At 40.0% G+C, this 144179-nt stretch overlaps 1 protein-coding gene across 1 annotated transcript; it reads right to left on the bottom strand.

The window, feature by feature from the left end:
* Positions 1–24210: 24210 nt before the first annotated feature.
* On the bottom strand, positions 24211–143546 carry si:dkey-11f4.7 (piezo-type mechanosensitive ion channel component 2). Its single transcript, XM_037536046.1, has 54 exons — positions 143434–143546; positions 142531–142626; positions 123304–123409; positions 122959–123000; positions 122126–122282; positions 118801–119005; positions 116445–116658; positions 112970–113135; positions 109463–109564; positions 106144–106273; positions 105832–106010; positions 103735–103998; positions 101444–101549; positions 99498–99679; positions 98641–98789; positions 88601–88768; positions 87942–87983; positions 85610–85642; positions 85423–85508; positions 84667–84830; positions 83665–83841; positions 83270–83416; positions 82361–82561; positions 79941–80145; positions 68884–68985; positions 68606–68771; positions 67663–67906; positions 65072–65168; positions 64583–64742; positions 62701–62790; positions 62347–62423; positions 62148–62198; positions 60292–60404; positions 60086–60206; positions 54381–54452; positions 52686–52852; positions 52367–52560; positions 51500–51688; positions 49963–50220; positions 49006–49264; positions 48664–48852; positions 46439–46643; positions 44405–44537; positions 43394–43541; positions 40709–40923; positions 33596–33754; positions 33186–33333; positions 31060–31248; positions 30826–30918; positions 30523–30692; positions 26464–26580; positions 25165–25244; positions 24858–25077; positions 24211–24589 (listed from the first exon to the last, which is right to left on the bottom strand). Exons 1-54 carry the CDS (start codon positions 143495–143497, stop codon positions 24334–24336), a joined length of 8067 nt encoding a protein of 2688 aa, XP_037391943.1. The 5' UTR covers positions 143498–143546; the 3' UTR covers positions 24211–24333.
* Between the last annotated feature and the right edge of the window lie 633 nt (positions 143547–144179).

The following is a 144179-nucleotide window of genomic DNA, read 5'->3' as shown; positions in this document are numbered from 1 at the left end:
AGGGATATGGTTGCTAGGCAGGGATAGGTCTGCTGGAAAGTCCGATGGGTCAACCAGCTGGAAGGTGCATATTTTTGATTTTATTTTCTGAGGTTTCAAATGTATTTGCTAATTACATTTTAAGTGATTCGTTATCATCCTTTTAAGATTGACATGGAGTACAATAGGTGGTTGCTCAGGGCAGGAGGACCGCGAGAGACTTTTTCCTGTCTAGATTGTTTGATGGACATTTAAGAAAGAAAGCTGCCTGACAGGTTTTTTCGTTCTCGCACTCCATGTACTTAAAGTATGCAAGTAAGAGCCCTTCCTTGTTTTTTTTGAGACGTAAATGTCCCAAAAAAGGGGGGAACTGTGGTGAATTTGACCTTATTAATTCTATAGTCGTAACATTAATTTCTATCATATTGGTTATTAGACTGTGTAGATTCTGGTTGAGTTTATCCTGTGGGCCTCTGACTGAAATAGTAGTGGAGCTGATTCAGGAGGCAGCTGAACAGGATAGGGGCCCCCCTGAACATCAACAAATGCTATATATGGGGGTTAGGCGACTGGGGCCATTTTGGAGAAGAACGTATGTTTATACCAAATTTGGCTAAAGAAGATCCATACATCGAAATTGAGGACAGAAACCAGATGTCCACACCAGTATAAAACCTGGAGTGGTAAACCTATGTGTCAGAGAAACAATTGGCTCTTCTCTCCAAGCTGGTTCGCGAAGGCTTGTCTGTGACATCGACCTCTCAATGCTAATAAACATTTTTATATGCAAGAGACGAGTGTCACCGAAGAGTTTGTTCCTACACCTTTACAGCATCGCAACTAAAGAAACCACACCAGCTTCCTCCTTCACTGGACCCACTGCAATTTGCATATCGTCCCAACTGCTCAACAGACGATGCCATCTCCACCACCGTCTACCTGGCTCTCTCCCACCTAGACAATAAAGACACCTACGTCAGACGTCAGCCTACGTTCATAGACTTCAGTTCAGCATTCAACACCATCATCAGCAGCTTATTGGAAAAATGAGCCTGCTGGGCCTGAACACTTCCCTCTATAACTGGATCCTGGATTTCCTATCTGAGAGACCTTAGTTAGTCAGGATAGGAAATAACATCTCCAGCACCACCACACTGAGGACTGGTGCCCCTCAGGGCTGTGTGCTCAGTCCACTGCTGTTCACTCAACTGACTCATGACTGTACTGCAAAATACAGCTAAAATCACATCATCAAGTTTGCTGATGACACAACTATGGTGGGTCTGATCAGCAAGAACGATGACTCAGCATACAGAGAGGAGGTGCAGTGGCTAATGGACTGGTATTAGCCACAGTTTTGTCTCTGAATGTAGACAAAACTAAAGAGATGGTTGTTGAGTTCTGAAGGGTGCGAGGTGACCACCCACCAACTGAACATCACTGGCTCTGCTGTTGAAATCGTCAGGAGCACCAAGTTCCTCTGTGTCCACATCACAGATAACCGCACCCTGTCTCTCAACACCAACTCCATAGCCAAGAGAGCCCAGCAGCACCTCTACATCTCCCCCCTACCATCCTCACCATGTTCTACAGGGCGACTGTGGAGAGCATCCTCAGCGGCTGCATCATCGCTTCGTTTGGGAATTGTGCCGCCTCAGACCGCAAGACCCTACAGTGTATAGTGAGGACAGCTGAGAAGAACATCGGGGTCTCTCTCCCCTCCATCATGGACATCTACACCACACGTTGTATCCGGAAAGCCACTAGCATTGTGGACGACCCCATCCATCAAAGTCACACAGACTTTTTTACTGCTGCCATCTGGCAGAAGGCACTGGAGCATCCGTGCCACCACTGCCAGACTCTGCAACTGCTTTATTCCTCAAGCAATCAGGTTTTTAAACTCACAAGGACTGAGCTAATGCCCACCACCCCAACCCCCCACACACACATACTCCACACACATACTCCACACACACAACTCTTTTGATGCTCTACTTGTACTATCTGGAACATTGCTGCTACACTGTGTTTTCACTGTTTTACTCTGGTTTTTCTTTATCATCAATTTATCATATTTATTGTTTCTAGCTTAATTTTTTGTTTGCAAACGATGTCTGCCCATTTGCACTTTGTACATTTTGTTCCTTGTTGCACCGTGTTGTTTCTGGAAGAACATAATTTCACTCGACTGTGTACTTGTACATAGGTGGAATGACAATAAAAGCCTCTTCACCTGACTTGACTTGACGTATTAAAATGTAAATTATTTTAATTTGCCTCTTAACAGCTGGCCTTGGACTACAATTGAAAACTAGCATTTTGAAATATCTCTGTCTGTTGTAATAATGAGCACTGTTCCTGAGAAATACATTAGCAAAGGAAAGCCTAAATAAATAAAAACTGTCAATGATCATATATATTAATTCTGCTCTAATACTTAATAACATGTTAACTTTGTTGCATCTTCTTTTTATTGTAAGGTTAATTTATGCAGTCATTTTTTATGATTTTCTTCCCTTTTTTTTTACAGTTTTATCTACAAACTGTAGATATGTTCAGCAATCATACCACATCACTGATGAGATCCGTGCAAAGGTATGTAACGTTTGGTTCTAAAAGAAAATGTGCTATATATATATATATATATATATATATATATATATATATCTTCTTCTTCTTTCGGCTGCTCCCTTTAGGGGTTGCCACAGCAGATCATCTGCCTCCATCTTGCCCATCCATTACTTTCACACCAACCATCTCCATGTCCACCTTCACTACATCCATAAACCTTCTCTGAGGTCTACCTCTTCTCCTTCTACCCAGCAGCTCCATCTCCAACATTCTTTGCCCAATATATCCACTATTCTTCCTCAACACATGTCCAAACCATCACAACCTGGCCTCTCTGGCTTTATCTCCAAACTGCTCCACCTTCACTGTCCCTCTGATCTGCTCATTTCTAATCTTGTCCAGCCTTGTCACTCCCAATGAAAATCTCAGCATCTTCATCTCCGCCATCTCCTGCTCAGCCTCCTGTCTTTTAGACAGAGCCACAGTCTCCAAACCATACATCATAGCAGGACGCACTACTGTCTTGTAAACCTTCCCTTTCACTCTTGCTGCTATCCTTCTGTCACACATCAGCCCTGACATCCGTCTCCACCCACTCTATCCTGCCTGCACCCTCTTCTTCACCTCTTTTCTACACTGTCCATTGTTCTGGATGGTTGACCCAAGATATTTGAAGTCATACACCTTTACGACCTCTACTCCTTGCATCTTCACCTTTCCACCTGTCTCCCTCTAATTCACACACATGTATTCCGTCTTATCTCTACTGACCTTCATTCCTCTCCTCTCCAGTGCAAACCTCCACCTCTCCAGATTTTCTTCCACCTGCTCTCTACTCTCACCACAGATTACAATGTCATGTGCAAACATCATGGTCCATGGAGCCTCCTGCCTGACCTCATCTGTCAACCTGTCCATCACCATTGCAAACAAGAAGGGGCTCAAAGCTGATCCCTGATGTAACCCTACCTTCACCTTGAAACCATTTGTCACTCCAACTGCACACCTCACCACTGTCTCACTATCCTCATACATGTCCTGCACCACCCTAACATACTTTTCAGCTACACCTGACTTCCTCATACAGTACCACAGTTCCTGTCTTGGCACCCTATCATATGCCTTCTCTAGATCCACAAAGACACATTGCCAGAATGACAGAAGCTCCTTCTGACCTTCTCTGTACTTCTCTACCAACACTCTCAATGCAAAAATTGCATCTGTGGTACTCTTTCTAGGCATGAAACCACACTGCTGCCCACTGATCTGGACCTCTCGCCTTAGCCTTGCTTCAACAACTCTTTCCCATACCTTCATGGTGTGGCTCATCAACTTTATACCTCTGTAGTTACTGCAGCTCTGCACATCACCCTTGTTCTTACAAATGGGGACCAATACACTGCTTCTCCACTCACCAGGCATCCTCTCACTCTCCAGGATTTTGTTAAACAACCTGGTTAAAAAGTCCACTGCCTTCTTTCGTAAACATCTCCCATACCTCCACAGATATGTCATCTGGACCAACTGCCTTTCCATTCTTCATCCTTTTTAAAGCTGCCCTCACTTCCAACTTACTAATTCTCTGCACTTCCTGATCCACTATCTCTCCCCCCATTGTCCTCCTCTCTCTTTCGTTTTCCTCATTCATTAGTATTTAGCCAGTTTTCATTTTATTTTACTCATTAAGTAAAGCGGCCAGTGTTTAATTTCCAGGCCCCAATGCACCCAAGCGACGACAAGGCAAAGACAATTTTTAGTTTAGATTTAATGCCGGCATAGCTTAGGATATTTACTAGTGACTTTGGTATTGAACTGAAGTGTTGTTGAGTATTTCATTCGGGTAGAGACTTCAATGGACACTGAAGTGTGATTATATTTTGAACTTTAAAGGGTATCTTTTTCAGTTTAAAGGGAAACTTTAGAAATTTAAAGGAGAACTTTGGATTTAAGGTTCGTGTGCTAAGGCACATTCATTCTGATTGTGCATTGCTATAAGAGCCATTTGAGTTTATTTTAAGCTCTGGGCCCACTCTAAGGAGTGTGGTACGGTGCATTTATCTTGTTTAAAAGGAACACTACAATGGTATTTCATTTCGGTTTATTTAATTCATTGTAATTTCATTTAAAGACACTTTTAAGAAAAAAGTAAAAAAACATTTCATTCGTAATTTATCATTCCATTGTGATCTTACTACTTAGTTAAAAAGATTCAAAAGGTGTGGTTACAAGACATTTACAAGGTAGTAGTACTCATAACCAATCCGATCAAAACTACTGCTGTTATATCACCACAATTGATAAGAACTCAGGGCGCCCCATAGTTATTTAGTTGATTTACCTGTTTCTAGAGGTCTTGCCAGTAATGTAGGCAAGGGGGCGCTACATACATATGTAAATGTAAAACCACAATTGATAAAAACAAGAAAAAAACATTGTAAAAAGCATTACTTTGTAACATTAATGGAATGTCAAAGTATCAGGTCCAGATAACTGACCCCACAGAAATTATTCTGGTCAGCCAGCCAGGAACTGAACCCAGACCTTTTGTGATGTGAAACAACAGTGCTACCCACTCCACCAACATGCCACCCAGAAAAAAAACAGCAAACATAAAAACCCCAAATGCCAAGCATTCTAGTTAAAGCATACCACCACAGAGGGCCTGGAATTGTTTTTCTTACAAGTCCTTCCTTTAACTCACAAGCTTCAGATTAGAAGTGTACTAACAGGAACACTAGCTCACTGATGGTTCAGCTTGACCATGGTAATGGTGGTGTAGTAATTGCTGCTTAGTTAATATATTAGTTAAATTAAGTGATACTTTATTAATCCCACAAACGGGGAAATTCCACCTCCGCATTTAACCCATCCATGCAGTGAAACACCACATACACACTAGTGAATAAACACATACACTAGGGGTAGTGAGCACACTTGCCCGGAGCGGTGGGCAGCCCAATCCACGGTGCCAGGAGAGCAATTGGGGGTTAGGTGTCTTGCTCAAGGACACCTCAGTAATGTGCTGTTGGCCCTGGGGATTGAACTGGCAACCTTCCGGTCACAGGGCCAGTTCCCTGACCTCCAGCCCTCGACTGCCCCAAAGCAGGAGAAAACGAAGTGGACATTTGAGAAAAATGTGGAGAACCTAAGAATGGTCAGATGTACCACAATGACAATTTTTTTCTACTGCAAAACTAGTAAAGCTCCCACCGCAACTGGTACAAGTGAAAGCAGTGTAGATTTTCTCTTAATTGCTAGTATCACCTCACCCTCAGAAACATAATTTTTCCCCAGATATTTTGAGGTACCCCTCTCCATGGATCACCACCTTATCGTGGTGGAGGGGTTTGTGTGCTTGAATGATCCTAGGAGCTTTGTTGACTGGAGCAAAAGCTACTGGTAGGGTCTCCCATGGCAAACTCGTCCTAGGTGACAGGTCAGACAAAGTGTGATCCATAATAACGCCTATGAAAAGACGAAAACAGGACTTGTGTACCCTGCCCGGATCAGGGTTACCGGGGCCCCACCCTGGAGCCAGGCCTGGGGGAGGGGCTCGCCAGCGAGCGTCTGGTGACCGGGCATTTACTCATGGTGCCCGGCCGGGCCCAGCACGAAGGAGTTACATGAGTCCCCCCTCCCATCGACCCACCACCAATGGGAGGGGCAGTAGTAGGGGTTCGGTGCTTTGTGGATCAGGCAGTGTCCTTGGCGTTCTGATCCTCGGTTGCTGAAACTGGCTTTTGGAACTTGGAACGTTACCTCACTGGCAGGGAAGGAGCCTGAGTTGGTGCACGAGGTTGAGAGATACCGGCTAGATATAGTCGGGTTCACCTCAACACACAGCTTGGGCTCTGGGTCCAATCTCCTTGAGAGGGGCTGGACTTTATTCTTTTCTGGAGTTGCCCATGGTGAGAGGCTGGTGGGCAGGTGTGGTCTTTCTCATAGCCCCTCGACTCGGTACCTGTATGTTGGGGTTTTCTCCGGTGGAGGATAGGGTAGCTTCCCTACGCCTTCAGGTTGGGGAACGGGTCCTGACTGCTGTCTGTGCTTATGCACCGAACAGCAGTTCAGAGTACCCAACCTTCTTAGAGTCCTTGGGAAGGGTGCTTCCTCTTGGAGACTCTATTGTCCTACTGGGGTACTTCAACGCTCACGTGGGCAATGACAGTGAGACCTTGATGGGTGTGATTGGGAGGAATGGCCTCTCTGATCTGAACCCGAATGGTGTTCAGTTTTTGGACTTCTGTGCAAAGCACAGTTTGTCCAGCACAAACACCATGTTTGAACACAAGCATGTCCATAAGTGCACATGGCACCAGGACACCCTAGGCCGCAGTTCAATGATTGACTTTGTAGTCGTGTCATCGGACTTGCGGCCATGTGTATTGGACACTCGGGTAAAGAGAGGAGCTGAGCTGTCAACTCATCACCACCTGGTGGTGAGTTGGATCAGGTGGTGGGGGAAGATGCCAGTCAGACCAGGCAAGCCCAAACGTATAGTGAGGGTTTGCTGGGGACGTCTGGCAGAAGAACCTGTCAGATTGATCTTCAATTCACACCTCCGTCAGAACTTTGACCAGATATCGCGGGAGGTGGGGGACATTGACTCAGAATGGGCCATGTTCCGTTCCTCCATTGTTGTGAAACGGCTGACTGTAGTAATCCTCAAACCCGGTGGTGGACAGCCCAGGTGAGAGATGCCGTCAAGCTGAAGAAGGAGTCCTACCGGGCATGGTTGGCCTGTGGGACACCAGAGGCAGCTGGCAGGTATCGACAGGCAGTTCAGAGTACCCAGCCTTCCTAGAGTCCTTGGGAGGGGTGCTTGAAAGTGCTCCTCCTGGAGACTTGAGTGTCCTACTGGGGGACTTCAACGCTCACGTGGGCAACGACAGTAAGACCTGGAGGGGTGATTGGGAGGAATGGCCTCTCTGATCTGAACCCGAGTGGTGTTCAGTTTTTGGACTTTTGTGCAAACCACAGTTTGTCCATAATGAACACCATGTTTGAACACAAGGATAAGTGCACATGGCACCAGGACACCCTAGGCCGCAGTTCAATGATTGACTTTGTAGTCGTGTCAGCGGACTTGCGGCCATGTGTATTGGACACTAAAGAGAGGAGCTGAGCTGTCAACTGATCACCACCTGGTGATGAGTTGGATCAGGTGGTGGGGGAAGATGCCGGTCAGACCAGGCAAACCCAAACGTATAGTGAGTTGCTGGGAACGTCTGGCAGAAGAACCTGTCAGATTGATCTTCAACTCACACCTCCGTCAGAACTTTGACCAGATATTTTTAGAGGGACATTGGTGAGGGACATTGACTCAGAATGGGCCATGTTCCGCTCCTCCACTGTTGAAGCGGCTGACTGTAGCTGTTGTCGCAAGGTAGTTGGTGCCTGCCGGGGTGGTAATCCTCGAACCCGGTGGTGGACACCCCAGGTGAGAGATGCCGTCAAGCTGAAGAAGGAGTCCTACCGGGCATGGTTGGCCTGTAGGACACCAGAGGCAGCTGGCAGGTATCGACAGGCCAAGCAATCTGCGGCTTCAGTCGTTGCCAAGGCAAAAATCCGGGTGTGGAAAGAGTTCGGTGAGGCCTTGGAAAGTGACTTTAAGTCAGCTCCAAAAAGATTCTGGCAAACCGTCAGGCGACTCAGAAGGGGAAAGCAGTGTGCCACTAGCACTGTATATAGTAGAGATGGTGTGCTGCTGACTTCGACTGAAGACATCATTGGGCGGTGGAAGGAATACTTTGAGGACCTTCTCAATCCCACCAACACATTCTCCAGTGAGGAGGCAGAGTCTGGGGACACGGGAATAGGCTTGTCCATTACTGAGGCCGAAGTTGCTAAGGTAGTTAAGAAGCTCCTTGGCGGCAGGGCTCCAGGGGTGGATGAGATCCGTCCCAAGTTCCTCAAGGCTCTGGATGTTGTGGGGCTGTCTTGGCTGACACACCTTTTCAACATTGCGTGGACATCGGGGGTGGTGCCACTGGATTGGCAGACTGGGGTGGTGGTGCCTCTTTTTAAAAAGGGGGACCGGAGGGTGTGTTCCAACTACAGGGGAAACACACTCCTCAGCCTCCGTGGTAAGGTCTATGCAGGGGTACTGGAGAAGAGAGTCTGGCTTATAGTAGAACCTCGGATTCAGGAGGATCGCTGGACCAGCTCTTTACCCTCTCCAGGATTCTGGAGGGTTCATGGGAGTTTGCCCAACCAGTCCACATGTGCTTTGTGGATTTGGAGAAGGCATTCAACTGTGTTCCCTGGGGTATTCTGTGGGAGGTGCTTTGGGAGTACAGGGTACATGGCTCTTTGCCACGAGCCATTCAGGCCCTGTACAAACAAAGCAGGAGTTTGGTTCGCATGGCCGGCAGTAAGTCAGACTCGTTCCCAGTGAGAGTTGGACTCCGTCAGGGCTGCCCTTTGTCACCGATTCTATTCATAATTTTTATGGATAGAATTTCTAGGCGCAGTCAGGGGATGGAGGGTGTCCGGTTTGGTGACCTCAGGGTCATATCGCTGCTGTTTGCAGATGATGTGGTCCTATTGGGGACATCAGGCCGTGAACTTCAGCTTTCACTGGATCGGTTTGCAGCCGAGTGTGAAGCGGCCGGGATGAGGATCAGTACCTCCAAATCCGAGGCCATGGTTCTCATGCGGGAAAGGGTGGAGTGCCCTCTCTGGGTCGGGGATGAGCTCTTGCCTCAAGTGGAGGAGTTTAAGTATCTCGGGGTCTTGTTCACGAATGATGGTACAAGGGAGCGGGAGATTGACAGGCGGATTGGTGCTGGGTCAGCAGTGATGCGGGCTCTTTACCGGTCTGTTGTGGTAAAGAAAGAGCTGAGCCATAAGGCAAGGCTCTCGATTTACTGGTCGATCTACGTTCCCACCCTCACCTATGGTCATGAGCTTTGGGTAATGACCGAAAGAACGAGATTGCGAATACAAGCGGCCGAAATGAGTTTCCTCCGCAGGGTGGCTGGACTCTCCCTTAGAGATAGGGTGAGAAGTTTGGTCATCCGGGAGGGACACGGAGTAGAGCCGCTGCTTCTTCACGTCGAGAGGAGCCAGTTGAGGTGGTTCGGCATCTTGTTAGGATGCCTCCTGGACGCCTCCCTTGGGAGGTGTCACAGGCAATCCCAGGGGGGAGGACACCCGGGGAAGACCCAGGACATGCTGGCGTGACTATATCGCCCAGCTGGCCTGGGAGCGCCTCGGAATCCCTCCCAGGGAGCTAGTGGAAGTGGCTGGGGAAAGGGAGGTCTGGGCCTCATTGCTCAGGATGCTGCCCCCGCGACCCGAACCCCGGAAAAGCGGAAGATGATGGATGGATGGATGGATGGATGGATGGATGGATGGATAGATGGATATTTGATTGACTAAAGGGGTGCACAAACATTTGCAGTTCAAACATTCACAGTTTTTTTAAATATTAAATTTAGAAATAGTAATTGTGCTTCATAATTGTTCATATTTGAATATATTCCATGTAATGTTGTATTAACTTTTGCATTTAGAAAAACAACAAAATGTAATTTGACCTAGAGTGTTCAAACTGTAGCATGCGACTCTAGTTGTATACGTAAAACTTTGTCTAGAAAGTCCAGTTTCTTTTTCTTTTTTCCCATTAACATTCTCAGTATGCTTAATAGAGGTTTGCGCCCAGATTCCAACAAAGCAGCTTTATGATAACAGTGACTGTAAAATGTGCTATATAAACCAAAAAGGATGTTTTCTTACCAGTGGTGGACAGTAACAAAGTAAATGTAATTTGTTACTGTACTTAAGTAGTTTTTTCGTGTATCTGCACTTTACTTAAGTATTTCCATTTTGGGTGACTTTTTACTTTCACTCCACTACATTTCAAAGTCAAATATTTAACTTTTCGCTTTTCGCTTTTTTCGTTTTTTGTGTGTATAAAAATGTAACATGTCAAAACAAAAAAAATGCAAAGCAAGAACACCAATCAGGACACAGTGGTCACTTTGTTCTGAACTTGTTTTGACCTGTTGGACATACCAACCCATTGCAGCAGCACACGGTTCAACATCAGTGCAGCAGCATAAAAATTTGGGAGCACATACATCTACCTAAATGATGAACTAACCTAACTTTGTGTAAATAGACCACAATATAGAAATATGTAGATAATCAAATCAAATCAAATTTATTTGTATAGCGCTTTTTACAATGGATGTTGTCACAAAGCAGCTTTACAGAATTTTGGAAAAGTCAAAGTTTCAACAGGATGTCAGAATGTACAGAAACCCCCCGGTGGGCAAGGCAGGGGCAACAGTGGCAAGGAAAAACTCCCTCAGAACTGAGGAAGAAACCTTGGGAGGAACCAGGCTCACCAGGGGGGACCCATCCTCCTCTGGTCAAACCACCTACAAGTGATTATATTACTAATATTAATAGCAGTAATATTGGTATTAGGAATAACTAGGAGTCTATGAGAACATCAGTGTAGGTTGGGCAGCTCGTCCAAGGCAGGTGGTGGCAGCTGGGGCATGGGCAGCTGGTCTGAAGTGGGTAGCAGGAGGGCTCAGCAGTCGGTCGTCCTTCAGTGTCCAGCCGGACATATGGGTGATTGTATACTCGGAAAGAAATCAGGTAGATGGAATTAGTTTTATTCTATCCATTTGTACATAAACAGGGAATGTAAACATTTACAGAGTGTGGCTAATGACTCCGGCAGATCTGACTATGACAGCTTAACTAAAAGGAGAGAACCAGAAGGAGACACAGACACGGCAGCACTCTGAAACAATTTGGCATCCCTCCGCTCCACCGTCCACAAGCCTGAGTGACCGTGTGCGAGCAGCGGGACGACAGCACCAGCGTCTCAGTTTACTATAATTCCCTGTGTCCATGGACCCCTGGATCTGCTGCCTTTATCTAAGGGGGAACATTAGCTACCAAAAGCTAAACTGAACAAGTGAGTTTTCAGCCTAGTCTTAAAGATTGAGACTGTGTCTGAGTCCCAAACAGTTTCTGGAAGATCATTCCAGAGTTTGGGGGCTTTATAAGAAAAAGCTCTTCCCCCTGCTGAAACCTTCTGAATTCTGGGGACTATTAATAAGCCAGCACTCTGTGATCTGAGTGGTCGTGATGGCTCATAATGAGAAACAAGGTCTTGTAAGTACTCAGGAGCAAGACCATGTAGGGCTTTATAAGTCAATAAAAGGATTTTATAATCAATATGGAATTTAATAGGCAGCCAACGAAGTGATGATAGCACTGGACTAATATGATCAAATCTTCTAGTTTTAGTGAGGATCCTGGCTGTGGCGTTTTGGACTAGTTGGAGTTTGTATAAATTCTTGCTCGTGCATCCTGACAGTAGCACGTTACTGTAGTCTAGCCTAGAAGTAATAAAAGCGTGTACTAGTGTTTCTGCATCATGCAGGGACAGGGCATTTCTGATCTTGGCAATGTTGCGAAGATGTAGAAAAGCTGTCCTAGTGATGCTGCCTATGTGTTGATCGAATGATAAATCTGAATCTATTATAACGCCAAGATTTTTTTGCTGCTGAGCCAGGTGTGGCTGAAAAGTCGGCGAGATTTAAGATTAAATCTGGTAATTTACTTCTTGCTAATTTTGGACCCAGAAGGAGAACCTCTGTTTTGTTACTGTTTAATAGGAGGAAGTTACATGACATCCAGCCTTTCATGTCTTTTAAACAATCCTCCATTTTCTTTAACCTGTATTTGTCATCAGGCTTGGCTGATATGTACAGTTGAGTATCGTCTGCATTACAATGAAAGTTTACGCCATGGTTACTTGTAACTGTGCCTAACGGTAACATGTATAGTGTAAATAATAATGGTCCTAATATAGACCCCTGTGGAATTCCAAATCTCACTTTTGAATAATTGGAAGATAAATTGTTTACCCTAACAAACTGATAACGTTCTGATAGGTAAGATCTGAACCATGATAGGGCCGTCCCTGTGATTCCAACCATGTTTTCTAACCTTTCTAAGACAATATTGTGGTCTATTGTATCGAAAGCAGCGCTAAGGTCAAGTAGCACTAAGAGAGATATGTAGCCTTGATCAGAGGCAAGAAGAAGATCATTAGTTATCTTAACTAGAGCCGTCTCAGTGCTGTGGTGTGGCCTGAATCCAGATTGAAAATTTTCATATATATTGTTCTTGTGTAGATATGAACTAAGTTGTTGGGCCACAGCTTTTTCTAAGATCTTTGATATATAAACTGTAAGTTAGAAACAGGCCTGTAATTAGACAAAACGGTGACATCAAGATTTGGTTTCTTGATCAGGGGTTTAATAACTGCTAGTTTAAAAGCTTTGGGTACATGGCCCAGACTAAGGGACGAGTTTACAATAGTTAAAATAGGGTTTATAATGACTGGCAGTACTTCTTTGAGTAATTTTGATGGAATTGCATCGAGTATGCAGGTTGTGCAATTTGCAGAGGACATAATTTTCTCTAGCTCTAGCTGTGGGAGTGGGTAAAAGGTTTCCAGGCTCTTTTCTACAGCTGTGTTTTGTTCTATATCAGCCAAGTCAGATGACAGCCAAGCTGGATTTGAATTTTATATGGTGGGTTGAATTTGTTGTCCAATATTTTCAATTTTATTATTAAAGAAGTCCATAAAACTTCACTAGTGAGAGTTGCTGGAATTTCTGGTTCAGTACCTGCCTGATTTTTTTGTGATTTGGGAAATCACATTAAACAGTATTCTAGGATTATACTTATTTTTCTCGATCAGCGAGGCCAGATATGCTGAACGCACTTTAGTGTGAGCATTTCTTTACTCTATAAGGCTGTCCTTCCAGGCAGTGTGGAACACTTCCAGTTTGGTTTGACGCCATTTCCACTCTAATTTCCAAGCTGTTTGTTTGTTGACATATATGTAGACATATGCAATTGTGACTGGCATGTTTCTTTTTTTCTGAATTCATTCAAACACTTTCATTTTATAGTAAATTAGTTTTATATTTTACCTTGGGTATCTCTACTGTAACTCAAGTACATGATTTGTGTACTTCGTCCACCTCTATCTCTTACTCATCTCAAATGTAACTGGTAGATCCCCAAGGCCTCTCCCATCCACCTGAACACAAGCCAGTTTGGAATCCTGATTTCTCAGGTTTGTATTTATATCTATTGTTATTTATTGAGAATGGTTCATAGAATGTGGGTCCAGTAGAATTTTTGAGAAGACAGTAGAACTTTTTAGGACCAATGATCATAAGTTAAATCATCTAGAGTGGCCTATAGAATGTGTGGATTGTATATGACACACTGATTTACTGCTAGTTAAATTATCCAAAGTTAAATTAACTTTTTATTATATTGAGTGCAAATGTCATTTAGGTGAGATTTGATTATTCAGTCAACAAGTAGCCTTGTTTTTCTTCCGCAGTTCCCCAAGAAGTATCCAGACCTGCCAATGCAAGTGCAGCTGTATGCCAGTGAGACTCCTCTGTTTTCTTTTAGTGAAACACTGACAAATGTTGAGCTTGTTAGCTTCAGCCAAAGCCTTTGCCATGGGGCCAGACTCTGCTGCAATACCTCTCTTCCGACTACTGTGGTGAGTGATAGTACCTCACTTTCACTTCTGGGCCCTGGATTGTAGATGTTTGTGTTTGTATGTTTCTCATCATAAACTCGTGCTGTAGTCAGGAGCACTAGAGGTGAGTCAAGACTGATACAAGTTTTTTTCAAAATATAAAAACAATAAATAAAAATGAGAACTTGTTTATAGTTCATTGCACATTCATAGACATTTATTATGCATGATAGATATAAGACACACACACATGTTTGTTTATTTATTTATTTATTATAGTTTTGCTTCAAATTCAGTTTGTAACTTTTGGAGGCAAGGTTATTCTCCGTTTCTAAAACTTCTTCAGAATCATAACCTAAAGTCATGCTTATTGTAGAGTGCAAGGCTAGGAAAAAAGCTCAGTCTGTGTGCATATGAGTGAGACATAAGTGAAGTCACAGAGTGAACTGTTAAAGAGAGACTTTGCATATGTACAATGTAGCTAAAAATCCATTTAATTGCAAGGAGTCAGAATTGACTTTATGGCATGTTATATCAGCATCAGCATTGAATCCTATGTCAATTGTACATTATGTTGTGCATGACTCATAGCATTACCTATAGTGTGTCTTAGAATTATTAGCACGAAAGCATCAGTTAACAAAATAAAAGTTGTGTGGCCCTCATTTTCCTAAATGTAGCTATAAGAGAATATTCAGTTATGCTGAATGTAGGTTGACCATGTAAAGCACTTATATTAACTTTCATAGTCTCTAATTTCCTTTCTCCTCTTGAAGGAAAGCTCAATTAGTGCCAAAGCCTTCACTGACAAACAGCTGCTGAAGGGAGTTTTGGAAATGAAAAATAGGTGGACAAGGCTACTGTCTGTATTTTGTCTGTATTGTCTTTTGCAATATTTTTTATTGAAACTGCAAAGAAATGTCCTCATATTTCCTGAATGGCTGAAGTTTCACTATGACACTTGGATCAAATGAGATTGGTGTTTTCCCAGTAAGCATTCAGGAAAACAATAAATAATTAAATATTATAATAAACTGATTGTGCAACTTGTCTTATGATTATAAATGGTCATGATTTTTTATTTGTAAGAAGTTCCACATTCAGTTGCTTAAATGGGCCAAATTAATATTTGATTGGGGCAGTCTTACTAGGAAACGTCTTACTTAAAATTGGTAGCAATCTGATTATTATAACCAATTTTTTTCTTTTAGCACTATGGAAGGATGGCATTATGGTGTCCTTTGTGATGCTTTTCAACAATTTTCAGCAATTTGGTAATGACCATAGAAAATGTAAGTGAAATATTTTGTTCATCTTTGAAAAATATTTATAAAATGTATTTTCTCATTATGTGTAAATACAGATTATTTGTGTGGGGTTGGAACAGGGAATTTACTGGTATTTTCTAAATTTCTAAAGTTTTAGTGTGCTACAAAAAGCATAGAAGTGGCCATGTTATATCTTTAAAACATTTCTTTATGAAAATCTGTTGCTCTAAATAAATCCATTTTATGCTCTCTGCCACTTTGTCATCTGTACATCATCAGAATGACGGTACACTGTCAGAAAAAAGTCACTGTCCAAGTAGATTATACTCCAAATAATGTAAATGTACCCTGAAACATGGCCCATTCACTCTCCCAGGAGAAAAGGCCGGGTTTTAAGTAGAAAGGTCAGGGCCAATGTGTCTTCAGAAATCTAACTTAAATGGAATGTGGTATAATTAAGTTATAATTAAGATATGTTTTAAGTGAAAAACTTGTCATAAACCTACCGTGTCAGACAAAAGGCTGAGTATTCATAATCTATTTTATGTTATAACATTCTGTGAGAAAACTGTTAAAAGCTTTAAACACTTCAGATGCCTTGTTCCTATCACCACCACTATGAACAATTCTGACTCTGCAAGTTTCTCTGGAACAAAACATTGTAAACCAAACCACTTTTAATAATTTTATTAAAGACTTCCTGACCAACAGGCTGCAGTCTGTGAGGATTCACAACATCTCCTCCCCCACCATAATCCTCAGCACTGGCTCCCCTGAGGGCTGTGTGTTGAGCCACCCCTCCTGTTTACACTGCTTACATATGACTGCTCACCTATCCATCCAGGCTGTCATATTGTGAAGTTTGTGGACGACACAGCAGTGGTTGTATGCATCACAAACAGGGATGAGTCCAACTACAGGCAGGAGGTGGAACACCTGGAGGGTTGGTGCAGAGAGAACAACCTCTGCATCAACGTAAAGAAGACGAAGGAGATGATTGTGGACTTCAGAAGGGGCCATCATGACCACCTCCCTCTGCACATTGGAGGTTCTGAGGTGGAAGTGGTCGACAGCTACAGGTACTTGGGTGTGCACCTGAGCAGCAACCTCACCTGGAGCAACAACACTTCCACTCTGCTCAGGAAGGCACATCAGCGGCTCTACTTCCTCAGGAGGCTGAGACGAGCTGGACTCGGGAGGGCAGTCCTCACCTCCTTCTACAGATGTGTGGTGGAGAGCGTCGTGTGCTCCAGCATCAACGTGTGGCATGGAAGCTGCTCTGCTGCAGATAGGAAAGCTCTGCAGAGGGTGGTGAAGGCTGCACAGAGGATTGTTGGAGTCAGCCTCCCCAGCACCACATACATTTATACCTCCAGATGCAGGAAAAGGGATACCTGCATCAGGAAGGATCCCACCCACCCAGCACACGCACTTTTTGTCCCGCTCCCCTCAGGCAGGAGGCTGCGGAGCATCAAGTGCAAAACAACCAGACTCAGAAACAGCTTCATACCAGAAGCTGTAAGGCTCTTAAATTACAACTAAACACACTGCACTGACACTTACAAGAACAATTACTGTTACAAACACTGTCACTTTAAACCGCACTGAGACACTTTATCTAGACACTTTATCTACTGCTCTAATTCAATATCATGCTGCTATAGCAAACTTGCACTCTGGACTTCATATTGCTGCTAACTGCCTACTCTCCTACTCTCCCTCTCTTGTGTATTTACCTTATCTATTTTGTCTAGTCTTTATCTATTCTGCTCTATTCTATTTTGTGTTTTTTTTGTATCTATTTTGCTTATATTTATCTATTTTAATAACAGCTCTTGGGTGTAAACTGGACCATGAGATCTTAATTTCGTTCCACCTCATGTACCATATGATGCGAATGACAATAAAATCTCCTTGAATCCTTGACCACACAAACTGTGCAGCAGCAGATGAGCTCTGACTTTACATCTACAAGGTGGACTGATAAGGTAGGAGTGTCTAATAGAATGGACAATGAGTGGACACAGTGTTTAAAGACTCCAGCAGCACAGCTGTATCTGATCCACTCATACCAGCACAACACACACTAGCACACCACCACATCAGAGTTACTGCAGTGCTAAGAATGATCCACCACCCAAATAGTACCTGCTCTGTGAGGGTCCATGGGGTTCCTGATCACTGAAGAACAGTGTAAAAGGGGGCTAACAAAGTATCAGAGAAACAGATGGACTACTGTCTGTAATTGTAGAACTACAAATTGCACCTCTATAGTAAGTGGAGCTGATAAATCGAACAATGTGCGTAGAAGCAAGGATGTAATGTTGTGCGTAATGGTCATAATGATGTGCTTGATCGGTGTATATGATAAAAGTACAGCAATATATTATTATTGCTTCAGAGGAGACAGAGCCATTTTAATACAGCTTTTTGTGTGTGGTCTGTTTAATAGCTATTAATAGCTCTGTTTAATAGCTATGTGTGGTCTATTTAAAAGCAATAAATTTAAAATATGTTAATAATCGTGAATACCATGGCTAGCAGTCAGTTTTCCACAGGGTGGTTATGCAGTGGGTAGTAACTAGTTACATCTGCAAGTGTACATGTATTTAAAAACAATGCTGACAGATTTGTACTCTTAAGTACTTCCAAATCATAATACTTTCACTTCTACTCAAGTATAGTAGTGAATAAAGAAATCTACTTTTTACTTAGCTACATGCTAGCATTATATTTTGTTGCACTGATGTAACTGCGAAAACAATACATTTTTTATCACATCCTACAATTTTCCCATCCACCTGAACACAAGCCAGTTTGGAATCCTGATTTCTCAGGTTTGTATTTATATCTATTGTTATTTATTGAGAATGGTTCATAGAATGTGGGTCCAGTAGAATTTTTGAGAAGACAGTAGAACTTTTTAGGACCAATGATCATAAGTTAAATCATCTAGAGTGGCCTATAGAATGTGTGGATTGTATATGACACACTGATTTACTGCTAGTTAAATTATCCAAAGTTAAATTAACTTTTTATTATATTGAGTGCAAATGTCATTTAGGTGAGATTTGATTATTCAGTCAACAAGTAGCCTTGTTTTTCTTCCGCAGTTCCCCAAGAAGTATCCAGACCTGCCAATGCAAGTGCAGCTGTATGCCAGTGAGACTCCTCTGTTTTCTTTTAGTGAAACACTGACAAATGTTGAGCTTGTTAGCTTCAGCCAAAGCCTTTGCCATGGGGCCAGACTCTGCTGCAATACCTCTCTTCCGACTACTGTGGTGAGTGATAGTACCTCACTTTCACTTCTGGGCCCTGGATTGTAGATGTTTGTGTTTGTATGTTTCTCATCATAAACTCGTGCTGTAGTCAGGAGCACTAGAGGTGAGTCAAGACTGATACAAGTTTTTTTCAAAATATAAAAACAATAAATAAAAATGAGAACTTGTTTATAGTTCATTGCACATTCATAGACATTTATTATGCATGATAGATATAAGACACACACACATGTTTGTTTATTTATTTATTTATTATAGTTTTGCTTCAAATTCAGTTTGTAACTTTTGGAGGCAAGGTTATTCTCCGTTTCTAAAACTTCTTCAGAATCATAACCTAAAGTCATGCTTATTGTAGAGTGCAAGGCTAGGAAAAAAGCTCAGTCTGTGTGCATATGAGTGAGACATAAGTGAAGTCACAGAGTGAACTGTTAAAGAGAGACTTTGCATATGTACAATGTAGCTAAAAATCCATTTAATTGCAAGGAGTCAGAATTGACTTTATGGCATGTTATATCAGCATCAGCATTGAATCCTATGTCAATTGTACATTATGTTGTGCATGACTCATAGCATTACCTATAGTGTGTCTTAGAATTATTAGCACGAAAGCATCAGTTAACAAAATAAAAGTTGTGTGGCCCTCATTTTCCTAAATGTAGCTATAAGAGAATATTCAGTTATGCTGAATGTAGGTTGACCATGTAAAGCACTTATATTAACTTTCATAGTCTCTAATTTCCTTTCTCCTCTTGAAGGAAAGCTCAATTAGTGCCAAAGCCTTCACTGACAAACAGCTGCTGAAGGGAGTTTTGGAAATGAAAAATAGGTGGACAAGGCTACTGTCTGTATTTTGTCTGTATTGTCTTTTGCAATATTTTTTATTGAAACTGCAAAGAAATGTCCTCATATTTCCTGAATGGCTGAAGTTTCACTATGACACTTGGATCAAATGAGATTGGTGTTTTCCCAGTAAGCATTCAGGAAAACAATAAATAATTAAATATTATAATAAACTGATTGTGCAACTTGTCTTATGATTATAAATGGTCATGATTTTTTATTTGTAAGAAGTTCCACATTCAGTTGCTTAAATGGGCCAAATTAATATTTGATTGGGGCAGTCTTACTAGGAAACGTCTTACTTAAAATTGGTAGCAATCTGATTATTATAACCAATTTTTTTCTTTTAGCACTATGGAAGGATGGCATTATGGTGTCCTTTGTGATGCTTTTCAACAATTTTCAGCAATTTGGTAATGACCATAGAAAATGTAAGTGAAATATTTTGTTCATCTTTGAAAAATATTTATAAAATGTATTTTCTCATTATGTGTAAATACAGATTATTTGTGTGGGGTTGGAACAGGGAATTTACTGGTATTTTCTAAATTTCTAAAGTTTTAGTGTGCTACAAAAAGCATAGAAGTGGCCATGTTATATCTTTAAAACATTTCTTTATGAAAATCTGTTGCTCTAAATAAATCCATTTTATGCTCTCTGCCACTTTGTCATCTGTACATCATCAGAATGACGGTACACTGTCAGAAAAAAGTCACTGTCCAAGTAGATTATACTCCAAATAATGTAAATGTACCCTGAAACATGGCCCATTCACTCTCCCAGGAGAAAAGGCCGGGTTTTAAGTAGAAAGGTCAGGGCCAATGTGTCTTCAGAAATCTAACTTAAATGGAATGTGGTATAATTAAGTTATAATTAAGATATGTTTTAAGTGAAAAACTTGTCATAAACCTACCGTGTCAGACAAAAGGCTGAGTATTCATAATCTATTTTATGTTATAACATTCTGTGAGAAAACTGTTAAAAGCTTTAAACACTTCAGATGCCTTGTTCCTATCACCACCACTATGAACAATTCTGACTCTGCAAGTTTCTCTGGAACAAAACATTGTAAACCAAACCACTTTTAATAATTTTATTAAAGACTTCCTGACCAACAGGCTGCAGTCTGTGAGGATTCACAACATCTCCTCCCCCACCATAATCCTCAGCACTGGCTCCCCTGAGGGCTGTGTGTTGAGCCCCCTCCTGTTTACACTGCTTACATATGACTGCTCACCTATCCATCCAGGCTGTCATATTGTGAAGTTTGTGGACGACACAGCAGTGGTTGTATGCATCACAAACAGGGATGAGTCCAACTACAGGCAGGAGGTGGAACACCTGGAGGGTTGGTGCAGAGAGAACAACCTCTGCATCAACGTAAAGAAGACGAAGGAGATGATTGTGGACTTCAGAAGGGGCCATCATGACCACCTCCCTCTGCACATTGGAGGTTCTGAGGTGGAAGTGGTCGACAGCTACAGGTACTTGGGTGTGCACCTGAGCAGCAACCTCACCTGGAGCAACAACACTTCCACTCTGCTCAGGAAGGCACATCAGCGGCTCTACTTCCTCAGGAGGCTGAGACGAGCTGGACTCGGGAGGGCAGTCCTCACCTCCTTCTACAGATGTGTGGTGGAGAGCGTCGTGTGCTCCAGCATCAACGTGTGGCATGGAAGCTGCTCTGCTGCAGATAGGAAAGCTCTGCAGAGGGTGGTGAAGGCTGCACAGAGGATTGTTGGAGTCAGCCTCCCCAGCACCACATACATTTATACCTCCAGATGCAGGAAAAGGGATACCTGCATCAGGAAGGATCCCACCCACCCAGCACACGCACTTTTTGTCCCGCTCCCCTCAGGCAGGAGGCTGCGGAGCATCAAGTGCAAAACAACCAGACTCAGAAACAGCTTCATACCAGAAGCTGTAAGGCTCTTAAATTACAACTAAACACACTGCACTGACACTTACAAGAACAATTACTGTTACAAACACTGTCACTTTAAACCGCACTGAGACACTTTATCTAGACACTTTATCTACTGCTCTAATTCAATATCATGCTGCTATAGCAAACTTGCACTCTGGACTTCATATTGCTGCTAACTGCCTACTCTCCTACTCTCCCTCTCTTGTGTATTTACCTTATCTATTTTGTCTAGTCTTTATCTATTCTGCTCTATTCTATTTTGTGTTTTTTTTGTATCTATTTTGCTTATATTTATCTATTTTAATAACAGCTCTTGGGTGTAAACTGGACCATGAGATCTTAATTTCGTTCCACCTCATGTACCATATGATGCGAATGACAATAAAATCTCCTTGAATCCTTGACCACACAAACTGTGCAGCAGCAGATGAGCTCTGACTTTACATCTACAAGGTGGACTGATAAGGTAGGAGTGTCTAATAGAATGGACAATGAGTGGACACAGTGTTTAAAGACTCCAGCAGCACAGCTGTATCTGATCCACTCATACCAGCACAACACACACTAGCACACCACCACATCAGAGTTACTGCAGTGCTAAGAATGATCCACCACCCAAATAGTACCTGCTCTGTGAGGGTCCATGGGGTTCCTGATCACTGAAGAACAGTGTAAAAGGGGGCTAACAAAGTATCAGAGAAACAGATGGACTACTGTCTGTAATTGTAGAACTACAAATTGCACCTCTATAGTAAGTGGAGCTGATAAATCGAACAATGTGCGTAGAAGCAAGGATGTAATGTTGTGCGTAATGGTCATAATGATGTGCTTGATCGGTGTATATGATAAAAGTACAGCAATATATTATTATTGCTTCAGAGGAGACAGAGCCATTTTAATACAGCTTTTTGTGTGTGGTCTGTTTAATAGCTATTAATAGCTCTGTTTAATAGCTATGTGTGGTCTATTTAAAAGCAATAAATTTAAAATATGTTAATAATCGTGAATACCATGGCTAGCAGTCAGTTTTCCACAGGGTGGTTATGCAGTGGGTAGTAACTAGTTACATCTGCAAGTGTACATGTATTTAAAAACAATGCTGACAGATTTGTACTCTTAAGTACTTCCAAATCATAATACTTTCACTTCTACTCAAGTATAGTAGTGAATAAAGAAATCTACTTTTTACTTAGCTACATGCTAGCATTATATTTTGTTGCACTGATGTAACTGCGAAAACAATACATTTTTTATCACATCCTACAATTTTTCCAGATTATTTGTACTCATATGAAAAGAAAAAACAAATCCCAAAATGCACCTTTACATCAACAACCAGACAATAAAGCAAAAGGAGAGTATAATTTACATAATGAACTTTGGCTGCAAGAAAGCACTTAAAACTTCACATCTCACTTTGCGTGATACAAACAAAACTAAACTGGACCCCCCTTTGTGCTTTTATGCACACACAATAAGCAAAGCAAAATTAAAAAAATAAAACTGGGAATGAAAATGTAGAAAATACAGAAAAACAGAATGCAACAAACTTTAGATGAAATGCTTATAGTTGGTGGATTTACTCAGTACTTGGGGAGTTTTTTGAACCAATAATTTTGCAGTTCTGCTCAGGTTTTTTTAGGAAGGTATTTTCTTTTACTCATCATTAATTTACTCATGTATTAATACTTTTACTTGAGTATGGTTTTTGGCTACTATACCCACCATGTTTCTTAATGTCTGTTGAATCAATCATTCAGTCACATCACTGACCACCGTAAAAATCAAACATTCGGAAATATAACAGGGGCTTTGATCACTTCGGAGCTTGACTTGAAGACTACAGATTGACATTGTTTTCCCTCTAAAACTAGATCATCTGGATCGTCAGGTGATTCCAGTAGCTGGAATTCGTGGCTTAGAATATCGCTCCAGATTTATCAGAAGGAGCAAATCAGGGGTAAAACTTTGCTAAACATTAGGTAGTGTAGGCCTAGCTTAAATGCCTATTCACACCAAGCCCAATAGTTACAGAAGTATAAATAAAAGGCAAGTTAAGTTTTGAAAATGAACACATGCATAATAATGCTGCCTGACTCTTAAAACTTTGAATTGGAACCAGCTTAATTTTGTGCATTGCATGGATGCATTAAAAATGACCAGTCAGAGCTCCAATGTCATAGCTTCAGTCCAAACACATAGCAGCAAAACTGCTCATCTTGCTGACAGCAGAGCACAAAAATTTATACAAGCATCAAGCTGACTATGAAAATGCAGAGAATACAGAAAATATATCACACAAAGAAAAAAAGAACTTCACAGAGTAAGAATGCTGATCTGTGTCACTTTACAGCCTGACATTAGATCAGTGTTCTTACTTTAAAATGTTTGAGTATTTATGGGCTATTGTAGCTATAACTTCAAACCATTTTTATTGCTCCGTCATCTCTTTTCCACCTTCTCAGTATTAAAAACAAAACCCCCATATTTGGTGTGATGGTCTTGAGGCCTTGATGGGTCTTAAGGGATCCTAAGGGTCTGTGCCACCTATTTTTATCCTGTATTTAGAATTAAATAGTGAGATTAGAAATTAGTATAGACACATGCACTGTATAGACAGTTAGCATATACACCATTATATGTCCATATGGTAAAACAGTGTGATGAGTTTCATGCTCAGGCCAAGTTGAGAACACTCAGCATTTAGGTCATCTAATAACTAACTGTAAAATCTCATCTGTAGTAATACTACAGTATACTATGTGAAGGCACAAGATATATTTGTATTTTGCCTTATAATCTATAATCAGCTTCACCAATTACTTGTCAAGAAATGGTCAGATAAGCTCTGAGAAGGGACAGTCAATTGCTGAGATGTTTCAGATGGGAAGGCTGTAAATTAGAAAAATTGTGGTAAAGTGTTCAGTCATTTTTCTTCTCCCGTGTCATTTTGATCATAGTTTCAGGCGAGCGGTATAAGAAGATGAGTTTCTCAAACAGCTGTTCCTCCAACTCCATCTCACCAGCTTCCCGGACGACAAAGATGTCAGTGCACAGTTTCAGCACCCGGTCCACATTCGGCAGCTCCTCAAACATGATGGAGCGGGATATTCCATTAAAGAATTCTCGCACAAACTTACCAATCACCAGCACCACTGACATGTACAGCCCCATGATACTGTACAAAACACATAGTTAGAGATAGAATGCAAATTGTCAGCTCAAACATTCAGCATTTTCACTGTATCAGCTCATACATTGTAATTTGTAGGAATTTGTAGGAGTCTATAGAATATAAATATAAATATATAATATATAGATTAGTACAGTAAGTGTTTAAGTCAACCTGAAATCAAAACAGACCTTTTCAAACTGTTCATGTCTCTGGTCCTAATAAGCACAACTTAACTCTAATGAGGTGAAGAGAAACCATAAAGCCTCCTCACCCATATCCAGCTAAGAAGCCCAGGCTGGATGGACTGACTTTGTCATTAAAGACGACAATCTCAATGTTCTGGCACCTCACTGGTGGAGGTCCTGGAGTGCACTCCTCCACCACCCACCACTGAGGCCCTCTGCCCACTACACTCCCACTGGCTTGTTGCAGTTTGATGGACAGTGGACGGAAGAAAGCTAAATGAAGATCCTCTGGTCGACTGAAATGTTCTGTCAATCAATGCATTAAAACATGATAAAACCAAGTACTACTGTTACATCATTATTGTTCATTACATTAAAACATCAAAGACTTGCCAATAATAAGTCGATGTGCCATTTTAGCCTCTGGCCCAGAAGGTCCTCTGATATATTTAGGCAGCAGTTTGTCAATGATCCTGCAAGAAATAACAAGAAACATGAGAAAAATATATCACATATGTGTATTCAGCTTACAGTAAAACAAAATGACCTGCTTTATTTGGTCAAGTACAATTAATTTATGCATACATTATTTTTAACTCTCATTTTAAAGATCCATAATCTTAGATTGTAGGATGATGAAAAAACATTTATACTTGTTCTCTGACAACTTTATTACTGTAATATAAATTAGTATATTTAGGTACTTAACTTTTTTTAAATGTATTGATTTTTTTTTTTACATTTTTACATAAATTGTGCACATGTAAACAATTTCATTCAGAATGGTTTGATAGGAAATGCCTACTGAGAATTGCTTACAGTTGTGGTGATAGGAACCATGACATAAGAACAGTTTAATATATTTAAGAGCTAACTTACAGAAAGTTCTATTACATTAAATGATTAAAACACATTACTGGATTCCTGAAACATTGATTTAAGAGAGTAATTAAGTAATGTAATGTAATGTTGGTTCACTGGTGGATTTGGATAAATAAAATATCTATACACACACACTCCTGATTGCCATCACTACCACTATAAAGAAAGTCAAGTTTCTCTACAATTAACCATTTTATATTAAACCACTTTGAATGATTTGTTTACATCTTAATTACTTCTATGAATGTATTCTAACAAATTCCATATTGGAAAAAAAATTTTAATTATTTTTATTAATAAACAGCTACATACAGGTTCACTGAAGCAAAACATCACTTTTTCCTGTGGTCATTTCCATGATGTAAATTTTGACTTTAGCCAAGAAAATGAGATGCCCACCTAAAAGTATAAAATGGTTTAACCCGTTAAATGGCCAGGGCTCACTGGCTGGGCCAAAATTTTATTCCACACTTCTATAACCCCTTCCTGGATCGGGGCCTTGTAAAGGCAGAAGGGCTTGTGTGGTCTAGGGATCTTCAGAGCAATATTATCGGGAGTAATACGCTCCTGGTTGGGTCTCCCAGGGCGAACAGGTCTGGAGTGAAGACCCAGACTAACATGATCCAAAAAAACTGTGCAATAAGTTAACATTAACAAAGTGTGTAATAAGTTAACATTAATTTATTGATACCTTGTTTGAAAATACAAAATAGCAAACTAATGTTATGATGAGCTCAGATATGCATATATTCAGTGACCTGTTCTTCTTTTTTCAAAAAGAGAAAAAAACTTATGTGTGTAGACGCTTACACTGACTCGCTACGTGTTCCTTGGAGCATCCGTACCAGACTGTCTTTCAGCTCTTTGTCCTCATACTTTACTGTGCGTTCACCAGCTGTCTCTGGATTCATCACCAGGGATGTATTTCTGTCGCAAATCATTAAAATTGTCACAAAAAGCCATCTTCTCGAAAAGCATTATTGCAAAAGTGAATGTCTAAAGACATACACACTGCTATACATGCCATACCAATTAATGATATTCATCATACTTTTGGAAAAAAAAAACAAGATTTATTTTGTTACAAATTGAAAGATGTAGCATTACTGAGTCATGAGAAAAAACATGAATAAACATGGAGTGTGTCGCTTTGTATAGCCTGAAATAGTAATTTAATAGTCAGAGAGAGTGGGAGTTGGACTTTTCGGCAGTTTCTTGGACCAAATCATATATCTTTATGTATTTTTGTCACAGACACAGCCTCAGAAAGAAAGTCAGACTCAATGTTTAGGTCTCACATGAAAAATCAACATTATACTAATTACGAGATAAGTAGAACAGTCAGTAATTCACTTCCAATCTTAGAAGATACGTCCAAGTTTAGATTTGGAATGATTTGAGTTCTATTACTCTTTCCACCTGGGGGAGGGGCTCGCCAGCGAGCGTCTGGTGGCCGGGCATTTACTCATGGTGCCCGGCCGGGCCCAGCCCGAAGGAGTTACATGAGTCCCCCCTCCCATCGACCCACCACCAATGGGAGGGGCAGTAGTAGGGGTTCGGTGCGTTGTGGATCGGGCAGTGTCCAAAGGCGTGGGCCTTGGCGTTCTGATCCTCGGTTGCTGAAATTGGCTTTTGGAACTTGGAACGTTACCTCACTGGCGGGGAAAGAGCCTGAGTTGGTGCGCGAGGTTGAGAGATACCGGCTAGATATAGTCGGGCTCACCTCAACACACAGCTTGGGATCTGGGTCCAATCTCCTTGAGAGGGGCTGGACTTTATTCTTTTCTGGAGTTGCCCATGGTGAGAAGCGGCGGGCAGGTGTGGGCTTTCTCATAGCCCCTCGACTCGGTGCCTGTATGTTGGGGTTTTCTCCGGTGGACGAGAGGGTAGCTTCCCTACGCCTTCGGGTTGGGGAACGGGTCCTGACTGTTGTCTGTGCTTATGCACCGAACAGCAGTTCAGAGTACCCAGCCTTCTTAGAGTCCTTGGGAAGGGTGCTTGAAGGTGCTCCTCCTGGAGACTCTATTGTCCTACTGGGGGACTTCAATGCTCACGTGGGCAATGACAGTGAGACCTGGAGGGGTGTGATTGGGAGGAATGGCCTCTCTGATCTGAACCCGAGTGGTGTTCAGTTTTTGGACTTCTGCGCAAACCACAGTTTGTCCATCACGAACACCATGTTTGAACACAAGGATGTCCATAAGTGCACATGGCACCAGGACACCCTAGGCCGCAGTTCAATGATTGACTTTGTAGTCGTGTCATCGGACTTGCGGCCATGTGTTTTGGACACTCGGGTAAAGAGAGGAGCTGAGCTGTCAACTGATCACCACCTGGTGGTGAGTTGGATCAGGTGGTGGGGGAAGATGCCGGTCAGACCAGGCAAGCCCAAACGTATAGTGAGGGTTTGCTGGGAACGTCTAGCAGAAGAACCTGTCAGATTGATTTTCAACTCACACCTCCGTCAGAACTTTGACCAGATATCGGGGGAGGTGGGGGACATTGACTCAGAATGGGCCATGTTCCGTTCCTCCATTGCTGAAGCGGCTGACTGTAGCTGTGGCCGTAAGGTAGTTGGTGCCTGTCGGGGCGGTAATCCTCGAACCCGGTGGTGGACACCCCAGGTGAGAGATGCCATCAAGCTGAAGAAGGAGTCCTACCGGGCATGGTTGGCCTGTGGGACACCAGAGGCAGCTGGCAGGTATCGACAGGCCAAGCGATCTGCGGCTTCAGTTGTCGCCAAGGCAAAAACCCGTGTATGGGAGGAGTTTGGTGAGGCCTTGGAAAGTGACTTTAAGTCGGCTCCGAAAAGATTCTGGCAAACCGTCAGGCAACTCAGAAGGGGAAAGCAGTGTGCCACTAGCACTGTATATAGTGGAGATGGTGTGCTGCTGACTTCGACTGAAGACGTCATTAGGCGGTGGAAGGAGTACTTTGAGGACCTTCTCAATCCCACCGACACGTTCTCCAGTGAGGAGGCTGAGTCTGGGGACATGGGAATAGGCTTGTCCTTTACTGAGGCCGAAGTCGCTAAGGTAGTTAAGAAGCTCCTTGGTGGCAAGGCTCCAGGGGTGGATGAGATCCGCCCTGAGTTCCTCAAGGCTCTGGATGTTGTGGGGCTGTCTTGGCTGACACGCCTTTTCAACATTGCGTGGACATCGGGGGCAGTGCCACTGGATTGGCAGACTGGGGTGGTGGTGCCTCTTTTTAAAAAAGGGGACCGGAGGGTGTGTTCCAACTACAGGGGAATCACACTCCTCAGCCTCCCTGGCAAGGTCTATGCAGGGGTACTGGAGAAGAGAGTCTGGCTTATAGTCGAACCTCGGATCCAGGAGGAACAGTGCGGGTTCCGCCCTGGTCGTGGAACACTGGACCAACTCTTCACCCTCTCCAGGATTCTGGAGGGTTCATGGGAGTTTGCCCAACCAGTCCACATGTGCTTTGTGGATCTGGAGAAGGCATTCGACTGTGTTCCCCGAGGTATTCTGTGGGAGGTGCTTCGGGAGTACGGGGTACATGGCTCTTTGCTACGAGCCATTCAGGCCCTGTACAAACAAAGCAGGAGTTTGGTTCGCATGGCCGGCAGTAAGTCAGACTCGTTCCCAGTGAGAGTTGGACTCTGTCAGGGCTGCCCTTTGTCACCGATTCTATTCATAATTTTTATGGATAGAATTTCTAGGCGCAGTCAAGGGATGGAGGGTGTCCGGTTTGGTGACCTCAGGGTCACATCGCTGCTGTTTGCAGATGATGTGGTCCTATTGGGGACATCAGGCCGCGAACTTCAGCTTTCGCTGGATCGGTTTGCAGCCGAGTGTGAAGCGGCTGGGATGAGAATCAGTACCTCTAAATCCGAGACCATGGTTCTCAAGCGGAAAAGGGTGGAGAGCCCTCTCTGGGTCGGGGATAGGCTCTTGCCTCAAGTGGAGGAGTTTAAGTATCTCGGGGTCTTGTTCACGAGTGATGGTACAAGGGAGCGGGAGATTGACAGGCGGATTGGTGCTGGGTCAGCAGTGATGCGGGCTCTTTACTGGTCTGTTGTGGTAAAGAAAGAGCTGAGCCATAAGGCAAGGCTCTCGATTTACCGGTCGATCTACGTTCCCACCCTCACCTATGGTCATGAGCTTTGGGTAATGACCGAAAGAATAATATCGCGAATACAAGCGGCCGAAATGAGTTTCCTCCGCAGGGTGTCTGGACTCTCCCTTAGAGATAGGGTGAGAAGTTCAGTCATCCGGGAGGGACTCGGAGTAGAGCCGCTGCTTCTTCACGTCGAGAGGAGGCAGCTGAGGTGGTTCGGGCATCTGGTTAGGATGCCTCCTGGACGCCTCCCTCGGGAGGTGTCACAGGCGAGTCCACCTGGGAGGAGACCCCGGGGAAGACCCAGGACACGCTGGCGCGACTATATCGCCCAGCTGGCCTGGGAGCGCCTCGGAATCCCCCTTGGAGAGCTTGTGGAAGTGGCTGGGGAAAGGGAGGTCTGGGCTTCATTGCTTAGGATGCTGCCCCCGCGACCCGAACCCCGGAGAAGCGGAAGATAATGGATGGATGGATGGATGGATACTCTTTCCACATTCTTATAACCATCATATTCATCTGCTTTGGGAAAGGGGTCTGAAGCACGTCTGATGTATAAAATATTTTTCCACATGCTGCATGCAATTACACATTTCCATCAGAGATGTCTCCAACTCCCCAAAACTTACATGGTGCACCTTTAAACTGAAATTGAAATGTAATACATAAATCTGTGAATAAAAGCACATTTCTCAAATTTTTTTTTGAATACCTTTAGAGGGGTCTGTTCATTGTGATTAATATATTTGTATTTGGTTACATTCCTAGCAAGTGTGTGTGTGTTGGTGTATGTACCTCAGTAAGGTCCAGCGTAGTGTGACATAAATATGTGAGGAATTGCTGAGTTCCTGAATCATGGCTTCTCGGCTGGCAGGGCTAATGCTCCACAGCAAACTAGCATCACTTTTAACCTTCGCTATCACTATGTCCTCTGCCATGTAGTTTACTATGAATTGCATTGCAGACTAGTGGAAGTTAGAAAGAACAGATATGAGAGAGGTCAAATAAATAGATCAATTTGTAACACTTGAAATGCATTTATCTCTAGAAATTTTGTTTGTATTTTCAGTGTTTCTTGTTCTAAAGGTGATAGTTTACCGGGTGGGTGGCATAAACGTTAGTCAATTTATGGTATGCAGATTGGGAATAAGGGACCAGATTTTGTTCTTGGGCACTCATGGTGAACAAAGGCTGAAAAACATGAAAACACACAGAAAAAGAGAAAGAGGGGAAGGTGAGAAAGAAAAAGAGAAAAATAAAACAAATCAGTTACACAAGAGTTTCAGTAGTTCATTTCCATAATACACCACTGAAAAATGCTCAGTTACAAACCTCGTATCCTGCTATGCTAAGCTGGATGGAAACATCTAATGGCTGGTTGGTTACTCCAGCAACTGACTTGACCAATGACATGAAGAGCAGCGGAAACCACACAATGCAGATGAGGGCAAAAATGATAAAACCACCCATGCCATACTTCACCACCTTCTTCTTTTTCTGTCCTGGAGTATGAGGATATTTCTACACACAGTAATAGAGAAAGGGGAAATTACTGTATGACATCTGCTTTAATCTAATGATAAACTGAAGGATACACATGAAACTATGAAATAATTGTCCATTTGCAAAATTACTATTGACACGTCTCTCAGCCAATCATAATCAACTCCAAGCATTCTTTCCTCTGTCAGGTGAAAGAAGAACAAGACTACAGTGAGAATCTTGGTGGCAGTAAATCTGACTGAATTATTAGACTAATAAATGGTGGAAATGTGTTACTGATGAACATATTCAACTGTTCTTTTAACATATATAACAATTGGAATTTTTTTCAGCGTTTAGACATGTTTACAGACTTAAACACCGACTGGCCACTTCATCATGTACACCTCTTGTGCTTCCTGTATCTGCACATGCAGTCCATTTTATCAGCTGCACTTACCACATAGGTGCACTTTGTTGTTCAGCAATTACAGACTGTACAGTTCAAATACAGATCAGATACAGCAGGCCTGCTAGAGTTGAAAAAGACTGTGTCCACCCACTGTCCATTCTATTAGGCACTCCTACATTGTTGGTTCCACTTTGTAGATGTAAAGTCAGAGACAATAGCTCATTTGTTGTGTTTTTCATTCTCTAGTCCTCAAGTAGTGGTCATGCTGTTGGCTGGATATTTTTAGGTTGGTGGAATATTTTCAGTCCAACAGTGACACTGAGGCGTCTGATCCATTCACACCAGTGCAATACACACCACGACCACATCAGTGTCACTGCAGTACTAATACCAAAAAACATTTGCTTTGTGGTGGTTCTGTGGGGGGACCATTGAAAAACAAGGTAAAAGGGGGCTAACAAAGTATGCAGATGGACTACAGTCTGTAATTGTGGGATCACACTAAAGTATTAAACCCAACATGTGACGCTGGCTTACATAGCTTATATAGGATCACAGTAAAGCATTTCATTTAATTTTTCTGATGGTTGTTCTCACAAACACCACACAAGACAGATCAAGTTTTGGACTCAGCTATATGGAGTATTATACTCACAGCTATGTTGCAAAACTAAAAACAGACTTATGCTTTCTCTTGTCTGGGGCATTATTTTAATATGATGCCTAATCATAAATAGCATTACAGAAAAATGTTAAGATCAGTTAGCTAACTTGTTAACTTTACTGCTAAAAGTTATCTTGATAAACAGAGATGTACATCACTCACATTTGTGATTGAAACATTTTGGAATTCTTTCTATTGTGTAATTGAAGTTTGCTGAAAGACCTTATGCAAAACACAGCTAGTCAGTTCTCAAACACATATGTCTGCAGTAAACATCTTGTAAATTCAGTTTATCCTTAAATATAAATGTTTCAAACTTCTCTGTGTTCCTATAGGTTTAAACTGAGTCTTTTGATCTGTTTGCACATTTTACAAGTGCTAACAGATGATTATCAGAGGAAAGCTTTAGCAATGTTGATTTCTCATTTAAGATAAAAAAGGCAGAAGGATGCTCTGTGCTCTTTTATTTATTTATTTATTTTTCTATGATACAATTCTGGACTTCAACAATGAGAGATTCAGCATTCATAGCTCCTAGAAAGAAATCTGGCATATTTCATCACTGTGGTAGACAGAAAAAGATCATTCTGTGGTCAGTGGAATGTTGTCACTGGTGGTGGCAGAATTTTCCACTGTGAGCTACTGAATATCCAGCTTGTCATCAACCGTCTACCACCAGCATGTATATGCAGAAAGTTTGACGGATGTAGCAGCAATAGCTAAGGAAATCAAGATTTTTTCTGAATTTTGCAAATGGTCAAAGCGATGTACTTGTAAACTTAGACAGACACGCTACCTCACAAGACTGATCACTATATTACTCAAATCTACTGACTATTATGCATTTGTGGACTTCAGCATGGTGACAAAGTTATCGCTTATAAATGCTTTGCATTTTACCTTTTCAGACTCTCTCCAACACTTGAGAATGAAGATGTTGGCATAGATGTCCTCCACACAGATCCAGCTAGACAGACTGAGGGTAGTATCTGTCCACACCCAGTCCATCACCGCCCGCAGCTCGGTCAGAAACGGGACTAACCGAAACCTGAGACAAAGGGTCAGGCACCAAGCCAGAAAATGACAGTGAAAATTATACATGGAAAAAAACTGGCATTATTATTATTATTGTTGTTGTTGTTGTTATTATTATTGTTATTATTATTAACAATGGGTATTCTGATAGCTGTGCATGGTACTTCCTATAGCTTTTAGTCCTACATCTTCTGGTATGGGTGTTTTTTTTCTAATAATCCCATATTCATATTCATATCCATACATGTGGTATAAATGGTGTGGAAACCACTTACCCCTGGAAGAGAAAGAGGTTGAGGTAGTTGTAGTTCTTTGTAAGAAAGTTGCCAAGGACTCGGTTGGGGTAGCCACATTTGATTTGGTAAGCCGACAGACCAAAATAGATGCACTTCACGAAGTACCATATCTGTGCAACTTGGTTTCTGTTGAACCTCCTGCAAAAGAGAAATGTGACGAGAGAAGTCACTTTAGCAAGCTAAACAAGCTATTAGAGGGAAGTGAGTGTTCTTAACGTTGCAATCACAAATCACAGAAGCTTCATAACACTCTTCTACCAGAAAACTGTTTAAAATTTTTCTAATATGTGCATATGTATATAAACAAGACAGAAGATCTTCAAAATTAATATTAAATCTTTAAATTAATTATTTACTTTATTTAATATTTAAAAATTAATATTATATCTTTAAACATTAAATTGCTTTTTACAACCTCATTTAAAAATGCAATGATGTAAAAATGCTAACAAAATACAATGATGTGCAAATCATTTAAATCCTATGCTTTAAAGGCAACATATCAAATGTTGTAACTGAGAAATTTTATTGTTTTTTTGAAAAATATATGCCCATTTTGAATTTGATTCCAGCAATACATTCCAAAAAAGTTCACCTCTCAGTGAAGGACTGCATGAGCAGATTTTTAATCCAGTGCATCAATTCAAGAATAAAGTATCTCAACTTAACATAGCAAAGAACTTTTGCTTTTCATCATCTACAGTACATGATAACATAAAAGATGCAGAGAATTTTATTGATAACATAAAAGATGGAGAAATCTCTGTATGCAAGGGACAAAAAAAATTAAAACCAGTATTTGCTGGCCGTGATCTTTGGGCCCACTGCATTAAAAACAGACATGATTCTGTAGCAGAAATCACTGCATGGGCTCAGAAAATTAGATCTCTTAAATGCAAAAAAAAAAACACACACAAAAAGGACCCAGAAACACTGCCACCTTTTCTGGGCCTCAGCTCATTTAAAATGGACTGAGACGAAGTGGAAAAGAGTCGTGCGGGCCGACAAATCAATATTTGAAATTCTTTATAGAAATCATGGACGACGTGTCCTCTGGGCTAAAGACCACAAAGCTTGTTATCAGTGCACAGCTCAAAAGCCAGTATTCATGATGGTACAGGGGTGCATTAGTTTCATGGTGTTACATGGTTGCATTAGTGCACATGACATGGGTGACTGGCACATTTGTGAAGGCACTATGAATGCTGTATGATATATACATGTTTCGGCAACATGTGTTGTCATCCAGATGATGTCTTTCTCAGGGAAGGCCTTGCTTATTTCAGCAAGACAATATCAAACCACATTCTTCATTACACCAGCATTGCTCCGTATTAAAAGAGTCTGTGGACTGTCCTGCCTGCAGTTCAGCCCTGACACCACCAAAAACATTTGGCACATTATAAAATGAAAAATACGACAAAGGATACCCTGAACTGTTGAGCAGCTGAAATCCTTTCTTAACCAAAAATGGGAAGACATTTCACTTTCAAAACAACCCCTCTCACTCCTCTCACCCCGGACACCACCTGTTCCAGCTCCTTCCCTCAGGCTGGCGCCTCAGCCAGATGAGGATCAGGACATCCAGGCTACAAAGGAGCTTCTTCCCACAAGCCATCACTCTCTTGAACAGTTCCAGCTTCAAAGTGCAAACTACCTATACTCGTATATAGTATCAAGTTCAACTCCATCCTCTGGAACTGCTGCTCAAACCAGTGTTTGTTCTAGTATCTTACTCACCTACCATATTACCCCAGCTATCTGACTGTCACCTCATTCATCCCTTTCCCTGCCACTATACACCCTTTAACTGCTGCTGGACTCAGCACTTTAACTTTAGACTTTGCACAACATAAGGTTTACAGGTATGACTGTGTCACGGTTGGCTCCTCCCACTACTCCATGTGCTCCTTTGTTTTGATCTTCCATGTGCGTTTGTTTTGGTTTTCAAGTCCTGTCCCTTGTTTGGTTACTCCTCCCCTGATTGTCTACACCTGTTTTCCGCCTGTCCCTCGTTACCCCTGTTGTATTTAAGCCCTGTGTTTGTACTTGGTCTTGGCTGGTCTTTATTGTTTGAACCTCTGTTTGCAGTATTGGTCTTTGTTTGATGTGTTTGCTGCTGTTTGAACCTCTGTTTGATGTATTGGTCTGTGTTTGCTGTTTGACGTTTGCTTTGTTTGAATCTCTGTGTTGTTGGTTTGATTCTGGTATTTGTCATGTCTGCCCCCCGATCTATCCGTGTTGGCTCTATGACCCTGGACCGTTATGACCCTGATTTTGGATTTGCCCTTAATAAATCTCACTTATCTCAGCATATGCGTCCGCCTCCTCGCTCCACGTTACAGACTGTGTGTGTGTGTGTGAGTGTGTGTGTGTGAGAGAGTGAGTGAGTGAGGTAGGAATGCAGTTATTTTATTTTATTTTGTTATTCTGGATTTATTTATTTTATCTTATTCCCTATATGTGAATGTCTGTCTGATACTGTACCAAAACCAAATTCCTGGCCAATAAAGCTTGATTCTAACTTCCAAATTCTAACTAATTCTACTGCAGTCAGTCTCCACAGTTCCCAAACGCTTATAGAGTATTGTTAAAAGAAGGGCTGATGACACACTGTGGTAAACATGCCCCGTCCCAACTTTTTTGGAATGTGTTATTGGCATCAAATTGAACAAGGGCATATATTTTTCAAAAAACAATATAATGTCTCAGTTTCAGCATTTGATTTGTTGTCTTTGTACTACTTTCAATAAAATAGATAATGACTTGCGCATCACTGAAACTAGTCTGTATTCACATTTAGCACAGGATCCCAACATGTGTGTGGGCAATGGGGTTGTATTCAAAGATTAGAGGAGCAGAGGACGCCATAGTCACTTTGCTTATCTACTTGTAAAACATTTGGAGAGGAATAAGGCCCACGCTAGACTTATATTTGTTGATTTTTCTTAGTTTTTTGACACAGTTCAACCTTTGAACAGTAAGCTTTTGGAACAATTTGATCTGAGTAATAATCTGGTAGGATGGATTCTTGATTTTTTTAAGCAATAGGACACAAAGAGTGAAGGCAAATGACCCTGACGGAGAAGCGGCTTAGAAAATGGATGGATGGAGTAAAGGCAAATGGAATTCTGTCAGACCAAGTTTGCTCCTTTACTGGCTCCCCATAACAATGTGTGCTTTCACCCCTATTATTTATCCCTATTATGTATCAGAGTAGGTGTGAAAATTGGACCATCCTAAAATATATAGATGAGTTATTCTTAGTCAGGTCCAAGACATCGAGACCAGTCATGGCCTGGTCATTGACAACTTTGTAAAATCTCCAATTAAATATATTAAGACTAAAGACATTATTTCAGAAGACATGCCCACACACATGAAATTATGTCTCTTAAAGGTCAGATAGTGGAATGTGTACAATCTTAGAAATATCTTGGGACAGTTCTTGACTCAAAACTTTCAAGCAAATTGTGAAGCTGTGTGCAAAAAGGCGCATTAGCGTTTGCACTGTTTGAGGAGACTGTCCTGATTTCAAGGATTCAAGGAGATTTTATTGTCATTCGCATCACATGGTACATGAGGTGGAACGAAATTAAGATCTCATGGTCCAGTTTACACCCAAGAGCTGTTATTAAAATAGATAAATATAAGGTAAATAACACAAGAGAGGGAGAGTAGGAGAGTAGGCAGTTAGCAGCAATATGAGGTCCAGAGTGCAAGTTTGCTATAGCAGCATGATATTGAATTGAGCAGTAGATAAAGTGTCTAGATAAAGTGTCTCAGTGCGGTTTAAAGTGACAGTGTTTCTAACAGTAATTGTTCTTGTAAGTGTCAGTGCAGTGTGTTTAGTTGTAATTTAAGAGCCTTACAGCTTCTGGTATGAAGCTGTTACTGAGTCTGGTTGTTTTGCACTTGATGCTCTGCAGCCTCCTGCCTGAGGGGAGTGGGACAAAAAGTGCGTGTGCTGGGTGGGTGGGATCCTTCCCGATGCACGTAGCCCTTTTCCTGCATCTGGAGGTGTAAATGTCTGTGGTGCTGGGGAGGCTGACTCCAACAATCCTCTGTGCAGCCTTCACCACCCTCTGCAGAGCTTTCCTATCTGCAGCAGAGCAGCCTCCATGCCACATGTTGATGCTGGAGCACACGACGCTCTCCACCACACATCTATAGAAGGAGGTGAGGACTGCCCTCCCGAGTCCAGCTCGTCTCAGCCTCCTGAGGAAGTAGAGCCGCTGATGTGCCTTCCTGAGCAGAGTGGAAGTGTTGTTGCTCCAGGTGAGGTTGCTGCTCAGGTGCACACCCAAGTACCTGTAGCTGTCGACCACTTCCACCTCAGAACCTCCAATGTGCAGAGGGAGGTGGTCATGATGGCCCCTTCTGAAGTCCACAATCATCTCCTTCGTCTTCTTTACGTTGATGCAGAGGTTGTTCTCTCTGCACCAACCCTCCAGGTGTTCCACCTCCTGCCTGTAGTTGGACTCATCCCTGTTTGTGATGCATACAACCACTGCTGTGTCGTCTGCAAACTTCACAATATGACAGCCTGGATGGATAGGTGAGCAGTCATATGTAAGCAGTGTAAACAGGAGGGGGCTCAACACACAGCCCTGAGGGGAGCCAGTGCTGAGGATTATGGTGGGGGAGGAGATGTTGTGAATCCTCACAGACTGCGGCCTGTTAGTCAGGAAGTCTAGGACCCAGTTGCACATGGAAAAGCTCAGTCCAAGTGAGGAGAGTTTTGTTACCAGGGTCTGAGGAATCATGGTGTTGAAAGCAGATGTGAAGTCCACAAAGAGCATACGAACATAGGAATCCTTCTGCTCCAGGTGGGTGAGGGCAGTGTGGACCACAGAGGAGATGGCATCCTCTGTGGATCGATTCCTCCTGTACGCATACTGGTGTGGATCCACAGTGACGTTGATGGTGGCTTTGATGTGGGTCTGAACCAGTCTGAACCAGCACTTTGTTACTATCGGCGTGAGGGCTACTGGCAGGTAGTCATTCAGACCCGTCACTGCAGAGCTCTTGGCGACCGGGATGATGGTGGCAGTCTTCATGCAAGTGGGGACTGCTGCCTGGATGAGGGAGGCGTTAAAGATGTCCGCCAGGACGTCCGAGAGCTGGTCGGCGCAGTCTCTTAGCACCCGTCCGGGGATGTTGTCCGGGCCAGCAGCTTTCCGGGGGTTGATCCTCCTCAGCGTCCTCCTTACTTCTGCTGGTGTCATGCTGAGGGGCTCCTCTCCTGGTGAGTGTGTGAGTCTGGTGCTGGGGGGGGTGTCAGGATTCTCAAAGCGGGCGTAGAACTTGTCTGTGTAGCCGAAGCAGTCCTGCAGCACAGCGTCGCCGTCACTGGGCCACACAGTGATGGTCTTCTGTGTGGGTTTGGAGCGACGCAGTGGGGGGTGGTATGCAGGGACCAGCATGATGGAAATGTGGTCGGAGAGCCCGAGGTGGGGGCGGGGGGAAGGCTCTGTACGCGTCCCTCACGTTGGTGTAAACACGGTCCAGCGTGTTATTACCTCGCGTTGGGATGTTGACGTGTTGGTAAAAACTCAGCAGGGTGTTCTTCAGTTCTACGTGGTTAAAATCCCCCGCTACCACATAGAACGCCTCCGGATGCTTGTTCTGAAGCGAGCTGATGTTGTCATAAAGCTCCTTCAGCGCGTTGTTAGCATTAGCATCCAGTGGTATGTAAATAGCGATCACAAACACCGCCGAAAACTCACGAGGCATATAGTGAGGACGACACTTCACAGTCAGCTGTTCTGTCGCCTCGGAGCAGTGGCTGTTTACCAACACGCAGTTTGTGCACCAACCTTAGACGCACAAGCCGCCCCCCGGGCTTTCCTGGATAGCCGGTTGCGGTCCGCTTGGAAGAGCTGCCGGCCGGCGAGCTGGAAGGCTGAGTCTGGCATGGTGTGGTTCAGCCAGGTTTCCGTGAGACAAATCACAGCGCAGTTCCTCATCTCCTCAGAAACACTCATCCTCAGCCGCAGCAGGTCCAGCTTGTTATCCAGAGAGCGGACGTTAGACAGGAAAAGCGACGGAATTGGGGGTCAGTTAGCGTTAGCCTTTAGCCTAGCTAGCACGCCAGCGTGTTTCCCCCTCTTCTGCCGTCTGCTGCACCGCCTCCTCCTGCTCTTTGTCTGCGGCGCTCTGCTCCCCCACACCGGCACTCGTAGGAGCTTCAGCCTGCCCAGCGTAGCTCTGATATTATTGTCCATTTTTGCTGTTTTTCTGGCCAAACTGTCCTTAATCCTCAAAAGTTCGGTTCTGCTATAACTCACACGCGTGGGGCGTGTGAAGTTGGGTTCAGAACCGACGTAAAAACAGCTCAAAACAGGGTGTACGCTCGGAGCGTGAGAAGCCGCTACGCTACTGCGCGCCGCCATCTTGCATCACACACAAAACCATGATTACCTTGTTTTCTTTTGGCGGTGTGCTTTAGAAACCTATCTTTAAAGAACAGAAATTCTCTGAGTCAAATTGTTAAATAGTCTAGTAGGGTGACCAGTGAGTCACACCTTAACCTAGAGTCTCTGAACAGCAGACCTTGAAAGCAGATAAATGCTTAAATTTTCAATGATGACTCACACCCTTTGAACACTTCATTTCAGCTTCTTCCATCTAGACATACTTATATCCAAAGTGCAGAACAAAGCGGTAAAAATATATAGCAGTCATTACTCAGGTTATAGTAACATTACATAGAGAACTGGAACCTTGAGTATTTTTGTGTTTGTTGATTGCTAAATGTCTGTGTTGTTAAATCAGTGTCAAGATGCAGACTCGTCTATTTCAAACCACATTTCCCTACAGGTACAAAATGTAACCTTACCCTGAATGCTAGCAGTACCACCATATACTTTAAAAGAATTAAATAATTACTGATTTTAAGATTATTTACAGTGCAAGATCTTTATTTCTTATTTGAAGAAATATTTTTAAATAATTATCTTCATATCGATGTAATTTTCTTAATTAAAGTACACTTTTTCTTGATCTGAGTTATATTGCTCTTTTTATGACACTATTTTTTTGCTTGTTGTAATGTCATGTTATAATCTCTTTATAAACGTTTTTGCTGACCTTTCCGTGACTCCAGGTAGAATGAAGAACATCCAGAAGTGTATGCCAAACACCAGAACCACCTGGAACACACACTTCCCCAGCAGGGTTTTGCGTAGATAGAGTGCACGGTCCACAACCATGGTGCCAAACTGGATGAGGAGCATGACCAGAAAGGCCTCAGGAACTTGGTCCTCTGATAAGGATTCAGTGATGTCAGCTGCAGCACTGTGCTTCTGTATACATGAACAGAATGAACTTGCACTATGTTGTAAACAGGGGTTAAAATCACACAGAGCAAAATTAATAGATTAATGTTATAGGGCAGATTAACTAATGTGTAAACCCTACTTTGACATTAAAAAGTGGCTCGACCCAAAACAAAACAAAACAAAAAAGGTGTTGGAACATTGTTGTGAGTATTTGATCATTTTCAGCCACAAGAGCATTGGTGAGGTCAGGTACTGAGGTTGGATGAATAGTTCTAGACCACAAACACCACTCCAGTTCATTCCACTGGTTGGTGCTCCATCACACCAGTGAAAGCAATCCTCCACAGCCCAGTGGTAGGGTGTGCCCATTTAACAGTGGCAACGGTGACATTAGTATAGCGTGCAAAATAGCCCCTGGTATTCAGGGGTACCATGTTGGCTGGCTACTTCTGGATTTGCTGGCTGCTAACTCACTTGCATAGTGGTGCTTCAATGGCAACAAAATAGTTGGTTTAACAGGCTCTTTTTTGGAAATGCTCTTCTCAAGTTTGGTAATGTGGTCTTCCACACATTAATTAAGATCTCCTTTTGTGTCTTCAGTTTGAGGAATGAGTAACAGTTCACTGTTTCCAAATTTTTTGCTAAATTACACAAATTTTCATATTTACTAATATGCTACAGCATATTGTAAAGATTTTCAGAGGTATCTTGGGCAAAATTAAAATTGCCAGGCTATGACAGACCAACGAGCTGAACCAATTTACAGCACCACCCTGAAGCAGACCAGAACTGCATCTTTAGTTAGTAAGGAACACCAAAGACAGAAGCTCCCTAAATTTGGGAGAAACAGGCTAAAAAGGACTTTTCCCTAAATTTTTAATAGGGGCTGTCACAAATGGCCTCTCCACCATGTGCTTCCCTGATTTGTTTCTTCCCTGTTCTGCCCCCTTGTTTCTAGACTCCACCCTTGATTGTTCTCACCTGTATTATCCCTGTGTTTTCCCATTAGGCTGCTGCTCTTTGTATTCTTTGTATTATATTATATTGTATGTGTATTGTGTATTGTTGGGTGTTTGTTCTGCTGGCCTCCATTATGTGTTTAGACTGTGTTTCTTTTTGTCTTGTCATTTCCCTGATCTATCAGTGTTGGCTCTCTGACCCTGAACCATTTTGACCATGAGTATGGATTTGCCCCTAATAAATCTCGCTAATGAAAATACAGCAAACCCCTGGTGCTGAGGGTACACGGGCATCTCTTCGTTCCAGTAGAACTGGGAAAAAAGATCCCACCTTGCGTTATAGCGATGAGATCCAAGGTAAATGCTGTAGCGCAAGACGAGGTTAGATGGAAGGAACATTTAGGAAACTCTTTCTATGACACTTGGCTTGTTCTCAAGCGCTACTGCAAGCTTCCCATAGCTCAGGTGAGCCTTTGGAGCGGCAGAGAGGGTTCTGTTTCTGTGTGTTCCTCCAGGTTGTCACAGCATTTCATTCCTGGCATTGTGGATGCCGCCAGAGTTCCTGATACTGTGGCATGCCTGTTCCTGTGGCCGCAAACCGCAGCATGCCTGTTCCTGTGGCCGCAACCCACGGCACGCCTGTTCTTGTTCGTCCGCGCCTCCAGACCCTCCATTACCAGTAGCGGAACCCACCACTACCAGTAGCTGCCGCACCTTCTGACCTGCCGCTACCAGTAGCTGCTGCACCTCCGGACCTGCCCGTCTCCGAGGACGTCGCAGCCCCTTTTTTCCCGCCCGTCCTGCTCTCGCCTGTGTCTCCTGCTCCCTGTGGGCCTCCTGTTCTGCCTGTTGTAATTGGCCCCTCCCAGTCCTCTTTCCTGTTCTGCCCCCTTGTTTCTAGACTCCATCCTTGATTGTTCTCACCTGTGTTATCCACCTGTGTATTGTTACCTGTTCCTGTATTTAAGTCCTGTGTTTTCCCCTGTTAGGTTGCTGGTCTTTGTATTCTTTGTATTGTATTATATTGTATTGTGTATTGTTGGGTGCTTCTGCTGGCCTCCATTGTGTGTTTAGTATGTGTTTATTTTGTCATGTCTGTTCCCCAATCTATCCGTGTTGGCTCTGTGACCCTGGACCGTTTTGACCAGGAGTATGGATTTTCCCCTAATAAATCTCTTCACATATGTGTCGCTCCCTGGCATTACAGGAGCATCTATTTTTCCCTAACAGAATAATGCCATACTAAGTTTCAAGCATCCCCAGAATTTCGATTTTGAGACATTCAGGGGGTCCAAAACATTAATTAGCAGATCCCAAACTCCCCAGGACCCCCTGTATTTCTTACTTTGCCTCAGAATCATGTGCCGCTGCTCCAGAGCATCTCATTCTATAGGTAATGCTTTTCTGTGGAACATAACTGAACACAATGTGCCACAATTGTGTCAGCAATAAGAAGCTAAATTCAGTAATTAGAAGTGGCATCTGGATACTTTTGAACATACTGTATATATATCAGATAGAATAGATATCCTTACCCCAAAAGCCCAGTATCCGAAGATAATGATAATGAAGTTTACAACATCTATCAAGAACATCAGAGCATACACATCGCACACAGGGCTGTACTCAGGGTGGATGATGTCGTAGAAGAACTGCCTGATGGGTAAGTATATGTGTAGAGCACTAAAAGAGGAAAAAGAGGGAAGTAATTAAAACTGCTTATCCAAGCAAACTGTGGTCTTTGCGAGAAAGTTATGTAACAGAAGTGAACATGGTTCAAAACAGTGGAAAACACCACAGCCCTAATCCTCACTGGTGTGCTGTTACTCAAAGGTTTTAACAGGGATCTGAAGTTTCCAAAGCCCTGCACATTTTATTAACTTGATTTATTATAAGTGCACTTTTTAAAAGAAGCATTCTAAATGCTTCTAAATGGGATTAGATTTTGACCAGACAGTAAAGTAGATCATTAAAAATATCTGACATAGCTTTATATTCAGAGCCATGTCTTTTTTGTTACATGTAGTGGCAGCTGGTGGTTTGGGTTTTAAGCACTATGACACGGACAAAATACATTAAGTGGGTGGGAGGGTGTTTAGGGCATCACATTATTCATACAATTAAATGGGTGGTTTTAACACATCACATATGAAATATTTGTGACTTTTGTCTGGTAAAAAGACAAAGAAAACATTATGAAAAAGTTATGATATATATAGTTATAGTATAGCCTAGATTTGTTTTTTTTCCATGTTATTTTCATGAGGCAAAGCACAATAACATACATGGATGAGCGGGCCCTGGTTAGGTACAATTATACATGTACAATTACATGACCATGACTGATATCATTTTCATCTTCTAGCAATGCTCTTTTCCCCTCTCATTCTGGGTCTGCTGCTTTTCTTCGATTTTGTTTTGTGAAAAAGAACATATTTATAAATACTGTTAATATGCAGAAATGTTGCTGATTAAGCAGGATCTGTGCATCTTTAAAGAAAATAAATAATGTTTTAAGCAATAAAATCTGCATGCAGTTTTCTCACACTTCTATAATGGCAGCCTTAGCTTCCAGTAGCCTCTCTCTGATGCTCTGTCTGATCTGCTCTTTCCTGGATAAAGGCACTTTGTGTTGCTGTTTCTTCTTCTTTGAGTGATTCTTCTTCACCTGCTCAATATCTGTTGAAAAAACATAAAACACACAAATACACAAATCTAAGTGTACAACGTCATTATTGCATATTATTATTACAATTTAGAAGCATACATGTTGAATTACTTACAGCTGCATACTGAATGCATTATGCAGAATGCACTTTCCAAGCTCAAACCCCACTAACATGGCATCTCACATCAAAAACTCATGGTACAACAGAAGCAGCAAAAGAAGCACAAACTAAACAAAACTTTGATCAACTTTCTGGCATCATCAAACTCAATGAGAACACTCTGCCAATCCACTCAAATCCACGAAAAGGAAATGTGCTTCTATTCAAAAGTCATAGAGGGCAAATCGAATTAAGATTTGCAAACTTATAACAATTACAAAAATTGGACATTTGCTGTAACACTTTGCATTAGGAGACTGAATAAATCAAAAAACAATAATAAAGTGGTTTGTGACTCTATTAAACTCTGTTCTACTGATATTCTTCATGAAGCATCACTGATCACAAACAGAGGGAGCTGTTAGCACACAGACAGAAGCAGCTGGAGCTGTAAGTGAAACTACACTGAAAGTTTCAACCTTCACTTAAAACAAGTAATAACAAAGGAAGCTTTGTTTATTTTATCACCTGTTCTGCATTTGTTTGTTTTAACTTTCAATTTTTATAACTGTTCATTTAGCATGAAAATTATTTATATAATTTATCTTAACATTTGGCTGTATTAGTCAGTGGTGTTTCCGAGAGCTGAAGTTTACTATTCATACTACACTGTTTATAAATTTATTGACAGAACATAAATTGGAAATTAACCTAAATTATTTTGTGCTGTATTTAAGCTATTTTTCCATAATTTTATCAATGTGGGTGTAATACATTTTAACCTTGTTCTCTAATGGTCATTATTACTACCACCTGTCCGGCCAGACACTGAAGGACAACTGACTGTCGAGCTCTCCTGCTACCTGCTTCAGACCAGCTGCCCATGCCCCAACTACCATCAACTGCCTTGGACTAGCTGCCCACCCTACATTGAAGTTTTCATGGACTCCTAGCTATTACTACTACTAATACTACTACTATTAATATTAGTAGTATAATAACTTTATAGGTAGTTTGACCAGAGGAGGATGAGTCCCCCCTTGTGAGCCTTGGTTCCTCCCAAGGTTTCTTCCTCAGCTCTGAGGGAGATTTTCCTTGCCCATGTCGCCCCAGGCTTGCTCACCATTCTTGTTAAAACTTTGTCTTTACTGGAATTCTGTGAAGCTGCTTTGTGACAACATCAGTTGTAAAATAAACTATACAAATACTATACAAATAAAATACTATACAAAATACTATACAAAAAAAAACTATACAAATAAATTTGACTTGACTACTATGTCACAAATTGACAAGCAACATGTTAATAAACTTCTTTAGAATGTTTGGCTGTGCAATGTCCCATAGTACAACATGCAATTAGTTTACTAATTCTATTACATTTTATTTATTTTTCATTACAGATAATAAAAACGTACTGTAGGACAATACAATTTTTTTCAGCCTTATAATTCAATAAACTGCAATCAGTTCTGCCAACTGTCTTTGCTTTAATCTCTTCTGGAACAAATGATTTAAAGGGCAATTCCATCGATTTTTCAAACTTTTACTAGAGAGACTTTCACAGAGAAAGTTGAACAGGGAACTTATAACCTAGTGCTGTGATGAACCAGATATCTGTTACATGTCTCTAAAAGCTCCTGCACAGAAAGTCATTATATAAATGCACTAGCTGACGCATAGGACAATGTTTCACTATAGTTTTGACATAAGTGTTTGCCATAAAACGTGCTGTAAGGCAAAGCAGTTCCCAAAGAATTTAATCTTTCAGATTTACCAGATTTATTCATTTTACATCACACACAAACACACCATGGCTATCTGAACTCTTGCCACCCCTCTGCTTGCAAAAGAGAGAAGCAGTGGAGGTCTGGAGCGAAAGGAAGAGGAATCGTCTTCTTGTCACTCCATGCTCTCTTCTTGTCACTCCGCTCTGCCTCTTCTTCTCTGTTTTCTTCTTTAGCTTCTTAAAGAAATCAGGCATCTCCACCTCTTTGTTGTCCCAGAGTCCATGACACTGCAAATCCAGCAACAAACACATGCACATCTTTCGTCACAAATGTAGAATGTGCTGAAGGAACTAATGCGATCATTCAAATGTAGCCGATGGCTAGACTGGGCTAATGACAAATAGAGCAAATCAGCTTGCGCAACTTCATTCAATGAGTTAACAGCTATGTTCAAATGTTGTCTATATAAACAAGATGACATACATGTGCAAACACATGTTTATGCCAGATACTCATTATCCACTGCGATAAAACCCAGAAAGTGAACTACTGGGACTCATCAATTTGACTCGTTTGCCATTCAAGCCACTGAGCTCTGGTTTAAAAACACTGCCAAGAGTGCTCACTAGTTTTTAGGATTAAGCTCAAGTGCATTTTTTAGGTTATTGGAGAGCATGCAAATGACTGGGAAAGCCTTATCTCATCATGTGAAAGCACAATGTAGGTGTTATGCAACACTGTAACCAATATATGACTGGAAATTTGGACCAATTTTTTCTAATCCTGGACATCGTGACTAGCCTCAAAAATGTTCTGCAAAAATATCCTTAAACACACCCTGACTGGTCAAGTGACATGTTTTCTAAATGAATATAAGTTAACACATCCTCTAAAGAGAACAAGTTACTACTCATTTTAATGCTCAATTACTGTTTTTACTGGTCTTTATTGAGGATGGGTTAACTTATTTTCACTTAGAAAATCAAAAAAACATTTGACTGGGGTGTTCTGTCACAATGGATTCCTCCCACTCTTCCATGTGCTATTTGTTTTGATTCCTTCCCAGTCCGGCCCCCTTGTTTTCTTACTCCACCCCTGATTGTTCCCACCTGTGTTTTCCACTTGTGTCCTATTATCCCTTGTTAGCCCTCTTGTATTTAAGCCATGTGTTTTCCTTAGTCTAGTGTTGGTGTTTGTTTGATATGTATATATGTTTGATATGTTTCATGTTTGAGGTTTGATGTGTTGTATGTTGTTTGATCTTCTGGCCCTGTTTGTTTAACTTGTTCATTTTCATTATGTCTGTCTCTGCTCTCCGTGGTGGCTCTCTGACCCTGGACCGTTTTGACCCTGATTATGGATTTGCCCTCAATAAATCTTGCTTTTCTCCACACATGCGTCCATCTCCTCATCACTCCATGTTACATGTTCAACCTTTTGCATACAGTTATATATCTAATAGACACAAAATTCAAAAGTCACACTTGTTTTAGCTAAAGAGTCTACTTCTTACATTTTGGGGGGATGTGCATCTGCAATTTTTCTGCCAAATCAGAATAAAAAAAAAAACTAACAGTGACAAATGGAATTCCTAAAGGTCTCTGCACATTAAGTGTAGTAACAATGCAATTTATGTCAATACATATTTAGACAATAGACAGACACAAGATCTCTCAAACTACTGTCACCAACTGATGGTCTTTAAACTTTGATGTCAATGGCATTCTGACTGTGTCTCATGCAGTCTTTCCTTTTATAAGAGTAAAAATAGAAACTTATATTTATCTACATTATATCTATATTTATTTATTTGTCTGTCTACATCGTCTCTGATATATTCATCTACCTGGGCCTCTTTAAAAATCTACTGTATTATTATTATTAACTGTAAAAGTGACCTAATAAAATGTTCTACACTGTTGGAAATGAAGGGACTGCATGGGTACACTCATCATTCATCAAGGTGATATATTGTTTCCTAATTGGTTCATAATGTAAGTGTTCTGTCAAAGGTACAACAGTTTTTAAGGTCTAATTATGACCCTTAAATAAGTCTTTTCCAGGTGAAAAGTGGGTATTTGTACTTTTTCATAATCTAACGCTTTAAAACAGAATAACATAAGGCTGAAGTGAGTCAGGGTGTGTAGGGTCAATACAACTTTTTTCATTGGATTATGGTACAATTATGTTCCCAGAGACTATTTATATTTCTGAGAGTATATCTGAAATCTGTATGCTAATTTAAATGCAAATTGAGAAAAAAATCCTATTGTGTACTATATTACAGAACCAAAATGCCAGCATCACCTTGAGGATGGAGCGATGGAAGAAAAGAGCGAGCAGCTGGATGAGGTCAAACAGAACGTAGCCATCTTTCTTTTCCACTCCCACAATGTTGGGTAGGGCGAACGGACGCTCTGCATTAATCCCACGATATGTAGAGGTAGTCCATGGGAAGAAACCAAACTGGAAGAAGTACTTCACTACAACAGTAAGCTGAAAGACAGAATAACACAAATAAATAGAGTAGAATGAGTTATTGTTTGCACATTACGTCTAGCTTACACAAACGAATCCCAAAACTCGATAATTTAGGGAACTAAGCTGAACTGTGTCAAGCCTGTGGTGGCCACATATCTCTGTGCTAACCTCAGTGTAGATGATAGCAGTCATCCAGAATCGCTTGGTTGGCCGTGGCACAGACAACATTGCCCATAGGAAGATGAGGATGGGAAGAAAGAGTGTGAGCAGAGAGGCAGACACCATATGGTTAAGGATGATGACGAAGTAACAGAGCATCTCTGACTTGGAGACCATGGTGTTATAGAGGGCGAAGATGAGTTGCAGGTGACGTGGTAAGGAATGGTAGAACTTATCAGACTCGTCAATTTCTGGGATCTGAAACATACTTTGGGGCAGGAATACATTTTTGGCTGCTAATGACAATAATGAACATCATGTTGATAAAGAGGGAAATGACAAATAACATTTTTTCAAAATGGCAAAAATATTAAATAGGATTTATTCTATCGATAAAATGTGGAATTTCACTGTGAGTGGAATAACTTTGATAGGCAAACATAAATGTCATTCAGGACTGACAACACAGCAAGTTATTTCAGTGTTGTATATTAATTTTTTTTAGATTTTCAGCCAGGCTGAAGGAAGAAACTAAACTGTTTAGTTAGCTTCCTGTCTCTGTCTCGCAGTGTCTCTGTCTGTAGTGGGCAAACAACTGACTAAGGATGCATCTAGCTTCTTAACCTCAATGTTGTTCAATAGTCAAAATTATAGTCAAACAAATCCCCACAATATAAAAGGCTCATAATAAAAAAGAGGGTGAAAAGTGAAAAGAATCTGTGTTCTGATTTGCTGGTGTATTCCCTCATACTCCCTTAATACTTTTACAACGTCTACTTTTTAAATGACAATTTTTAATTCATTATGCAAATGAGAGTTTATATATAAAGCTCCATTGGGCCTCATCTACTCCCTTGTTTACTGTGCTCTGTGCTACGAAGTGTTTGGTTTGTGGCAGCTACACAACTGACACAGCATATTTGTGATTTGTGAAACAGAGAGAAAGAGGTGGAATGTGTATCTCACTTGTTAAGCAGCAGTTCGCTGGCAGTGAGGGCCCTGGTCTCCTGACTAAGTGCCTGAGGTTCTGGAATGTTCTCCCTGTTTGGCTCTGCGGTCAAAGAGTCCAACGACAATGACTTAAGTAAGACATGTTTCTTTTCCAAGTGATCGTCTTCTTGCGCCTCTGCCTCATTTTCTTCTTCTTCCTTGTTTTCCCATTCCCTATCCATTTCATCTTCTGCCTCTTCATCCTCTTTACTTACAGCAGACGGTTCTTCATGACTTTAAAGGAAAAAAAAAAACAAATAAGAGAAAGCAGAATTCTAGAACAGCAATAGTCTTAATCTTAGAAAGGTGCAGTGTTTGCAGTTCTGAAACTTGGTGTCAATTACACAACTTACAAAATCCACATTTTTAACCTCTGTTTCATACATTATAAACATTATAAGCACATTCATATATTTGCCAATGTCCAAAATGCTTCTCCTCCATCTCTGTGTATACATGTCTCTTGGTCTTTTTCTCTCTCTCTCTTAGTTTTTTCATTGGCTGTTGCTTCAATCACTCACTCAGAGATGTCACTGACAATCCGATCCTACATTGTTTGGGAATGTATATAGCTGTAAAAATGAAACAGCTAAGCATCGACTCAATTCCTTTCTCACACTACCAGATCATCCACACCGTCAGGTGCTTCTGTTTTAGGTGCCAACCTTGCACAGACATTACACAGAGTATGTGTGGCTTCAGTGAATGAAAAGACCTAAAAAAAATCATCCATGCCATCAGGTGCTTCTGTTAGAGGTCCTGACTTACAAACTCACTTCCAATTGTCAGAATTTGATGAAAGGGGCAAATTAGGATTTAACTCAGGCTAAAAATATGTTGCTTATGGCTGACTACACATGCTGAGTAAACAAAACCAAAAAGATTAGGAAGAGTTTGGCTTTACTGATGTACATATTTAAAGCTGACTATTCTTTTATATATATATATATATATATATATATATATATATATATATATACACATACACGCACATACACATACATACACAAAAACACACAGAGTATCTAAGCTGTTTATTCTCAGCACTCATTGGACAGAAGGCAGGAAACACACAGGATAGGACTCACCAGTCCATCACAAGGCACACTAACAACTAGGGGCAATTTATCATCTGTAATTTGCCTACTGCATGTCTTTGGACTGTGGGGTGAAGCCAATGCAGATATGGGGAGAACACATAACACACAAAAAGGACCCTGGTCACCCAGCTAGGGAATCAAACCGAGAACCTTCTTGCTGTAAGGCAACAGTGTGACCCAGTGCACCACCAAACCACCCCTTTGCCTTAATAACAACCATAGTAAACAATAGTTTTGCCTCACCAAACATGCAATAGCAGTTTCATTACTAGAAATGTAATTCTACATGTTTTATACCATTTCTGAATTATGTAACAAAGCTTAATCTCTACAGAGATTAAGCATTTTCCCTCTTCTAACAATCTGTTGAATCAAGTGTGTGCAATGGGGCAAAAAATCGGTAGCAGGCATACTCTGGCAGATGACTCTCTTGGTCAAATGATGTCATATCTACATTAGCACATTTCAGGAGTTTCCGGCATGGCTGTTGAGCTGTGGGTTGAAATATGTGTTGATCTATTTTGAGTGAAGCTGAACAGGGTTCATCAATGTCATCTTGAGTAGGCTGACGTGACATCAACATGGTCTCTTCAGTCAGGCAGCTGAAAAACATCATACAGACATTCATGTACACACGATTTAGTATATCACTAAGATTTAAACTATGGATGATCGGTTCTGGTCCTGGAGAATCATTGTCCAACAAGGTTTGGTGATTTGAGTAAACTAAGCAGTCTTAGTGGTTTTTTTTTAGTTGGGAAATAACCAAACTGTGTTTAGTGAAGTGATACTTTTTTAATCCCACAAATGGGGAAATTCCACCTCCGCATTTAACCCATCCATGTAGTGAAACACCACATACACACTAGTGAATACACACACACACTAGGGGGCAGTGAGCACACTTGCCCGGAGCAGTGAACAGCCCTATCCATGGCGCCCGGGGAGCAATTGGGGGTTAGGTGTCTTGCTCAAGGACACCTCAGTCATGGACTGTCGGTGCTGGGGATCGAACCGGCAACCTTCCAGTCACGGGGCCAGTTCCCTAACCTCCAGCCCACAACTGTCCCCACACAAAAAGTTACGGGTCCCACCACGGGTCCCACCGCGCACACAGCGCTCGGCCTCACGGTCAGAGGAGGACCCTGGTTGGACACAAGTGATTTAAACCAAAATAAATTTTACTTTTAAGCAAACATACAGTAATCCAAATCAGAAAGATATTTTTATGCAATAAAACTAGCCAATTTTTAAAAAAGTTTTTTTCATATAACTGGCACCTGGAAATGCTGCTACTCCAGGACAGCTTAGAGTTAACAGTTTTTAGTTTTGCATAGCCACAAGGCGTGGCAGGCAATGGTGGTGGTGAAGCGGAAGGTACAGCTAGCTCCTTATCCAGCAAGATCTGTGTGCTCTGTCTGGACAGACAGGTCTGGTAGAACTGAAGGATACTGTCATGGGTGACCTCCCTGCCCTAAAGAGAAAGAGACAAAAAGAGAGATTAAAAGACAATGCTTCAGCTTTAAAAGCATCTGTCAAATGACAAATCATAACTGAAAAACATACTGTGTATGTCTAAGACTGAAGCTAATCATGCACCTTGTTCTGCTGCTGGCTCAGCAGTGCTCTCTCCAGGTGCAGCACCTTAGAAATGTCCAGGTTGTCCTTACAGAACAAGTTCAAGCCTGCTGTCAAGTCATCGATGAGGGACAGAAGGAAGATCCAGCTAAACCTCAGAAAGTCAAAGATCCGCTGGTAAATGTGTTCTATGAGAAGAAAAAGAGAAAAGCACTTCAATCAAATCTGCTATATACACTGATTTTAAAAATATAAGACGGGCAGAAAATAGGGATGGGTGATATGGAAAATAATGTGATACTTAAAGACATTTTCATTTTACATGATAAACATCACAATTACTGCTGCACAAAACAAACATAAACTGCAATGATGCTCCAGCATGATAAAAGATTTTGGTGGCATTTATCTAATAAAAGTTGATATATATTGGTCCAAATCAAGGCAATATGTTGTTTTACCTTACCTGTATTCTGAACAATAAAACATGTAAAATGCCAAAACATAATTTTGTGCAACAAAATTGACTGATGGTTGTAAATTCCCATGCTAATTTCATTGCTAACCACACATCACATTCACTAAAGACAGTGAGGTGGGTGGTCAGGGTAAACAAAACTGTGTTTGAACCTTTTTTGATTGTTAGCAGATGAAGGTATTGTGTATGGAACTTTTTAGGTGTGATAATGAGTAAATGGAATAATTATGCGTGGCAATATCTGAGTTTTACACAACCCCAATTACACAAGTTGGGACATTGTGTAAAACATAAATAAAAGCAGAATACAATGATTTGCAAATCATTTTCAACCTATATTCAATTCAGTACACTACAAAGACAAGATATTTAATGTTCAAACTGATTAAATTTATTGTTTTTTGCAAATATTCACTCATTTTGAATTTGATGTCTGCAACACGTTCCAAAGAAGTTGGGACAGGGGCATGTTTACCACTGTGTTACATCACCTTTCCTTTTAACAACACTCAGTAAGCATTTGGGAACTGAGGACACTAATTGTTGAAGCTTTGTAGGTGGAATTCTTTCCCATTCTTGCTTGATGTACAACTTCAGTTGCTCAACAGTCCGGGGTCTCCCGTACTCTTTTACTACGAAGCCACGCTGTTGTAACATATGCAGACTGTGGCTTGGCATTGTCTTGCTGAAATAAGGGACGTCCCTGAAAAAGACGTTGCTTGGATGGCAGCATATGTTGCTCCAAAACCTGTATGTACCTCTCAGCAATTATGGTGCCTTCACAGCTGTGCAAGTTACCCATGCCATAGGCACTAACACACCCCCATACCATCAGAGATGCTGGCTTTTGAACTTTGCACTGATAACAATCTGGACAGTCCTTCGAAGGTCACAGGCATTCAATGTTGGTTTTCTGCCTTGCCGCTTACTTGTGGAGATTTTCTGTACTGTACTGTACATGATGTTGGACTGTAGGTGATGAAATCCCTAAATTCCCTGCACATTGAGAAACATTGTTCTTTGTAATGTATTCAATTGAATATAGGTTTAAAAGGATTTGCAAATCATCGTATTCTGTTTTTATTTATGTTTTACACAATGTCCCAACTTCATTGGAATTGGGGCTGTATATATGCAGTATATATATATATATATTCATCCTAAGGCAACATTTTGACAATTGTACTGCATAAATGCAACACGTATGCAAATTCACTTCAAGTGTTTGTTAATGATACCTTTCTCTTCTTCCTCTGGTTCAGGGCTGGGCTCATCCAACTCATCCTCACTGGACTCAGCTCTTTCTGTGCCTGTAAACATAACCACACTACAACATGCTTATAATACTACTACACATTGTTTACTACTAATACTTATAACTCACTTAATTAAACTTTCTAGAATAGCATTCAAGTGAAAATGCAACTTTTCCAACAGACTATAAGGCTTCAGAGAAAGACACAGCACCATCTCTGCTATCACATTGGTTTTAAATTATCTCAATATGGCCATTGACAGGAAGAAGCATTGTGCTTTTGATAGAGTTAATCACACTTTTCTTTTAAGGACCTTACAAAAGATTGGCTTTGATACAAATGCAATAAAATATACTGTGGCAAGCACGGGGTTTCTTGCAAATGGTCACGTAGTGGCCCCCCAGTCTGAGTAGGAGGGGCCATGCAGATGTGGCTGTTGCTGTCTTCACCCTCTTGCAGAAGTGTAGCCAGTTTGATGGCCTGGGCGTGGTTTTCCCCAGCTAAGGAAGGATGGTTTCACTCTCCATGCAGTTTGAATGCAGTAAGTGAGTAGTAAGCTAAATAAAGAGCACTTTTTTCGCTATAAGCATGTTTTCTGCCTCTGAGTCTGGCCAGTCGTTCACAATGGTGTCAGAAGTGAGATCTGGTGGTCGAGATAGACAGAGAATCCTGAAGCTGGGTGGAGAAGAGTCCCAGAGAGGGAGCGGCGGGCTGCGCAAGGTTATGCTGGCGCTACCTTGCCCGACTGGGCTAGCCAGCCACGAGCCCGGCTGTTTAGCTCTTCGCCACTGTCAGCGGGTGGACGGCGGCATCGAGCCGAGGCTGGATGACGGCAGCCGGCGACAGAACGACGGCAAATGTCACGGTCAGAGCCACGCCCCCCTCGCTTCAACGGCAGCAAGTATCAACCTGCCCCGTTATAATGATCGCTGATTGCTACCAGGTTATGCTTAGCGCTGGAGGGCAAAGCGCTGCAAGCCCTGGTGGACCTTCCGGTGGAGGAACATGGGAACCTGGAGGCACTCAAAGCGACTCTCTGTCAGTGCTTCGGAAAGGTCCCCGCAGTTCAGGTCCTGCGGCAGCAGTTGAGAGAGAGGAGGCGCAGAAAGGGAGAAAGACTGGGTGTCCTCGCCGTCGAGCTTCGCACACTGGTGAGACAAGCCTTCCCAGATTTCTCGGTCAGCGTGTGGGACGAGCTCGCGTTAAACGCATTTTTCAATGCGCTAGCGCCCGGTAGCCTGCAGCGGCACGTCAGGCTGAGCAAAGTCACCTCACTCAGTCAAGCGGAGGAGGAAGAGTGAGGGATGGGGTGCCCCCGACAGCCAACACCCTCGAGCGAGAACTGGCGATGGGGAGGCTGGGTACAAGACACAGACTCTGGCTCAAGTGCACCGTACAGGGCATTCCAGTCACAGCCCTGGTGGATACCGGCTCCACCGTGTCAATCATCCAGCCGGGCACTCCAAGAGAACGCAGTTGTGGAATGGGACACCACTGACACCGTGCTGAGGTCAGTAACCGGGGAAAGAATTAAAATGGGAGGGAAGAAAAGACTGTACGTGGGTCTAGCCAAGAGAACCCTGCAGCACGAGTTCTGCCTCGCTCCCATCCGCGATGCGTGCATACTTGGGCTGAACTTCCTCAAGGCCCTGGGCGCGATCCTGGACATCCCCGCTGCGGCACTAATACTGGGGAGGACGCGCGTTCCGCTTACAGCACTTCATACTGCTGATCAAGACCGTGTAGCGGCGACTTCCAGCGTACAGGACAGGGACGAGGGGCTGGCCGAGCCCGAACAGACACAGCCGGAAGGGGAGGGCGTAACCCTGCTCCCTGAAAAGATCCCCAGCCAGAGAACACCAGAGGTGGTGAGGGAACTGTGGCATTCGCAGCAGCAAGGGGCTCACGGAGGAGCAAAGTCGGCGGCTGTGGGCACTGCTGCAGGCGAACTTGGACGTGTTCGCGGCCCGGGAGGAGGATTGCACCCGGACAAGTCTCGTGCAGCACCAGATTGACACGGGCTCCACTGCACCCATTCGACTACGTGCGCACCGCCTCCCCATCGCAAAGCAGCAAGCAGCTGAGTAAAAACGGAAGGAAATGGCTGAGAGTGGAGTCATCGAGCCATCCAACAGCCCATGGGCAGCCCCTGTGGTGCTGGTGAAAAAGAAAGACTGCAGCTCGCGTTTGTGTCGACTATCGCCGGCCTCAACGCAGCCACCAAAGCGGACTCGTACCCACTGCGTCGCATCAATGATGCTCTTGATAAGGTGGCAGAGTCGTCGTGGTTCAGCTCGCTGGACCTGTGGAGTGGGTACTGGCAAGTGGAGCTGGAACCAGAGGCTAGGGAGAAGACAGCATTCACCCTGGGGACGGGGCTATGGCAGTTCCGGGTGATGGCATTCGGGCTTCGGAACGCCGCAGCCACCTTCGAGCGTCTGATGGAGCGAGTCTTGGCTGTCACGCCACCCCTGTCTAGGCCTGTCGCGATAATTACATTATCGACTTATCGTACGATAATTTTTTTTAACCACGATCATTTTTGCCGATGTCGATAATTGGCCATTGGGTTTCCTCGCAAATTTGTTTACATGAGAATAAACAGCAACTACGTTAGATTTCAGAAAGTCACGCAGTGCTGCTCTCTCTCTCAGTCTTGGCTGGCCATGGCTCAATTGCTTTGGCCTCAACCTCCATTTGGCCATTTGTCATGGTTTGGACAGTGACAAGGATCATGGGAGTCTAGTACTGGTGAGTAACTAATACATAAATATTCATTTTAAAATGTTACATTTAATTTATAACTTAGTATGGGGCCTGCAATATACATATTTTTTGAGAATGTATGTATGTATTATCTAATTGGTTACATGTTACATATCCATGAAAAATTGTGATTTATGGACATTTAAAGCAACATGCTGATGTAGACTAACTATTAAAAAAAGAACAATGTTATCTTTCCCACAGGATGTTGCTACAAGATGGGGCAGCAAGCAAAAGATGATAGACAGTGTGCTAGAGCAACTGCCAGCCATAAGACGAGTCTTGGTTGAAGACCGGAAGCATGGCCATCTCAACCCAACCTGACAGGATGTGTCTGTGTTAGAATCCATTAATGCAGCAATGAAGCCTGTGGCTGATTTCACAGACGTTCTCTCAGGGGGAAAAATGTCACTGTGTCCTCAGTAAAGCCTGTGTTGGAACTTCTCAAAGGTGAACTGTTATCTCCAGACCCCAGCGACACTGAACTTACAGCAAAGATACAGGAAAACATGTGCAGAGTACTGACAGAGAAATACAGCCCTCCTGAAATCCAAGACCTCCTGAGAAAAGCCACCATCTTGGATCCGAGGTATCGTGGTAGCATGGAGGATGAAGAGGTCTTGGATGATGTCAAACATCAGCTTGTGCAAGAGCTACTTGACATGAAAGAAGAGGGACGAAGTGAAGAAAGTGCCAGTACTGAAAACGATGGAGATGGTGGTTCTGAACATGCAGCATCCAAGAAGAAAAGGCTGAGTGACCTTCTTCAGAACAGAAGAGCTAAACTCACAAGTCTTCTGACGCAGACTGTATCAGTACCAAAAAGAGTGCAGGCTGATGCAGAGCTGACAAAATTCATCCAGGAAGAAGTTGTGGATGCAACATCTGATCCTCTGATGTGGTGGCATGACAATCACAGAAGATTTCCTCTTATAGGCAAGCTGGCACAAAAATATATGTGCATTTGTGCAACAAGCACTAGCTCAGAGAGAATGTTCAGCACAGCTGGGAATATTGTTACCCCAGAGAGATCCTGCCGCAAGCCCCACAAGGTAAACATGTTGGTGTTCCTTGCTTGGAATTTGTCTGACAATTAAAATACATATATAGCAAGAGCTATGGCCTGCTGAGCCACTTGTGTCTTTGATCATATGGACACTTTTTGTGAATTTGTGATTCGTATCACTGTGATTTATAGCATATACATATATGATCAGATAAGAGTGGAAATTATTGGCAATTAGCAAGACACACTCAATAAAGGAGTGGTTCTGCAGGTGAGGACCACAGACCACTTCTCAGTACCTTTCTGCTTTCTGGCTGATGTTTTGGTCACTTTTGAATGTTGGTGGTGCTTTCACACTTGTGGTAGCATGAGGCGGACTCTACAACCCACACAAGTGGCTCAGGTAGTGCAGCTCATCCAGGATGGCACATCAATGTTAGCTGTGGCAAGAAGGTTTGCTGTGTCTGTCAGTGTAGTGTCCAGAGGCTGGAGGCGCTACCAGGAGATGGGCCCGTACACCAGGAGACGTGGGGGAGACCGTCGGAGGGCAACAACCCAGCAGCAGGACCGCTACCTCCATCTTTGTGCAAGGAGGAACAGGAGGAGCACTGCCAGAGCCCTGCAAAATGACCAAAAAGGCCACAAATGTGCATCTGTCTGCACAAACGGTTAGAAACCGACTCCATGAGGATGGTATGAGGGCCCGACATCCTCAGATGGGGGTTGTGCTCAGAGTTCAACACCGTGCAGGACGCTTGGCATTTGCCAGAGAACACCAGGATTGGCAAATTCGCCACTGGCGCCCTGTGCTCTTCACAGATGAAAGCAGGTTCACACTGAGCATGTGACAGATATGAACACGTGACAGTCTGGAGACGCCGTGGAGAGCGATCTGCTGCCTGCAGCATCCTTCAGCATGACCGGTTTGGCAGTGGGTCAGTAATGGTGTGGGGTGGCATTTCTTTGGAGGGCCGCACAGCCCTCCATGTGCTCGCCAGAGGTAGCCTGACTGCCATTAGGTACCGAGATAAGATCCTCAGACCCCTTGTGAGACCATATGCTGGTGCGGTTGGCCCTGGCTTCCTCCTAATACAGGACAATGTTAGACCTCATGTGGTTGGAGTGTGTCAGCAGTTCCTGCAAGATGAAGGCATTGAAGCTATGGACTGGCCCGCCCGTTCCCCAGACCTGAATCCGATTGAGCACATCTGGGACATCATGTCTCGCTCCATCCACCAACGCCACGTTGCACCACAGACTGTCCAGGAGTTGGCAGATGCTTTAGTCCAGGTCTGGGAGGAGATCCCTCAGGAGACCATCCGCCACCTCATCAGGAGCATGCCCAGGCATTGTAGGGAGGTCATACAGGCACGTGGAGGCCACACCCAATACTGAGCCTCATTTTGACTTGTTTTAAGGACATCACATCAAAGTAGGATCAGCCTGTCGTGTGTTTTTCCACTTTAATTTTGTGTATGACTCCAAATCCAGGCCTCCATTGGTTCATAAATTTGATTTCCATTGATGATTTTTGTGTGATTTTGTTGTCAGCACATTCAACTTTGTACAGAACAAAGTATTCAATGAGAATATTTCATTCATTCAGATCTAGGATGTGTTATTTGAGTGTTCCCTTTATTTTTTTGAACAGTGTATATATATATTATTTGATGTCTTACACATTATCAATCTCTTGTTCTATATCAACTTGGCAACGGGTCACCCTCAATGTTCTCTGAGATTAAGTAATGGTTGGTTGACTGATTTATAATACCATATAACTCCATTCCACTGGAAAACCACAAGACTGTGGGGTTTTGGACATAGCAACACTAGAGCAAAAGCATGTAGTTTTGGCTTATTCACAATTATTACTAAGGTTAGCTACAATAATGCATAACTGTATATACTGTACCCTGCTCTCTTTGCAGTTCTCTTTCGGCTCTCCTCCTCTCGACTCTCCTAAGACGAGCTTCCTCCCTCTCATGACCTCTGAGTGCAGCCTTAGATCCTGCTACCCAAGCCTTATAGGCCAACTGTGGAGGCAAAATAGGAGAAATCTCCAGTACAGAAATGCATTGGTTTGTGACTTTTTTTTTACTTTTTCTTCTTGTTTTTAACCTGAAGGGCAGATTTCTTCTTTGGAACAGACTCTTCCTCTTTTTTCTCCTCCACTCCACACTCCTCTTCCTCACTATCACTTTCGAAGAGGCGATACCCACAGGAATCCCAGACTACATTTTCACAAACACACATACACATATATTATAACAGTAAAGTCTGAATAAGAGACAGATAGCTAGGCTAAGTACAAAGAACTAGGCTTGTCACAATTATTACAAAATAAATAATATGTGAAATGATCATAATTATTTATGATGACAGTTGACTGCAATAGTTTTCCACAGTTGTTAGATTTCCCAATTGTTTTGTGCTGCAACAAGCAAAATGTTAAAAATGTTGGGGCAAATAAATGTAATTTAAAGCTATCTATGCACATCATGAAATGTATAAAAATAATAATAATAAACCAAAAAAGTTCTCATTTTGAGTACTAACATGTTGAGAGGGCAGCGTGAGTCATGCTTATTTGCTAGCTATATATCTAATTCAAATGTTTTGAGGATGTGTGTAAACAGAATGATTTTTTTTTTGCTTATACGTCCACTGATGAAAACCCATTTTAAATACAGGGTTTACATGACTTACAATTCATTCTGTTTTTATTTACATTTGGCACAGCATCTTAACTTTTTTAGAAATGGGGTCATATGTCAGAATGATAAGTTGTTATATAGAGGAAATCACAGTTTTTTGAGATAATATGTCAGAAATTTGACAAAATAAGTTATTCTGTTTTAAAGCATGTGCTCATTTTTGGCTGGTAGGATGAGCTGTCCAATCATTATTTTTTCAAAATCTGCTGTTAAGATATTTTGATTGTAAAACATGCTCAAAATAGTAGGCAAATATTCATGCAAAACATGATTTTAAACATTTAAACTAACTTTAAACATAACTAAACTTAATTGTTTCTCTCCTAATTGTTTGTGTCTGAGCACAAACAATGGCAGCCATGTTAGCAGCAAAAGGAAGACAAGCATTTACAGGCATTAAACAGCGCACAGTCAGTATTTACTATCACTACCCATTTGAACTCATCACGGATGTTAAAGAGCTTGTGCACCTGTTTAATACATTTTGAGGACAACCTCATTTCAAAGTAGAGTTTTTTGGACTCCAAACCTGCCTTATGAAGTACAAACCTGTCAATACTTCACTCTTCTGACATTTTTTTCATAATCCAGCATAATCAAAAATCCTAGTTACAAAGTATGCAGTGTTCTGAAAATTTCAACTGAAAATTGTGTTCCTGCATCATATACAACAGCAGACAAAGCAATCATTTGTCAGCAGTTTAGCAGTTAAAACCCATCAGACACACTCAGGGCACTTAAAATAATACACTATAAATATATTATTTACATGTATTTGTAAATATTTTTAATAAATTATTTGTGAATAATTTTAATTGTAACATAAATAACTAGAAATTGAGAATTTGTTATTGGTTCCCTGTTTCATCGGATAATGTGCTTTTATCTGAAAGTAGGTAAGGTTTTCTACACCATGTTTACACCATGTTTTAGGCTGGTTAATTATTTTATAAATTCTTTTGCCAAACCCACAATACAAATAAGAATGTGTTATTATTGGCCTTTCTTGTTAAATTATCCCTTTAACTCCTTCTGTGTCCATAACATTAATATGTAAAGAGGTCAAACATGGGCAAAAAAATTAATATATAATTAATAAATATTTTAGGCTTTACAGGCACATACACCATTTTTTGTTTTTTTTTCCTACTGATTCAATCATTTCAATTACACCTACAATTGTAAATAGTGCAGCTATAACACATAAATAAATGTGTGTAAGTGTGTGTATGCATAAAAACTTGATTCATCAAAACTTACCTGAAGGGCGAGAGACCCATGGCTTCCACCATTTCTCCTCTTCACCCTCCCCTGGAAAATATCATCTTTACAGTCTAATAATCACATTTATTTTCATAAAAAGCAATTCAGAAATGTCAAGAACATACTGCATATTACTGACAACATAGGACAAAGTAATAAACTACTCAGTGTCTAATATTAGGACAAAGGAACAAACCTTTTGGCTCTGTGTCACTTTTTGGTTTAGGGTCGTTTGCTGGTTGACTCTTTTGTTTTGACTTGATTTTCTCCATCCTAGAATACAAGTGCACAAAAAAGTTTCATGTTTAAACAATCTACACACACACACATGCACACGTGCACACACACACACATACAAACACACACACACACACACAAACATATGCAAACACACACACAAGCATGCATATACACGCACATGCACATACAAACACACACATATGCAAACACACACACACACACATACATGCACACGCACACACACACACACACACACAAACATATGCAAACGCACACACACATGCATGCATGCACACACACACACACATACTGTTTCTTCAGCAGTTTCACAGATTTCTTCTCCAACTCCAGTCTAGCTGCCACACGTTTCTTCACCTTGGCTTCAAACAGCTCTGCACCCCTTTAACACAAGAACATATTCAACTGCACATCTACATATAACATATACACATACATGTGACTATTTCAGATATTTCACAACTACCAGAACATCCAACAATTCAACGTTGCACTCTTTTAAAATCTGGGTTCAAAATCTGCTTTTCCCAAACCAAAAATTTACTGTCTCAATTTTACTCAAACACATTACATGTGATTACATGTTACGTCATAAATTGGACTCCTCCTCTGGTATTTAGAATTTTCTACAGCTTATTATACCAAGGTCAAAAGGTCAATCTGAATAAAACTTGGTGAACATCTTTGATGGAGGACCCTGATCAAATTTCATAACATATGGAGACCTTTGGACCAATTTTCACCCACTTTCACTGAGGTCCTTTTTGCTAAAAGGAAACGTAGGAGTGCATTGGGTCTCATTATGTCGTGCTTATCGAAGACTTTAACATGGAGAAACATAATACTTTGCAAATGCAACAAAGACATTGCAACAACGTTTACCATTAATCAAGTATTCCTTTGTAAATCAGTAAATTGAAATGTAAACATATATTAGGTTTAAAATCTCCTGCTCATTGTTCATGATAAATGTAGGCCTGTTGAGGAATTCAGACTTTTTTTCAGCCTCTCTGCCTCGAAGACCCAAAGTGCATTAAGCCTTGTCAGGCCTATTTGGCTCAAAGTGCATGAGAGCTTCTTGGGCTTATGAGTGCTTGGACCCACTCATTGCCACTTGTGGCTATATTTTATTATTATTATTATTATTGTCCATCCATCCATCCATTTTCTAATCCGCTTCTCCGTCAGGGTCGTGGGGGGGTGCTGGAGCCTATCCCAGCAGTCTTCGGGCGGAAGGCAGGATACACCCTGGACAGGTCGCCAGTCCATCGCAGGGCAGACAGACAGACACAGACAGTCACTCACACACTCACACCTAGGGGTAATTTAGCATGTCCAATCGACCTGACTGCATATCTTTGGACTGTGGGAGGAAACCGGAGAACCCGGAGGAAACCCACGCAGACACGGGGAGAACATGCAAACTCCACACAGAGAGGACCCTGGTCACCCAGTTGGGGAATCGAACCCAGGCCCTCTTTGCTGTGAGGCGACAGCGCTACCCACCACGCCACCGTACTCTTACTCTTCAGTGCAAAATAGGAATCATGTCATAAAGCAGAAGTCAGGAATTTCTCACAATCTTTTAGCTAGTATTTTTAATTATGCCTTGTGCTACACACAACAGTAACAAACAAAGTTATTGGCTAGATTTAACTAACTGGATTACACCATTTTTTGCTGGGGTGAGGAGGTGTTTGCAAATGAAGGAAATGAGGGCAATATCAGGTGTGTTGATCACTGAATCGATTGTCCCCAAAAACATCAAAAAGTCAGCAAGTAGTTTTCAACATTGCTGTTGAGGTAGCATTTTGCTTGCACTGGGAAATTAGACATTGTTATTGTTATCCTGTTTGAAGGTTTAACATGTGTAGACCAGTGTTGCATAAACAGAACTGAAATACTGAAGTACTGAATACTGAAAACTGAAAATGGACATCTGAGATGTGAAATAAGGTTTTACAGACTGAGTCTTAATTTCAGATCTTTGGCAATCAAAGACTATTTCAACCCTTGTCTACAGCAATCTGTTCAGTATAAATGCAGGTTTGATGATGTATAACTGCAGTCAGCGATTAGTTTTTGATTGAAGGCATCAAGAAGTGCTGAGAAAACAAATTTTAAAGCATCATGCAGTACTCTCTAGAAAATGTCTGACTCAGTTACTTTCTCACCTGGAAGCAAGGATCTTTGAGTTTCTAAGGTCAGATACAACATACAGAAAGTAGTAGCTGAGGAATATTCTCCTTTGAGCCAACAGAGCAGCAAAACAAATCGCATCCCACACAATACCAGCCTCTCCTGCTGGCAACTCACACTCATCATCAGGTTCAGCTGTGCATACAAACACATACACAAACAAACAGCACATAGAGAGAGAGATGTGCATGCAGACATTTACATGTGCAAACAAACATAAGCAAAAATCATACTACATAAAGACAACCAGAGAGAACCATAAAGCACTCAACTTTACATTATACTGGTTGGTTGGTAAGGTGTGAATGATCTGGTGGAAATGCAAGAGTGGCTTTAGCAGTCTAAAGCGCTTAAACATTTCAAATGGTTGATATGGTAACAGGCCACGCTTTAAACATCAAATACTACATTTAATCAAATTTCTATCACTCATTCTAGGATGCTGCAGGGTTATTGTCACTTACGCACATCGTAGCCTTTAATAGTGCAGAACATGCTGAAAGCTTGAATAAGCCAACAGCCATTCTTCAGTAAACTGTCCAGATAAGCACAGGATCCCAGCTAGAGTCACACACAGAAACATGGTCTTTAATGTCAGTCTATTACTTGCAAACATTTCATGTATTCATTATCTTTCCCATAAAGACATTTTATTCTATACTATGGACATATCCAGGACCTGTCCAAATTAAATAAATAAATAAACACTCAGGGCCTTCTAGATTTTGAGAGAGAACTAATATTTTCTGGGAACTAAAAGATGCTTGTAATTTCTAGTTATTTTTAATTTAATAGAATCATGTTTGTATTTAAATTCAGCAAGTATAACAGTGCTACTCTTGTTTCATTGCTAAATGCAGAAAGGAAACAAACAGGTTAAATTCTTGAAGCATTGAGCAGAATATTGGCCAATTTGGAATTGTTTCTCTGAGGTATCTAGGTAGATGGGGCTAAGAGAGCTCTTCTAATGGTAAGGACTTCCAAGTGTAACGATGGGGAGCGATGTTGAGGCAGACGCATGTGTGGAGATGAGCAAGATTTATTATGGGCAAATCAGGGTCAAGACAGTCCAGGTTTAATGAGCCAACACAGAGAAATGGAGGGAAAGACGTAACGAGAATAAATGGGTCAAACAAACAACAGGGCCCGAAGATCAAACAACCTAATACATCCAACTCCAAACAGCACGATCAAACATACAAACAAAGACCAGCACAGACCAGGTCAAACACAGGGCTTATATAACAGAGGCAAGATGAGGGACAGGTGGGAAACAGGTGGTAACAATCAGGGGTGGAGTCAGGCAACAAGGGGGCTGGACTGAACCAAAACAATCGCACATGGAACATCAAAAGTAAACAAATAGCACATGGGGGAGACTGGGAGGGGCCAATCCTGACACCAAGAGCTGAAGAGAAGTCCTAGTGCATTAAATGATCTAACAGCATAATTAAGAATGACACAGGAATCAGACAAACATGTTTTAAAAATTTTGTGAGGAAAAAAGCTTAACTATAGGCCTTTTAGAAGTCCCAGACACATCACTGATTAAATATGAATGGTAGCCTAAGCAGCAGCAGCTATATACCATACTCTCTACTGAAAGAGTCACTGTAAAACTGCTACAAGGTAAAACATATGCTAATATGTCTGTCACAAGCTTCATGTAAAACATTGAATGTTTTTAGAAGCTTCAAATGTCTGTGTTTATTCTAGAACTGCCTTTTTTAAAATTTCCTATTACATCTTAAACACTGCAGCAGGTAAACTCTGCTGCCTAAATGCTTCAGAATGTAACTGCTGTACCGTTTATATTAGATTTATATGGTTATATTAGAATCTGTCGCTGGACTGACATCTAGACCTGAAACTGCTTATTGAGCTTGGCTATTTATCCATGAAATTTAACAAAAAATTAACCTACTGATTAAGCATCTAGGAATTTTTTTATAGGGTTGAGGTGGCAGTTCTAGTTCTGAAACCACTTTTCATTGTACTTTTAACATACAACTACTTGTGATGTCAGCTCTCTTTTACATTCTCTTCAATGTAAATAGGAAAAAAAAGGGCACAAATTTCTTACTTAGTGTGGCATATTTCTGAGTTAAACATGCTACTTGGCATATTTCATATATGCATATACATATTTCAAACATGAGTCAGACTTTGACAGTCGGCAGAATCTGCCTTTGCTGAAAAGCCAAAGAAAACAAAATTGTTAAAAAATGAAGTACAAAAACATTTCAATTTTGCATTTTTTGTACTTTTGAAAACATAAAAAGACAAGGTGACATGCCAGTTAGCAGGCTAGCTTTTTAGCTTTTGCTTTTTTTACACTTTCACAGCAAGAGCAAGGGAAAAAGACTCAGAAAAAAATAAGACAGGTTATCATTAAAATAAAGCCATGTAGAAGTGGAACTGCCTAACTTGTATGAGGAAGAGTTGGACTCTGTGTGTGTGTGTGTGTGTGTGTGTGTGTGTGTGTGTGTGTGTGTGTGTGTGTGTGAGCGCGCGCATGTCCCTCTGTCATCATTCGATCCACCTTACAGCCTCACAAAGTGGCAGAAAACAGGGGAAATATTGCAACTATCTGAACTACTTTAATCCAGGATTTTAAGATGTTTCCAATTTACTTTCCTGCTTAAATGTAACATTACACTGCAATTCACTGCAATGTTTGTACATACCATAACCACTTTGTAACTCAAAATAATTTTGAGATACATTAGTAACTTATTAGCTAGAACTTGTTAGTATTTTAATCATAACTTAATTTGACTGACATCACACAGCACTTGAGAGTTTGTAATACAGACTTACTCTGAGAATATTAAGAACCTATTGGGCATTTTAATGTAATTTAGTTAAGCAGTGTCCATTTTACTCATCATTTTACCCAAAATAATGATCTAAATTAGCACCTCATAGTTACCTGGGTAATATTTAGAACTTATGGGGCGATAAAATAAACAGTTAATTTAAATCTGAAAATCAAAGCTGTGAATCTTTCTCTCTTAGCAACAAATACTTTACAAATGTTTCAACATAGACTTACTGAGATCAAGTTTTTCAGGCAAATGACCACAGAGGTATAGGCGATAAGGCAGTCCCATAGTTTGAGTATATATCTTACAGGCTGCAACAACACAGTGTCTCCAAACAGCATGAAGTAGAAGCACGCCACCAAATAGCCCAGACAGAAGATGTTAATACGAGTGGTGCCAGTGATAAAAACAAGGCACAACACCAACCAGAAGAAGTAACTGAAAACAAAAACCTTCGCCATGTCAAGATATGACCTGAAACAGACACACACACACACACAAATACACAAAAACACACACAAATACTAACATGTTTCTTAGGTGTTTTGATGAATCCATACAAAATGAGAGCTGGTTGATATGGCAAATATGTAATATCATGACACTCCAAGAAATTTTCATGATACACAATAAGTGACGATATTAATTTTTACTGACATGTGATAAACTGACAGAGACACATTTTAAAAAATGTAATTAAAAACTATGAAACCAGTGATTACTTTTTGACATTTCACATACTGTGTTGCATTACATCTAAATAAACATCTACTTAAAAAACTAGCTGGATAAGACACAATTCATAACAATTAATGTCTCAAATTGTTCTACCAGCTAGAAGCTTGATATTTACATTTAATTTTGCAGAAGCTTACATTAATTTGACTTGGGTCTGTCTTTCTCTTTTTTTGCAACAATTTTGTAAAAGAGTAACTCTTAAAAGTAACTTATTTCATTTGCTTTCTAAAAAAGACTTCTGGTTTGTATTTGCACATCTTGCATTAAACTTACGTGCAATAAAAATAACTAAGGTTCAAAATTGGTTACATTTTTCTATGCCTATTTAAAATGCAAACAAAACTGTGGCAAATCCGAGGACTGCATGAAAACTTTAAAATGGTGAACCATTACACCTTTAGTTATATGGTAACCTGCACACATATATATACGCACCTGCAGTGCAGGAAGTTACCAACTGAAGTGTATTGATTAAGCGACCGAGGATTTAGGCTTCTGCTGATCTCCACATTTTCCCCTGCCAAGAGTCTCACAGAGGCTTTATTCTCATCTTCAAACACCTGCCACTGCAGAGAGGCTGCCATCAGCAGCAAGAAGTCATCTACAAAGAGAACGAAAAGATGGTGAAAAAGAAAGATTAATGAGGAAGTGATACACAGAGGACCAATATTTAAAATAACATGTTTGAGATTTGAGAAATCAACCAGACTCACAAAGGAGGAAAGTGGGGTTAGGCTGCATGGCAAAGTCTGGCAGATACAGCCACTTTATCAGATTAGAGGTGAAAGCCGGTGTAGATTTCCTCCAGGGATAATCTGCAGCACATTGCATGCATCACTTACTCAACATCCTTTTATTGATCCAGTAGAAAGCACGGAAAAAACACAATTTTACAACATATATATTTACCCTGTTATCAGATTTATTTTTGAATGTGGCAACACAGTTGCTAAGCCATTCCCTGTAAGGGCTATGATAAAAAAATGCAAAGATGTGCACTGTAATTAACAATCACTTTACATGACTCCTCACTGATTCATTGCAATAAATAATAAAAATTATTTATTTAAATTATTTCATATTTTAACTGGGAAATTTCACCAATTCTTCAAAATTTCTACATTTTACAATTAATTTTTTAAGATGTAAAGTCTTTCAGAGTGGTTTCATGTGAAATGTACCATTCTAGAAAAACCTGCCAAGTCAGAATTGTGGTGATAGGAACTGTATGTCTAAAGAGTTCAATGTCTGGTGTCTGAGACATTGTTTTACTTTTTTTTTTTTTGAGACAGTCATTGACTTTAAATGTGTTTTTCATCCATTCATTAAATTTACCTTAACATAACATATAAAAACACAGACATGTAGATTCACTGATCATTTGGATTAGCAAACCAAATGCTATATTTGCAGTGTCAACACCATGACCCCTGGTTCCTGTCACCTTCACTGTAAAAGAAAATCTAAGCTTCTGTAAAATATACCTTTTCAGTACTATGAATGATTTAGGTTACAAATTGACAAACTATGCAGAAACAACAATATAAATGTGGAATTTAATGTGATATTTTGCCAAGGCACACTCATTTGAAGTGATAGCTCATTTGGCCAAATATAAATTATTCTGATTCCAATAATTTGCTATCGCCTGTTCAGTAATTTAACATCACTCATTAGTATGTGTGACTTTTTTTTTTTATGCCCGCCACCACCCCCTCCTCTTTGGAGGACAAATTTTTCTTTATTACTGGTATTACAAATTTCTTTTAGTATATGCTGCTGTGGTGGTGTGATGTTACACTAGATTATTCACTTATTCACTGGGAGAACACCATCTATGTGGTGGTGAGCAAGAATGACTCAATGAACATTTACAGGATTTGTAGTCCTAGTACAGGACGGACTAAGACTGTTCATGGAAATTTACTAATGCCAGTGAACTTCTTGCCAGTACCTTCGTGGGGTGAGTCTGGGAATCAGAGCTCCTACAGCGCAGACAGTATAAGCCATAACATATCAATGATTGATGGTCAGACTGATTTGTGCGATGACAGGACAACCCAATGGGTCACTGATTTACAGGACACTCCAGAGCTGGGACAAATTGAGGATACAGAGGACTGGTGCAAAAAGAGAGGGAGAGGCGGTCTTGATTTTGAAGATGGGGCAGGAACCCAACAGGAGGATGATCGGGGTGAACCAGTCATAGGTCTGGATGATACAGCCTCAATCTGGTCTGCAGAAATTTCTCAGAATCAACCACACTCATTGTCATGTCATGGTGACACTGAACATGTTGAGATCAGCTCTACAACCATTAGGTCTCGTAATAACATGGTATCTACAGTTCCAGTAGAAGACACTTTCCCCACGAACACTCTAGAGCCACCTTTACCTTCATCCAGGGTTATTCAAACTGATAAAATATACACCAGGCTAGGACGATTTATTAAACCAGTGAATAGACTCATCCAAACTATGTCTGCTCAAAGCCTTAAACAATTATTAAACTCTCATTAATGAGGTATCAAGGCATTTTTTTCTTTTCTTCTTTCTTTCACATAAACATCTACATAGAATAATCTTTGGGAAGGAAAAGTCTTTTTCTTTAGTTTGTAGGGTCTGACGTTTTGGACATATATAAAAGAGAACTTTGATTTACAAGAGCAAGATCAATATGGATGGATTTTTGCAGCCTTTACTTGAGTGGAGTATGAAAGAAAACTGTAGCCCCACCTTTCATCCTCTTTGGAAAACACCACTGTGAGAGAAATGTGTGTGCTGGCACAGCTGTGTTATTTTAAGTTAAAACACACTTTGTATTTTCCAGTTTTCGACATAAAACGAGTTCATTCAGTCACAAAAACATGATAGCACACACTGGTTATGCTGTTGTGCCGTTAACACCGTGTTTTATGAGGTTTTAGTACGTTTTTATTCGCTGTTGGCCACTGTTAAGGTGGAACGTTAAGGTGGAATACTAATTACGAAGTAGGGATGCTAATATATTTCCTCTTTACTTTTGCTTAATATGACCAGATTAAACCGGCAGTACATGCATTTGCTTGTTTTTAAAGAAGAGCTGTAACTTTTATTCGCAATTTTAGGGTTTATATAGTTCATGTAGTGTAGCAGCTTTGTTGTAATCTGAGTGCACGGTGTTTAACAGGCGCAGCTGAGGGCACGAGAGAGAGAAAAACTAATGAAGCCTGTTTATTCGCCTTTTGTAAACTCTGTGAAAATAAATGCTCCCTCATGTTAAGCCGGTGTGCTGATGTCATCACTTCAACAGTGCATCATTAAAACACTACACAACGCAGAAGTAATCCCGTTACACTGCCATTGTGTAGAGGGAGGGCAACAAACTGCAATCATACAAGCAAACCAAAAAAATTTCAAGGAGGAATAAAGGGGGGGGGGGGGGGGGTAGATACTGGGAAAAAAAAAACAACAGAAGAAAAGTAAACAAAGAAAAAAAAGAGAATAGAAATTCTCAGAGAATTGAGGGTGAACAAAAATTTCCAAAGCTTTCTCTGCATCTAATGTGACTATTGCGGTTTCTGACTTGTGAGTCGATGCATCAGGTTAAGTACTCTGCGCATGTTAGTGGTTAAATGACTTCCTTTGATGAAGCCGGTCTGATCGGGATGTATAAGTGATTGGATAACTGTTTCTATTCTAGTTGCCAAGGTCTTGCTTATAATTTTTATGTTTGTGTTAATGAGTGATAGTGGACAGAGCTGGAGGGTAGGGTGGGGTCTTTGTTAGGTTTGAGATGAAATTATAGCAGTATTCATTTCAGATGGTAAACTCTTGTTATGCTTTATTTTAGCAGTCATTCTATTGAATAGTGGGGCGAGTATTGTCCAGAAGTGTTTATAAAATTCAACAGAAAAGCCATCAGGACCAGGTGCTTTATTATTGTGGTTAAGGGCATTATAAAGTTATTCTACACTGTATTCCCTGACAGTGTGGTGAACTCATTAAAATGATTCTATTTGTAAGCAAAACAGTTCAAACAGCTTAAAACATTAAAGTTCATACAACGATATTCAAGTTTTAATCTCAATAAGCTCAACATTTTCAAGTAAAGACAATCACTAAACTCATTGTTTTTCATTTAATATTTACGGAGGAGCGTCTGATGCAATGCGCTCCTGCATGCCTATTAAATAATAAAATAATTTACTCCCTTTAACTGGATAAGTACATGTTCTGCTCTAAACACTGATATAAAATGCGATTCTTCATGTTTCTGATCTAGCAGCCCAGGAGATAGTGGAGCATTTGGGTCAGGTGTTTCTCTTGTCTAGACCTCTTCTGAAACAGAACATAAGTAAGGTGTTGCAGAAATATTCCACCACTGTCAATGATGCCGTTCTTGAAGAAGTTGTTAGTGTTGTCATGGACAGTAATATTTTTGTCAGGGCAACAGCTGGAGGGGCAGAATTATCCTCCAATAAACGAAGGAAGTCCTATATAGAGAGGTCCTATCCTGTCGTCATGCCTTTCCAGTATGTCATAGAACATGGGCACACAGCTGTGTATGTCCCCATACTCCCAATGATTCAGGAGCTGTTCAAACATACTGATGTATTTGATAAAATTCAAGAAGCATGTTGCTCTCCGCCCAGTCACTACATTACCTACCGAGATGGTTCATACTTTCATGCAAATGAACTGCTGTCACCATCACATGAGCTGAAATTGCCATTAATTTTATATGTTGATGAGAGAGAAGTTTCCAATCCTTTAGGCACTTCAAGACATTCAGACACTGGAAAAAGATGGTGTGTTCATTGAGTCTCTTGGTCAGTGTAAGGCACTGTCTTCTGTGTGCAGGTTCTGCCTGGCTACCCAAGACCAGTTTCGATCTCAGGATGCTTCTGAGGGTGATTTTGTTTTGAGAACCAAAGCAAGCCATGACCTGAATGTTCAGAATGTCACCCAGGGAGAATGTGGCAACAAATTTGGGGTGACAAGTGACTGTTTTAAGACAAGGATTGAATCATTTTCATCCCATCACTGCCCCCCTGATATTCTTCATGACTTCTTGAGGGGATTGTGCCAGTAGAGGTAGCTTTATGCATTCAAGAAATTATCCGTCTTAAGTATTTCACTCTTGACTTTTTGAATCATAGAATTGTGACATTCCCATATGAACATGCAGACAAAGTTGATAAACCAAAGCCAGTTGTGAAGACCTATGCTTCGAAAATGACCATAGGTGGTAATGGGCATGAAAATGCTGCCTTACTCCGGCTACTTCCCTTAATAGTGGGTAATTTAATTCCAGAGGGTGACTGTGCCTGGGCTGTGTTAATGGAATTAAAAGACCTGCTGGACCTAGTCTTGTCCCCAACTTTTACTGAAGAAACAATTCAGTATTTACAAAGTAAAATTAGGGACCACCGACAGATGCTACTTGAGGCCTTTCCCCAGTTTAGACTCTGGCCAAAACACCATTACATTGAACATTACCCAGAACTGATCATTTGGTCGTCTTGTTCACTTGTGGACCATGCGATTTGAGGGTAAACACCGGTTTTTTAAGCAGGTTGTACATGACACTCAAAACTTCAAAAATGTGCTCAAGACACTGACTGTCAGACACCAGCATATGATGGCTTACTATCTTAGTGCTCCAGGGTTCTTCAAACCACATCAGCAAGCATCTGTTGTGACTTCTGTATTGGTTTCAACATTGCCTGAAGTCACACAGCATTACATTAAACAGAAGAGTGACAGTTTTATATATACAGAACATTAAGGGTTACCATTGATGGTACTGATTTTTTTGTTGGCACGTTTGTTTCTACAGGTGTGGAGGGCGGCTTGCCTCAGTTTAGTAAGATTGAAGATATCCTACTTTAAAATAATGACATAGCCTTTACATAGTCTAATTACATAGACCACTTAAGGGCATATAAATTGGCTCCAGATGAACTGATCATTTGCAATGTGTCAAAATTGAATGATTTGTCCCCTTTCTGCTTATAGTGTAGAGGGCCAGTTGCTGTTGACGACAAAGCGGTTTCTGCCACTATATTGAAAAGGTATGGCTTCCTCCACCTCAACTTTTATTTTCTTTTATCCATTCCTAGTGAAGAGAAGTTTTACACAAGAATAAAATGATGTACAACTTGTTGAGCATTACTGAATGCATGGAATATGAAGTAATTTATCTGAAACATCATAATTATAGTGTTTCATTGTTTGCCTCCCATAGATGGCAGAGCCTGAGAATGTTATTAAGAGTCTTCATTGCCACAGATATTGCCCACAAGATTGTGCTTGCTACACAGCCCACATCAGTGGAAGAGCTAATCACCATAACACGAGAGAAATTCAAACCTCATCTTGACTCTACAATACGAAGACCCTGACTTTGGAGGACAGCTCTTTGTTCGGTTGGACATTACAGAACTTCCACAGAAAGCTCTACTAAGAATTCTCAGATCAGAGAGTGATGTTAGCTCAACTGGAACCTCGGACACAGAATTGCTCCCTCATGCCCTGGCACGTATGCAGAGTCTGAGTCAGTCAGGCCTGATGTGTTTCCAGTACCCCTTTTTTCTTATGATGTCGAGTACTACCTTGAAGCTGGAAATACAGAATATCAGAATGCTAGAAAGATGTTGAAACTAACAAGAGCTCAAAAGCATGACATCTTGGAGAACATGGCCAAAACCATGCACTCTTTCAAGGCTTACCCTAGTGATAAAGAAATCGCAAGGGCTGCTGAAGCTCTTGTTACCAAACATCCTTGCCTTACAGAGCCAGGAAGTCATTGTGGGTGGTATGGCTGGAAGATGAGCCTAAGATTCAAGATGGGTAACTATAGCACCAAACTGAGCAGGCCTGGATGTAATGAGGTGGCTGTTAACTCTGGTAAGAGGAGCTGAAATAACCCAGAGAGTGAGTCACCCCACTGCAACATCAAAAGAGCTCGTTGAGCAGAGGTGAACTATCTACCAAATTTCCCAAGAGGAGAGGATGCCTCAAGTCTGGAGCGAATAAGATTGCAAGTGGTAGAAGAAGTATCAAAGGTGGACAGAAATCAACAGATGATAGAGAGACTAATGCAAACTACATATGCGTTACGCCGGAAATGGGTCATTGTCGACAACCCATCGGTCAAGGACTTTCTGGAAAATTGGCCTGCGCTTCGATTAGAGTCACAGGTAAATTCTTTCTTAACCTTCTTGTGTTTCATTTGGTGTATTCATCTATCCTCATATTGGTTTTTGTAGAATCAGTGTTCAATAAAATTTACTTTATTGAAAACTTAATCAGCTTCACAATCTTCTGTAATCCAAAGTCTGTGACAAGACATAGGAATTTCAATTAATAAACTAATTTTAAATGCAGATTGTAATGTGTTGTAAAAACAACAAATTGTACAACTGAACACTTAATCTAATTTGTATTCCTATTGCTGAATGTTTAGGTTTGTGCAGAATTTCACAGGATCACAAATATCAACTTGCGAAGCAAGGTCTATGCAGAGTTGGACAAGCATACACCAAGACTACTGGGTGTCTACCGGCAGAAGGCTGCATGTACTGGGCAAGACTACTGAAGCTCTGAGGAGCATATTTAGTGCTTATGATCTTCTGGTAAGAGACCACATTTGGTATTAATTTTAACGAAGGTATTGCACAAAATTTTCTGCTTTGCTGTGTTTTTCCTCTGCTTCTCTGTTTTGTCCTCTGCTTCCCCGTTACTTTCTATCCTGCATCTCCTGCTGCTTCTGTTGTTTTACTCTTCTCCATCTGCTTCTTCTCATTCCCTCATGTATTCTAAAGAGTTTCACATCTATTTACAGGACCAATGTGATGTTAACCACAGACGTACTGTTGCACTTTGAGCCCTCCCTGTGTTCCTTCGTGAAAATGACTCTGCTTTTTTCAGGACTTGGAACGTAAGTTATTAAATATGTACAGGATGATATTAACAAATATTGCAGGATACCCTTTTATTTTATAAATGCAATGGAATGACATATCTGAATACCCCAGCAAGTAATGGCACTAGGAAGCAACCATATATTGTTCCTGAAATAAAAGCGTGTCCTTTGTGCCCAAAGACAAGGAGTATTTTTTTCCCCACACTTTCTCATGTTAGTTGGTTTAATGTATGCATTAAACATCAGCTATCCAAAAGAACTGACCCACACCTTCAACTTCATTTAGAAAGTCCTCATGGGCTTGGATGACTTTAAACCACTAGCACCCAGGCTGCTAAATCTAAAAAATGATCTGCTAGGGAGGGTGCAATTGGCAAATGATTCAATCCCTCTTGATGGGACCTTTGTAGGTCCTGCATGTTGTAAATGTCTGTTGATTCATCACCTTTCTGTGCTCCTGTTTGTTAAACCTGCTGTTGTGGTAAGTTTAGTTTTTTTTTGCTGGATTATAGTGCCACTTCTTTAAATGCATAGTCCCAGAAATTGTTGTGTTGGAGATTCACAAATATGTTCAGAAAATGAACCAGTTTGTGCTGTTTAAAGTGTTTTTATTTCTTTATTGTTGCAATGGTACAGGCCATTGGACATAGAACTGTTACTGCACCAGTGCATTTTTACTAAGGGCTTACCCAAACAGGCTTAAAATATTTTTGTTTAATACTCTCTCTTTATTTTATTTTGTTTCATGGAAATACTTTTTTCCTTTTCTTGTACTCAGAGCATCCCTATTAATACAGGGCTAGGCCTGTCGTGATTACTAAATTTAGTGGACAATATACTGCCCCAAAGATTATTGCAATTTTGTGCTTAAATGTTTTAACTTCAGCGAGAAGTTTTATTGCACCTCAGCAGATGTTTTATATATTTGTTGAAATGACTGTTTATGGGGTATTGTGTAAATGTACATAATAGCTTGCATTTGTTAAAATAAAAAGTTAATTTGAGCAGATTAAGGTTTCCTTGTATTATATTTATTTTTTGTGAAGGTATTTTGAGTTAAGTTTACTTTGTGGTAATTAGTTTCCTCAAATATTTTAAGTTATGAATTAGATGTATATGAGTATTCGCTAGTTGAAATGTTTGAGTAAATGAAGAGTCTGTCTGATATAATATTTTTAATTTAAACTTAATACAACTTTTTGAGTATTCCAAACTAATAAAATGTATCTTTTGAGTTAATTAAAGTTAACTTAATATTAAAATGTTTTCTGAACTATACTAAGTACAACGTATACAGTTATTTTAAGTAAAGTTACACTGAATTTAAATAGTTCTAAAAATGTAATAATATTGAGTAAAAGCTAATCAGTTTTATGTTTTTTTATGTGCACTGTATTGTGTGTTACATTTTCTTAGATCATGATTTTGGGATAGTGTAGTGGTTAACACCTCTGCCTTGTATGCTGTAGACTGGGGTTCAATCCCCACCTGGGTAAAACACCCTGGGTAAAACACCCTACACTATACCAATAAGAGTCCTTGGGCAAGACTCCTAACACCACCTTGGCCTACTTGTGCAAAAATGATCAAATAAGAGCGTCAGCCAAATGCCGTGAATGTAAATGTATTTTGTTCCCTTCATTGGCTTCCTGTAGCAGCTCGCATCAGATATAAAACCCTGATGTTGGCCTACAAAGCCAAAAATGGTCAAGCTCCTTCCTACTTGAGATCAATGGTGAAAGCTAGATCCGTATCCAGAGACCTTCGTGCTTCAAGTACGGCTCGACTTGACCCACCATCTTGCAGATCACAAGGAAAACATGCCTCCACTCTCTGTCCTGGCACCAAGGTGGTGGAATGAACTTCCCCTAAGTGTCCGAACAGCAGAATCACTTGCTGTCTTTAAACGACGTCTGAAGACCCATCTCTTTACACTACACTTATCTAATCACTAACACTGTCTATTAAAGATCTTCACCTCTTTTTGTTCACTGTATTTTATTACAAACTTTTTTTTCAGCAGGTTTAGTGTTGTGTAGACTCTGTGTTGAGTTGAAGGTATTTTTCTTTAAAATTTCTTTAAAATTATGTCGACCTTTATTAACATGAGATATTCTGAAGTAATGACAAGCACTTTTGTAAGTCGCTCTGGATAAGAGCATCTGCTAAATGCCATAAATGTAAATGTAATCATTTTCAGGTTTATCTGTGGGTTTGTTTAACATCTTATTGATAAGTTCTTAATTTTTTTGTTGTAGATTAGATTCGTTTTCTGTATCTTTCTTTTTCTTATAGGAGGAGTAGGATATTATTTTGCCTCTTAGTACGGCTTTCCCAGTTTCCCAAAGTAGTGTAGGTGACATTTCTGGAGAATCATTTATTTTTTAGGAAGGATGCCCACTCTTTTCCGATAAAACTATCAAATTCTAAATCTTTAAGGAGAGAAGTATTAAGGTGCCATCTGAAAGATTTATATACATAATTTATATTCCACTTGAGTGAAAGGGGTATGGTGACTTATTATAGGGTGGTATATTATGTCTGAGATGTAATAGAGTTACTGGTTAGAAAGAAGTCAATGTGAGAATGTGAGTCGTGAACTGGTGAATAGAAAGAGAATTCTTTGGTCACTGGATGTCCGAGGTGTCAACCATCGCTGAGCCTCAAATCAGTCATAAAGTATTTAATGGTATCTGTTGATTGGCAATTACGGGTGGTGTGTGCACTGTTTTTTCTGTCTAGATATGGGTCCATGATGGTATTGAAGTCAACCCCAATTATAATTGTGGAATCTGATACAGTATAAAGATGAGTGAAAAATTCCTGAAAAAAGAGTGGGCTATCAGTATTTGGGCCAAGTATATTGGAGATGCTAATGTTGATTATGATATACCTAATTTCAGGGTCTGATATACTGGTGTTATATTTTTTGATTTATTAGGATGGAAACACCTCTTTGTTTGAAAGTTGTAGTCAGCTGAGATGTGACTGTACTGTGTTGACTTCAATTTCTGAAGACACAAAAAAACACAGAGAAAAAAAAGCAAAAAAGAAAAATACAATGGGAAGCAAATAATTAACAAGAGAAAAAAAGAAACAAGAATATAAATGTAAGGTTTGGTTTGAGCGGTATAGAGTAACAGACTTTGTTTATATGTTGCGGATATATTTTACATGGTGTGTGAGTCAATGTGGGATCATGTATGCGTCTGCATGAATGATCGCGTGTGTGCACACGTGTGGGAGTGCGCAATGGAGAGAGGGAGAGAGAGAGAGGTTATAGCTTAGCATATGAGTGCACTATGTACATGCGCACATACACACGTGTGTGTGTATATATATATATATATATATATATATATATACACACACACACACACACGTACATATATATATATATATGTACACGTGCATAGAGGGCAATCACAGCTTAATATAAGTTCCACTCCATATGTTGTGTAAGTGTATACCTTGGATATATAGAGAGGAAGAGAGATTTTCCACTGTATAAGTGTGTGCTTGTGACAGAGAGAGAGAGAGAGAGAGAGACAGAGAAGGCATTTTGCCACTATATGACAAATATAACCACAGAGTTAAATTTTATCACAGTAGAATTGGCTGTCGATGTAAAGTTTGTCCACAGAGATAATTGCTCTTTTGCCTTCCTTTATTCTTTTCTGATCGCGTCCAGTATTTCCCATAGAAACTGGTCATTGATTACGAAATCTGTGGCTCAGAGTTCTCTTCCTTTACTCATGATGAACTCTTTGCGTTTATAAACCTGCGACCTTAGCCACGATGGGTCATGGTCATTTGTTGATCTGTTTTCTCCCTCCTCATCGGTGTGCATGTGTGACTTACCAGTACAGAGAGCAGGAGGCAAGCCAATACAGAGCAGGTACTGGAACACCATAAGGCTGGCGGTAAAACAGCAATATTTAGGCCACATCTCCCCAATGGCCTTCCTGCGGCGACGTCCCAAAACTACGATCAGAGCGAATGAGTGCAGAATAGCGTAGAAGTCCATCCTCTGACCTATAACGTTCACTGCCACCACAAAGGACATCTGACACAATCAAAAAGCAGACAGCAGATAGGTTCCTGATTATGCAGGACATACACTCATACAATTAATCACCTGTGTCAACAGAAAAGTAAAAAACTCCTGCAGCAAGGCTGGACATTAAAGGAGCAATATGTACTACTGACAGCAAGAGTTTAAAATGGGTACTACATTCCAAACTCAAAATATTGGAGAGAGTTCTCTGCCGGCCCCCTTCTCGCCAGACTCAAAGCTCACGCAGGCTGCCAAGTTGAAGACCTTGAACCAACACAAAAGTGCGCAATGTGAAACTTTGACAGCATTAAACATTGACAACAGTAAACGACGATGAGTCATATACTGTAAGCTGATCAACTAATGTATACATTTGCAGTGTTTTTATTGTTTGCAAATTATAAACCACCTCATGTGATTTACAATGTTAGCTAGATGTATGACTGGCTACGTACTGTAGCCAAAGCTAAGCCTGTTATCCCGAAAAAAGTCCACTGCTCTGAAAATACTCATTGAAACTGAAGTCAGCTTTTTTTGTTAGAATTTTTCCATTGTACTTTAAATAGTTCAGAAGTTACATTCACCCACACAATTCACCAGCTTCCACTAGAATGTAACCTCTGCACCATTTAAGGTGGAATGGGAAAATTAGAACAAGAAGATGGCGAATAGGACGCTTACTTCAGTCTCATCTGCCTTGATAACCCTGCAGCACACTGCAGGCAACTTCATATCTGGCAATCCGACATGTCAAAATGGTGGTGGGAAATAGACTGAAAATAACAAATTTCAAGGTAGAACATATTGCCTCTAGTACTGTTGTTGGAGAAGCCAGTATTTCAACATTAGAACATAATTACAACATTCCAAATAACATTACATTTGGAGATGGGTAGAAATGTTATTCAAATAACATTACAACATAAATGTTTCTTTAATATCTGATGACATAATAGTCCTTTTATGATTTAGCACAGTAAATATATTACATATTGTAACTGCTGTCAAAGTCAGTTGTGCAGTTTGAGTTCATGATTTAATTCTGTTGGTTGACAAACAAGTACAAATTCATTTCTCCAAAGGGCTCTTGTATAAGCCCTAGCAGAACCAATATTTTGTATGATAGTTTTAGGTTGGACACTAAGTTCCCGCACTTAATGCAGGCAGATTTCAGCCTACTCAATTTAAATGGTGTAGCTTTTTCAGTTTTCTACAACAATCCTGCCTGTATGTCTCTTTCTTTCCCTCTTTCACTCTCTCTCAGCTTCACCTTCTTCTCCACAACACTGGCAAAAAACTGTGACTAGAGCTTACAGTGGCTCGTGAGTAGCACTCATATTGAAATATGCTAATTTTCCTCAGCCCTTCAATCACTGCTTAGCAACCGTTGCTAGCTGCTTTTCAGCATGTATGTTTATATTTTGGTCAAGAGATGACCCTTTGTGACTTTTAGATCCCATGGGTGGAGTGTTCTCTACCCATCTCCAAAGCCAGAGATGTAGTAAACCTGTGCAGTTTCCAAACACACTCAATTTACAAGTCATTTCATTTTCATTACAGTCATAACTGGTAATATGAGCTACTTTAAATTATTGAATAATAAAGAGTGCAACTCCACACGGGAACATGAAAATCCGATACTGAGCGGATTGTTTGGTTGAGATCAACTTTGTATTTTTTGATTGTTTGGTTAAGAGAAACTCTGTTAAGCTACTGTTTTAACCATGTTATCTGTGCAGTAATTTAAATTTAGTAAATAGACAAATTAATTAAACCCACCTCAATACCATCATACAAGTGAGAAAGCTGGTGTGACTTCAGTGTTGTACATACCGCAGCAGCATTTAGATTTTTTTTTTTTACTTTGCTATTTTTAATGTATAGAAAGGCTCAATCCAGGGATATTAAAAATGACCAGATGGTTTCTGTTAGCGGTTAGCAGTTTGAGTGTGTGTGTGTGTGTGTGTGTGTGTGTATAAAATGGACAATGAATATATAGACAAGGAGGTGGTTTTAATGGTATGGCTGACCAGTGTAGTTTTAATGTCTGTAAAATGTTCTGATGAGGCTTCCAACATATTCTACCTATAGCTTTATGTAAGAAGCTTGTAAATATGCACTACAGTAGGACGTTTCGCCTTGGTAGAACAATTCTCAATATCAGACAAGCACACAAGTGTTAATGCCCAGCCGTGCAACAGGGGGGTGTAAATATTTGCTGTACCTCAAGGCCAAACTTGTAGAAGAAATAATTGCAGAAGTACTTGAGGCAGGGCAGGACACCATGGTCCAGGTGTTGCCAAGTCACATTTTGGAAAATTGCACCTTTTGAAGGGGTCTTTAAGTCATTGTGGAGACGGTGGTAAAGCTGGTGCCGATGGATAGTCACATCAAACACGAGGAGGCCCAGTATTAACAGATGATTCTATGCAAACATTCACATAGCATAATGACTTGAGCTCACACTTTCATAGGTGACACATTCCAAATCAGCCAGTTCTTCTTTATAATGGCTATTTAACCTAAAACAAGTCATATTCTGTCAGTTCTGTACACAATTGTGTGATCAAGCTGTTTGAACAAGCATGAAGAAATTAATTTCAGCAGTTAATTATTTTCCTATGGGGTGTGTAAATGTGTCAAACAGTTCAACAGTAGAAAATGCTGGATATTCATTTGTGACAATATTGGATACATCTATCTACCTATCATCTAGCTAGCCAGCTATCAAGGAAAAAAGTCTGGTAGTATTCTCAGTTTGGTATTCATGTTATTTACATCTTTTGTATAGCTTCATCATATTGTTCACTCAATTGTAACATGTATCTAAGCTTATGTCCTGTTAATAAATCAATATGCGTTATCTTAAAACATTGTGAAGATTAACCTACTGATCAGCACTGCATAACACCACATAGACTGTTAATGTTAACAGTTTTATGTCTATTAGTCCTTTAAATACACTGTCAACCAGGAGTACACAGTCAGTGGTGGGAATTGAACCCACTACCTTTTTTGTATTTACAAAGGTGACATTAAAGTAATTCTGAAGTGTTATTTCTAGCATGCTACTTTAAAAACACTTTAAGTATTTTTGTATTTGTAAATGAATACATAAAAATATGCAGCATACCCACAGGCAGGGCAGGATGGAATTCTCACATTTTCTTAGACCCCCTATCCACAAAGCTGGGTCCACTGGTTCCACATATAAAACTGATTTCTGTAAAAGGTGAGCCACATTCCCACTGTACCAGCTCCCATTGGAGACCTGTAAGTCCTAAAAACCATGGTAAAAAACACTCAAACATACAGTATATAAAATTCTTCTAAATACAGATTTATGTTGTTTTTGTAAATATTTGTCTCTGATTAATACATTTTAATAAAATTTTAAAATCTGCCTATTAAGAGGCACTATCATTGTTAAAAATGTTATGTTAGAGGAGTTGTGCTGAGAGCAGGCATTTTTAGGTGAATTTTGGCAAATTTATACAGAGCAACAGCAACATAAATCAGCAAACTCACAGTAGTGCAGTTGAGCGAATACTCAGATGGTTTGATGAATTTGAGCTGATACATCATTTTGCACACAACCATCACACAGGCCCACACAGAGGACATGGCGGAGGCCACCGGTCGCAGTCTTGAATATGGCACAGCAAATGTCCACAACACCAGAAACAGATAGTTCATCAAAGAAACCTGGAAAATACAAATTTATTTGATATGGAGAAGGAGTTTTAGAGCAGCTGTGTCAAGTTTGTAGGTTTGTAGGTAATTTAGGCCTCTGTTCCACTGTAGGCTTGATTTAAATTCATATGGAACAGGTTCACTTCAACACCAGCCATTCAGCTTCTGTCCCTCAGATTGGAATTTCCATCTAAAACAGCATCAGTGTAGCTTCTGTTAGCCTGTATCAGACCTTTTCTGCAGTGAGCAGAGCTGTTAGCATGCTGCACTAATACAAACCACTCCACTCTCCTGGTAGCAGAAGCTGAACTTCCTTGTTTTGTGGTGGTGTAAATAATGTAGGATGAAGTAGCACAATACCACTGTAAACATAGAACCAATCAGCAAATAGTTTAATCATTAAGTCATCCCACTGAAAATTTCTGTGAGCTTGATAATTTCTTGGGCTTGGTAATCTAATCGTGCCAAGAAAACCATGCTGGGCAAGGTTTGCAAGCGCTCTGAGTTGAACCATGTATGTGTGAAAATGGTTCATCTCCATGCATCAGTCCCACAGAGGAAAAGAAGTCTTACAGAACCTGAGATATATTAAATTGAACATATTTTATCCTAGGTAACTTCACTAATTGAGTTAATAATAATAAAATAAAATAAAAAACGTCTACTTTGAGTTAAGTGTTTATATATATGCTTTATATATATATGCTTTATATAAATCAATTCCACTTGATAATGTATGCCCACCAGCTGAAAGACAATGTTCAATGCAACTATTACACGGCATTACTAAAACTGAAAGCTTGTGGATTGTAAGTGTTTGGTACTTGTATGTCTGACCTCTTTCAGGCTGACCCAGATGATGCCTGTAGCAACAAGTTTGAGGCTGTGGAGCTCTAGCAACCTCCAGCAAAACTCCTGACCTCTATTCAACCACAGCAGAATTTGTAGCATCAACTCACTTATCCGGTCCACCACTAACAGCCACTTGTTTCCCACTGGTTCTGAAATAAACACACTGATAAATATTAATACACAATCACGCAAAGGTAATTAAAACAAGGGGAAAGACATTTCTGATATGCAAATAGATGGAGCCAGGAGCCAATATAATCTTGTCTCTTGTGCCAGTCTCTCAAGCAACAGATTAAACAAAATTTTAATATGCTGATTCTATCCTATTTGAATACATCAAAACTCAAAATAGCTGATAAATGTGGGATATATCCTATTTTGAGCAACTTATTTCGGTATATGTCTCATGATACCAGGTGGAAATGCCATGAGACTTGTGAAAACACAAAACATTCTCTTTTATGTGACTTGATCGACTTAGATAATGATGTTATTTTACTCTAATAGTAGAAGCTGCATAGCTTAGAATGTTGTAGCAATTTAAGAAATGTAAGAAATGTAATGTGTGAAAAAAGTGACAGGTCAGAAGTGCTCATGTTTTAGATGGACCTAAGCCGATGTGGATAAGAACAACAATTACAATAGGAATGCTGCTGGATTATGAAGGTTTCTTCTCAAAAGGACCACCTGGAAAAAATGGGATTTAATGTTACTATAGGATTGTTCATATACATTTCTTACCTTCTCTTTCTGTATCCTCACTCTGTTCACTGACTAATGAGTCCAATAAATCATCTCCCTCTCCACTTAGCTGCTCCTTGACCAACCTGTCAGAGTATTAAGATGTTATTTTAAGGTTTTACAAATATTACAGATTGGCAATGATGGGGAAATAAAGTGGAACAATAACAAGGTTAGACATCTTTACCTTTTCTGGAATTTTTCAATGTTTTCTTTCACCCTGAAATGAATAAAAGTATTTTCTGAGCAAATAAAGATACCAAATAAACCAGTCATACAGATCATGAAATTCTATGAAATTAAAAGCAATGCTTGAATGGATATTCCATATACATGTATACATGTGCACAGCATTCTTCACCAGTCAGTAAAGGTGCAACAATCTCAACACAATATTAGAGCTGGAAACGGCATGTAAGAACTTAAAATTGTATCGCCCTAAGCCTCATTTATAAAATATTGATATGCATGGATTTAATCTTAAAATGGTGCTATTCCAAAGCTATTCTGAATGCTCAAATGCAACTGTAAGGTGTGTGCACGCAACAGAGAAAAAAAAAACTGGGCCTGCAAAACTGACAAATCTACTAAACAAATCCAACAAAACAAACCCAAGCCCAACCAGAGCCCAGTGTCATACATCAAAACCTGGCCCGAGGCTCCCGAGTGGCGCAATCGTCTAAGTGTTCGCCCTATCATCAGGAGATTCAGGTCGATCACTGGTGATGCTACAGCCATCCGTAGCTGGGAGTCCAAGAAAGCACAATTGGCCTCGCTCTCTCTGGGTACATAGGATAGCCCCCCTTCTCCCCCATCACTCAACACAATGCTTGTCAGTGCAGGCATCTGTTAGCCGATGTAACAGATCTGGCAGTTGACACCTAATAAATTGCTTCAATTATAAATAAATTGTTCAATTGCTTCTTAACACAAATGGCTAATCAGCCAATCACATGGCCACAACTCAATGCATTTAGGCAATTAACTTGCTGAAGTGCAAACCGAGCATCAGAATGGGGAAGAAATGTGATTTAAGTGAACATGGCATGGTTGTTGGTGCTAGACGGGCTGGTATGAATATTTCAGAAACTGTTGATCTACTGGGATTTTCACGCACAACCATCTCTAAGGTTTACAGAGAACGGTCCGAGAAAGAGAAAATATCCAGTGAGCGGTCAGTTGTGTGGACGAAAATGCCTTGTTGATGTGAGAGGTCAGAGGAGAACGGGCAGACTGGTTTGAGATGATACAAAGGCATCAGTAACTCAAATAACCACTGGTTACAACCAAGGAATGCAGAATACCATCTCTGAATGCACAACACGTCCTTGAAGAAGATCGGCTACAGCAGCAAAAGACCACACCGGGTGCCACTCCTGTCAGCTTAGAACAGGAAACCGAGACTACAATTTGCACAGGCTCACCGAAAAAGGACAACAGAAGATTAGAAAAATGTTGCCTGGTCTGACGAGTCTCGATTTCAGCTGTGACATTCAGGTGGTAGGGTGGCACAAACAACATGAAAGCATGGATCCATCCTGCATTGTATCAATGGTTCAGGCTGGTGGTGGTGATGTAATGGAGTGGGGGATATTTTCTTGGCACACTTTGGACCCCTTAGTACCAATTGAGCATCATTTAAATGCCGCAGGCCACCTGAGTATTGTTGCTGACCATGTCCATCCCTTTATGACCACAGTGTACCTATCTTCTGATGGCTACTTCCAGCAGGATAATGTACCATGTCACAAAGCTCATATCATCTCAAACTGGTTTCTTGTACATGACAATTCACTGTACTCCAATGGCCTCCACAGTCACCAGATCTCAATCCCATAGGGCACCTTTGGGATGTGATGGAATGGGAGATTGGCATCATAGATGTGCAGCAGACAAATCTGCATCAACAGCATGATGCTATCATGTCAATATGGACCAAAATCTCTGAGGAATGTTTCCAACACTTTGTTGAAAGTATGCTATGAAGAATTAAGGCAGTTCTGAAGGCAAAAGGGGGTCCAACCTTTTACTAGCAAGGTGTACCTAATAAAGTGACCAGTGAGTGTAGGTGTGAGTAAAACCAGAAGGGGTACTGAAATGGGACCAGAGTAAAAAAGTAGTTTAGGGGTGGGCCTAATGCTATAGATGCACTCATGTTTTTCTGAGGTTACTTATGAATTCTAGGGGTTGCACTTCTTAGGGATTATTTTATTAATGGAAATTGAATGGAATCTTGACCTCAGATATATCTATATATATATATATATATATATATATACATACATACATACATACACCTATCTATATTGATAGATAACGTGCCACAACTTGGCCCATTTCTAAACTGCTTCATTAAAAGAGACAAATCAGCACATCATTATAAACTATTAACCATTTTTAAACTATTTATATTATAAAATATTTTTCAATGGTACAAAATGAAGTAAGGTTTATTCAGAAGTGATGGGTGAAATGAAATGAACAAAATACATAGTTGCACTAGTAATGAATGAACTTACGTATCTGATATCAAGGTCAGTGTCTCTCTCAGTTCTTCTTCTCTGAATTAAAATCAGTTCAGACATGATGATTAAAGTTCACATCTATGTTGACATTCTACAGTTTTGAGGTAAAATTAGGTCCATCAACAAACTTAGTCAGACTCTTTTTTGCTATTTACTGTAGTGACATATTCTAATATTGAACTGTGGAACCCAAACAACTTCTGTACTTCTATGTGAGCAACATCTTAAATTACTACACTCTATTCAAACAATAACTAAAAACAATATGCAGCACATAGCCCTGTTCACAATGTTTGTGTAGAGCTTATGTTCATTTTCACAGTGATGGTAAGATCTGTGCTTTAAATAAACAGATTGGGCCGGTTTCTTTGCATCTTAATGTTAAGATCATCTCAACTGATAGAGAGAGTGTTCAGTGTGATGAGCTTGAGCTACCATTTAAGAACAATCTTTGGGCTAATGCCTTTGGAAAATCCATCTCTGATTTTTAAACACTTTTGAGCTTGACTTCAAACCTCAACATTGCTGATCAGTGCTATGGAAATCACGCTGCTTTGAAACTGGGCACTTTTTGTTGTACAGCCTCTCTGTTGAAAACTGGCACAGCATCTGTGTTTGGTCAATATCAATTTCTGTGGGAGTGTTTGACCCACCTGGTTGCACCATTACGCACAGGTACATTCTGTAGGTCGGTGAGAGAGAGGAAGTCACTATTGAAGTAGTGCAGCTGTAGGATGCAGGCCAGTAGAAAGGCAGCAGGAAGCAAGATCTGTGCAAACAACTCCACCATGTCAAACTGCTCTAGGCCCAGGTCCCGCAGCCTGACAATGCCATAAAAACGTAAGGTCATTGTAACTCTTAGTACATCCGGATAGCTATCACTTCCTTAATATATGCTCTTAAGGAAGATCACATATGCATTATTTGTCATTGTATCTACAAATTGTACACTTAGAGGCTTATCATTCAGTTGTAAACAAAACAGTTTATCATAAAACCAGTATAAAACCACAATTACTTAGCAATGGACTTTATATTAGGCTATAAATCATGTTATACTCTTGTAATGTTAGTTAGAAGCTAAAAACAGCCAGTTTCCTACAATTTCACAATGTCATGCCTTTTCTTTAAAAGACTGGAGCCAAAAAAGTTAGTTATAGACATTAAAATGGCAAACAATGTTTACAGAAATAGAAACATTCATTTGTTTAGCCATAGTTTTGACTGTTGAATGTCATGGGAACCCTCGTCTCCTGATGCTAGAGCTGAGTCGGGCGTTGATGGCGGCTTGGCGCGTGGTAGCAGCACAGATGAGGTAGTTAGTAAAATTACAGCTGAGGTCCTCAAGGGAAAGGAGACTTTCTTCGACAAGAAGATAGACCCAGTGCTACAGAGGCTGGAAGTTTGTGCTGCCGAAATTGCCAGGGTAGAATCCAGAATTACTGAAGCAGAGGCGCGTATATCGGATTCGGACGACATGGTGACGAACCACGCGGCCAAATTGAGCGATTTGGAGAGAAAGTTGACGGTGTAACATTCGCATCATGGGCTTACCAGAGGGAGCCGAGGGGAGTAATCCAACCTCATTTTTTAAGACCTGGATTCCTCAGCTAGTGAACATCCCATTCAAGGATGGATGCGTGAAGCTGGATAGATGCCACCGCGCTCCCACTCGCCACCCGCTACAAGGACAGCGTCCCCACGCAGTTATTGTGAAGTTCCACAATTTCCAAGATAAAGTCTTGATTATGCAGGCAGCACGAAGAGCACGGGGGCTGACTTATAAAGGTTGCCACATTTCGGTGTATGAGGACTTTTCGGCCGCGGTGGTCAGGAAGCAGCAGGAGTTTCACCTGGTCAAGCAGTAGCTAAGGGATCAAGGAATCCCTTTTGCTATGTTATACCCAGCAGTGCTCCGTGTCAGCCACAACGGCCAGGAGAAATTCTTCAGACAACCGCAAGATGTTGTTACCTTCCTCAGAAGCACTTTTTACAGAACTTTTTACAGAGTTTGGGCAAAAATGCCCATAGCCTACCCCAAACGGTTTGTTCTGATTACTTCACATGTACAAAGTTTTTGTTCTCTGAGAAGCGTTTTTATCCTCTTTTCTTTTTCTTTGTTTTATTATGTTTATCCTTATAATCCGGGAGTAAGGATCTTTGAAACTGCAGTCAGAGAGGAAAAGATAACATATATGGGAATATATACATATATTTTAATATATGAGTGATAAGGCTAGACTTAAAGTATGCTGTTGGAATGTAAGAGGAATACACAACCCGATTAAGAGAAAAAAGATACTTAGTTTCCTTAAGAAATCAGGGGTTCACATAGCACTGTTGCAAGAGACCCATCTTTCTGATAAAGAACATTTAAAATTGAAGAGAGATTGGGTGGGGGATGTGTATGGAGCTTCCTTTGGTAGCAAAAGTAGAGGAGTTGTCCTTTTAGTTCATAAACGGCTGCCACTCTCAGAGGTACAGACCATCTCTGATAAAGCTGGTAGATATATTATTTTAAAGGGTTCTCTGTATGGCCAGGCAGTCTCATTTGTGAATGTATACTTCCCACCCGTGCAAACAAATGATTTTATTTCCCTTGTTTTCTCTAAATTTGCAGATTGGATTTGTGATAATACCATGATTGCTGGGGATTTTAACTGTTATTTCTCTTCCCAGCTGAAAAGATCTCCCCCATCAAGAATTTACATTCTTTTCCCCAGTTCACAAATCTAGCAGCAGAATTGATTTCATATTAACTCCTAAAGTGTCACTGCAAAAGATGCATGCATGTTCGATAGGAGACATTATAATCTCAGATCATGCCGCGGTGTTTATTGAGATGAATATCCCTAATATGGCAGCCCAGAGTAGGGCATGGCGTTGTAATCCATTTCTAGTGCATGATCCTGATTTTAAGAAATACTTAAGCATTCTAGGATATTTCTTTAAAGACAATAATACACCAGATGTCTCACCTAGTATATTATGGGATACAGCTAAAGCCTATATTCGAGGTTTGGTGATAGCCTACACAGCTAGTCAAAGAAAGAATAGTAGACTAGAACAGAGGAAGTTGGAGCTTGAATTATATGATATACAGCAGAGGTTTAATGATTTACCATCAGATGAACTGCTAAGTGAATTACAGACAGTTAAATCCTCCTTAGAGGCAATATTGACAAAGAAGGCAGAAAAATCTATCTTCTTTGCTAGGCAGCACATGTACGAGTTCGCAAATAAACCCAATAGATACCTGGCCAATTTATTAAGAAGCAGATCATATAACCAAAGCATATCTGGGATTAAAGATACAAAGGGGAACCTTAAATATGCCAACAACAAAATAAACAACATTTTTAGGGATTTTTATAAACAGTTATATTCATCTCAATTAAAATCTGACTCTAGGGAGGCTATGATTTTTTTTTTTTTTCAAAATTGGATCTTCCTAAAGTATCTGTTCAGCAAAAAGAAGATCAATGTAGACCAATAAGTGTTGGGGAGATAAAGAGAACTATTATGTTGCTGCCTAATATCAAAACACCAGGTCCGGATGGGCTTAATGCAGAATTGTATAAAGGATTTGTAGACACATTAATATCACCTCTACATGAAATTATAAAATTTTCATTCATGTCAGGATCCCTACCCACCTCTTTAAGAGAAGCTAATATTTCGTTAGTGCTAAAAAAAGGTAAACCACCAGAAGAATGTTCCTCCTACAGACCGATCTCTGTTTTGAAAATAGACTTTAAATTATTAGCTAAAATTCTTGCCCTAAGATTAGAAAAGGTTTTGCCATCTCTCGTCGCTAATGATCAAACAGGGTTTGTTCAGGGCAGATATTCTTCACATAACGTCAGGAGGCTACTAAATATCATTCAACATGCATCTTCCTATTGCCCAGAGTCTTTAGTTATTTCACTCAACACTGAGAAAGCCTTTGATCACCTGGAATGGCCTTATTTAATTTTTACCTTGTCTAAATTTGATTTGGGGGATAATTTTATCAAATGGATACAGATTTTTTACACTTCCCCATCTTCAGCTGTTATAACAAATGGCTGTAGGTCTACAAATTTTAATATCGGTCGTGGTACTAGACAGGGCTGCCCGATGAGTGCATTATTATTCTCACTTGCTATGGAACCTCTTGCTACAGCCATAAGGCAGAATATGGACATTCAAGGTATTACTCTGGGGAATCTCCAGCATAAAATTTCCTTATATGCTGACGATGTTCTATTATTTGTAAGTTCTCCAAAGCAGTCGATCCCTAGATTACTAGAGATCATTAATACATATGGTGCATTCTCTGGTTACAAAATTAATTTCTCTAAAAGTGAAGCCATGGCTCTCAAGAATTCTTCTGATATAAATCCAAGCGTCTCCGTCAGGTTTTACGTATTTAGGGATAAAAATTTCTCCCCAGCTAAAAGATCTCTTCAAACTTAACTTTGCTCCTCTTCTTTCGGCTGTTAAAAGTGACTTAGACAGATGGCGCAATTTACCCTTATCTTTGTTTGGGCGAATTCATTTAATTAAAATGAATATCCTACCATGGTTTTTGTATATCTTTCAAATGATCCCAGTGCTTCTATCAAGAAAAAAATAAATGGTACCCTAATTTCTTTTATCTGGTGAGGAAGAAGACCAAGATTAAGGTATAGCTTTCTAAGTCTACCTTTGAAACTGGGAGGTTTAGCAGCACCTTCACTGAAACTCTATCAGCTGTCAGCACATCTTAAATATATTCTAGAATGGTTTATCAATGATCCCAATTGGACTTGGATTAGCTCTGAGACAGCTTCGCTAAAGAATATTCCCCTTCATAATCTTCTTTATACATCTCAGGCTCCTGTTGCAGAAGTAACAAGAAACAGTATGATACTGAAGAACATGGTTTATACCTGGAAGCAAGTAAGGAGACTAGAAGGATTCAGTAACTGCTTTTCCTTATTAACTCCCCTACATGAAAATCCAGATTTCCCCCCGGGTCTCAACTCTGGGCTTAGTGGCTGGAAACTAAAAGGGATACAAGTGATTGGAGACATAGTGCAGAACGGGAATATCCTCTCATTCCAAGAGCTTATAGATAAGTTTGACATTCCGGAGTCTGATTTTCTAAGGTACCTACAGATACGAAGTTTTACACATACCATGTTAAAGAAGTTTATAGGAGGCTTTGCTATCTCACCTATTGAGATATTATTGAGAGACACTATTCAATTAAGGGCTGTGTCATGAAAATTCTATAATGTGTTATGCAATACCAATATGGACAATTCAGAAAAGGTTAAAAGGTTATGGGAGGCAGATCTTGGTTGTACAATTGATTTAGAAGACTGGAGAACTATATGTGGACATCCCTTACATGCACTAGCCAGTAATGCAGATTGGGAAAGGCTATTTAAAATACTAAACCGTCTTTTTTACACACCAGAATCTAGGAATAGGATGAATCCAAAACTGTCTAAATATTGTAACACAAGTGTCATACAGCAGTTGGATCACTATATCACTGTTTGTGGGATTGTCCCCATATACAGGACTTTTGGTCTAAAGTCACTGGTGAGATGGAAAGGATTTTTCATTGTTCTTTTAAGTTAGATGCCAAGATCTGCTTGTTGGATGTCAAAAACGGTTGCCAAAGGGTTTCACAGACACAGTTATTGTTTATTCTTTTGTACTGTGCTAAAAAGTGCATTTTGAGTGTCTGGATAACAGACAAGGTTCCATCAGTAAATCAATGGCAACAATCTGTAACAAGTATTATTCCATTTGAAGCATTTTCCTTTGCCCTAAAAGACAAACCTCATTTATTCTTCAAAATATAGGACCCATATATGGACTATTTGGGTAATGAGAAAGCCCGTAAGTTGATTTCTGGACTTGAGTCTCTGGCCTAGAAAGAGGCTGAGCTGGCTTGAAATTCTTTGAGATTTATGTTAAAAGGCTTTTAAGGACCCTTTTTCCCCTGCCCAACTGTATACTGTGTTAAAATAATGCGTAAAATGCTCCCTTTTTTTTTTTTTCCCTCCTCCTACCCCTTTTCTCCTTAATTTTTTGTTAGTGCACAAGGTTAAAAAAAAAGGGAAAAAAGTTTCATTTATTCATTCGTATTACTGCTATGGTTAAATCCCGCAATAAAAAGATCTTTCAAAAAAAAAAATTAACACGAACATTTTGTTTAGAAAGTGAGCTAAAAAACTGATCAAACATACATAAAGTATGGTTAATTATGAAATGTAAATATAGTTTTAAGGTGATACTAATGACAAGTATTCGAGTACCCACCTGGAAACACCAGCAAACATTCAATGCCTATAAAATCTACCATTTATTGATGTTCACAACCTCACTGTGGGTGAACAGACCCTTTTCACACTGTTATATGCAATACAGCAGAATTTCCCATAGCAGGGAAACATTACTACAGCAAAACACAGTAAAAAAAAAAAAAAAACATACAGATACAGTCACTAAATCATGAGCATGTGCCAGCCATTACACAGAATTTTACATTTTTATGTTAGCTTATGGTGGTGTATATTTACCACCCCAATTCCAATGAAGTTGGGATGTTCTGTAAAACATAAATAAAAATAGAATACGATTTCCAAATCCTTTTTAACCTATATTCAATTGAATACACTACAAAGACAAGATATTTAATGTTCAAATGGATAAACTTTATTGTTTTTTGGAAATATTCACTCATTTTGAATTTGATGCCTACAACACGTTCCAAAGAATTTGGGACAGGGGCAACAAAAGACTGGGAAAGTTGAGGAATGCTCACAAAACACCTGTTTGGAACATTCCACAGGTGAACAGGTTCATTGGAAACAGGTGAGTGTCATGATCGGGTATAAAGGGAGCATCCCTGAAAGGCTCAGTCATTCACAAGCAAGGATTGGGCGATGTTCACCACTATGTGAACAACTGCATGAGCAAATAGTCCAACAGTTTAAGACCAACATTTCTTAACATGCAATTGCAAGGAATTTTGGGGTTTCATCATCTAGAGTCCATAATATCATCAAAAGATTCAGAGAATCTGGAGAAATCTCTGCAAGTAAGCGGCAAGGCAGAAAAGCAGCACTGAATGCCAGTGACCTTCGATCCCTCAGACGGCACTGCATTAAAAACCGACATCATTCTGTAAGGGACATTACCACATGGGCTCAGGACCACTTCAGAAAACCATTGTCAGTGAACACAGTTTGTTGCTCCATCTACAAGTGCAAGTTAAAACTCTGCCACGCAAAGCAAAAGCCATATATCAACAACACCCAGCAACACCGCTGCCTTCTCTAGGCCCAAGCTCATCTGAGATGGACCAACGAAAAGTGCAAAAGTGTCAATTCAATTTCAAATTGTTTTTGAAAATCATGAAAGTTGTTTCCTCCAGGCCAAAGAGGAAAAGGACTGTCCAGATTGTTATCAGCGCAAAGTCCAAAAGCCAGCATCTCTGATGGTGTGGGGCGTGTTAGTGCCCATGGCATGGGTAACTTGCACATCTGTGAAGGCACCATTAATGCTGAAAGGTACATACAGGTTTTGGAGCAACATAAGCTGCCATCCAAGCAGCGTCTTTTTCAGTGACATCCCTGCTTATTTCAGCAAGACAATGCCAAGCCACATTCTACACATGTTACAGCAGCGTGGCTTCATAGTAAAAGAGTGCAGGTACTAGACTGGCCTGCCTGCAGTCCACACCTGTCTCCCATTGAAAATGTGTGGCACATTATGAAGTGCACAATACAACAACAGAGACCCCAGACTGTTGAGCAACTAAAGTTGCACATCAAGCAAGAATGGGAAAGAATTCCACCTACAAAGCTTCAACAATTAGTGTCCTCAGTTCCCAAATGCTTATTGAGTGTTGTCAAAACGAAAGGTGATGTAACACCATGGAAAACATGCCCCTGTCCCAACTTCTTTGGAACGTGTTGCAGGCATCAAATTCAAAATGAATGAATATTTGCAAAAAACTATAAAGCCTATCCATTTGAACATTAAATATCTTGTCTTTGTAGTGTATTCAATTGAATATAGGTTGAAAAAGATTTGCAAATTTTCGTATTCTGTTTTTATGTTTTACACAATGTCCCAACTTCATTGGAATTGGGGTTGTAAATTTTATGGCAACTCTCCAGATTAAATATGGACATTTGAAGCACATAAAGGGCATTTAAGTAATACATTCTTTCCTTTGCATACTACAGTCAGTAAAGAATTAAAAACAATGTTTGTCTCTGAATATTTTTAGCTTTAGCTGTTTGCTTAGCTACATTCTCAACTTACTCCAATATTCAACATAGTAGTAGTTTTCATAGTAGAGAAAATATTACACTAGTGGCAGTAAAGGATGTAAGGACTAATGTAAAGGACTAGCTTACTTGTATGTCCTTTTTAAGGTATTTACTTATTTTTTCCATGAAAGACAATGTCTAGTTGAACGGTTTTCATTTTCTAGGCCAATCTTGATAAAGTCTACAAGCTTTTCTTCAAGAATTACCTATTTGAAAACACAACAAGAGTTTGTAAACTATGAACTATGAACCTTGCACCTCTTCCACCTGAAAATGAACACAAATGCACCACAAAACAACATATTTAATGAGAAAAGTAGATAATTACCTTAATAAGGACATAAAAAATTGGAGTCCTCTACATTATCATTTGTAAATGCTGTCACTTTTTTCCTACTTCTTACACTGTGTCAAATAAGGAAGTATAAAAAAGATCCACCAGAGCAAGCTGGGCAACTAGCTAAGTTACACAAGCTAAGCTATACAGCTAAAGCTAATGATATTCAGAAGCAGGTTTGAGTTTAAATCTTGAATGTTGAGTCAACATCCCAACTAATATCCAAAGTAAAGATGATGTTATCTAAATGTCTGTTATGAATAGCAAAAATGTGCTCTAGAGAGCTGCTATAAAAAGTAAATATACACCACCGTATTAATATAACAATTAAATCCCCATTACTAGGCTACTGGAAATTAGCAACACCTTAGTGGCAGCACAAAACAAAAGCTTCTTACAAAGCAAATTACAAAGATCATGCATTGAACATTACTATGTGGTGAAATTCTTGGCTCACACAAGATCCTGATTTAGTGACTGTGTCTGGATCTCAGTGTAAACAAGCTCAGAAAAGTCATATATGGTCTCAAGGTTCAATTTTGGGTCCAGTCTTATTTATCTACATAAATGATATAGCTACCTCTGCTTCAACCTCAGACTGCAAAATTCACCTTTATGCAGATGATACAATTTTATATTGCTCAGCTGATTCTATTCATGCTGCAACAAGAAAATTACAGAGCTCATTTAATGCTCTGCAGGTGGCGTTATATAAGCACAAACTAGTTTTAAATGCCACGAAAACTAAGTTCATGCTGTATTCCAGATCTTTTAATACTGATTTTAGTACTGTAAATATTACTACCATGGCAGGATCCACTATTGAGAGAGTCACGGAATATAAATACCTTGGCATATGGCTGGATGATAAACTCAGTTTTAAACCACACATTAATAAACTAGTCAGTAAATGCAGACAGAAGCTGGGTTATTTTTATAGACATAAGTCCTGTTTCCCCATGCACGCCAGAAAAAGACTAGTTGAAGCAACTTTACTATCAGTGCTGGACTATGGTGACGTTATTTATAAATATGCTCCCTCCAGCTCTCTCAAATGACTGGACCCCGTGTATCACTCTGCCCTGAGGTTCATCACTGGAGATGCGTACAGAACTCACCACTGTGAGCTGTATGCAAAAGTTGGGTGGCCCTCTTTAACAGTACGAAGGGAAACACATTGGTTGATTTTTATTTATAAGACACTTTCCGGTCATTTGCCAGAATACATCACCTCATTGATGATTACAAATAACAGTAATTATCAGACTCGCTCTAGTAATTGGATCAGCTGCCAGGTACCAAGAGTTTTTACAGAACTGGGAAAATCTGCTTTTAGTTACAGTGCACTAGTGAGCTGGAATTCACTACAGGAAACATTAAAACTCAGCTCACTGGTGTCACTCAGTCATTTTAAACTTTTAATATCAAACCACCTACAGACAGCCTGTACCTGTTTTACTTAATTATATTTATTCATAACTTTTATTTTTGTATTAGTTCTCCTTAGTTTTTTTATCTCTTTTTATTTATTTATTTATTTCCTCTCATTTTATTTTAAGTTTTTATGATTACTTTTTTTAATTTGTGATATTGTACTATTACTTTACTAATTTCTTATCTTTTTCGATCTTAATTTCTTACAATTTAAAATCTCAAGTTCTATTTTTATCTACTTTTATCTTTTATTCACTGTTATTTTAAATTTCTTTTAATTTAAAATGATTAAATATAGTTATTATTTTCTTTGTCATGTCAATCCCTGTTTTTGTAAATGCTCGGCTACATTGAAAATGAGGGTTGCCCTCAATGTACTTCCGAGTCAAAATAAAGGTTGATTGATTGATTGATTGATTGATATTGTTTTCTGCTGCAGCCATTGTTGAGCTCTCTAACACAGCCAAGTCACCACGCCCTTATGCCATCCAGTCCACTGAGACAACCAATGAGAGCAGTGATCATTAGCACACAAAGTAACAGATAATAAACAGATAATGAAATGAGGACATGATAATAAATAGATATTTGCTGCACTTACCCCTCTTCCGATATACCTATGATCTGACGAAACAGGCTTGAAACAGTCTTAAACTGGTACATATAAATCAGGATCAACACCAGCATTGAATATCCAACTACTATGGCCCAGAAGTACTTCAGAATACGGCGCCATACTTCATAATGCACCTACACAGGAGAGGAAGCAGCACAGAGATGAGACAGAACCCCAGCAAAGTTTATACTACAGTCAAAGGCAAAAGTTGGGGGCCCCTGATCAAATTATTGTTTTGCTGAATTCCTACATGAAAATAAGAACATGTTCTCTGTAGAGATCATGCTTCTATTCACATTTTAATGCATAATTACTGGTTATTTACTGACTGACAATACTGAAAATAAAACATGAAATGTGCAAAAGTTTGGCACATTTAGTATTTCATGTGTTATTTTTACAATGTGTTAAACTCAAATAATTTGAAACTTTGCACTACAATTTGCAGAAAAAAATGGCATATTTAAATTTGTCCTTTGGAGAGGATGTGTTAACTTATTTTCATTTAGAATATGACTTAGTAAATCAAGAAAATGGAATTTGACAAAGGGTATTCAAACTTTACATGTGATTGTTTCCTGCAAATTGAGCTCCAGGCTTTTTGTTAAAATATTTTAGGTTAAATTTTCCAACTGAAAACTTGGTAAGCCAACATTAAATAATTTAAGATACTGACAATGACAGAAAAGGACAATTTGAAAATTGCACTCTTCAAATTTACGATTTCAATACAAAATTATTAATCATTCAGCCCTATTCATAACTGCTCTGATGGCTTTTAAGCAGTCATGTTTGAAAGAGGAGGATATGGAGGGGGGAAAAAAACAAAAGTACTAGCTCACCTGGTAGAGAACAACGCAGAAAAGAAAAAGGCAGATGTAGAGGATTTTGTAGATGACTACTTTCCCAGAGAAGCTGATGATGAAGAATATGGAGCAGCAGCAGAGGATCCAGTACTTTACTAAAGTGCCTTTAATAAATGCTCCTAATATAGTCACCATCCTAGATGGCTCACCCTCATCAGCTACAAAGCCAAGCACATACACACACACACACACAGACACAGACAAATATTTTCTGACACATCTTACTTCAAATGTGCTTTTAAAGAATTCTAATTATGACATCCCTGAAATACACTATATCTCCAAAGGTTTGTAGACAGCTGCTTATTTTTCCTTTTTTTTCTGAAATCAAGAGCATTAATCAGGACTGTATCCCCCCTTTGCAGCAGTAACTCTTCTGGGAAGATTTTACACTATATGCAGGAACACTGCTGTGAGGATCTGATTGCATCTGGCCACAAGAGTATTAGTGAGGTCAGGTACTGATGTTGGATGATTAGATGTGGATCACAACTTATCTGAAAGGTATTGGATGGAGCCAAATCACTCCAGAGAACACAGTTCCACTTCTCCACAACTCAGTGCTGGGGGACTTCATACCCCTTTAGCTGATGCTTAGCAGTTTAGCATGGTGAAATTAGGCTCATGTGTGCCTGCTCCAGAGCATCTCATTCTATTGGCAATGTTTTTCTACAGAGATTATGCAAGTATGTGCACATTTGACCATGTGCTTCAACAATGAGTACAGCTGAATTCAAAAATTTGGAGAGTTGTCTGAATACTTTTGGACAGACAGTGTATCAAACTGTATTTATGTTAATAATTAATCTTGGAGTACAGAAGTATTGGAATTGTGGAATAAGCTATGAGTCTTACTTTTGCATTTTATATTTAATCTCCCAGAGTGTGCTGTTACAATACAACCCCATTTCCAAAAATGGAATTATGATGCCGTGAAAAATGTAAATAAAAACAAAATGCAGTGATGTGCAAATCATTGAAAACCTATATTTAATTGAAAGTGATTCAAAGACAACATATCAAATGTTGAAACTGAGAAATGTTATGGTTTTTAGAAAACCATTTGCCCATTTTCAATTTTATGCAACACATTTTCAACATAAAGTAGCTTTAACTTTTGCTTTTCATCATCTATGGTACATTATAACATTAAAATATTCAGAGAATCTGGAGAAATCTCTGCACGCAAGGGACAAGGCCAAAACCAGTATTTTACTGGCCAAGATCTTTGGGACCTCAGATGGCACTGCATTAAAAACCGACATCATTCTGTAGTTGAAATCACTGCAATTAAACTTAATCGTGAAGAAGAAATCATATATAAACAGGATCCAGGAATGTTCATTTGAAATGGACTGAGGGATAGCGGAAAATTGTTTTGTGGTCCAACAAAATTTGAAATTCTTTTTGGAAATCATGGACGACGTGTCCTTTGGGCTAAAGACCACAAAGCTTGTTATCAGTGTGCAGTTCAAAAGGCAGTATTCATGATGGTATAGGGTTTCATTAGAGCACATGGCATGGGTGACTGCCACATCTGTGAAGTCACCATTAATGCTGAATTATATATATATATATATATATATATATATATATATATATATACACACATACACATGTTTTGGAAACATATGCTGCCATGCAGACGAGATCTTTTTCAGGGAAGGCCTCTACATGTATTACAACAGTTTTCCATGTATTAAAAGAGTCGCAATAAAGTTTGTCAGTTTCAGCATTTGATTTGTTGTCTTTGTACTATTTTCAATAAAATATAGGGTTTAAATTAATTGTGCATTATTGAAATATGATTTTATTTTGCACAGCATTATTTTTGGAAATGGGGTTGTAAAAATACTGTATTATTCTTTTTTTAAAAACAATATTTAACCCATATTTGACTGCTTAAAGATTTCTTTGAATACTTTTAATTTTGACCTCCTGAAGATTCTCCTCTTTCTGCAGCTGTTCTTGTTGTCTTTCAATCAATTGTTGTCGCAGCAACATCCAGAAATTAAATGCGTAAATTGTCTGTAAATAAAAAGGCAGAACGTATTATTATTCATATAATGTCTATTACATGTCATACAAATCATAATGAAATCTGCCTAACTTTTAGCCGCAACACTACATAAATATCAACTCAAGAGCAGCAGGATATCTTAGAATGGCCAATGTAGGCTTTCAGACAGTGCTTCAGCTTTTTGAAGCAAATCCCTGTAACCGCTCAAAGTTGTGGCTCATCTATGGGTTGCCAAAGTACTATTTATGACCCTTTATCTGACAAATGATATTCCAGCTAACAGCAAAGTATGGATAGCTAAAAGTCAAACGACATTGATTTACCATTCGGCAACAGTATGCCTTCTTACTAATTGCTAAAGCAGATTAACCCCAACAACACGCTTTTTCTTCACATTTGGAGCTGGAAATTTCACCAAATCCTAACAACATCCTGTGAGAAAATATAGGTTGTTTTTATGATAATTCTACACTCTATAATTGTACACTCCATATGACTTGCTCAATTAAACACAGAGCTCAGGGTCAAAAACTTTATATTGACGGTGCTTAATAGATGATCTACAGACACTTAAAGTATTACCACAATACCATCAAATATCATGGTTAGGCCTATGTTTAGAAATTGTATTTAATAGATATTTAGCTGTACATAAGGACAGACTGAGCATTAGAATAAAATGTTACCAAGTTCAATATGCAATGCCTCAGTTACATGACATGGACATCTTGAGGCAGAAACTGGCTGTCACAACTAACTAAATGGGCCAATGCTGCTTCAGCACCTATGAAAAGATCATGCTACTCTCTTGCACTTTTGCTTCATTACATATGACTTTATGAGTTTATAATAAAGGTACCCTCTCTTATTTACCTAGGCTAATAGTGCATACATTAACATTTGAGCATTTGGCAGGCACTCTTATCCATAGCAATTTACCTTTAACAAAGATAAATAATTTATCTGCGCTTTGTTTTTTGCATGTGCAAAGCAGAAATGTCACAGCCATTGTTTGATACATGGAACAGAGCTGCACTGTAAGAAATTACACTCAAAATCACACGATTCCCTAATGTGTTCAGTGAAATTAAACAGGATTTTTACAGCATCACATGGACCTCAATAACTCATCAGCCAAAATGAATGGGTTCCCTGAAAACAGAAACTAAAAATAATCTCTTATATTACTCAATTTCTGACATATTATGTTGATGTTGAAGTAATCACATCGACATAATATGTCAGAATAATAATTAATTTTTTTTAGGTTTTGAGTAATTTCTCTCAAAATCATGAATCACAGTTAGAACCTGAAAAAAAGGATACAAACTTTTTGACGCCTACCAGGCAGAAACAGACTTTCAAACAAAAAGTATGTGAGACAAACATGTGGTTATATTGTGTGGGTCGTACGTTAATTACAAAGTTGTGCCTTCATAAATGTTCATATTAGATAACCTGCTTAGTTCATCCCAACCTGGATAAGGTCTTGGTGTAATTCAAACCAAATCACTTTTACTGTCACATTACATTACACACATTTGAAGTTGAGTGAAAATCTTAGGTGTGCAGTCCCCTTGTAGTACTTAAACACAAAAAAGACATATATAAGAAAGAAAGAAAAAAAAAAAAATAATATATATATATATATATATATATATATATATATACACACATTCGACTAATAATCTGCTGTCTTATATTTTGTGGCCTTTAAATCCTCCAGATGACCAATCAGTAGCATGTTTTATCTTCGTTTTTTTTACTTAAGAAATGCAAATGCACCAACATTTACCTTCTAAACAACTACTCTAGCACTTCTGAATTCACATGACACCAGCAGCTTTGCTAGCAAGACTAGCAAAACACTTTGCTCAGCTCAGGCAAGCTTATTGAAAACTTCTAGAATCATGTACAGCTAAAGTTTAGAGAAATATATTAAAATAATATATTATAATAAGTTGGGAAAACTCAGTTATATGTTTTGTTGACATTTTGCAAATTTTGACTGTTGTTCACTGAGTTTAAAATTTTAGACACAATAAAACATACAGTATAAAGTGTGCCATAATTCTTGCAGTAGCCACAATTTACGTTTCATTTTTTCAGTATGTTCAGCAAATCAGCAAATAAACAGTAATTGTGTATTAAAATATGCAGGAGTCTAACTGGCTAGATGGAAGAATGACTTACCTTTGCTCCAAGATGCAGACAGGGTGTCTTATAGCCATAAAGATCAAAGTCAACTAAAACTCTCTCCGGGAGAGTCGGGAAAAGCTCGTCATGATGTAAACAGAGAGAGCTAATAAACCCAGCCACCAGCAGCAGGGTACAATAGGCAGCAAGGAATGGAGCACTGAGCATGGTGTACTGCCGTCGACGCTTTGACATCCAAATCACACAAGACCACACCAACATAGCAAATGTGAACCATGAATTGTAAGTGATGCTCCATATCTGAAAACAGATCAAACAAAATAGTAATACATCAAACAAATAACAATACAAACTAGAAATGTGCCTTTCCTGAAGGAAACACAGGATAGCTGCGCAGCGGATACTATGGAAGTCGATACAAGGAACAAGAGCTGAAAAACGTACATATGGAAGAGTGCAGGTCAGTAACTCGGTGGATTTGATCTTGTGGACCTGCGCTGAATGAGTACATGTACATTACTCTGCCTCCTCTAATTTTGTGCTATGTTAACTGAAGTTCCACCTTAAATTTAGTGCCAACTTAAAAAGGTTCCACCTTAATTTTATTGCTATGTTAATTAAAGCTCCACCTTAAATACTGTGCCACCTTAAATGTAGTGCTATTTTAATTCAAGCTCCACCTTAAGGTCTGTGGCATCTCACAAAAAGTTTGACCTTAAGGTTTGTGCCACCTTAAAAAGGTTCCATCTTAAACACTGCACCACCTTAAATTTAGTGCAATGTTATTTCAAGTTCCACCTTAAGTTCTCTGCCACCTCAGAAAAAGTTCCAACTTAAACACTGTGCCACCTTAAATTTAGTGCTCTGTCATTTCAAGTTCCACCATAAGGTGTGTGCCACCTTAATTTCATTGCTATGTTAAAGTTCCACCTTAAATTGTGTACTAGCTTAAAGAGAGTTCCATCCTAAATTCTGTACCACCTTAAATTTATTGCTAGATTAATTGCAGTTCTACCTTAAAGTCTGTGCCACCTTAAAAGAAGTTTCACCTTAAGTTCTGTGCCACCTTAATTTTGTTTGTTAATTAACATTCCACCTTAAATTCTGTGCCTACTTTAATTTCGTGCTATGTTAAGTGCCTCCTTAAAAAGGTTCCACCTTAAGTACTGTGCCACCTTAAATGTAGTGCTATGTCATTTCAAGTTCCACTGTAAGGTCTGTCCCACCTTAATTTCATTCCTATGTTAAAGTTCCACCTTAAATTCTGTGCCTCATTTAATTTTGTGCTATGTTAACTGAAGTTCCACCTTAAATTTAGTGCTAGATTAATTGCAGTTCCACCTTAAATTTATTTTTATGCTAGTTCCACCTTAAATTGAAGTTCCACCTTAAAATTCAGTGCTATCTTGGTGCAGTTCCACCTTAGAAGCAGTTAACCCTTAACAGAGCTGCTGAGAATCAGGCTGGGAGTTGGTGAGACATTGACACCATAGACACCATGTGTGGTTTGTAGCTGCTGTGTGAGAGAGGGGGCCATTGTGACATATCTGGCAGGCTGCCAACAGCCTCCCCATTCATTTTTAAAGGGGACAAAAATGGCCACATTTTGGGCCGCTGTTCGGAATCCATGCATCCGATCAAAAAGCTGTATACAAGCACGCATCACACAACCGGGCCGGACAATCTGGAGTTGGAAGGGCATCGATATCTCGAAAACTGCGGGACTAGTTATGTGGCAAAGAAACGGCAGAATAAAAATTTTAAAAATTATATAAATCGGATAACAGTATAGTTGCGCATTGCTTTAGCAAAATAACACATCATAGCTTATGTACTCATGTATCAGGATCAGTCAAAATAGTTTTTTGGTCAAAAAATAAAATTATTTAAAAATTATATTTTCTGTTTACTTAAATTGCCTTTTTCTTATATTAATTTTTGTTTTAAGATCTTAAACAATTAATTGTAACAAATATGTAAAAATAGAAATAATCAAGCAAACACTTTCTCAAAGCACTATAGGTGTCTACATGGCTCTTCTCCATACAAGACAGAAAGACCCAATAGAATTAGCCTGAATTAGAGACACACAGCCAAACACATATACACATAAACACATGCAAAGAGCGTTACCATCATTATGATGAGAGCGCTAATGTAGCTCTGTCTCATTATGGCCTGACCCAGCAGAGTGAGGGCACTGGGTTCAGAAGATGACAAGGGTTCTGCGTCATCCAGTGTATCGTCATCTCTCTCACAGCTCGCTTCTTCTTCATCAACAAGAGTACGTGTGTGAACACCTGAGTATGAACCTAATTGTAAGCAATACGGTATGTTTCTGGTGCTGTCCAATCACTTATTATGTTAAAGGAAATATTTCAGTAGAATTATATGATAAATTTTCTACAGCTTTTTCAAACAAATGAAACATTTCAGTAAGGGTACCATAAGAGCAGTCATCTTGGGTGTATGGCAGAAGGGAAGAGCAGCGTGGATAGCCATTGTCTGAGGGCAGCGAGTTCAGCCTGGAAGAATTGTGGTCCTGCCAAGAGCTGTTTAACATCATGAGGACTGGCTGGGAGATAACAACAAAAACCATGTTGCTCATTCATTATAGAGTAGCATAGACATCTAATTTACACTGTAGTTGAAACCAGACAAGGTGCAAGAACATTTTTTTATTAATCATTCAAACATATTTAACTAATAAAAGGTATCTTAAAGGCATCTTAATTTCACAATAATAGTTAAATGGGACAAATCAGGGCAGGGCAGAAATTTAATAAACTGAAAAAGTTAATTGTGGCAAAGGTGGCATCCAGTGATAACGCTGCATTTAATGCTACTGAACTCTTCAGTATGACCCATTCTACTGAAATCTACACTTAAACTCAATAATGAGGGGTGTCCACATACTTTTAGCTATATAGTGTGTGTGTGTGTGTGTGTGTGTGTGTGTGTGTGTGTGTATATACATATACATACATACACACTGCTCACAAAAATGAAGAAAACACTTAAACAACACAATATAACTCCAAGTAAATCAAACTTCTGTGAAATCAAACTGTCCACTTAGGAAGCAACAATGATTGACAATCAATTTCACAGCTGTTGTGCAAATGGAACAGACAACAGGTGGAAATTATTGGCAATTAACAAGACACACTCACCCACTAAAGGAGTGGTTCTGCAGGTGGGGACCACAGACCACTTCTCAGTACCTTTCTGATTTCTGGCTGATGTTTTATTCACTTTTGAATGTTGGTGGTGCTTTCACACTCGTGGTAGCAGGAGACAGACTCTACAACCCACACAAGTGGCTCAGGTAGTGCAGCTCATCCAGGATGGTACATCAATGCGAGCTGTGGCAAGAAGGTTTGCCGTGTCTGTCAGCGTAGTGTCCAGAGGCTGGAGGCACTACCAGGAGACAGGCCAGTACACCAGGAGACGTGGAGGAGGCTGTAGGAGGGCAACAACCCAGCAGCAGGACCGCTACCTCCGCCTTTGTGCAAGGAGGAACAGGAGGAGCACTGCCAGAGCCCTGCAAAATGACCTCCAGCAGGCCACAAATGTGCATGTGTCTGCACAAACGGTTAGAAACCGACTCCATGAGGACAGTATGAGGGCTCGACGTCCACAGATGGGGGTTGTGCTCACAGCCCAACACTGTGCAGGACGCTTGGCATTTGCCAGAGAACACCAGGATTGGCAAATTCGCCACTGGCATCCTTCAGCATGACCGGTTTGGCAGTGGGTCAGTAATGGTGTGGGGTGGCATTTCTTTGGAGGGCCGCACAGCCCTCCATGTGCTCGCCAGAGGTAGCCTGACTGCCATTAGGTACCGAGATGAGATCCTCAGACCCCTTGTGAGACCATATGCTGGTGCGGTTGGCCCTGGGTTCCTCCAAATGCAGGACAATGCTAGACCTCATGTGGCTGGAGTGTGTCAGCAGTTCCTGCAAGATGAAGGCATTGAAGCTATGGACTGGCCTGCCCGTTCCCCAGACCTGAATCCGATTGAGCACATCTGGGACATCATGTCTCGCTCCATCCACCAACGCCACGTTGCACCACCGACTGTCCAGGAGTTGGCGAATACTTTAGTCCAGGTCTGGGAGGAGATCCAGGCCTCCATTGGTTAATAAATTTGATTTCCATTGATGATTTTTGTGTGATTTTGTTGTCAGCACATTCAACTTTGTACAGAACAAAGTATTCAATGAGAATATTTCATTCATTCAGATCTAGGATGTGTTATTTGAGTGTTCCCTTTATTTTTTGAGCAGTGTATATATATTAGGGCTGTCAAACAATTACATTTTTTTGTCAGGATTAATCTCAGAATTTCATATAGTAAATCACAATCACATATTTTTTTATCTGTGTAAATGTTCTAGAAAATAAGGATTTTTAAGTGAAATGTTACAATTAAAATGGTGAACACATTTTATGCTAAATGTACTTATGTTAAAAACTGCTGGGACAAGAGAAAACTGTAAGGGAGTTTTATTCACTCACATACTAGGCAGTAATACTGAACCTACAAAACACAAAATTGGATTTGTAATAGATTAGGGAAGTGCAGTCTCAAATATAAGACATATAGTCACATACTACTGTGTCTCATTTCAGATATGTGTAACAAAAGAAAATAAAAACTAAATAAAACTTCAATTGTACTGAAGTTGTATTCAGTCACACCCTATCGGTCTTCACAGTACTGCACAACGAAAAATAAATTACACAAAGTTGGACTTCATTAAAGACATGTAGTGTCATACTACAGTGCTACAGCATTGTAAACAACATGTAAACGTGGCTCACTAGCATGATATCACTAGTTTACATGCATCCTAATAATCCGTTAATAATCCGAATAACAGCTCAATCAGAATAGAATACGTCCGATTGAGGATTGAGGCCATTTGGAATACAATTTCGTTATTGCATTATTATCGCGTTAACTTCGACAGCCCTTTAAATAAATATATATATATATATATATATATATATATATATATATATATTTATATGCACTTTTTGCAACTGTGCACCCTGAGCTATGAAACATAATTTTGAGCAAAAGTGCTGGCTAGGTATCTATGAATTTCTAAGTCAATACAGCAATACAAAGATTATCTCATTAAAATTGTTGTTTTGTGTGATATGAAGTCAGTTATTAAAACAACAATTGAGAATATAAGCATGGATTTGGGAGAAAAGCATGTTTTGGGGCTGCTTCTCTTTATTTGAGACAGGAGCTGCAGTCAAGACAGATGGGATAATGACTAGCTCCAAACGTCAAAGTATTTTGGCAAGTAATTCAGCCTCTGTCAAATTTTCCCTTCCAATATGATGTTCCAAACCCCTCTTCCAAGTCAGCCAAGGAATGGTTTCAGAAGGGAAGATCAGTGTCTTGGAGCACCCCAGTCTTAGAACGGCCCACTTAAGCCACTGTACCATTTGCACTCAAGCCACTTTCAGCGGGATTGTTTAGGTAGGTAGGGTAGGTGCTCCAAACACAGTTTTTGTTTTCACTTGTGATTGCTAATATAAAACAATAATTAATTTTGTTCAAATATTTAAAAAAATAAAATGTATTTGGTATTTTCCTGCTCTCTCCTACATATAAAACCATATTCTTTCAGACCTTGGATTCACATGGCCACTGTCTTGCATTGCCTATATAAATGGGTTATACTGAAATAAATACAGTCATGTTTATGGATGTGGGTGTGTATGTGTTTGTGTTGTATGTCACCTCTGTCCTTTCAGGCAAGAAGTCATTGCCATCCACTATCTTTGAGAAACTGGGTGGAATGTGTAATCCTGTTGCAGGACTCATAATCTCTCCTCGGTCATCCTTATAGATAACAACTACATTCAGTTCACAAGAACTCATGCATTAGAGGCAGACATACAGTCGTATGCAAAAGTTTGAACATCCCTGGTCAAATTACAAGTTTGTGCAAAATTCCTTTTTGCTAGTGTAACATATTTGGAACAAAATAAAATAAAACCTAGCATAAAATAAGACACAACTTTGCACAGGCTACAATTTAATACAAATCTGAAGTAAAGTAAATTTAAATGCCTTAAATGCAGTGACCACTATGAACATGTTTAAACTTGGGAGTATACAGTCAGGTACATAACTATTTGGGCAGTGACACAATTTTTGTCATTTTGCCTCACAGTGGATTTGAAATTGTAGCAGTCAAGATGTAATGCAGATGTAATTGAGATGCTTTGCCAGGCCTTTACTACAGCCAGCTTCAATTGCTGCTTGTTTGTGTGTCTTTCTGCATTCAGTTTTGTCTTCAGTAAAAGAAAAGCATGCTCAACTGATTTGAGGTCAGGTGACTAACTCTGACCATTTCTGATTTCATTTCTTTGTCTTAAGAAGCTCTTAGGTTGCTTTTGCAATATGTTTTCAGTCATTATCCATCTGTACTGTGAAGTGCTGTCCTGTCAGCTTTGAAGCATTTGACTGAACAAAAAGTAAAGCCCTATACTCTTTAGAATTCACATCAGTGATCCAGTTCCACTGGCAGTCATACATGCCCATGTCATAACACTGCCTGATGATGTGGTATGCTTCAGATCATGAGCCCTTCCTTTTTCTTCTTCATACCCTTCTCCTCCTATCATTCTCTTGATTGTAGACTTCAAAGATATGACAAAAAAGTCTATAATTCGTAAACCTGTTAATGCAATATTTTTGTTAGACCCCTTGAATTAACACTGAAAGTCTATCACATCTTCACTACCATTTCAAATCCAGGTTGGTGGTGTACAGAGACAAAACTACAAAAATTGTGTCACTATCCAAATACTTATGGATTTGACTGTAGGTCAAAGAACAGTTACACAAAAAGATGCAGTGCATAGTAACTAAATGATTTGTGCAGAAAAAAATTGAAAGCTGAGACAAGTTTTTCTTCATTTGCCAAACATACATAGTACAGGTGATTTAAAAACAAGGCAGTGAATATCTCAGTCAACAGAAGCAGAACCGATAAAAGATTGAAATGTTTGCTGCCTTTGCTTTTACTTACTTAAGCACCTCGCACTACATTGGAATCGCTTTTCCAAAATGGAAAGAATTATTACATGTGAAGGGGAGGAAGCAAGATGCAGAATTAGCAATGTTCCTCCTGGACAGGTATGTAAGTGCAATATGTATAAAGTACAGCCAACTTTACATAAAGTGTCAGGTAAAGTAGCTCTGAAATCACTTTTATAAACAAGCAAAGCGTCAGTTTAAAATTACTTCGTAACTTAGTTACAAGTTGAGTAAAAACTTGCTTTAACCGAAACTAATTTACTATAAAATGAAAGTCCATCCATCCATCCATCCATCCATCCATCCATCCATCCATCCATCATCTTCCGCTTCTCCGGGGTTCGGGTCGCGGGGGCAGCATCCTGAGCAATGAGGCCCAGACCTCCCTTTCCCCAGCCACTTCCACTAGCTCCCTGGGAGGGATTCCAAGGCGCTCACTATACGTTTGGGTTTGCCCGGTCTGACCGGCAGCTTCCCCCACCACCTGATCCAACTCACCACCAGGTGGTGATCAGTTGACAGCTCAGCTCCTCTCTTTACCCGAGTGTCCAATACACATGGCCGCAAGTCCGATGACACGACTACAAAGTCAATCATTGAACTGCGGCCTAGGCTGTCCTGGTGCCATGTGCACTTATGGACATCCTTGTGTTCAAACATGGTGTTCGTTATGGACAAACTGTGGTATGCACAGAAGTCCAAAAATTGAACACCACTCGGGTTCAGATCAGAGAGGCCATTCCTCCCAATCACACCCCTCCAGGTCTTACTGTCGTTGCCCACGTGAGCGTTGAAGTCCCCCAGTCCCCCAAAGTGTTTGTATGAATTCAGAAAAAAAAGAAACATGCCAGTCACGACTGCATATGTGGACATATTTCTATATTGTGCTCTATTTACACAAAGTGCGGTTAGTTCATCATTTAGGTCAACGTATGTGCTCCCAAATTTTTACGCTGCTGCACTGACGTTGAACCGTGTGCTTGCACTGGGTTGGTATGATCAACAGGTCAAAACAAGCTCAGAACAAAGTGACCACTGGGCCCTGATTGGTGTTCTTGATTTGCACTTTTTTTGTTTTGACATGTTACGTTTTTATACACACAAAACCCAAAAGGAACGACAGATTTCTCACAATGTAGTGGAGTAAAAAGTAAGATATTTGACTTGTAGTGGAGTGAAAGTAAAAATCGCCCAAAATGGAAATACTTAAGTATAGTACAGATACACGGAAAAACTACTTAAGTACAGTAACGAATTACATTTACGAATTACATTTAGTTACCACCCACCACTGTACTTAACTGCTAGAGGTCCTTCAATCTTGAGTGATCTTTTTGAATGTGAACCAAAATAACGCTCCTAATGATAGTTCAACACTGGTTTGGGTCCTTGAATTAACTGCTACAAACTTGAATCCATAAATATACAAAAAAGTATCCACACAGTTCAAATATATATTTTGATAATTAGCATATGATTACGATAATGATAGCATATGATATGCATTAAAACAGACAGCAGAAAAAACATGATTGGCCATGCTTAAATTTCAAAAAGACTTCAGTGCCACTTTACATTAAAAGAGCAAACACTTTATATGGCACTACTTCATATACAAACTACATTTTTAGCAATGCCTGTCTTTTATTACAGAACCAGAACATTAACAGACACAGCTTAATTACCCTTTTACATGCTGCATGGGATGTTTTAGTCTGACATGTTCATCGTGGTCATACCACTTTTCCAGATTGAGGCCAAAAGGTCAAAACAACCATCAGCACAACATGATCTTAAGATGATGTAGGAGTCAGAGCTCAATGCAATTGATCCCATGTGTTCATCTACAACAGAGTGATGTTTATACTGTCATACTCTGTATTGATACTGTGTCTCAAGGTAGGGACCATTCTGTACTATAGGGATTGTTTTGTTAGTGATAAAATGTAATGTTTAATCATTTGTTTTAATATAATAAACATAATTAAGTTGTGAAGTTGTGGGGTCATTGAGAGTAAAAGGATTTTTGTCTAAAGTCAGGTGAGCCCAAATGTGTTCTTAACTCTGACTTTGAGCCGCTTCGGCAGAATGATCCAATCCATACAAGATCTACATTAGTCTGTTATTTCTGCAAGTCTGCTATTCTGCAGGTTCTGCTAGTAATAGTACTCTTTTGGGTGCTCATTTTCAAAAATTAAGTACCTCTTGAGTTGTGGAAGTCCATTTTTGGAGAAGAGCCACCATTGTGTAGTACAGCACCAATAATACCAGTGGGTTTATTATCATAGGCCAACTCACATCTGCCTGCAGGCCAAGACGGTATGGTTCTGATGCATTTGTGTGGATGAATGCAGTCATTCCAAATAGCCTGGGAAAGAGAGAAAGTTAAAGAGAGGAAGTAATGGGAGAGAAAGGGAAGACATTTACAAACCATAAACTATATATTATGGTTTGTAAATGTATATTCTATATTCTAATATATTCTATATTAGAATATAGAATGTATGACTTTATACAACATCTAGTTCCGGCCACCCAAGCTGATTGATTGAGAGGTGTTCTACCTGTGCTAATATTTCACCATAACATCACAGGTTTTTTACAAATATTGTATCACTCCGCTAAGACAACCTTGCCAAGCAATGAGTTTGACAGCTGTAGGAGATGCTCAAGCCATTTAAATTTTTTTACTTGTTACTTAACCACAGAAAATGGGTACTTTTAAGATCATATTTGACCTACAGCCGATTTGGTCAGACTCTGAATATGAGACTACACTAAATTCCCAAACTATAATAACCAAGAAGCCAAAATAACACTGTGTGGCGATGTCATTGAAGAACCATTCAACCACAGCCCAAAAAAACTTATAGTTAAGTTTCTGCAGTTGAGTTTGGTTTTAAAGAACCAGCCAGTGAAATGTTCTTCCATGGCATTTATCCATTTTGGCACTTTTATTTTTAATAGAACAGCACCTACTTTAAAAAGCTAAAAAGCTGGAGCAGAGCAAAACCTGGACCAGCTCTTGGTCTCTGGAGAATGAATTGGAACCCCTCTGGTTTAGCAGGTGGCAGTGAACCTGCCCTGAGCCTATTGCACTCTAAGTAATCTGTGTTTGCACTCTGGTTGTGCTGCTGTGCTGCTCCGAGGAGCTCAGCCTTCAGCCGTCGCCTCCGTCTCAGGATGCTGCCGAACATGCAGAGATGGAGGCATCAAAGCCTCTACTTGTTGTTCTGCCAGCAAAAAATGCGGATATCGCGGATGTTGTCGCTATCGCATGAAAACCTTGTAAATGTTTATCTTCATTTACAACGTTTGAAAATGTGGAGTTAGTGTTTCGTGACGAATGGGCCAATAGAAATTTAGCTTCGTAGGTTTTCAAGTTTTATGTTATATTAACAGATGGGTTTTCATTCTGTTATGAAGTTACCGCTTCAGAGATTTGAGGTTTTCTACCACTTTGGGTAGCCAGTGATTTTTACATTTTTTTTTTTATTCATTTGATGGTAAAGAAGCGTCTGGTGTGGTGTGTACGATGGTATCTGGTTCTCTTGCTTCTGCTGAAGCCGTCAGTATTTAGTCACAGTGTGGAGGCCTGCTGAGTGTAAGCAGCATGAAGCTTGTTTTATATACTAGCCATATAGAGAAGGAGTGTGTGGGCGAACCGCTGTTTCAGGAGCAGGATTTTGTGGCCGTTTTGATCAGTCACTGCCTGGAAATGCACTCTTTCAGAGCCAGCTTCGACAAGCTTCAGTGAAACTCCCTTCAACCTAATGAGTGATTGTAAACAGTGTAAACAGTGTTTGTTTAGAGTTGCTACGTCTTGATTGCGTTCCAGCTATCTGTTTGAACTGAGCTGTCTATTTGAGCTATGATGTCGTTGCTGGTCAAAGCTAATTAGGTTGTAAAGAGCAAGGAGATGCAATCTGCCACCATGCTAACGTTAGTTAGCTTGATTACACGTCTGAAAAATAAACTTGTGTCCATAATTTCTCATTAAGCGTGATTGGTGTAGTGTAGTGGGTAACACCTCTGCCTTCTACACTGTAGACTGGGGTTCAATCCCCTTCTGGGATGCACCCTACACTATACCAATAAGAGTCCTTGGGCAAGACTCCTAACACCGCCTTGGCCTACCTGTGTAAAATGATCAAATTGTAAGTCGCTCTGGATAAGAGTGTCAGTCAAATGCCATAAATGTAATGTAATGTAAATAATTACCACTGAGCTTTTCAGTCGGCAGCTGTGACAGAAGAAAACCTAAACAACCTGGAATTAGCCAGAAATTAACCAACAGTGTTGTGCCAGTTCACAGCTTTTCTGAACTAGTTCAAGTTCAGTTCATACATGCTCAAAGTGAACAGTTCACGTTCAAAGTTCACAATTTTAATTCTGAACTACTTCAAAGTTCAGTTCATTTAACTTTTTTCGTGAGATATTCAAATAAATACTTTTTTTCACACTACAAGCTAGAAATCACTATACATTCTTTGAAACTGCACATTGTAGACATTTGCTCATGACACTGCAATTGTGGGTTTCTTACCAGGTGATGAAACTTGCAGCAGTACAGAGTGTAAATTTTGTTTTAAACGTTCATAAGGAGAATCGGTGTCTGTCTCCGTGCCATCACTTCCACTAGCCATTTTTTAATTGCAGCGCTCTCTCTCTCTGTCTCTCTCTCGCTCCTCCAGCCCTCCGCGCTCTCGTCGTTGCCTGCTACGCGGCGTTGCTATGCCTACCCCGCTCTGCTGCAATTCATCATGGGTAACGTCGTGCGGAAGCCAGTACGTTATTAACTAGCCAGTATGTTAACTATTCTCAGCCGGACACTACGTTGCCCGCAATGCATTGCGCACACAACGTCAAAACCATTTCTGTCTGGTGATACATGATTTAAGCGGCACCAGCGAGAATACAGGAGGGAGGAACTCTCTCGCTGCGTTTCAAAAGAGAAAACAGATTTCACTCAGTTTTCAATGGAAAACTAATTCCAACGTTCATTTACAGTGATGTCTGCCATTCATGACACATAATGTGAACTAATTCACGTTCAAGTTCTTTATTAAAAAATGTGTTGCGTTCAGTGCAACGTTCACGAAAAAATGAGCGAGTTCAATGAACGCGTTCTTTTGAACTCGTTCATGCATAACACTGTTAACCAAATACCATTCGCCAAATGTGTAGTCTCATCTTCAGAGTCTGACTAAATCAGACTGAGCCATAAAACTGCTGCAATAAAAAACAACAAAGCTTGCTCAGTGGTAATGACAGTTTCAGAATTTAATGTAAGGAGCCGGGGAACGAACTGCCGAGAGGAAGTGAGTTATATAGAACACGAGTTATTGCGCATATCATCATGGCTGGGATGATCTATGCCAATCGTCTTCACTTGTGCCTGCGACCAAATCACAGCCATGATATTATTTTTTAACAATAACTCACTCCCTCTCCTGTTCTATTAAATTATATATAAATTTAATTATTCTTATAAATTTAATTAGCAATATGGAGAAATATTTATTTTTCTGTAGGGTAACAAATGCAGTAAAATGAATAAAATGCAGAAACAGTACACATGTATCAGATAAATGCTCTGCATTTCCAGAACATATTAAAATCCATCATTTGGTGTCAAACAGGTTAAATATTTAGAGTCAGACTGTTGCAGTTGTACCTGGCATAAAGGTCCTGAGGAGGTACCAGCTGCTGGAACAGAGGCAGCTGATAGAGGTAAAGGATCAGGATGTGTCCGCCACTAAATATAGTCATCATTAAACACAATGCGCTAAAAAGCAGCAGATCAATAGAATAACCCAACACCCAACACCACACAAGACTCAGGAATGCCCCAAAATACAAGGCTGATGTGAGCGAAGGTAGAGCTATACCTGTAAAAACACACATGAAAAGAAACAGCAATAAAATGGTGTTTATGAGTTGGAGTAATTATGTATAGACAAAGCTAGGATTTGTACAGTTCTATGCAAAAGTATGAACAACCCTTGTTTTCTTTTGTATAAGCCACATATGTTTTTTTAACATCGGACACTGAAGAACGACTGACTGCTGAGCTCTCCTGCTACCCGCTTCAGACCAGCTGTCCACGCCCCAGCTACCGCCACCTGCCTTGGACTAGCTGCCCGCCCTACATTCAAGTTTTCATGGACTCCTAGCTATTACTACTACTAATACTACTACTATTAATATTAGTAGTATAATAACTCTGTGGGTAGTTTGACCAGGGGAGAATAGGTCCCCTCGTGAGCCTTGGTTCCTCCCAAGGTTTCTTCCTCGGTTCTGAGGGAGTTTTTCCTTGTCACTGTCGCTCCTGGCTTGCTGACCTGGAGGGTTTTACATTCATGTTAAAACTTTGTCTTCACTGGAATTCTGTGAAGCTGCTTTGTTACAACATCAGTTGTAAAAAGTGCAATGCAAATAAAATTGACTTGACCTGACTTGACATGGCAAATTCAGCAAATAAACAGTAATTTTGCAATAAAATGTGTAGAAGTGTGTTCTTCTTATTTTCACTTAGAAAATCAATAAAACATAAAATTTCGCCTGGGGTGCCCAACCTTTACAAACAACTATATATACAGTCATTTTAAAATTTGGAATCATTTCAATCATTTATACAGCATAGCTTGAAATGCTATTAACTATGCACCAAAAACATAAACCAATAGTTTGTTTATCATTTCAAATACAAAATCAATTTCAAACTGTACAATTTGGAAAGTGTGAATAAAAACAGATAGTGATTATTTGGAAATCCTTTTTGACCTGTATTTAAATTAAAACAGTACAAAGACACAATATTTAATGTTTCAACTACTTCATTTTAAATTAACAATGTAAATACATTAAAATGGTTGCGTTTACCACTGTTTTACATCTCCTTTCTCTTTAGCAATGTTCGGTAATTGATTGACAACTGAGACACCAATTGTTGTAGCTGTGAAATTGGACTTTTTTCCATTCTTGCTTGATATAATGTGGCACACATTTTCAAAGGGAGGCAGATCTTGATTGCAGGCAGGCCAATCGAGCACCTGCACTTTCTTACATTGAAGCCCTTTCTTTTGCTAAAGCCACACTGTTGCAATACATGCAGAATGTGGTTTGGCATTGTCTGTTGTAAAGCAGAGTATTAACTCTAAGCAACAAACTGTATTTATTGACAAGGACTTTTCAAAGTATTTCTGATCCCATGTGGTCATATTCAATACAGAAGCATGGTGGGTTTTAATGCTGTCTGAGGGATTGAAGGTGACAGACATTCAGTGCTGGTTTTGGCCTTGCCCTTTATGCACAGATATTTCTCACAATTCTCTGAATTTTTTAATAATGTTATAGACTGTAAATGGTGAAACTTTTGATGGACTCTTCATTCTCACAATTTTTTCATAAAGTGGCAGCTAACTTGGTATGGTAAATGTGAGTTGAGATGTTACTAAATATCTCTTCTTCATTCTGTTTTCAGTACAAGACTAGTAAAAAAAACTGTTCCAAAACACTGCTGTCTATTTTATTCACAATTTACCTACTGTCCCAACTTGTTTGGAACTGGGTTTGTGATCTTATGGCATGTCAAAAATAATACATCATTAAATATTAATAGCACTATTAATAGTGTAACTAAATAAAGTAATGTTCATGACAATTTTTGTTACAAAATCACTATGAATAGCTACTTGATAAACAAGATCTGGTTGCCTCTTTTTAAACATGTGCCATATGAATATCCCTCATGAAAAAAGAATTCGTTTTTACATCTTTTTCCCAGTTGTTTGAAACCTACAGAATATTAGCATCATATTAAAATTATTTAATAAATGTATCTGCAACAAAGTTGGTTTTATATCATTTTAACAGCAATTCTAAACTTTTGAACAGTGTACAATACCTGTACAACTTCAACTTCTCAACACTTTGATCTAAAAGCTTGGAATTTGTTTCTAAGGCAACTATAAATAGTGAAATTGATGTCTTAGTGATAAACAATATGAGCATGTGTTTGTGTGCAGTACCTGCTATCCCCAGCAGTACGGTCACCACTACTTTTCCAGCAGTATTTGTGACAGTAGAGAGGAGCAGTCTTAGACCAGCTGCAAAGACAATAAGCTTCTGCACAAATTGAGGGGGAGTCACTGGGGCTGATTTGCTCTCTTCAGAACTGTCTGAACATGACCTGTCACTCTCCTCCTCATACTCTGGGTCAGAGGCTTCATCATCCTGCATGAGCAAATAATGAATGAAAAGCAAGTGGAAAAGACACAATAATTGTTCACATTTGCTAAAAACTAAAACCAATTTGTTTGTATGTAGGAAATGGCACACTTTATGAAATTTTTCACCAGTGTAATATTGATTTTGCCTTTGACATGGTCCTGCAAAATTTGACCTGATACCTCTGACTTTTAAATGATTAGCCAAGCAAAAATCGTATGATTCGAGTCCACATGTCTAGCAATCTAGATGCCTTAACGCTTAACTTCTTTTCACAGTTTTTCTTTGTGCTGAATAAATATAGCATCACTATTTTCTTTATGATTTTGTTTAATGCCCAAAGTAAAAGTTACAGTAATTCTAGCTTGGCTGTATTTATTAGCCTATAGCACAGTGGCTAGGCTAGAAATCAGGATAGGTTGACAGTGCAAAAATTCCCAGTGGTTGTGTGATGTCTTTGCAAAATGCATGCTGGGTATTGCAGTAAGAGAACACTAATAGAAAACAAATTTTGAATTCAGCAAAAACAATGAGGCTCAGGGAGAGAATGCTACATTACAGAATACTGCTAACATGGCAAATAATATTGAACCACTTTTCATGCAATATTGGAATATCTGTATTATGACAAAAAACTGAACCTTAACCTGTACACTTTTTATTGTAGTCAAATTGTAGTGAATAATTCAATTTCACATGACCCTTTGTCAACCTTTTATTAAACAGGCCCTGTTTACGTGCCTTTAAGACTGCTGTATGTACAACCCCAATTCCAATGAAGTTAGGACGTTGTGTAAAACATAAATAAAAAGAGAATACGATGATTTGCAAATCATTTTCAAACTATATTCAATTGAATACACTACAAAGACAAGATATTTAATGTTCAAACGGATAAACTTTATTGTTTTTTGCAAATATTCACTCATTTTGAATTTGATGTCTGCAACACGTTCCAAAGAAGTTGGGACAGGGGCATGTTTACCACTCTGTTGACCTTTCATCTTTCCTTGTAACAACACTGAATAAGCTTTTGGGAACTGAGGACACTAATTGTTGAAGCATTGTAGGTGTAATTCTTTCCCATTCTTGCTTGATGGACAACTTCAATTGCTCAACAGTCCGGTGTCTCCATTTTCGTATTTTGTGCTTTATAATGCGCCACACATTTTCAGTGTTAGACAGGCAGGCCAGTCTAGTGTTATGTTACCTGATGCAGACTGATGGTAAGTGGAACAGAAGCAGACTACACATTAAGTAGGTTGACTCTGAGCTTTACTGAAGCGTGTCCGGACCTCCATACAAGTGAACATCCTCATTCCCTTCTCTAACCTCCAGGGGGTAGTAACAACTATCCTATCGGTTACTTCCTAACACAACAACTAGTACCCTCACTCTTTTACTATGAAGCCATGCTGTTGTAACACGTGCAGAATGTGGCTTGGCATTGTCTTGCTGAAATAAGCAGGGACGTCCCAGAAAAAGACATTGCTTGGATGGCAGCGTATGTTGCTCCAAAAGCTGTATGTACCTTTTACCATTAATGGTGCCTTCACAGATGTGCAATTTGCCCATGCCATGGGCACTAACACGCCCCCACACCATCAGAGATGCTGGCTTTTGAACTTTGCGCTGATAACAATCCCGACAGTCCTTTTCCTCTTTGGCCCAGAGGACATGACGTTCATGATTTCCAAAAACAGTTTGAAATGTGGACTCGTCAGACCACAGGACACTTTTTCACTTTGCGTCAGTCCATCTCAGATGAGCTCAGGCCCAGAGAAGCCGGCGGTGTTTCTGGGTGTTGTTGATATGTGGCTTTTGCTTTGCATGGCAGAGTTTTAACTTGCACTTGTAGATGGAGTGACGAACTGTGTTCACTGACTTTTCTGGTTTTCTGAAGTGGTCCTGAGCCCATGTGGTAATATCCGTTACAGAATGATGTCGGTTTTTAATGCAGTGCCGTCTGAGGGATCGAAGGTCACGGGCATTCAGTGTTGCTTTTCTGCCTTGCCGCTTACTTGCAGAGATTCCTCCAGATTCTCTGAATCTTTTGATGATATTATGGACTGTAGATGATGAAATCCCTAAATTCCTTCCAATTGCATGTTGAGAAACGTTGTTCTTAAACTGTTGGACTATTTGCTCATGCAGTTGTTCACAAAGCGGTGAACCTTGCATGTGAATGACTGAGCCTTTCAGGGATACTCCCTTTATACCCAATCATGACACTCACCTGTTTCCTGTTTCCTCAACCTGTTCATCTATGGAATGTTCCAAACAGGCGTTTTTTTTAGCATTCCTCAACTTTCCCAGTCTTTTGTTGCCCCTGTCCCAACTTCTTTGGAACATGTTGCAGGCAACAAATTCAAAATGAGTGAATATTTGCAAAAAACAATAAAGTTTATCTGTTTGAACATTAAATATCTTGTCTTTGTAGTGTATTCAATTGAACATAGGTTGAAAAGGATTTGCAAATCATCGTATTCTGTTTTTATTTATGTTTTACACAATGTGCCAACTTCATTGGAATTGGGGTTGTAAAATAACTGTTCTGATTGGCTGCCCAGTATTGTGCTTCATTCAAAAAGCATTCTGAACTAAAACACGGGGCAGGGCTAACTTGCTAAAGGCCTTAAAGGACAGATATGTGTAAAAGCAATGTTTTTTATAACATTTAAAATTCAAAATGGGCTATTTTTGCAGCTTAGATATTGATAATGGACTATACGGACTGAAGATTTTTAAAGTTTCAAAATGCTCAGTGTATAAAACATCAAACTCTTCTATTTCAAAAAAGGACATTTTTTTTGTTTGTAAGCAAATGTTTGTATTTTTAATTGCTGGCATCCATATGTGGATTTAATATTTTCATTTCCACATTAATACTGTCTTCCTCATAATATTGCCAAATAGTTGCAATACAAGTGTAGTATAAAAATAATGTAGACAATAATTTATGCTTTATACCATAAAGCAGTAATGATGTACATTAAACTAAATGGAGATGTGGTTAGCACAGCTAAATAATAGATTTATTCATTTTTTAGTTTAGTTTTTTAAAGCATGTCTGCTTTGTTCCACCTTTGCTGAATGAATTTCTGTGTGCGGTGCTTTGTGCTGTACCTCAGTGTCAGAGAGCTGAATGCTGGGCTCATGGTCATTAATAGGTGGTGGTCGCAGTAGCTTGTTACACAAACGCCAGATAAAGAAGGTCGACAGGAACAAGCCAAAATCCGGCATCAAGAGACGCAGTATGTTCCAAGTGTCAACATCACTAAATCTATGGACATTGTGAATGATAACAAATGTTATAGTAATTGTGGGAGTCCAAGCACTGTAATATCACATTATGACACCTATTGATGAAAGGCTTGCGCTAGAGTAAAGGCCTACTACTAGATGGCGATATGGCCAGAACTGTAGGTTTTGGTGGTTTCTGTATACAGTAGGAACCAACAGTCTGAGACTTCTAGTGAAAATGCTTCTATTTTGGGTAACAGTTTATTTGGAGTGGTCCTTTTTGGATGATTAATAAACTCTTGCAGTAGTGAAGCATCTGAATACAGTGAAGTAAATATCTTGTAGATGTTCTGTTGATTGTTCATACATTACTTAGATTAAGTAGATGCATTATTAACATCTTACTTTTCATTATAATTTATATTTTCAGTCAAACAATCTGAGTAAATCTTCACACATAAGACACACGTGAGAATTTTTCACATTTGATAACCACCCACCCCCCCACCCCCATTTATTATTAATTTTTTTTTATATCAACATGCACTCTGGCTGGCATGACACAGATCACTAACAGTGACAATATGAAATCTGAAAAGTAGTTCAATCTGAGTCATTTGGACATTTTAATGAAAGAAACAAGCCTCATCTGTGAAAATCAGAAAAAAGTGATGTGACCAGTTAGGCTACCAATACAACTTAAAATGTATTCATACCTCACAATACCAAGATGATAGAAGATGTTTTCCCAGGGTCCACTTACTAAAAAAACAGAAAGCATTAAAGTATAACTTACTTAATTTTCTGATAATTTCAATGACAATGTAGTAGTCTGTAATTGTAGAACTGTAGAGTGCACCTAGATGGTAAGCAGACCAGATAAAATGGAGAAAGGGTGTAGACACGAGTATTTGAGAGAGAGAGAGAGAGAGAGAGAGAGAGAGAGAGAGAGAGAGAGAGAGAGATAGAGAGATAGATAGATACATAGATACATAGATAGATAGATACATAGATACATAGAGGTAGACCGACCAGCCAAATGTATGTATATGTATACGAACTTACTCTCTTTAGGGACATATGCGTATGTGATCTGTAGTCCACACTGTAGGGCCAAAAACATTACACTTGTGGAACAAACAATTAGGAGAAGCCTGCCTGTATTTCCTGGAGAAGATACACAAAAAATGCTCAGATATGATACAGAGAAGCTGAAACATGCCATGCAGTAGTGTAACAAAGAAAATGTGGACAAAATGTAGAGAAGAGCAAAAATATAAAATTGTTCAAAAACGTTAATGCAGACTTAGCTTCTCTTTTTCCTCATATCTATAACACTAATCATGTCCAAATCCTCTGTGGGCCATTAGATCACACTTTAATTAGTTTATGAGTCTCTGTCTCTCTGCAGAGAGCTTAATGGCTCAGGATTATGAGGGCTGAAGAGAAAAGACAGCCGTGCAACTAGACTTATAGACTTTCTGCTTACATCTCCAGGATGTGGTCAAGCATTTACTCTCATATTTGACAGGTCTGAGATGCAGAGATTACCTGCTATTCCTGCATCAGCACTTCAGTGAAAATGAAAGTACACTCTTTAGAGATATGGGCACAGCTCTTATGACAGTAAAAATTATCACAAAATGTTCACCAGAAATATTGAACACTAATATTGGCTTTTAATTCAATCAATTATGCTCAACTTTTAATATCAGCTTTTAATAGTTTATAGATTTGCATACCAGTTTAACAAGTAAAGAAGCTGCATATTTACAACTAAAAATAAAAATAAAAAAACAACAAATGAATAGTTATTTTATTGTTTTCATTGAGTATTGTGTAAGGTAAAACTGTCTGACATTGTAAATTATGTACAAACCTAATTCCATAAAAATTGGGACAATAAGCAAAGCACAAATAAAAACAGACAGCAGTGATTTATAAACATTCACTAGTATTTGTTGTCTTTTACTAGTATTTAATTAAAACAGCACAATGAAGAGATATTTACCATTATCATATGAACTTTACTGGTTTTTGTACATAAAAACTACAAGTTTGATGCCTACAATTCCACATTCCAAAAAACTTTCCACAGGGAAACAGGTGAACAGGAAAGAGATGATGGCTATAATGACTGGCCATAAAAGGAGCGTTCATGAAAGGCTTTACTTAGTTACTTCTTTACTTAGTCCAACAGTTCAAGAACAAGGAATTTACAGTGGAGGAAATAATTATTTGATCCCTCACTGATTTTGTAAATTTGCCCACTGACAAGAAATGAACAGTCTATAACTTTTAATGGTAGGTTTATTTTAACAGTGAGAGGTAGAGTATCAAAAAGAAAATATTACTCACATTATAGAAAATATATAAATTGATTTGCATTTCATTGAGTGAAATAAGTATTTGATCCCCTACCAACCATTAAGAGTTCTGGCCCGCATTAAAGACATGTGTCTGAACTTGTCACCTGTATAAAAGACACCTATCCGCAGAATCACTCAATCAGTCAGACTCCAACCTTTCCACCATGGGCAAGACCAAAGAGCTGTCTAAGGATGTCAGGGACAAGATTGTAGACTTGTACAAGGCTGGAACGGGCTACAAAACCATAAGCAAGAAGCTGGGTGAGAAGGAGACGACTGCTGGTACAATTCTTCAAAAATGGAAGAAACACAAAATGACCATCAGTCGACCTCAGTCTGGGGCTCCACGCAAGATCTCACCTTGTGGGGTATCAATGATCATGAGAAAGGTGAGAAATCAGCCTACAACTACACAGGAGGAGCTTGTTAATGATCTCAAGGCAGCTGGGACCACAATCACCAAGAAAGCCATTGGTAACACACTACGCCATAATGGATTAAAATCCTGCAGTGCCCGCAAGGTCTCCCTGCTCAAGAAGGCCTGCTCAAAGTTTGGCAATGAACACCTGAATGTTTCAGAGAGTGCTTGGGAGAACATACTGTGGTCAGATGAGACTAAAATTGAACTCTTTGGCATCAACTCCGTGTTTGGAGGAAGAGAAATGCTGACTATGACCCCAAGAACGCCATCCCCACCGTCAAGCATGGAAGTGGAAACATTATGCTTTGGGAGTCTTTCTCTGCTAAGGGCACAGGACAACTTCACCGCAACAACGGAAGGATGGACAGGGCCATGTACCATAAAATCCTTACTTAAAACCTCCTTCCCTCCACCAGGTCACTAAAAATGGATCGTGGATGGGTCTTCCAGCACGACAATGACCCAAAACATACAGCCAAGGCAACAAAGGAGTGGCTCAAGAAGAAGCACATTAAGGTCATGGAGTGGCCTAGCCAGTCTCCAGACCTTAATCCCATAGAAAACCTGTGGAGGGAGCTGAAGATTTGAGTTGCCAAGTGACAACTCAAAACCTTAAGGATTTAGAGATGATCTGCAAAGAGGAGTGGACCAAAATTCCTCCTGATACGTGCGCAAACCTGGTCATCAACTACAAGAAACGTCTGATCTCTGCTTGCCAACAAGGGGTTTGCCAGCAAGTACTAAGTCTTGTTTTGCTAGGGGATCAAATACTTATTTCAGTCAATGAAATGCAAATCAATTTATATATTTTCTATAGTGTGATTTTCTGGATTTCCTTTTTGATATTCTATCTCTCACTGTTAAAATAACCCTACCATTAAAAGTTATAGACTGTTCATTTCTTTGTCAGTGGGCAAATCAGTGAAGGATCAAATAAGTATTTCCACCACTGTAGGTATTTAACCATCTACAATCCATGATATTATTATTATATTCCAAGCATATTGAGTATCATAGAATCATTTATCTTGTTTGTGAGGATAAGCCAGCAGCACTGGCTTCTGGGGTGGAAGCATTTTGAATTTAATTTATAGAGGACTCACACAGGAGTCTCATTTTCTTGATAATTACCTCTTGAGAAAAGAAACTAGGCTAATAATTGAGTAAAGTGCACAATTTCTTTGTAATATTTTGCAATATACTCACAAAAATTATCACAGCAATACTGATTGTTAGCAGTGTTAGCAGTAGTACTAGATAACTGAGAATTCCAGATTATTTTGAAAGAACAGTTGTAAATACATAAAAACTAAATGAAGAGTGGAAATGTTGGTTAACATTTACAGTGTTGTGTAAGGCTCTCTTACCAATGATTTCTGTCAAAACATCATTGTCATCTGTATATTAAAGGGTTTAAGCACTGCAGCCCTACTATAATATGCCTCTCTATGCAGTTTTGCTGACACAGTCAGATCTTGTCCTACTGTGACTTTTTCAGCCACCCGAGGAAATTTTCCTTACATACTGCATTATATAACACACAAGCATCATAAACAATGAATGATTGACTGAATGAATAATGAACCCTCCATCATAGTCACACGGATCTTTTCCTCTTACCACCTTAATCAGGTAGGTCTGCTCAGCACTTTTAAATATGCTGCTGAGCATGGCAGAATGTTAAGCTGTTAAGATGTAGTTGTATCTTGCAGTACACCTGTCTGGAAGCATCTATATTTATATATATATATTATTTGTGTACGTTACTGTGCGAAAGTTATAGGCATCTAAGCACATTTTTAAACAATTTAGCTCAGCAGTGAGTTTATGACAACATACATTAAAATAAAGTCATTCATAATTCAAATAAACATAAAAACAATAAAAAGTAACAAGAATTTTGTGGGTCCATATTTTTCCTTGATACCTTCATAGCCGCCACAGAGACTTGTTAATATCATCAATTATATCATGAGCACAATTTACTGAAGCACTGATTGGTCAAAGCAGGAGTTGCTTTTTAACTACATATAATACAGGGCTTCCTTGAGGAGAGGTCATCCATATAATCACTATAATGTTGCCACCCCCATGCTTCACATTTGGTATGGTGTTCTTTGGATTCAACTCAGCATTCACTCTCCTCCAAACACAACAAGTTGTGTTTGTACCAAACAGTTCTACTTTGGTTTCATCTGACCATATGACATTCTCCCAATACTCTTCTGGAACATCCAAATGTTCTCTTGCAAACTTCAGACGCGCTCGTCTGAAGTTTGAAGTGCCCACTGCAAGATCTGAGTCCCTGGCGGCGTAGTGTGTTACTGACAGTAGCCTTTGTAACGTTGGTCCCAGCTTTCTGCAGATCATTCACTAGGTCCCCCCGTGTGGTTCTGGGATTTCTGCTCACCGTTCTTGTGATCATTTTGACCCCACAGGCTGAGATCTTGTGTGGAGCCCCTGATTGAGGGAGATTAGCAGTGGTCTTGTAGGTCTTCCATTTTCTGATTATTGCTCCCACAGTGGATTTCTTCACACCAAGATGCTTGCCTATTGCAGATTCAGTCTTCCCAGCCTGGTGCAGGTCTTTTTTTTCCCTCATTTTGTCTCTCATAGTTGAGGTCTACCTATGATGTCAATTACAGGCCTCTCTCATCTTTTTAAGTGGGAGAACTTGCACAATTGGTGACTGACTAAATACTTTTTTCCCCCACTGTGTGTGTGTGTGTGTGTGTATGTATGTGTGTATATGTGTGTGTGTATATATATATATATATATATATATATATATATATATATATATATATATATATATATATATATATATATACGTATACCCCCTATGAAAAGACAAAAACAGGACTTGTGTACCCTGCCTGGAACAGGGTTACCGGGGCCCCCTCCCTGGAGCCAGGCCTGGGGGAGGGGCTCGTCAGCGAGCATTTACTCATAGTGCCCGGCCGGGCCCAGCCCGAAGGAGTTACACGAGTCCCCCCTCCCATCGACCCACCACCAATGGGAGCGGCAGTAGTAGGGGTTCAGTGCTTTGTGGATGGGGCAGTGTCCGAAGGTGTGGGCTTTGGCGTTCTGATCCTTGGTTGCTGAAACTGACTTTTGGAACATTGAATGATACCTCACTGGTGGGTAAGGAGCCTGAGTTGGTGCGCGAGGTTGAGAGATACCAGCTAGATATAGTCGGGCTCACCTCAACACACAGCTTGGGCTCTGGGTCCAATCTCCTTGAGAGGGGCTGGACTTTATTCTTTTATGGAGTTGCCCATGGTGAGAGGCGGCGGGCAGGTGTGGGCTTTCTCATAGCCCCTTGACTCTGTGCCTGTATGTTGGGGTTTTCTCCGGTGGACGAGAGGGTAGCTTCCCTACGCCTTCGGGTTGGGGAATGGGTCCTGACAGCTGTCTGTGCTTATGCACTGAACAGCAGTTCAGAGTACCCAGCCTTCTTAGAGTCCTTGGGAAGGGTGCTTCAAAGTGCTCCTCCTGGAGACTCTGTTGTCCTACTGGGAGACTTTAACGCTCACGTGGGCAATGACAGTGAGAGCTGGAGGGGTGTGATTAGGAGGAATGGCCTCTCTGATCTGAACCCGAGTGGTGTTCAGTTTTTGGACTTCTGTGCAAACCACAGTTTGTCCATCACGAACACCATGTTTGAACACAAGGATGTCCATAAGTGCACATGGCACCAGGACACCCTAGGCCGCAGATCAATGATTGACTTTGTAGTCATGTCATCGGACTTGCGGCCATGTGTTTTGGACACTCGGGTAAAGAGAGGAGCTGAGCTGTCAACTGATCACCACCTGGTGGTGAGTTGGGTCAGGTGGTGGGGGAAGATGCCGGTCAGACCGGGCAAACCCAAACGTATAGTGAGGATTTGCTGGGAACGTCTGGCAGAAGAACCTGTCAGATTGATTTTCAACTCACACCTCCATCAGAACTTTGACCAGATATCGGGGGAGGTGGGGGACATTGACTCAGAATGGGCCATGTTCCGTTCCTCCATTGTTGCAGCGGCTGACTGTAGCTGTGGCCGTAAGGTAGTTGGTGCCTGTCGGGGCGGTAATCCTCGAACCCGGTGGTGGACACCCCAGGTGAGAGATGCTGTCAAGCTGTAGGAGGAGTCCTACCGGGCATGGTTGGCCTGTGGGACACTAGAGGCAGCTGGCAGGTATCGTCAGGCCAAGCGATCTGCGGCTTCAGTCGTCGCCAAGGCAAAAACCCATGTATGGGAGGAGTTTGGTGAGGCCTTGGAAAGTGACAAAGTCAGCTCCAAAAAGATTCTGGCAAACCGTCAGGCGACTCAGAAGGGGAAAGCCGTGTGCCACTAGCACTGTATATAGTGGAGATGGTGTGCAGCTGACTTCGACTGAAGACATCATTGGGCGGTGGAAGGAATACTTTGAGGACCTTCTCAATCCCACCGACACGTTCTCCAGTGAGGAGGCCATTATTATTATTATTATTATTATATTATATTGACCCTTATTAGTCCCACAATGGGGAAATTTCAACTCCGCATTTAACCCATCCGTGAAATGAAACACCACATACACACTAGTGAGCACACTCACTAGGGAGCAGTGCGCAGCCCAATCTGCTGCGCCCGGGGAGCAGTTGGGGGTTAGGTGTCTTGCTCAAGGACACCTCAGTCATGTGCTGGTTCCCTAACCTCCAGCCCACGACTGCCCCTTACTGGGGCCAAAGTCGCTATGGTAGTTAAGAAGCTCCTTGGTGGCAAGGCTCCAGGGGTGGATAAGATCCACCCTGAGTTCCTCAAGGCTCTGGATGTTGTGGGGCTGTCTTGGCTGACACGCCTTTTCAACATTGCGTGGACATTGGGGGCGGTGCCACTGGATTGGCAGACTGGGGTGGTGGTGCCTCTTTTTAAAAAAGTGGACCGGAGGGTGTGTTCCAACTACAGGGGAATCACACTCTCATCCTCCCTGGTAAGGTCTATGCAGGGGTACTGGAGAAGAGAGTCCGGCTTATAGTCGAACCTCGGATCCAGGAGGAGCAGTGTGGGTTCCGCCCTGGTCATGGAACACTAGATCAACTCTTCACCCTCTCCAGGATTCTGGAGGGTTCATTGGAGTTTGCCCAACCAGTCCACATGTGCTTTGTGGATCTGGAGAAGGCATTCGACTATGTTCCCCGGGGTATTCTGTGGGAGGTGCTTCGGGAGTACAGGGTACATGGCTCTTTGCTACAAGCCATTCAGGCCATGTACAAACAAAGCTGGAGTTTGGTTCGCATAGCCGGCAGTAAGTCAGACTCGTTCCCAGTGAGAGTTGGACTCCATCAGGGCTGCCCTTTTTCACAGATTCTATTCATAATTTTTATGGATAGAATTTCTAGGTGCAGTCAGGGGATGGAGGGTGTCCGGTTTGGTGACCTCAGGGTCACATCGCTGCTGTTTGCAGATGATGTGGTCCTATTGGGGACATCAGGCCGCGAACTTCAGCTTTCACTGGATCGGTTTGCAGCCGAGTGTGAAGCAGCCGGGATGAGAATCATTACCTCTAAAGTACCTTTATCAGTACCTCTCGGAAGACCATTGTTCTCAGGCGGAAAAGGTGTGGAGAGCCCTCTCTGGGTCGGGGATAGGCTCTTGCCTCAAGTGGAGGAGTTCAAATATCTCGGGGTCTTGTTCACGACTGATGGTACAATGTCGCCCAGCTGGCCTGGGAGCGCCTCGGAATCCCCCTTGGAGAGTTAGTGGAAGTGGCTGGGGAAAGGGAGGTCTGGGCCTCATTGCTTATGATGCTGCCCCTGCGACCCGAACCCCGGAGAAGCGGAAGATAATGGATGGATGGATGGATGGATGGATGGATGGATGGATGGATATATATAAAATAGTTTCACTCACAGGCTATGTAGGCAAAGCATTTACAAAAACTTAGGAAAATCACTATAATGTGTGCATCAAGTGCAGTGGGACAGTGTGAGTAACTACAGTGGAACAAAGGACAATTTGTGCTCTCATTTCATGAGACACTATTTTGTGAGTATTTCATCTAACAACTTTTTGTGAGGGAGGTTTTAGAGGTATTAAACACACCAGACAATTGGTTCCTATTACCATCACTGAACAGTTCTGACTGGCATATTAAGCATATTATATAAACCGAATATGTTCAGTTTTAAATAGTCTCCTGAAAATATCTGATGTTTTATTTGAACCTGATTACATTTTACTTTATTTATTTATTTTAAACAATTATCTGTATTAACTGATATGAAATAAAGATCATCTTCTACACAAGAAATAGAGGCAAAAGTAGCATTCTCAATGCATGAGTAGGGGCTGTTATTACAGGGAAAAGTGTTTTGTTTTTGTTTGTTTAGCAGAAAACCAATTGTATTCATATACAGCATTAGCTGAAACAGCAAATGTGTTTCCGATAACCGGATTTTTACTAAAAGCTTTACGTCATTTTTCCACTGAAGCCCCGGTCAATGCATCTCAATTATAATGCTGTTTAATCAGCCTTCACCGCCAAAGCTGTGTGTGTGTGTGTGTGTGTGTGTGTGTGTGTGTGTGTGTGTGTGTGTGTGTGTTTAAGTGAGAGGGGGAGAGAGAGGGGCATAGACAGAGAAAATGTGAAACTTTACAGCGGATGAGAAGAGCGAAAGCAAGTAGTGGTGGGCTCTTTTCAGTAAGTCAGATCAATTGGCTCAGCTCACAAATAAAGGCCAAATATTTCTGCTCCCTAACAGCTTCATTTAGTAGCATTGTTATTTTTTTGTTCCTAAAATTTGCCAACATGGCAACATTTATCATTTCATTTTCAATTAAACCTTAGTTTTTTTGGAAATTTTGGAAAAAATGTAATTGTCATATGTTGACATTGTCTCACTGGGGAAAAAAATTTCAAAAGGAAGAAATCACAAGATAAGCAGCCAGGCAAAACACAGGCAAACCAGTCATCAACAAACAATCAGAAGAGCTAACGAGAACTACAAGAAAACCACGAAGAACAAAGCTAGAGATAACAAGGAACGAGTGTTGGGAATGATGAGGTGGTGGAGCAGGAATGTTCAGAGGAGATCCAGGAAGGGATTTTGTGATTTTCAGCTAGAATCAGAATCAGAATCAAGCTTTATTGGCCAGGTATGCTACGCATACAAGGAATTTGGTTTTGGTTACAGGAGCTCACAGTGCAGAGTATCAGTCAGACATTCACATATAAGGAATAAGATAAAATAAATACAAAATAAAGTAAAATAAAAACCTGCATTCCTACTCACTCACTCAGACACACACACACACACACACACACACACACACACACACACACAGTCCTACCTGTAAACCCTACATTGTGTGATGTATGAGTCTAAAGTTAAAGTGCTGAGTGCAGCAGCTGGTGATAGGAGCCGGGGCTCATGATGTCTACAAATATAAACATTTTTTAACTCTGTAAGCTTACATGTGTCTTCATATGTAATGTTGATGGTGCTATAGTGGTAAATCTAAACCAACGTTTTATTTTGGGACTATTGTGCCATTCAATACCCTGCATGTACGCCTACGCCATGAGTCTGAGGTATCTCAGGCATCAGGGAACATATGTATTATCCTTTCATGTAATAACTTTGTGAGGTAGCCATTACAAGGCATTAAAACTGAGGTATAGTTCCCATCATCACCACTGTTAACCATTCTGACTCACTGAGTTTCTCTACAATGGAGCATCAAAACCACTTGAAATGACTTCATTTACATCTTTGTTTACACCTCTGACAAACTTTCAGAATTTAACTGAATTCAGTGTTGTGAAGCATTGTATGGAATATTTGTAAATTATATACGCGTATCTAAAAGTTTTGATTATTTTCTTAACTAAAGACACAAGAGATGTAGGATGTGGATTAAACAGTGTAGTAGACAATGACAACTATAATTGCTAGAACAACACACAGAACGTTTAATTTCGATAGGTACTTTAAAAAGCAAGCACTGCTGTACATTAAATCAAGTAGAGCTATAAATAGAGAACTTCTACATTTACTGAAACAATGGTGACATACAGTATCTTTAACTCAAGTACACTATTGTATATTTTGTCCACCAAACCAGCCATTAGGGGTGTACTTTGTGTACGTCTGGTGCCGGTCCCAAGCCCGGATAAATGGTGAGGGTTGAGTTAGGAAGGGCATCCGGCGTAAAACTTGTGCCAAAACTATCATGCGGATCACAAATATTATTGCCATACCGGATCAGTCGATCCGAGGTTAACAACGACCGCCTCCAGTGCTGTTGACCAGCAGGGTGCCGGTTGAAATTGGACTACTGTAGGTCGAAGACCATCAAAGAGGAGAGGAGGAAGGCGGGTTAGAAGGCAGCGAGAGAGAAGGAAAGGCAGGAGTGTGGAGGTTAGAGTAGGGACTCTGAACATAGGGACAATGACTGGTAAAGGCAGAGAGCTTGCAGACATGATGGAGAGAAGGAAGGTGGATATTCTGTGTGTTCAGGAGACCAGATGGAAAGGAAGCAAGGCCAGGAACATTGGAGGTGGATTCAAACTGTTCTATCATGGTGTAGAGAGGAAGAGAAATGGAGTAGGCATAATCCTAAAGGAACAGCTTGGGAAAAGTGTTCTGGATGTAAAGAGAGTGTCAGACAGCATCATGAGCCTGAAGTTGGAGGTTGATGGTGTGATTTTGAATGTGGTCAGTTCATATGCACCACAGGTTGGTTGTCAGTTAGAGGAGAAAGAGGAATTTTGGAGTAAGATGGATGAAGTGGTAGATGGTGTCCCTAGAGAGGAGAGATTAGTGATTGGTGCAGACTTCAATGGACATATTGGTGAAGGGAACAGAGGGGATGAAGAGGCGCTGGGTATGTATGGTGTGAAAGACAGAAATGTGGAAGGTCAGATGGTTGTAGATTTTGCAAAGATAATGGAAATGGCTGTGGTGAACACATTTTCAGAAGAGGGAAGAACACAGGGTGACATACAAGAGTGGAGGGATCCTTAGCAGGAGATGCCACCTAAAGGAGATTGGAGATTGTAAAGTGTTTCCAGGGGAAAGTGTAGCAAGGCAGCATAGGGTGGCTGTCTGTAGAATGAGATTAGAAACAAAGAAGAGGAAGGGAGTGAAGAGAGAGCCAAAGATTAGATGGTGGAAGCTGAAGGAGGAGGATGGTTGCAGGCAGTTCAGGGAAAATTGCAACAGGCCATTGGGGGCAGTGAGGAGCTACCTGAGGACTGGGAAACTACAGCTAAGGTCGTGAGAGAAACTGGCAAGAATGTGTTGGGTGTTTCGTCTGGTCAGAGGAAAGAAGACAAGGAAAGTTGGTGGTGGAATGAGGAAGTCCAAGAGAGTATTTAGAAGAAGAAGGCAGCTAAGAAAAAGTGGGATAACCAGAGAGATGAAGGAAGTAGGCAGGAGTACTGTGAGGCTAGTCGCATAGCGAAAAGAATGGTGGCAAAGGCAAAGGCTCAGGCCTATGATGAGCTGTATGAGAGGCTGGACAGTAAAGAAGGAGTAAAAGGACTTGTATCGTTTGGCTAAACAGAGAGATAGAGCTGGAAAGGATGTACAGCAGGTTGATAAAGCTGATAAAGGATTGAGAGGGAAATGTACTAGTGAGTGAACAGAGAGTGTTGAGTAGATGGAAGGAGTACTTTGAAGAACTAATGAATGAGGAAAACGAGAGAGAGAAGTGGACAACGGGGGGAGAGATAGTGGATCAGGAAGTGCAGAGAATTAGTAAGGTGGAAGTGAGGGCAGCTTTAAAAAGGATGAAGAATGGAAAGGCAGTTGGTCCAGATGACATACCTGTGGAGGTATGGAGATGTTTAGGACAGAAGGCAGTGGACTTTTTAACCAGGTTGTTTAACAAAATCCTGGAGAGTGAGAGGATGCCTGATGAGTGGAGAAGCAGTGTACTGGTCCCCATTTTTAAGAACAAGGGTGATGTGCAGAGCTGCAGTAACTACAGAGGTATAAAGTTGATGAGCCACACCATGAAGGTATGGGAAAGAGTTGTTGAAGCAAGGCTAAGGCGAGAGGTTCAGATCAGTGAGCAGCAGTTTGGTTTCATGTCCAGAAAGAGCACCACTGATGCAATTTTTGCATTGAGAGTGTTGGTAGAGAAGTACAGAGAAGGTCAGAAGGAGCTGCATTGTGTCTTTGTGGATCTAGAGAAGGCAGATGATAGGGTGCCAAGACAGGAACTGTGGTACTGTATGAGGAAGTCAGGTGTAGCTGAAAAATATGTTAGGGTGGTGCAGGACATGTATGAGGATAGTGAGACAGTGGTGAGGTGTGCAATTGGAGTGACAAATGGTTTCAAGGTGAAGGTAGGGTTACATCAGGGATCAGCTTTGAGCCCCTTCTTGTTTGCAATGGTAATGGACAGGTTGACAGATGAGGTCAGGCAGGAGGCTCCATGGACCATGATGTTTGCAGACGACATTGTAGGGAAGGTTTACAAGACAGTAGTGCGTCCTGCTATGATGTATGGTTTGGAGACTGTGGCTCTGTCTAAAAGACAGGAGGCTGAGCTGGAGGTGGCGGAGATGAAGATGCTGAGATTTTCGTTGGGAGTGACAAGGCTGGACAAGATTAGAAATGAGCAGATCAGAGGGACAGTGAAGGTGGAGCAGTTTAGAGATAAAGCCAGAGAGGCCAGGTTGAGATGGTTTGGACATGTGTTGGCCTGGTAGAAGGAGAAGAGGTAGACCTCAGAGAAGGTTTATGGATGTAGTTAGGGTGGACATGGAGATGGTTGGTGTGAAAGTAGAGGAGGCAATGGATAGGGCAAGATGGAAGCAGATGATCCGCTGTGGCGACCCCTAAAGGGAGCAGCCGAAAGAAGAAGAAGAAGTCCACCACTGGACAAAGCAGTTTAGATAACAGCTTAGACTGTAAGACTTCACTAGGTTAGTCTCTAAAACTGTGATTTCTAATGAGTTTCACAAAATATAATTGTTTGAATTTTTGAGCATTTGGTTTCATTTTGTTTCCACTTTGCTGTCCTCACTGACAGAAACAGATTAAATGGAATAACCATTAATGCAAATAACACCTAATTTAAATTTAAAATGTGTTTAACACTGGTTATGGTACACTTTAAAATATGGTTCTTTAAGGGTCCTTTGTAAGCCCAATGTTTCTATATAGACCTTTGAACACTCAAAGAACGATTTGCATGATTAAAGAGTTCTTTGTATCATGAAATGGTTTTTCAGACTAATGGAGAATGTCCTGTTTGTAATAACAACCTATGGACATTTTATGGGCCATCCAATAGATATGATCAGGTCCATAAACACTTAGATGTCTACAAAGCTATTGTTATTTTAGCTGTCTGCCACAGCATATTGAGTTTAAATGAAATAATATATATGAGCTCAATGTGTAGAATTCATTCTTTTTTTTTATTTGAAGGTATTTGCAAATCAGGTGAACAGTAGGTGATCAGCTTTTCTGTAGGCTCAAAAGACAAACTAACAGTCATAAATTACATTTGTCATTTTTAATGTTAGGTTGCAAATTCTTGACTGCTGGAGATCTGGAGCCCATAGATATCACCGGATGCTGGTTTCGTCTCTGGTGATTCTCTGCCATGCCTTTACTGCAGCTGTCTTCAGTTCCTGCTTATTCTCAGGCTATTTTACCTTCAGTTTCAGTAAGCAAAATGCATGTTTGATTGACTAAGGTAAGGAGTTTGACTTGGTCATTGCAAAAAATTCAGCTTCTTCACATTAAAAAAGTCTTTTTTCTTTTATGTTTTTTTGCAGTATGTTTCAGGTCATTGTCCATCTGCACAGAGAAGCATTTGGCTGATTCTGAGCAGATCATGCAGCCCTTCAGAAATCATCTTGCTGCTTTTGTCAGCAGTCAGATCATCAACTGTAAAGCCTTTTTAGATGGTTTGTCATTAAAAAAATCTAATCTGGTCTTCCTGTTTTTGAGGCTTATCAATAGTTTATGTCTTGTGGAAACCCTCTGTATTTGCTCTGGTGAAATCTTCTCTTGATTGTTGACTTTGACACAAACATGCCTACTTCCTGGAGGGTGTTCTTGATCTGGTCAATTGTTATGAGGGGATTTGTCTTCATCTTTTGCTTTTGCTATTTCTATGATGAGTTTATTTTGAGTTTTCAACTTAATGATGGTTTGCTTTACTGGCAGCTCTATCTGCTTACTTGTAAGTGAAATACAGGTCATGGATGTAGAGATCCTCTAATTAAAGCTGAAAATCGTCACTTTAAGCTCATATTCTTTATTCAATTTCTACAATCTGCTGTGGGAGACAGCTAAAATAATTTGTTTTAGTTGTCTGTCAATTTCCAAATATTTATGGATCTGACTGTGTATTTTGGAGCAATTAAACGTCCATAACCTATAACCATGTTCTTATCAATACAAACAGACCTGCCAAGTCTAATAGCTTTGCAAACCTACCATTTAATTTAATTAGAACTATGTACAGCCTATATTAAAGGAATAAAATGAACCATTTATAAAGTTTGTTTTAACTGGTTTAGGAGCACTGTGTTGGGGTTGCAATGCAATATTAGAAGTGATTAAAAAAGTACTGGCTCTGCAAGGACTAAAGTGACTTGTTTCTCAGAGCACATAGTGAAAAGCAATGTATTTTGTTGCTGGACCCATTTGCATATGGCAGCTTTCTGCAGTATCAATATTGTAAAAGGTCAGTATCATGATCATTTTTATGATGAGATATTGGACCACCCTAGCATTAAGGACAAAAGGCAAGGGAGAAAAACAGTGCTTACCATGTGAATTATACTGTACAGAGCACTATACAATGGGACGCTGACACCACAACTCTTAATTCCCCTGTATAATTACTCTGTAATGAAACATTGATAAGCCCACAATGGACTTACCTCTTTACAAAGTACATACCAGCAGAGACCACTTCTTTAATTTAATGGCATATATTGATTGGTGGAGAAAAGTGCTCACTGATTACTCTAGCGAATACAAAGAATGGCACAAGCTTAATTAGAATCTTTGTGATTTTGACCTCAAAATAAACAAACAGGCAGAAAAACGTTCCACACAACAGCTGGATTCAGTACAGTTGTCATGTACAATAAGAGCATGGAGTGACAGCAGAAGGAAGAAGGCAGTAAATCATGCTTTCATTAGTAACTGACTCATTTTTCCTTATACAAGTGCACAATGTGTTCCACTGCAGCAAGTATAAGTAGTGCTACTTGTATGAGGACACACAGCATATTAGCAAAAGAGATTAAAAAAAGTACTATTTTTGAATCAGTGCTTGTGTTTTTGATCAGTCTACTGCTCCATTACTGTGCACTTATATAACAATAAACACAATAAAAATGTTGCAGTACGTACTGCTAATGCATCCAAAAGTCAACCAGACTCATCTCGTAAACTCTCATCCACTTGATAAATGTATATTTTGAGAATATCTAAATGGGTTCTAGCAGAATGTCAGCGTAAAAACTTCAGCATTTTTGAAGTAGTATAGAATTTATTTAACTCTGGGGGTTTTATATTGTGTATTTACAGTTGGGCAGCACCAACAAGTTTTCTCTAAATTGTGGAGCTCAGCTGGCACAACAATGCAACTGTTACATGAAGAGTGGAAAAATGAATTGATTCTTAGATGCATAACAAGTCTCTCTTGAAAGCTCTGTCTCCTCATTATTCACCATCATCACTGTAGTATTGTATCTGACTAGATTTAATCTAACATTAACACCCAAATGTAATAGGAGGAGACGGTGGAGACAGCACTGTTTAAACTGCTGTATATAAAAAAAAACCTCACAAGTCAAAGCACTGTTTTCAGTGTACAAAAATGTGATGTTATTTTGCTAGTTATAGTGAACTGTGCTGCCTATCACTGCACAACACAATAGAAAACAATAGAAAACAATAGAAACAGAAGTTAAGACAGCTCAGGGGTTGTCTTCAATTTAAGAAAATATTTACGATATTTTGGCAACTTGGGATATTTCTGTAATACTGTTTTCTTATCTGGAAATAAGATAAGATTATGGACTTAAGAACTATTGTTCTGTAATGGCTTCTGTCCTACCTTCAATCTTAGCTGAATTGCCATGACAAAAGCAGATCTCAGAACTCAGACAATTTCTGTTATATGGCCCCTGGTCTATACTGTTTTTTACTGTGGGGAAAATTAATGCATTGCCACTATTGCACCTTGTTGAAATAAAAATGCTCCAAACACAATATGTTTTGCCATACCGATATTTTTCTTCAGAATGTCACTGGATACTTTGAATTGCAAGGTTGTTAAGGAGAAGAAATATGACCGTTGCTACATCCAGGGATAGGAAGTAGCTAGGTATCGTGCTGTTTTTTTTGTAGCCAACTAACATTTTTTGTAGCTAGTAGCTGTAGCCGCTACAGTTTTATGAAATGAAATTAATAGTTGTAAAAATTTTTGTGTGTTGGCTTTAGTGATAATTTTCGCTACAATTTCACTACATGCTGAGGCAATCCTGTGCAGTCATCAGCATTAAAGGTTGATGAATTGACAGTTATACATTAATTCCAGCATTTAAGATCATTTATTGTAAAAACTGTGTTAGAACTGTGTTAGAACTTATATCGATTTTATAGCAAAGGAAGATTACATTATTTTAGCTAACAATCTAGTTCTGCTGTGGAGTCATAACAGATCTGCAGCAGACAGATTATTCAGATGCGCAGGCCTAATTCTCACCCCACACAGAGCCACGGTCACTGATGAGGATTTTGAGGCTAAAGTGTTGGTGAAGATTAATAAATACTCTGAGTGTCATTTCTGTACACATCTTGCTGAAAATTTTTAATTGGATAAGTTTTATTTCAACAATTGACAAAGCTTTGCGTTAAACTGTGTGGTTTGTATTCGGTTGTTTTTTGTTAATTTTCGTTAGGAAAAACCTGGAATGATTGCGTGGAATGACTGCTCTTACTTAGTCAAAATTTTAGTTGGATATCACACCTTCGGGTTATGCATGTCTGATTGTTGGTTACACTTAAACTGACTTTTTGGTGATCTTTTTGTATATTTGCAGCTTTTCAATTGTATATTTAATTCTGGCACATTATTAAATGCAATGTCTTGTTCACTCTACCAGTTGGGCTTGTTTGGTGTGTCAGGTGACATCTTTTCAAAAAGTAGCTAAAAAGTAGCCACTACTCTTTCTGGAAAAGTAGCTAAATTTTAGCTAGCTACAAATTTTGAAGAAGTAGCTACAAAGTAGCTTACTACTATTTTTTCAGTACCTTTCCTAAGCCTGGCTATATTCAAGATAACAGTGCTGCACACTAATTTCCAAGGTTGCCAGATTGCTTCTAGTTTCTAGCAAAAATCCCACCAAATTGCATGAAAACCACCAAAGAAGTACAAATCAAAAACAGTTCTAATAAATACTATTTGGACAGGATTAGTTTACCATGGCAAGGTGAGGTAATGGCAATTTACCACAGGGCATCTGTAATGTTTATGATGTTTAAGAGCAATTCATATCAGGTTGATTTTAGCCCCAGAGAACACAAGTAAACATTTTTTCGAGTGTTTCTATGCTTTTGAAACTCCTTTTGCACGGAATGTTATTATTATCATCATCATTTGGACAGAATTAATGCAACCTATGGTTATTTATATGGTTCATTTTACACATCAATAATTAACTGCTGGGTGCCTTAACCACTGATGTCGATTGTGAATGATACAGATGTGCAGATCAATGGCCTCCTCTCAACAGTACTGAGTAAAATGTCATACAAATTTTATAATTCATACAATGTGTTAAGTTATGCCTATTAAAAATTCCAGCCCATATTTTGTCCACCCACTAAAGCACTTTTACCCCCACCAATCCAACCAAAATCTGCCTAATACGACAGGAATTCATCAAATCTGGCAACATTGTTGACGTCAGAAGCAAAATAATCCTCAAAACCAGCATGACGTGTCAGTAGTCTACAGGTTGAATAACTAATGTTGGTGTATAATGGTGCTGAGATTGAACTGTAGACTTTCATGATGATTTCAACATGCAGGACTGTTAGCTTGCTTGACATTTATTTTTTTCATAGAAAACTCTGATTAGACCTGAAGTTCCTAATATCGGCATGACACCGACTACAAAATGACTCATGCCTGAGGTCTAGACACAAGGTCTATGCATGCATGTTTGCAGTGATGAGTGGTTGCAAATTTTGTGTATATTAAGTACAAAGCCATAAAATGACAAAGACATAAAATGAAGTGATAAGGCAATCACTTCAAGGGATTTCTAACCAGCTAACAGACTAATCCAGTCATATTTAGAGTTAGGCTTTTAATATTGATGGAATGTTTAACTGTAAAGCTCCAAATACCACAGGATGACATAACATCTGAGGAAAATGCTTGATATTTTCCATTCCATGTCTCGATGGTTCTGATGAATTGTAAAAGTATTCAAATATAATACTTAATTCTTTCCCTGAGGCATCTACAGCTGAATTCCAGAGCAACTCCACAATAACAATCGATGACATTATGCATTTCCAAAATAGCATTCTACCACACTAAAAATGTACATATGTAATAGCATACCTTTATTATATGTGTATTCATTATTGGGTATTACAGTATTTAATATGTAATTTTCATGCAAAGGCTTAAAAGCTTAAAATAGGAAATAAGTAGGTCTAAGCTGCAAACTGAAAATTGTTATGTAAGCTATAGAAATAAAAAATAAAGATGCTCTGAAAATTATTTTATAATCATGTCTTGGCACCCTGAATCAAAATCAAATCGAATAGTGACATGCCTAGAGATTCCCACTCCTACATTACATGTGAGCAGGAAATGTGCTATGTGTCCACAGCAGAAGCTCAGCATGGCTAATAACTAGTAACTGCCCCTTTTCTTTTCCTGATCAATCAATTAATCAGAATCATAATGGATCGATACTACAGAAAACTACTAATCAACTACAGAATTAATCATTACTTGCAGCCCTGATTTACCATGCATGTTATCATGTGACCATGACCCTTAGAGCCTTGAAACTATTACAACTCTTCTCGTTCTGTTGAAACTGCTTTTGGTTCAATGCAATACACTCTTGCATTTCTCTACATTTGTATGCAAAAGTTTAGGCCCCCCTCTACAGTTTACTAAATTGAACATATTGGAAAAAAGCAAAAAATTGGCACATTGTGTTTTTTCAGAAATGTCTGGGTGGATATTGGCGATTGATGAAAGGCAGGATATGTGATATGTAAAAAACAAAACATCACAATATTTAAGACATTTTTACAATTCACAAACACAATACAAGACAAAACAACCCCAATGATGTTTAGTTTTTCTAAAGTTTAATAAGTGGGAACAGAAAAGGCACCAGAAGTGCTGCATGTAATAAAAAAAGAACTATTGCATATGACTGTATCTGGTTAGTTGAACCATTCTAGATTTACTGTTCCTTTGATGAACCAAACATGCTTGTATCGCTCACCCTTCATGGTGGTCAGTGTAGGGCTGGGCAGCAATGGTAAAGACAGCAAAAAGAGAAGATACACCACAGAGAGACCATTGTAGCGAAAGGCTATAGCTGTGGAAACATAGCATCCAGATGTGAGACATGTAGACAGCAATAAGAAGTGTTGATCTTTAATTATATGCAAATGGAAATGAAAGCCTTCTGAAAGCCTTTCTCTCAGAATCTATTTATAGATATGGACTAAGAGAAGTGAACACTGTTGAGGTGATGTGAAAATGTCCTCACAGCAACACTTCCAGAAGAGAAGGGGAAAAAAAATCTTTCGCCTCCTACACAAATTATCACTAAATTCATGTTTTTAGATTGTGCAATTAAGTTATTATGTCACAGACTAACTAAACAAATTAATAAACAAATGAACAAATAAGTAAAGAAAGTGCTACCATTCGCTGTTATTTTTTTTTATTTCTAGATTTCTAAAAATGACACTTATGATTTCTACTTCTGGCAGATGATGTATCCTCAATATTATTGAATTAAATTCAAATTTAAATTCAAAGTGTTGTACAATTACAGTTTTAACGCTGTGTTACATTCATAATAGAATAATAGAAGAATAAGTCTTTTGAGTAAAATATGTATAATAGCAACTTCAGGTGAATTGTGAGCATTTATCAAGATCCCCAGATGACACGTATTAAATAACATATGCCTTTCCAGTCATCCTGCTTGTAAAAATACATCTGCATTAGAAAGAGTCTCTGCACTGTGGATATAAAATCCTCTATAATTTTCTCACTGCTCATGACAATACCAGCAAGAGAGAATATTGCCAGTCTTAACAACAGCCTCAGCTACTTTTTTTAGCTTCTTCCACATTTTCAAAGAACAGCATTTGAAGAATTGAGTTTCACTCACCTGTTAGTAGAATAAGCGGCAGCAGTAAGTTATAGAGCATCCCTACTACAATATCCCCTGCCATGTTTGCTCCAAGTAGCCCAGACTCACTGATTTCTAGAGACAGGAGCTGTAGGGAACACCCCTCTGCTCCAGCAAATCCCTACAACAGCATTATGCTCCGCAGGATAACATGCACACACAACATTGATAAAAGATAAAGTGCGTCATGGTTAGAATCCAGAACCTGAATGTATTGGTTTTCTGTAAGGTTTTTCATGACGCTATGGTTTTTTTAGAGCAAAGTAGGAAGTATATCTAATATTCATGGAGGCTGGGCCATTATCTGCTGAAGCCTGGAGCTGTAATAGTGCCCAAAGCGCTCTGCTCAAAATATAACACATTGAAGATAATAGACACTGCCTCACCTCTGAGACTGCAGAGAAGCGCGCATGGACTACATATGGATTCAGGCTGTGAACCATTGTTCATCAGAACTAAAAACTAAAGAATTAACATTGTTTAAAATCAGTACACCAGCTTTTCACTGTCTAATATGTCTGATGTATGTGTTGCATTTGGATGATCACCATAAAAAAAAAAAACTCTTTATTTTACCCAGTTTTCCTTTAATTTAGTCATGTCCAATTTCCACCTGCTAGCCATGTCTCCCCCAATCACACAATGCTGGGAGAGTGAAAGCTAGACTATTAATGTTTAGTATTTCACCTCTCACAGAAATTGAAACTGTTCGATGGGAAGGGAAG

Source organism: Pygocentrus nattereri, chromosome 29, assembly GCF_015220715.1.
Source record: "Pygocentrus nattereri isolate fPygNat1 chromosome 29, fPygNat1.pri, whole genome shotgun sequence".
NCBI lineage: Eukaryota > Metazoa > Chordata > Actinopteri > Characiformes > Serrasalmidae > Pygocentrus > Pygocentrus nattereri.
This window is presented reverse-complemented; position numbering and strand designations above follow the sequence as displayed.

Bases quoted from the DNA above. Each gene is read 5' to 3' on its own strand.
- si:dkey-11f4.7 (XM_037536046.1), bottom strand. From the start codon at position 143,497: ATGGCAGGGGATATTGTAGTAGGGATGCTCTATAACTTACTGCTGCCG. The intron at 52,853-54,380 runs GTATCATTAACA...TTCTTCTCATAG, and splicing joins ACCAGAGGAAGAAGAGAAAG to AACACATTTACCAGCGGATC. The intron at 33,334-33,595 runs GTAAGTGGTTTC...CCTTTGTCTCAG, and splicing joins AACCTCTTTCTCTTCCAGGG to GTTTCGGTTAGTCCCGTTTC.